This window comes from Sciurus carolinensis, chromosome 2, assembly GCF_902686445.1.
Source record: "Sciurus carolinensis chromosome 2, mSciCar1.2, whole genome shotgun sequence".
Classification (NCBI taxonomy): domain Eukaryota; kingdom Metazoa; phylum Chordata; class Mammalia; order Rodentia; family Sciuridae; genus Sciurus; species Sciurus carolinensis.
Genome location: NC_062214.1, coordinates 182,854,715 through 182,998,893, shown reverse-complemented (window position 1 = coordinate 182,998,893; position 144,179 = coordinate 182,854,715). Strand labels below are relative to the sequence as shown.

Below are 144,179 nucleotides of genomic sequence, written 5' to 3'. Positions count from 1 at the left end.
CTTCTTGACCTCCATGCCAAATTTGGCACCATATATTACTTGAGATCATATGTAGAGGTGTGTTTTTATGCATCAGCCTATGTTTTCAGTGAAGATTTCATAACTTTCATTAGGAATTTCTAAGAATAAAATTTTATGGCACAGGAAAAGTCTTCAACTCATGTAATGATAGTGAAAAAATAGTAGTTTTGTTAGTTTTTTGTCACTATAACCAAAATACCTGACATAAACCTAAATGAGGAAAGGCTAGTTTTGGCTTATGGTTTCAGAGATTTCAGTGCACGGCCAACCAACTCGGGGCCTCTACTGAGGCAGATCATCATAGGGGAGGAGTGTGGCAGAGGAAAGCTACTCAGCGCATAGCATCCAAGAAGCAGAGAGAGACAGAGAGGGCAGGGTCAGGCACAGGAAGGACCCTCCCAGGATACGCTCCCAGTGACCTACTTCCTTCACTTGGGTCTCACTTCTTAAGTTTTCATCATCTCCCAATCATCTATTCAAATCTCTAGTCTATTAACTGGATTAATCCACTGATAAGGTTAGAGTTCTCACTGTCCAATATTTCCTAAAAGCCTCACCTCTGAATATTAATTTATTAGGAACTAAGTTTTCTTCCCATGAGCTTTGGGGGGGACACTTTAGATCCAAACTGTAACATAAATACATTAAATAGAAAGTCTTTTGAGACCATTGTCAAAGTCATTCTGTGAAGTGCTTGTGATAAAAAGCACCTATTGTAAAAATGAGCTATAAAAATGAAAGACAACTAATAAAGTAAGAACATTAGATGTAGTTCCCATTTTTCAAAAGGAGAATCTCTTTTTGTAATCACCTTAATCTCATCTATATCAATAATTTGTTAATTGCATTCAGAAGAATTATCACATAGGACATGTAGTAATCAGCCATTGACTTCTTTTATTTTATAGTGTTTTAACTGGTTTATCCAAGTCAATAGAATGAGCTATGGCAGACCAAAGTCAACACCTTGGCTTTCCTGATTCTCATACCTAAACCTTCTCCATCACTTTATATTTTATTTTGCTTCTTAATGCTTACAGGTGTGCTTCTTTGTTTTCCTCCCAAACCTAGACAGTCAGAAGCATAATCTCATATATCACAACATGATCCACTTAATAAAAAGGTGGCTTTGACTCAGAGGCCCTGAGTTGAAATTTGACTTCCTTAGATCAGCAAACTTCAGTTTCTTCGTCTGTCAAGTACTACTGATATCACACTGTGGATTTGATGCAAGAATACATGTAATGTACATTACTGTGCTTTAGAATGATCGGGCCACAGAAACAGGTCCATAAATATTGATGTCATTATTATTATAACAATTGGATCACTCTGCACAATGCAATACAGCATTATGGTCAAAGAGTGATGGCTTTGAGGTTGCAAAGAGCTGGGTTCAAACCAGGCATCTGACTTTTCTAGCTGTGGAAATGCAGGCGGGACTTATCACAACAGGCGCAAGACATCCAGAACAGATGAGCAAATGAAGTTTGATGTTTGCAATATTCACTACGCTCACTATTGGAAAAATCCTCATCCATGCCTGCAATGACTGTGTCATTCAGCATTTAAAGTCTGTTTTCCCTTTTTATCTCAGTAGTCACAAGCAAAAGTTGATTTGCCTGTCACACCTCCTTCCAAATCTTTGCAAGTAATGGTTGCTTTGGCAAAGACACGGCCTCCCAGGTGCAAGTAGCAAATTGCCTTTGTGAATGAGTCTTTTTGTAAACAAAAGTAACAAATGCTAAGAATGCCTCTCAGTGACAGAATGTAAGGAAGCTACTCTGAAGGAGGTAGAGGGGAAAGAAGGATGAGATTTGCTATGAGGACTTGGAAAGATTCTGGATGGCATACCTTTCTCTATTATTCTCTTCCTGGTTAAAACATTTTTCATCATCAAAATGGTGCTGAAAATTCCACCATTATGGCTGGGAGGTCATCTGATACTGCCATCAATTCATGCAGTTCTTACATCATACTTGTCCATATAGGGAAGAATTTGTCAAAGAGCTACGGTAGCACCTCACAGACCTTGTCCTTTCAAAGTCCCCATTTTGAATATCTGATGGTAACTAGTCAGACTAGTCCTTTGATTAACACTTCTATGAGAGGGGTATTATCCTTAGTCCATTTTGCAGGTGAGAAAACTGAGTCAAGGACAGGTCAGTTAATTTGCCCATAGCAGTGATAAGAACAAGGCTTTGATCCCTAATGCAGATCTTAGTCCCTAAGTCTGGACTCTGCCACCTCTTACTCTGCTCTGTGTCGCACTGCACTGTAAAGTTTACAAGATCCTTTGCAACTAACGTCTGATCATTCACTGATTTCCTGTGCATCTTCTAAGCAGAAAGCTGTTTTACTTTCAAGGTCAAAGTTCATCAGGAAGTGTCTGTTTTGATGGTTTCGATGCAGACACTGGCACTATATGAAATTATCAGTGATATGAAAGAGACAGCCCATGTATTGGAAAAGTGTCCTAGACTCCCTTTTGCCTCCTTAATTCCTTAACTTTCAAGAAAATGTATCCACATTTTCCAATTCGCAGAATTGCTCAAAAAGCAAAAGAAATCAAAGAGTAAACTTAGAGGATACCATGTTTCAGGGGGAATTTTGACTTAAAAAAGTGGGGAGGGGCTTTACACTCATTTTCTGAGCTTGAGAACTTAAAATTCCTTCTCAATCGGATAAAATAATAAAACTACAGCATCACATCCAGAGGAGTTCATTACCTCCCCTTCTCCAACGTGCCAGGAGGGAGCTCACCTCCCCAGTGCCAGCTGTTTCAGAGGCCTGAGGGCCTGCTTCACCTCTGGGGACATTAGCTTTAACCTTTCAATCGCTTTGATTTAATCATAGAACCATGTAATTAAAATCTAATAGTCAAGTTTCAGGGGCAGAGAAGAAGCAAGGGCTGGGCCAGTTCCATTTAGCCCAAGCAGATGGCAGACTCTCCTCCTGAAATAACATGCTCAGATTGCCTGTTGCTAGCATGTGTGTAGACTCCCTGTTAAACACACACAACAAAAAGGTACAGTCAGTCTACATAAAGAAGGAGAGCTTCCTCACCTGTTTCCGTGAGATAAGGTGCAATGCATTTTTAATGAACACTTTTATCTCTCCTTGGCAGTCAAGACGGTTTCCACGTGATAGCCAAACCATAAGGCAAGCAAAGCTAATGGGTTTGATTTGTAGACAGCAGATGGACCCCCGGGTTCAAATTAACGCATTCTTTCTCTTCTGTTGCCTAAAGCTTTTCAAATGTTGAGGAAGAGCTTTCAGGATTGAGTTTAAAGATGATTCTTCAATTTGTTTAGCTGTTGTTAATAGGCAGGTGTTATTTCAACATCTGGTTGAAGTCTGTTTTATGATTGTACCAGGAAGTCATCAGTACCGTCTCCTACCATGTTAAATTGACAGTGTTTTGTCGAGGAATTAGTAACTTAGAAGTTTCCTTGCACTCTAAACCAGTATAATCGTCACTGAAAGAATGTGATAATATGAACTAAAATCTTAAAAAGGCTCGATTGCCCGATTTTACCACTTATTTGAAATGTGTAAACAAAAGTAAGTACATATTATCTCATATGCAATACTGAAAACAACCATCTAAATATCCTTCACTGGACCACTGATTAAATACATGTTGGTAAATTCATAAGATGGAATATAGGATCCAAATATATTTAAGTATATGATGTCAATTTTAATTTTAAAAACCTAGATGCACGTATATGAAAATGATATAATTACTTGGCTCTGGTTGGTGAGAATGTAGTTAATTATTTGTATCAATTTTGGGGAGATTTTTTTCAATAATAAGCGTATATTAAAATTACCTACATAAAGTTATTTACAAATCAACCGCAAGGCATTTTCATAGCTGTCAGAAATCTATGCTATTATTCATAGAAAGATCAAAACAAAAAACACCAGCCTCTTCACTGCAGTCATTTTACCAGGATCTCAACAGGATACTTTTGGCACAATATAGATAGCAAGGTGTTAGTTTTGCCCATTTTTATTTTAATGTACCATATATTTATGAAACAATTCTGATTTTTTATCAGATGACCTTGAAAAACAAGGCAATACATGTCACTAACTCAATTACTACTAAGTAACATTGACTTGAGAAAGCTTTGGAGATTGCATTTTGGACTCATATACTCTTAGCATCAAGAGTGGTAATAAAGGTAGTTTCCTTTTACTTGAATTTAAAGGAAAAACAGGCAGTTTTCTACATTTCCCTCACTCATTTCTTAAAAAGATGGCTACTTCTTTCTGTCTCTTTGTCTCTGATAGCAACACACAGGGAAGGATTCCTACACACAGACTTAACCTCAAAACATTCTGCAACACGGGCCAGGAACAGAGAGCTTCAGAGAGCATAGAGGTTAAGTGACTCAATCAAAGCACTCTGTGGCTGAGCTCTTAATAAAGTTCATGTCTCCACATCTCAGGGCAGGGTCTCTCCAAGGTGGCTTTTGTGAAGGGCACACAGGATCTGAATTTATTTCAGTTTCTTCTAGGAAAATGAAGCCAGTTTGAGAAGCACTGTGGATAAAGCTAATGAGTACTTTAGCTTTGCTAAAAGTTTTCCTTAAACCTCCAAAGGATGCACCAAAATTGAGATTCCAGAGATCACTTGCTAGGGTGATTGGTTTAAATAACTTAACAGAGCATTCTCAATGACCTGCATAGAACCTTCGGTTATTTTTCATACATGCATGACTAGCTAAATGGCACTCCTTTGATGCTCCTACAAGATTAGTCATCTAGGATGACCAAACTGCTACTTTTTAAAGTTAGTTTGTTCTCTTAAAACTATTTTGTGTGTAGGGCTTGCAATTTTTCTCAAAATGTTCCACTTGTATATGTGGAAGTATCTTCAGCCCTCTCTATACCATACTCTCAAGTGGAACACAAATTTAAAATATTAAAAAAATGTGATCTGAGTTTAGATGTAAAACCATAAATATCTGGAACTTATGTGATGCTTCCCTTCTTGTAGGTAATGGCCATTACACCAGCCATTTCATATCAGCTGACTTTGGTCACAAATTTGACTTTTCCTTAGATTATTCTTATATGTTTAAAGTTCATTTACATTCACAGCACAAATTATGATATTCCCAACATAGAACAAATAAAAAAGGCTAAAAGTTCCACAGTTTCACAGTTAAGTGAATTTTAGTATTATTATATTGATTAATGGCCAAAACTGTAACGTCTCTTCTTTCCATTGTTAAGAAGGGATGTGCAAAGGAGAAATTTTTCAGAATATTAAAGTCAAGTCATTGGTAATTTCTAGGTTTTTATAGATCACTGAAAATATTCTTATGCTTTTTAACTCATATATTTATTCTGAACAACTTAACTACTGTAACGAAATGAGAACAAAAATAACGTGTTTAAATACTCTAGTTGACCTTTGAATCGGTGAAGATTATGTTTTAGCTGCAGGCTAAAAACTGTCATAACCTCTTCTTCAATGTTGCAAAAGTTTTATAATATTTTGTTAGGGGAATTTTAGTTCAAAAATAAAGTTTTTTGTTTAATCAGACTAAGAACATTATAAGAAAAAATTGCAAAAGAAAAATTCTGTGGCCCCAAACTGTGTAAATCCCACTTTGAAGCGGAAAGGGCAAATTGTTTCCCAACGAAAACTCACCTTGGATATTCCTTAATTAAAAGAATGTATGTCAGGAAGTAGAAGTCTTTCCCCAACTTATTCAAAAAACTGCTCTCCCAAGTAGATATCCCTGAACAGCAGTAACATATTGCAGTGTATCTAGAGCATCTCACAGTATTATTTAAAGATTCTCCAAATAATTTATCAATTCAACTCATTAAAGCAGTCTCTGAAATAATAAGGTCATCAAAAATAGAATTTTAATTGACTTTAAATAATATGCTTAGGAAAGATTTTCAACATCAAACATACCTTTAAAAACACTTTGTTTTGCCTCATGTCTCAGGAATATTTGTTGTTCTCTGATCATTACTTTCCTTACATGTTGACTTAATGAGAACTATCTGATCTACATTATTGTCTTAGTGTTGTTTTGACTTCCATATTTAATACAGAAGCTGTTGTAGATGTGGTAGCCCAGTACCAGTGGAAAAGCATATGGAGGGGGGCAGGTGGTGATCATCAATAATGTGTTTGAAGTTCCTTTTATTGTTCAGGAAAATGAGAAAGTTTGATTAATATCAGACTTTAAGTCAAATATGCATGCTGAGATTTTTCAGGAAACCACCAACAGGATTAGAAACAGAACATGTATCTTCCAAATCAGCTGAAGGAAGAAACAAAACCAATTCATAAGAGACACAATTTAAGCATAGAGACATAGATTGGCTAAAAAAAAGAGCAGGAAGAGAACAACATGAAAATATTCACCAAAATTAAGTAAATCAATAATGATTTTAAAATAACTAGATAGATAACAATCAAAATAGTGTTTAGAATAACATAACAAAATTCTTCTTTCTGAAGAATTAAGCAAGTCACTACTTAATTATAAAGAAGGTATCTCACCAAATCATATAATAAAATCTACCCATTTTATAACAGAGTCAAAATATAAAACACACATGACAGAAATTGATATATGTACAATCACTTAACATATCATCCCCAAAACTGATAGAATTAGCAGGCCAAAGAAAAAAGTGGAAGAGATAAAGTGAGGTAATATTAGCTTAATCTGATGGAGTTATACAGAATTCTGTAAAAAAACATTTGACAAAAGCACTAGTTTCAAGCAAATGACCAAAGTACTAGGCCATAAAATAAATCACAATGAATAATAAAAAATTTCTATTTTCCACAAAAAATTGCTATCTTCACGTAAGCCCTTTGACTTAAGTGAAAATAAATTGGAAATAATTAATGAAACATACCTATAAAACAAGAAAGGGGAAAAATAAGAAACTTGTAGACATTTTCCAAAATAACTCCTGAAAAATTTATGGATCAAAGGAGATGATCAATGGAATTAGAAAAGTTTTAAAGATGAACATTAATTTAAAACTGAATAAAAAGTTTGAGAGAGGCAGCTACATTGGTACTCAAAGAGAAATTCATAGTTTCATGTTAAGGAAAACAAAATTTAAAAGTTTTAGAAATAATAAAAAGCTGAAATTTACTACTTGGTATATATATATAAAACAAATCAATAGGTTAAACGTGAACAAATAATAAGCAAGTTAACAGATAATAAATAAGTGAAAAGAAGCTTAAATACTATAGGGATTGGGTAAACTCAAAATCAAAACCAAAATTAGAATTCATTTCCACCCCAAAATAGATATACATTGAAATATTTTGCAATAGGGAACAGCAAGGATGTGAACATGATAATTTTCAAATATCATTGATGATAAAGAAAATCAGTACATTCTCAAAAATGATTTGACAATATCTAGTTAAGTTAAAATGAAAAATAAATTTTTAATCTAGGAATCCAAATTCTAGATATATATGCTTAGGGAATTTTCATATATAACACCAGCAAACATAGAAAGATTATTCATGCAAAGAGAGTTTATAATACTGAAAAATCTAAAACAGCTGATTGTTCATCTACATGATAAAGTAAAATTAAAAATCCTGCATATTTATACAATAAATGTATTTTCAATGCAGTACAGTGTCATACTATACTGAAAATGAATGAATTAAGGAAATGTGAGTACATTTCAAAAACATGATATTAAGCACATAATGACAAAATACAGAAAGATTTATTGATGTTTGAAACCATTTATGTACAAATTTAAATGATATAAAACGATGCCATACTGTTTATCAATACATATGAACATAGTAAATATTTAAGAAGCAAATTATTCATGTAAATTTTTACATGAATAAAAGTTCTGAAGCAAATTTATAACATAGCTGATTGATGGCTACATAAATATTCCTTTTATCACTCTTGTTACTTTTCAGTGTGATTAAAATACTTCTTAATAAAAGTGAAATTGTAAATAAACAAATAATAAAACAGTAAACTCTATAATCACCTAGGACAGATTTACTACTTCTCAGAATATGACAAAGAATTCTACATGTGTATGAGACATAAAATAAGAAAATAACAGTGAAACTGCATCTGCTCAAAACATTCTCTTTGAAATTGTTGACACACTCAAGTAAAGATAAACGAAAAGTCCAAAGTTAACACAAAAATATTAATGATATAAAGGTCATGAAATTTTATAATGAGAGAAGTTATGGACAATATTACAAATTTCAGTATAAAAGAATTTGACTTAAAATCCTTTGCATAAAATTAGTATGATAAAAACAGTGTTCTGATTTTGACTCTGAGCTTTTTGTTTGTTAAGATCACTCTGTCATTATCCTTGTACATTATTCAAAATTTAATCCAATATATTCTGTGTCACTGGTAACAAATGTGGTTAAGAAGTTCATCTGACAAAACATTTTGCACATTTCTGAATTACGTTCTGCCTCAAGACACTCATATCCATCTTGGTTCCTGATTATCCTCTTGATTTTCAAATTATTAAGGCTCATAAACCAAAAGACCAATGGATCCAAAAAGGAGTTATAGCATTTGCGACAGATTTTGTTATTTGCTTCAGGCAAGTTCTTCCAAGGAGCTATTAAATCATCAAAATTTGGGTCAAATGATTTCTATTCAAGTACATTGTTATCTGAATAAATATATTGGGGCTTTCTAGAGGAGACTGAAAAATAGAAAATTAATAATTAGTCAATTCCCAGATTCTTAAATCATTTCTAAATCATTTATATTTATGATTCTGTAGTCAAACTACCGGGTGGCCTTAAGTTGCATGGAAGTAATAGACATGTTGTCAGGAACAGTATCAAAATTGTTCCAGAGCTTGGAAATATTTATTGGTATCTGTTATGAAGCATTACCTGCAGACAAAGGACATAGGCACTATGAGTTCCAAGGAAGTGGTAAGTTAGGAAATAGAAAGTCAAATTCTTTGCCTGCTTGCCCATGGTTAAAATTTATTCATTCAAAACATTTTACATAGGTCTTTTTACATGGCAAACACTGTGTCAGGTTCCAGTAAACAAACCCTTACATTCATGGACCTTACAGGGAGATAGACACGCAACACATAGAGAGAAATGACCACTGAAGTTGGTATCCTTGGTGCAGGTAGTTAGGGAGGAAGACACAACATCTTCTCTGTATCTAGTTCAGAAAATAAAATCTACCTTAGGCATTTAGGGAAATTACACACTTGGAAAATTAGATGAAGAATTAAAGGAGCAAAGAAAGGGGGCCGCCAATGGAAGTTCTAGGTTTGAGAGCACATTTCAAAGAGTGCTGTCCTTAGTTAAGAAAACACAGCTTTATTGCAGTCACCATCCCCACGTTAAGCGCTCTGGACACTCATGTCTCAGACAACCTACTAACTGAAGTAACAATGGAAGGATGGATCTGTCCCTTTTTGTCTTTGAAAATGCATAAGCATATTTAATTGTGGAAACTCATTTGCACCCAGACCTCCAGCAACAAAGTGTTGTGGGAAATGAGACGCAGAGGTTCATAACTTGTTTAGTTTGGAAAGCCACCTGGGAGGATAGGAGTGACTGTATCCAGGACACTGCACTCTTAGATGACTCAAGGCTCAGAATCTCAAGTAAAAAAAAAAAAAAAAAAAAAAAAAAAAAATATATATATATATATATATATACACACACATATATATACATATATTATATATATATATAAAAGAAAAACACCACCACCTGATTGAATAACATATAACAACTCTCCCTTATACAAATAGATGTGTTTAGGACACTGTTATGGTTTCTATCTGGAATGTTCCTCAAAGTCTCAAGTGTTAAAGATTTGGTCATCCATATAGCAATGTTCGGAGGTGGGTCTTTTGGATCGTCATCGGATTATGAGGGCTCTGACTTCTTCAGTGCATTAATCTATTGATGCTGGATGAACTACTGGGAGAGGGTGGAGACTGCAGGTGGTGGGGTATGGGTGGAGGAAGTAGGTCGCTGGGAGTGTGCCCTGGAAGGGTCTTTCTTATCCCCGCCCACTTCCTCTCTCCCTTTCTCTCTTCCTGCTGCCCAGCGGCCATGAGCTGACAGCTTTTCTCCACCATACCCTTGTACCACAGCAAATGGGTGCTGAACCATGGGCAGAAACCTCTAAAACCATGAGACAAAACAAATCTTTCTTCATTTAAGTTGTTCTTGTCAGGTAGTTTGATCATAACAAGGAAAAGTGACTAACAGAGACTCCTTTTATCCTTTTTCTATTTCATTTTCCTTTTGACAGCAGCCAGCACTGTGACTGGTCAGGAATTTTGCCCAGTAGAATGACAAATTTTCAGACCAAATGGGATTTTACTAAGAATGGTTCTGCCTCTATAACGTTATTACAGTCTTCTGTGTAATGGTACATTTAAAAAAAAAAAAAAAAAGGTAGGAGAACTTAGAGGTGCTCCTGGAGAACCCCTTTGGTTCCACATATACAAATCCTCATCTGTGTAGAAATAACTCTATTCTGCCTAATAACAGGATCAATTGTGCCAGCCAGTGCAGGTAACTTCTTTGCCTATGAATTCAGTGGCAATGGAAAGACTAAATTACTCAGCAGTAATTTTATATTCGAAGGGATCATTATAATGTCCTCTTGTAGTGGGAAGGGGCATTATTCCCTTGAGTACTAAGACCTCGAAGCTATCACTTGCCAAGTTTAGGTAGATGGAGAACTAAATATTATATGTGAGGTACCCAGATAAGAAATGAGTGTTGCCTCTTCCAGTCCCACATTTTGTTTTTCAAAAGCATATAAATAGACATATGTTATATTGTTATATGTTACAAAGTTCAGTTCTGTTGCAGAAAACAAGAAAACAAAGTTCATAATATATGTTCAATAAGTTAGTAATCTGTAAGATATAGTAAGCATAGAGAAACCAAGTTACCTGCTTTGTATACTGAACATAGAAAAGGGCAAGAAAAGTGTAACAATCGTAATATACTAAATATACATGAGGTACTTGAGGCACTTGGCATTATTCATACACTAAATCCCAATGAACAATACAAGGTATTCAGAATATATAAGGGTGTATAGGTCAACCACACATTAGTGACACATATGTCCTGAACACATATGTCCACTGTCTACAAAAAGCAAGTACACATACATGTTCATCTAGTAATTAAAACGCTAGAGCTTGGCTAGGTGTGCATAGCTGTGTCCCAGTGTTCCCCAATCAAGAGCATCAGTTCTAGGCAATTTTTATCTCTTAGGGTACGTTCTTAAACTTCACCTAATGTCCTCATAGCCATGTCATCAGAAGGGAAGGCTGATACAATCAAGAGTCAAAACCTCAAGATTCAAGTACTATGGTCCATCCATCCCACATTCATCCTTTTCTAAAAAGAGTATATATACCTCATCTTTCCCTTCATTCCCATGATTTATTTTAAATTGATCCAATAAGTCATATGATTTGTACATCTTACTCTGGTCTATGAACCTTTCGTTCAATCGTTTCTGGAATTGCTTAAGGTGATTTCCATATGACATTTAATGATGGGGAGCAGATTACATATGTTGATCACTAATTCAGATCATATATTTTATTTTTAATAACAGTGTCCTCTTGAGTAGTCCTTATTACTATTTTAAAAGTCCATTTGCTTCAGGTAGTTTGTGGCACTTGATAACACCTGTAAATCCTACTGGCTAGAATCTATTTTCTCAATCATTTTGCTGTAAATGATTCAAAGCAATGTTGTACGGATCACTCTGTCAGTTTTTCATCACTGTAAGAAAATAACTGAGATAATCAACTTTTAAAGAAAACAGAGTCATTTGGGGGTTGCAGTTTTGGAGATTTCAATCCATGATACACTGGCCCCATTGTCTTTAGGACTGTGGCAAGGCAGTAGACCATGACTGTAAGTACATGATTGAACAAAACCATGCACTTCATGACCAGGAGGTCAAAGAGAAAAAGAGGAAGAAACTGGAGCCCTTACAATCTCCTTTAAAGTCCACCACCAAATCTTACCACTAGGCCTCACTTAAAGTTTCTACCATCTTCTCATAGTGCCAATTTAGGGACCAAGACACAGACATTTGGGAGACAAGAGCACATTCCCGATTTAAACTGTAGCAGTCATGAGATCAATTTCAGGTGTTCAATAGATGTTAACTCCAGTAATCTGAGCCTGAGGTGAAACAGAACATCATGGAGGAAAGCTGCTCAGTTTATGGCATCCAGTAAGCAGAGAGGGAGAGAGACAGGGTTGGGGGCAGAGGTGGAGAGGGTGGTGATCCTGGGACAAAATGTAATCCTTAAGGGCATGATCTTTTTTGAAGAGAAGATTAATAATTAAAAGGGGCATGATTTTTTCAAAAATTTCAGAGGTTTATGCTACTAATATCTTACCAGATTTTCAAGATTTTTCAAGTGCATGTCCATCTGCCTCAAATACTTTAGGTGCCATTAAATTTGCCAAATCACTAACCAAGTGATAAAGAGAGCAGCTCGACCATAGCTTGGAAAGCTAAGGAGTCTAATCTTCTTTTGGAATAAATTCAAAATCTACAACCTTGAGATTACTTGGTGAAGACACTAAAATAGCACATTGAAAAGTGGAATATGTTCCTTTCAAATATCAAAAAAAATTAAACCAAAAAATGGGTTTCTTTCTTTGGAGAAACTATCTAGGCATGCCCAATGAGCTCCCAGAAATTTGCAAAAGGTAATGGATCCCTGAGTTTTCATGAGAATTTTTTCTACCTCCTTTAATGCATGATAATTACCAAAGTATCTAGGAAATCTTTTACTCCATGCTTTTTAATTCAATCATAGGGTGTTATTAAACAATATACCTGTGTGACACCCTCTGGTATAATAATACAGTCAAGGACTCAGGGAGTATTCATGACACCCCATGGGTTATGATTTGACTTTTTCCCTCTAAAGTTCACATGTTGGAAACTCAATCCACAATCTCATATATCAATGATATTTGAAGATGGAGTCTTTGGGAGATAATTAGTATTTGATGAGGTCATGAGAAGTGGCCTTAATGATAGCATTATTGGCTTTATAAGAGGAGGAAGAGATAACTGAGCTAGCAAGCTTGCTCTGTCTTACCATGTAATGCCCTTGCCATATAATGATGAAGCAGGATGGTCCTGGTGCCAGCACCATGCTCTTGGGTTTTCCAGACTCCAGAATTGTGAGCTGACTAAACATCTATTCTTTGTAAATTACATTTTCTTAGGTATTTTTTATAAAAACAGAAAACAAACTAACTCCAAAATTCATTGAAGGTGAAATCATTCTGTAGTGTTCTTTGCTTATTGAGATAAAAATAATTTTTTAGATTGATAACTCCATATGAGATGTCACAATTCAGTTGATTTTTGTTCCAGTAAAGATCACAACTTCAACATAAGTAGCAATTGGAGTCAACACCTGAGTAATCTTATCTTGATCTGCTATTCTCTGGAATAACCAACTCCTTCAGGAGTCAAAGAAGCAAAACAAATGGGAATATCATAGAAGCATCCCCTCCCCAAACTAAAGTCTGGAAATTTGGTGAGTGATGGGGATACTCCATTATGATTACTAGTAGTAATCATAATACCAAACCTGCGTCTTTTATTCAGTTGTACATTTCAGGAGCAATTTAACTTAACTGAATGTCCAATTTATTCATAAAGTTGTGATAAGCAATTATGCAGTCTTTGAAAATAGCTTCAACCATGTTCTGATTACTGTACTCTTGATACCTGTTATAGAAGCCATCTCCACCCTGTAAATGGTGGTCAGTATTGTCATTTGTCCTTTGTCATTCCAGGAGGCCACCACCCCCACTTTAATAGAACACCCATTTTGAGAGCCATTGTCATACCTTCATTTATGTCCAAGAAAAGAGAGTCCTTATTAATGTATTGATAAACATTGTGGTGAAAGAATTACTCTTCAGTATCGTAGGAACATTATTAGATAATAAAGTAAGTCACATGATATGTAATTCCAATGTTCCTGTTGCACTACTATGGACTGCATATTTGTATGCCCTCAACGTTCATATGTTGCAATCCTAACCCTAATAGCAAGCACAGCATTTGGAGATGGGGCCCTTTGGGAAGTAATTGGACTATGAGACTAGATTTCTCATGATCATAGTAGTGCCTTACATGAAGGGATAAGACCAAGCTCCCTTTTATGATCAACATCCCTCTCTCTCTCTCTCTCTCTCTCTCTCTCTCTCTCTCTCTCTCTCTCTCTCTCTCTCTCTCTCCCTCTTTCCTTTCTATCTCTGGAGTATACCATGCAGACTGTTGGCTATAAGCTAGGAAGTGGCCTTCGCCAGACACCAAATCTCTGGGCACCTGATCTTCTTCTTCCCATCTTCCAGAATTGTGAGAAATAAATGAGAATTGTGAGAAATAAATGTTGTGTTTAAGCCACCCAACACCCACCAAACTGTATTCTTGATGTAGCAGGCTAAACTAATTTTTCCCGTAAATCTCAGTTTCTGATATGTTAAGAAATTTCTTGCTTCTCAACATCATTTAGTGTGGGTCACCACTGAGTCCAGATGTCGCTCACTCAATTTCAAAAGCAGAACAATTATAAACATTCTGAGTGTGGGGCTGAGCACACTGACTGAAGACTCATACATGCAAATGAATTGGTTAACTAGGTACAATCTATGATTTTTTCCCTTCATGATGTAACTCCCTTCAAAGTCATCACCATCGATATCCTCTAGGTTGCTCCTAATAATTTTTTTTTAAAAAAACCAAACTCCTTTAAAATAAAACAAACTCTTGACATTTTTTGTTGTTTTAACCTTTTCTTCCTGGTTCACACTTTGCATTGAATCCTCTCCTGACACACAGAGAACCAATTCTAAACATAGAGCTGGGAGGGGCCATGAGGAGAAATGGTACTGCTTGTCCACTTGCTACTTTAGGTGAGTTAGTTCTCTAAGAATGGAACAAGGATGAGAGCCTCCACTGGCAATATAAGCTCAATGAACTTGTTAGTTCAGTGTAGTCAGAGCAATCTAAATTCATCTAGCGTTCCTACTCTAGTTATCTGGATTTCTAATCTTTCTTAATTGAGTCCCTAACTTTCATGGAGTCCTAGTAAGGCTCTGAATGAGTCACATTATAATTCAGTAACAAATAATATCAGACACTGTGCAAATTCCCCGCCCCAATGGCAGCTCTGCCACTCTAGATAGAAAAGGTTTTATAGAAAAGATTTTAAGAGTTAGTCATAGATGTTCCTTGGCTACCAAAACCTTGACTTTAATAGGTCCTTCATTTCAGCAGGTGACCTCAGATAATAATTTCATTAATACTTTTTTTTCATTGCAAGATTACCAATGATCCATTATGTACTGGTAAGATTATACCTCTGTCAAATTCAATCAGGTTAGGCAATAATAACGAATATAACCTTGAGTAAATAAACCTGCAAACAGTTTTAGAACCAAATACTTCATTCAATAAGATTTTTTTTTAAAGAGAAGAAACAGAAATGATCCTGGTTATTTCAAGCAAGAAAGGATTTAATACGAGTATTATACATACACATGTCCAGTGAAAAGACTGGAGGAAGAAATATCAGGGGCTACTTCTTAAGCTGTCACACTGAAGGACATACTCTTGTGGCTCTTGTCCAGAGTCAGGTGTCCCCTGACCTCAGACACAGGAACACTGATTATTGCTAGGCCTGACTGCCTCTTGAGCCTAAGTCCAAAAATTGACAGGAAAATAGCTCCAGTTCATTCTACCCTGAAAACTTTGTACATTTGTACATGTGCTTGCAATTGGCAAAGCAGAATTCATATGTAGAACACAAATATAAAGAAGTCTGTTGAATATCGTTCTTTCCAGAAATTAAGGTATACAGACAGAATTAGGAATAATGAATACCAATTAGAGATATCTGGGGCTTTGACTAAAATCTTGACTCAGAGCCTGCCATCCCATCATTAAATAGCATGTTTTCTCCTTAATCCTTGGAGGCTGTTATGTTTATAAAAGCCCTTCTCTTTTGTTAGATTTCATCTTAGTGGGGTTTTAGCAGAAATAAGTCACAAACTAAATACTTGGTGGAAATTATTAGAACAATTTGCCACCCACATTATGGAGAACTGCACTAGATGTAGTACACACTTTACATACATTTAAACTCATTTTGTACTTACACCAAATCTGCCAGAAAAATGTGCCTACAATTTCTGCAACTTGGCCAAGGTCGCCTGGCTAGTGGAAAGACAGGACAGAATTTCCACACAGACAACTCAGCCATACTGCAGAAAAGCCCACAGGAGGATAAGAATGTTAGATGTGTTGTTTGCACCAAGCACTACAGTTATTCAGGAGGGTGAAGAGGAGGTAGCTTCCAAAGACTTGTTGCTAGAATGGTTTGAGCAGTTTCCTAAGATCTAGTCAAGGTGATTAAATCTCTTTGCAGCAATGCTAGACTCCAGTACAGAGCATGAAGCCTAATCAGTATGGATCCAGCACAAGTATACAGCCATGGTGATATCACAAGGGGCCTTTATTAAAAACCAGGCAAGTTGTTGCAGCAAATGGTTCTATAATGGCAGAGACCTTGAGGTGAGTCCTCCTCCTCCTCCTCCTTCTCCTCCTTCTTCTTTTTATTATTATTATTAAATTACTCTATCCCTCCTAATTCCCTTCTGGAGAAAAGACTTTCAGTCACTTTCCCAAGAATTATTAAAAAAAAAATACAAAGACATTCAAGGATATCTAATACTTAATATACTCATTTTGGTAACTAAATTTTACCTCACAAGGCAATCTTGGCCACAATCACTAATAAATTATAGTAACTGCATGATTCTAAATGTAGAGAATAAGTTGGAAAGTCCATTACTTCACTAAAGGTCTCACTGTCCTGAACAAAGTGTTCAGGTTGTTCATTTCTAGATTTCCTTTGCTTATCTGCAAGTTCATGGCAAAATCCATATGAGTTAAGTAGTCAGATAACTATAGGAAGTCTACTAGTGAAGTAGTACAGAAGTCTACTAGTGAAGCAGTGTGGTACAGTTGAGGAAGCAAACTGATTTGAAATCCTAAGCCCTGCACTTCAAATCTCACTCTGGTTCTTATTGTAAGATTTTAGCCAGTGCTTCCGGGGACTTAAAGTTTTCTGTCTTTAAAATGGGTGATGCACTTGATGGCAGTTGAAATGTCTATACATAAAAATTCTATTAACACTCCAATCCTGACCAAAATCACATCCATGTGCATCATTCAAATTCACAGAACTAGAGGAACAATAAGAGGTTATAACAGGAAGTTAATTTTAGTTTACTTTGCTCAGTAAGTAAAGAAATCCATCGGGTTCAGTCTTACACCTTTGCATAATTATTGTTCTATCTCTGGTGAAATTTAAGACAGCTTGAACAGAAGTGTGAAGTAGGCTGTGACAGGTTTGGGTCCCAGCGAAGCAGACTCAGAAACAGAAATCAGTGAAGAGGAGGAAGGACTTGATGACCTCCTGTGAAAGGCAGGGAAAGGAAGCAGGACCAGGTGGAGGGAGAAGTTAGTCAAGATGAGATCTCAAGGAAGCCTAAACTGAGCCATCAGGAAGATGAGATGGCTCCTTGGAGCTAATCTGAGCTGGAGTAAGCTGCCCAGGTCTTCCTACTCCCACATCCATCAGAAAGGGTATTCTGGGAAGAGGAAAAAACCTTGATGAAATACTCTGTTTATCCTGAGCAATATCCAATGGGGTCAACGGAAGGGCTAATGGCACGTCAGCACTTCTGAGGAAGCCAAGCATGCAGGTAAAGTCTGCTGCCCTTAAATTTGGGATTTCCTTGGGATCTCTCCATCTAAAAGTCTCTTGCTCAAGATTCTCCCATTTATCCTTTGTCCATACTCCATTGTCTTTTGCCCTTTATTGGTGATTGTTGTAATTGAATAAACCACACAGTGCTGACTCCCATCACAGTGGCTAGGAAACTGTTCACTTCTTGAACATCTAGGTAACATGTACTTAGATTTTGGTGATGGCACCTTGAATGAAAGGCATATGGATAAGGGTAGGCATTTTAAGACAAATGAAAGACAACTGAATAGAGATTCAGAATGACAGAGAATTCATGAACCCTTTAAATGATACTACTTTATGAGTAGAATTAACTCTATTGGGATTGTCAGTCCTTTTTAAAGGTAGCATAATTTTACAACATGAAAAATTTGCAGAAGTGTGTACCCTACCAGGTCTTCCAGGTCTTCAAAGAACTCTATTATGTTTTAAATCTTACTTTAAGTCATGTGATAGATGAGCATACAGGATATGGCAGCAATGGCAGATCCAAGTTCAAAGCCATATCATTCCTGGTCACACAGGAAGAGAATCCATTGTTTTGAGGATCTCACAGAAGAGAAGACTGAAATGCTTACTCTCTACAGAAGCACAGAATAGAGCTTAGTTCCATCACAAGAGATGGGAGAAGAAAGGGAAGTTGCATGGAGTTTTACATATCAAAGTGATGACTATATATTAGGCACTGTGTTGGTAACCATAAATGAATGCTCACACCAACACTATAGGAGGTGTTTTTATTATGTTTTTAAATATATAAAACCAAACACTAAAGAGGCAAAGTTATATGTCTGGGGAACACAGCTGGTAAGTGAATAAATCCACACGAGAACTCCAAATCCATTGCTATTTCCACGATGTCATATGCCATGGTGAATCTTGAATGACTTTTAATGACAAAAGTGAAACTTTATAGAAGTTGGAGTGCTAATATTATAAAGTACTTGTTAATGTTTTGATAACTCCTTGTTCTAGAGATAATTTTTTCATAGCTTCTGCATTATACCTGATTATTTAAGTTTATATGTGTGCCACAAATGATTTCTATGTTTAAAGTATCTATTTGTGTGTCCACAAAACATGATGCTTATTTTTCTTTAAAAAGCTAAGTCACATCACAATTTACTTGCCCACACTTCCATCACTATTCTGCATAATGTTTGTGTGGTTTTGGTTTTTATTGTTTTGTCTTACTGGTTAAAATGTCAACGATTTTGTATAAATATTTTACTTATGTCTTTTTCTCTTCCTTATGGTGTTTATTGCTTACTTTTCAGATTACACTGGCTTTTTAAAACAGACTTGATTTATAGTAATTCTTTCATTAGTGACCAAGTTATTTTAAAAACATGTCCTTTGAAACTTTTATGTTCTCATACTATGAAAAAATATCTGAACATAATAAGATGTGTTTATTTTTTTTCTCTCAGATGACTTGATTTCCCTGCAGTTAAGCAGTATTGGTGATGCACTGAACTGCTAGGTAGAGCTTAATTGTTTGTTAACAAAAATATCATTAAATACTTTTATCAGACTTACTTTGCCAAATTCCTTTTAATATCCTATTTTGGTCCTTTTTAGAGGTAGTATAATATTTGTACAAATTAAAAAAAATCATTTTGCTAATTTGGCTGCATTTTATTAAATTCCCTTTGCTGAATTAATGAACTTTTTAAAATTTCATAACAAGCAGCTAATGAATGAGAAAAACAACAGTTTATAAAAGAATAGATAATGATACTTCAATTTGAGTCCCAAGGATCACTTTCAAATTATATAGTTAAAAGCCATCAATGGTAAATATTAATCATTAGACTATTTTAAATTATTGGAAAGGCTGAACTATATAAATATCTTTATTAAAACAATGTTTCATTATTATATTCAGGTGTATGATATGATCAAAAAAAGATAGTACATATTGGAAGGTATTCTTAGACAATATTTAAAAGTCTAAACATTGTGAAATTAACATCCCATTGTTATCTGTTAAGCAGTGGTTTTATAAATGTATTAAAGATGATGGAAAGAAAAAGTTATCTAATTATCTTAAAAACTCATTCTCTAATTTTTTAAGATTATATTTGTGCATTTTTTTTAATTCAGAGAAAGAAGTGTCAGAGTCAGGGTTAAAATGTGTTGTACTTCATCCAAAATATACCACACTTACCACTTAATATTTTCCTGGGTGCTTTTCTCATAATTCCTTTTTTGTTGAGTATTTACTGTTTAATAGCTAGTACATAAAAGGCCTGCAAAGCTTGAAGATATTTTCAATATTTTAACAATTTTGCCTTATATAATTTTATTATAAGAGATTCTGTGATCATTTTTTTTGACATAAAGTATTTTATAAATATGTCTACTTGGTAATATAGTTTTCATTTCCCTGTTGTGAGGGAAATGTATTTGAATTAAGAATGAGTTTTGTTTCCAATTTCTGCTTTTCCTTTTCATCTGTCATTTTTCATTGAAGACTTGACATAAAAAATTCCACTGAATCCTTAGATGTATTGTGTTAATACCTCATTTCACTCTGAGGAAACTGAGGCTTAGGGACATTAAATAAGATGACATAGTTACAAAGTCATGGTTCTTCCTGACGCCATAGCTCCTCCTTTACATGATTATGTTTGTGGTTTCCCGAACATACCTAGTTTCAGGTTGTAATAACTAGAGTGAACCATTTTGATCTTTATAATAAAGTCAATGAAGCTGAGTGTTTAAATATTGCTATTATCTATCCAATGCAAATCTTGAATTTTACAAGAAAACAGGACACAAATCAGCCCAAAGAACAAAAACTCAACTTCCTAGGAAAACTAACAAGTATTAAACTGAATTTAAAGTCCTAACAGACTTATAAACTAACTAAACTTAGGATCAACAAAACTCCCACATTTGTGACAAAAGGAACAAACCAGTGAGTTAACTGATATTATCCAAGATCAAAGGGACAGCTGAGCTATACACCAATTCCCCATATTTTCACATCATAGCTGACGTGGACTGAGTGCCAGGGGTATGCCAGGTATTTTCCTGTGCTGTTGTGGTGGAGGTGCTTATTGTTATTCCTTATTTACAGACAAGAAAACTAAATCATACAAGTGATCAAGACCCAAGGTTAGTGTGAGCTAAAGCAGTGATTTGAATTGAGTTCTAGGCTTGTTTGCTCCCAGAATTAAAGGGGCCTGTCCTGTTTGAATAATATAACTTCCCATCTAATAGGCGATGGTCCTATAGACACTGCCACTCTCTGTCCAACATGGTTGCCTTCAATTGCAAAGCAATTAACTTTCTTCTTCCCCTTATCTCAGAAATAAGAGTGAACCATCCATGTTCCAACTAATGATGCCCATATTGAAAATATTTTTCAATAGAAACACCTGGGGAGCCAACCAATCAAAACAACAGTACTCCAAACAGAATAGATATTGGCTATAGACCATGTAATGCTGGTATTCACTTATACTTGCCAGATAATTGTTCTGAAACCCATTAAACTATGCAGTAAGAAGAGAAAATACTATTCCCCTCAGAATCCAGATATCTAAACTTCTGTGTTTATTGCGCATGCAAAGACAGAAAAATGAGGGAAATGAATACTACTAATATAGACCACTGTGAGTGAGCTGCTTTGAGATTATTATAACTTTCACAAAGTGTGCCAGAAAGAAAAAACAACATGATCTAGCTGAAGAGGATATATGCTTCTCAATGATAACCAGATTACAAAATTAAAAATGGAATCTATTGCAAAAAGTGCCTGTAAAACAGGTGGGAGACTATGACATCTGCATTGCATAGCCACGGAAATGTTCTTTTGGTTGCTACCATGTCTACTGTGCAATCCAAAGGTGAATTTACATGCCATAATTGGTGGTATAATAGAACCATCATCATGTCATTCAAAATCATAGATTTGGGGGACTGGCAGTCCTTGGTTTGATCATCAGCACTGAAAAAAATAAGTGAAGAAATAAGATTATAGATATTTGAAACAACTTTATTACCCTGATTTTTAAAAATGTTTTGGCTCTCTACTCTCTGCTCAACAGTCATTCACAGGCCTTCGATACTCCCAATTCTTGAGCTGGTTTTCAACAATAACCAAATGTGTGGGTGCTCTGCAGACTAGAGAGGAAATATACTGCATTACAAAGGGGTGCATTTTCTTTCTGCTCAATGATGTTGTTCAATGGTCCCACTCATAAGACAAGATCGTGCTGCTATTCTGTTATCCTGTGGTGCCTAGCCTTCCTTAGCTCTTCCTAAGCAAAAATAAAAATTAAAAAAAAACATGGAAAATGAAAAGTTGTAATGTGATTATTGTGCAGCGTTATGTGGCATTTTGGAAGTTGATTATCTTTAAATAAATAACCCCTATATATAACTCTGATCTTAAAACTCAAGAACTTGGCTTTCACGTTAAAAAGATGGCACTATGTCACCCTGTGTTTCTGAATTCATTCTGTATAGAAAATACATGGTGTTGATGTTATTTATTTGGTACTTTTTAGTATCAGATTCTATGTCGACACAGTATCCTGTGTCCCTGCCTCTAATTCTGCCAGCCACTATATCTGTGAAACATCACATTCCCTATTTATGGAAATGGGAACTGATAATTTTGAAGTGTAAGTCATTGCCAAAGTGAACTGTCTGGTCAGTTGCAGGGTCAAGTTTCCAAAGAGTGAGCAAACTCAAGTGAGTGTGAGCTGCTAATAACCACCTGTCTCCACTGCCTCCTGTAGGGGTTATCATTTCTAGGATAGACAATTCATTCCCAAACAGGTAACACAACAGGAACATCTAAATGACACATGCTGCAATTTTATATAGGCTATGACAGTGAATAATAACTGTCTCTTTTGATTTTGCTGATGGAAAAGAAAGGAAAAATCTATCTCTGCTTTTTACGAGGGAAGAATTCATTTTGACTAACAAACTGTCAACGTTTCTGACTCTATGTCTAACCATGCTTTGTAGACTTTTCATGATGGTGACACTTCTTTTGCAAGGTGATTTTGTAAAGACACATCTTTACATGCCTTTCTGCAAGCTGGTTCAGGCTTCCAGGTTGTTCGTAACGCATAAAAAGTAAGTTCTTCACGTTACTTCAGTAGTTCCCTCAGTTCACCCTGTAGGTGTAGACACAGCCTGATTCCATCTAAAACTTTCAAATCAGATAAATGTGTGACCATCACATAGTCACAAAAACAAAACTTCCGTAAAAGACATAATAGGTAACTAAAAGTTATTTTTAGAAAATACATTTTATTCCTTCTTGTAAAGTACATATTGGGAAGTTTAAATGGTTCCACACAATTCAGAATTCCACAGATCTCAGAGGCTTTTTTAAGTCGCTTTGCCAAAAGTGACTAGTGGGGTGGCTGGTCCCCGAGAAGGGGCTGGGCACTGTGCTCAGCATGGGATGAGGTGAAACATTTGATAGATAGGTGCCTCACATCTAGGTCACCTAGAGTATAGGCATGAAACAGGCCCATGGAAAATTAAAATATGTAGGTGCTAAACAGGAAAAATTCTGAAGTGATATTAACTGCATGGGGGGAGGGCTTCAGAAAATTGGCAGGTGACACTGAAGTAGTTTTTTAAGGGCCATGTTTGACTTATATCTAAAATGAGCATGTCCCCAGGCAAAGGAGAATGTCAGATGATGTTCCTTGAGCAAATATAACAGACAGCACTTGAGATGGCTGGGAGATAAACTGAAAGCTTTCTGTGTATGTTCATTTTAAATAAGTGTCTCATGGAAAGTTTATAATGAAGGCAGAGGCAATACAGGTATGGAATATCGGGAGCAGTATGTGTTAATAAGCATCACAGGTGTTAAATTTCTATCTTGTAAGTAATGGTAATGGAATTTTCTGAAAGTAAGACATCATATTCATCCATTTTTAATAGACTGTCCTCTGTCCCAGTGTGCAGGAAAGGTTAAAGAGGGAAAAGACTAAACGAAAGTCAGGAAACAGAGAGGAGAAAACATACTTGAGAGGCTCAGGCAAGTGCTGGATCCGTGGCGGATTATTTCAACAGACACGTAAGTGTTTGAATGAAGCATAGCATAGCGGCAGGAGCTGCCTGGGGCACAAGTTGAATATGAGTGACTTCTAGGACAGATTTTGATGATGCAGTTTAACTCCACTGCAGAACTGTCTTATTCAGCACCCAGACTTACCTATCCTCAGTAAATGTTGGCTGAATGAAAATAAAAGCAATCCAACAAAGGTCCATGTATTCAATGTATTAACCAACTCACAGCCAGTAGTGTTACATTTGATTAGGAGAAAAGTGACCCACTATGGAGGTTTCTCATGTCCCTGAAATCATAAGAGTCCTCCAAAGACATATTGAAATTTTCATTTAGTTTAGACTTCATACCAAGAAAGTCAACAAGGGGGATGATCATTTGGTGTGCATATGCAAATGACATCTGGTTTGAGATATATCATTAAAAGTTCTGTGTCCTTAACTTTCAGAATAACTCATGAAAATAAAGCCCCAATAATATCTCCTAAAGCACACATTCTTTATTTGTACTATGAGGAGTATAAATCTAGAAGCCAGGGTGCTACACCTCTAATCGATTCTGACATAAGTGCATCTTCAGCGGGATCTACAGAATACTTAGGGCAACCTCTCAAGTATGAAACAAATGATTACTAAAAATAGCCCAAGTCAAGTTATCTTGTAGTTCTTTTTCATTGTGGGTGGAGACATATTTTGCTTCCATCTGAAGCCTTCAAATCAGGCATGAGGGCATCAAACAACCACAAAAATGGAATTTCTATAAAAAACTGGAATGAATGAAAAAGGGCTTTGAAAGTCAAATATTTTTTGAGGTTTTCCCAGGGTTCCCTTGATTAGTCATAGACAATAATACTGCATCCACAGAGAGAAATTACAATACTTCCATCTTCACATATCTTTAAACACTGACCAAGAATTTGTCCTGAAAGCCAGTCAGTCTTAAGGCCAATCAATTTATTAAGGGGCAGGAAAACTGCTAAATGTCCATGGAGACCTGCCTGGGGTTAGTTCCTAACTGTGCCATTTGCAATATTTGTGGCTATGGATCAATCACTTAATGTCGCTGGAGCTGAGATTTCAAATCTGAAAAATTAAGAGACCATACTTTACATGGTTATTTTAATGACTAAATGCAAATATGTGTATCAAAGCATTTTGGATACATATTTTTGTATACATAGGTGCTTGATAATTGTCAAGTGCCATTATTATTGAAGATTGATTTCCATTCTGGTGCATAATAGAAATCCAAGAGTTTGCATGTGTAATTACAAAATACAATTCCTAAAGTTTCATTTATATTTACTTGGCATAAACTTGAAAATTTAATTCAAAATGAGCTCAGATTTCGTTAATTTGCTGTCACTTTGCATCACTTATTAAAAGCAAAGACCACCTTAGAAGGTAGATGGTATAGCCACCTTTCCAACACGCAGGAATCTCTCTTTCTCATTACCTTGGACATGCTGCTAGTTTAATAAAAAGAATGTCAAGTGACTGTATGTGCTCTGGGACACTAGTGCATAAGGGAAAAATTATTATAAAATCCATGTGTTCTTTACCAGCAGAGTTTCATTTTTATCTGAATCCTCAGTAGAACCTAACAGTAGACAGTAGATGAGGAGTAAATACATTAGGTGATGATGGACATGGTGGAATAGAACTTGGACTTGATTTGGCTAGGACTGCATTTGTTCTATGAAGCCTCTGAATTCAGCTGGAGCCTGGAATAGAGGAACAGGACCTTCGTAACTTCTTTTAAATGAAAGGTACTCCTTGGCCAAGGGATCTAGTCTCCATAGAGTAATGTCTGTAACTCTTGGCAAAAGCAACCAAGAACTAAAAGGACATTATTTTACATAAAATATTCCCACGTAATATGAGTCGCCAGTTACCACTCTCTCATAGTTCATTTTCTAGCAGAGGGTCTACAAATAAGTAATACTAGTTAACTGAAAGGTCAAAATTTTATTTCCTGATCTCTGTCAAAATACATTAGTGGTGAAAATGGCCAAGAAGGTTAGGGGAAGGAGTTCTGGAACATCCCATGAGACTAATCCAGAATATCCAGAATTGAACTTGAACAGACACATTTTCATGAGTGTCCACAGAAAGTATAGGTGATGAGCTCTGAGCAATTCTAAAGGAGAAAGGTAGCAGGAGGATTCTTACAGAAAACTGACAAGAGTTAAGAGCATGTTAAGAGCAGATTATGAGAGAGAAGACTATTATGACTGGATAACTACTTTGGCATTATCTACATCCTAAACAACATCATCTTCACAAACATAAACCAATATGCTCCATATATGTGAGTATATGTTAAGGATACTTGTGAGAACACAAAATTTAGTTGGGAAGTAGGAAAGAACATGAGGTTTTCACTAAACCCCTCAAAAAAAAAAAGGATCAACGGCCCTTACATAACACAAGTTGCTTGCATGGTCAGAGAATATGAAAATCCTTTCACCTCTTCCATTCCTCTTTTCTCTTTTCCATTAACCATACAAGTACTGGCTGTATCCCAATGAACTGAGTAGATAAACACAATGTGGTTTTCTTTTAAAATAAGCCTTTACTGAATATATCAACAAGGTACTGTATAGTGTGGAGCGACGTTAAAGTTTGTAGTTAACAGAGTGTGTGACATGGTAGGTCTCAGAGGATGTGTGATGCAGACTCTTCCAGCTCCTTGAAGTCCCTGGTCAGAAAGAACACACCAAACACAAACCAGAAGCAAATTGACATATGATTCAAACAATAACAAGTCATCAGGATTGACTTTCAGCAGATCGATCAGTCCTACAGGGGACAAGCAGTGCTGATGCCTCACAGTGTCTCAATTGGTTACAAGTCTTACACCCCGTGGACATCTTTACAAATGCCCTCAGGTCTACAAGTATGCACGCACATGTGTACTTCATACTGATTAAAAAATGCCTATTGCAATAGCCTTGCTTTGTGCTCTTTTGGTGGGTGTGCAGAGAGAAAAACAAAAATACAACCAGAGATTTGTCAACAGCCTCATCCTATGTGTAAAAAACTTTTTCCCCACAGCCAGTGAAGAGCAACCCCTATTGCCAGCAACTGTCTTTCAACCCTGCAGAAATGACTGAAGAGGGATGTGAGCTACAGCTTCCTATTTTTAGTGTTTTGACATAATAAAGAGCACCAGGAAATATTTGACAAGAACAAGAACTAGAAGTTGTTTTGTGTATGTTATTGTTTTCCCTGTTTTGTGCTCTTTTCTGCTTTGCTCTTCCATGAAGCTGGGAAGGGAAGTTATGAGCCTATGTGCTATTCTCACGCTCTAAAGTAAAATGTCTCCTTGTTAAGGTTGGAGAAAAACGCCATAAACAAAGACCTTGAGTGAAATTAGTCACTTCACGGTCAAAAATTGCAGTGGATGCTACAGCCGGGTATGCTGATAGAGTGAGGCACCTGCTCCCTGTGGATGACAAAGTTGCCCTGTGTTTTTTGAGTGCATGCTTTGCTCACAACATGAAGAGAAGGAAGTTCTGACTTGGTGAAATGACTAAGACCATTATGATCAGTACTAGTAGGAAATGGAGCTGTTTTATAAGCTACTTCAATAAGACATTTTACCAGATGGGTCACATCACAATTTTTGTTTACAACCTTGGGGGAAAGTTTCTAATATGGTTTCAGCAAACATCTGGATAATTAGAAATTGCATTTTTTTTCCTAACACAGGAGATGGTTTTCTACTTGTGCAAGGAAAATAGGGAACTTCCTTGTGGTCTCTGACTGTGATTGTCCCATGCAATGTGTAGGCAGTGGAGCTGAGGGTGTTTGAGTGAAGTCCAAGATCTCTCCACCATCAAAACACCTCCCCAAACAAGCAGGTATGAGCAACAATTTTATCTGTTGATAATATTGTATGACCACGGCTATGCTTTCTCCTTTTGGAATGTCTTCTGTACTGTGACAGATTTCTGCACTCTGACAGGGCCGAATACTATGTGAGATCATCTCGGCTGGTCAGACAGCATTGAGCTCTCTGTAAGCCATCGGTTCTACCATGGTATTGGCCTGCATCTTTGACCTTGACTAATCACCTCAAAATACATAATGATGAAACCAAAAGAGGCCAAAATAAATACAGAGCAGATGTACCCACAGATCACACTCTCATGATGAAACATGCCAGTCAAAGGATAATCCATCAGTGACAGTCAGCAATTTTCATAAGATGCCAGAGACTTTACATATTTTGTGATGTGCTTTCCATCCTGGTATAGGTGAGAGTCCTAGGCATATTATTATAAATGGCAGACTGAATCTAATTGTGGCACTCTTGGTTATGATGTACACAAGATCAAAATTTTCCTGTAACTAGATTTTCTCTCTTCAGCAGAGAAATTCTGTCAGACCACCCTAACCATTTCACATGACTGGGTCTCCATTGTACTACTTAAACCTGAAATAATTCTGCAAAATCCTAAAAGATATTATAAGAACCTCTCCATTCTTGGTCTTCCTGGCCCAAAGCAGAGAGGTTTCGACAGCCAAAATTCCCACTGGGAGTTAAACATACAATACCAATAAATGAGGATGGTTATTTTGTGAATAACAGAAATAAAAGCCCTCAAAAGCCAGAGTACCGTCATTTGAACACGCAGTTTTATCTACACAGCCAAGGCAAAGAGGCCAGTGGAAGGACATTATCCAGCTAAGTAGAAAAAAACCCCATGACAATGTCCTGATTCTAGTTGGCTTACTATTACACTGATCACCTCCACAGGTTGTCTTATTCCTTCGTGGTATGGACCTATCTTTAAAAACACAACAGCCCAGACCCTCTAGCTAACAGACTAAAATGGAAACCAGAGTCACTTCAGAATTAATTTAAATTAATTCATAGTTAAATTCAGCTCTACTGACTGCACAGTTTCAAGTCTTGTGTCTACAACATTCTACCTTCAGTTACATATTCTGCTTTTCTGAGGGATGAGGGGAGATTAAAATATATAAGTCAGGGTATATCATAAAGGAAAATAAAGCTCTTACTATAAAGAAAAACTTGCATAGCGTTTTATACCTAAACTTTTACAAAGATGCATCACAGTTTTATTTTGCTTAGAAAGACAGAAAGCAAGAGAAGTGTGACATTTACTTCATGAATCCCTAAAATAATGGCCAGTGGTAACGGAAATATGCCACACAGAGTGAAATGTGAAATGTAGACATGATCTACAAAATAATTTTCCAAGGATGCACTTTGTTTCAGGTAATGCATGTGATCTATAGCCCTTCTACATCTAAGGAGCGGTGAGGATTAGAGTAAATGGTACATGCTTTCTGAAGATGGACATTGCTTCAAAAACACTTAAGATTAAGTACAGACATCCCTATTCCTATTTTATGCCCTCTGCTTGCTGCCCTGCTCTGCCAACATTCAGGTAAACCCTCATTCTCTGACTCGTTCATTTTTCATTGGTGGTCTTCCAAAAGATTAACCATGCCTCCACAATTCCCAGATGGGAGGAACTTCCGTGATCGAAAAAGAACACATGACATTTCAAAGGCGGAACGGGATCAAAGTCGGTCTGAGACAGAAACCTGGTATTGCTTTTAAAAATATGCATTCTTTTGGCCAGCTTTGATGTGTCCTTACAGAATTATCAGCAGTGAGAATTAGTATGTGTTTTCAAAAGTACATAAGGATATTTTGTGCAACTGGGACTGGCATTCATAATTCTCTTTGAAATACTGAGCAGAGGGGGACAAACAAAGGTGGCATAAACAACTTAATTACAAAAATATATGCAAAATGATTGGAAGACAAGAATTTGAGAGGGGGTAAAGGTATTAATTCAAGCTATTTCAACATGATACTAATAAAGTCAGTTGACAGAGTGTGATAGAACCACTGATCAGTTGCTTTTGTCTAAATAGTATCAGTATTTTTTAAATAACAAGTTGTTTTAATATATTTCAAACACTGTTCTCTCATTGGTCTAAATATCATGTTGATATAGCCTCAGTGAAACTACCCAAATAATTCTCATTATCAAAAATAATTCCATTCAATATAATTCTTCCCATTATTTTATTAGGCTCTTCTAAAAAAGTATTCTAGAATATATCTCTGTTGAATGTGATTCCACCTGACATATGATCTGAACAGTGACACTTTTTAAGGGATTTTTTTCTTGCTAGGACTGATCATACCGGTCCCTGAAGATGACTGGCATCAGACTCAAGTCTCTAACTCTGTTATCACATAGGGCCAGGGAAGCATGAAGAGCGATTTCAAAGCGCCCACTCAGAAAGCCACTCCCTGGGTTCTAAGGTCTTTTCAAATATGCTCTCGATTTTCTCGATTCTGTCAGGCTGGGTTCACTTATCTCACAGGAACCGGCTTCCTTGTGATGCTTTGTAAATTTCCTGCACTGGGTCAAGTCGGGGTAACTACCTCCTTTCTTATATTACGGGATTTTTCACTTTTCTTCCAGACCAGGAGGTACAGAAATAGCGTGACAACGTCTCAGCCATTTCTTGCTTTACCCATTATTCCTCTTACCCCGAGGAGTCCATGTGAACCTGCCCTTTCATCTGATCATCAGCTCTAGGAAAGGAATTTATCCTGACAGTTTCCACAGCAAAGTGGCTAATGCGCATCATAAGGAAGAATCACTCTTGCTTCTGCTTCGGCACTGGGTTCTCATTGTACAACCCCGTACAGTACTTCAGCAACTAATTTTTTTTTTTTTTTAAGATTTAAAAAGCAAAGAGTTACAAAACTGTTTGTCATTAACATGAAATAGAAAAGATAGCACTTTTTTTTTAAATCCCATTATATAGTACACCGTATAAATTACAGAGTATTCAAATGCACAAATGCATCTGTGTAACATTTATCAAATGTGATCTGCGTGTCTGTGCGCACACACGTGTGTGTTCTCAAGAGTTTGGCGGTTCGCCTTCCTAACGCTGGACCTCTGGCTGTTACGTGTGGCAGTGTTCCAGGTCTGGCACGCTGCTGTTGCAGTATCTCATGTTATTGGGGATATGGCAGTCTGTGTAATTAATGCCCCCGTTTGGGGTGTAAATGGGCTGCAGTCTGAAATCTCCTTTAAGGAGCTGATCGTTATTTAAGGAGACGATCTGAAAACTGGTTTCCGTCATCTCCAGGATGGAGTTGTCCTTCTTGGTGCCCGCCTCGCAATAGTCATCTTTCCGCCGGCCCCGGTTGTACTTCCACTTCTGCGAGGTGTAGCGCCCCTTTTTGTGCATGTGCCAGCAGAAGACGCTGAGCAAGACCACGAGCACGAATATCACTGCACCCCCGATCAACCCCGCCAGCAGAAAAGGGGAGCCCACGCTGTGAGACGTCGTCTGCTCATGACTGGAAGCGGTGTTGCTGCCATTGTTCGAATAGGAGGCATGGGTGGTGGCCTCCGAGCAGACGGTGTCTTCTACAGCGCGGTAGTTAAAAGCATCCAGTGGCACTAAACAAATCCGATAGGTGGATCTGGGCTCCAAATTAACCAGGCTCAGGTGTTGCTTCTCCCCACTGACGATGCGCTCCTGAACGATGCCCCCCACCAGACTGTGGCCCATCTTCACCCATGTGAGTTTGTATGCCATCACAGTAAAGAGAGAGAGCCAGCTGACTTGGATGGAAGTATCATTCACAAAGTGGATGGACAGCTGGATCCGCTCAGATATAGGTGGAGTTGCTCTTTCTCTGCCATCCCAGTCAGGCATGGTGGGAAGTTTCGATGTAGTAGGAGCTGGAGGTGTGTAGCTTCTGCTAGGGGTTGGAACAGAGAGGGTGGGAGGCTGAGTCGTTGGAGAAATAGTGCTTGGGGCTGGGGTAAAGAGCGGCTGGCCAGGGGTCATGGTGGGACATGACAGAAGATTCATATTCAGCTCCCTGACAGCCATTCCCCGGACTTGTTCAGGACCTTGGCACATGAAACCCCGCACGTTGAGAGATGAAGGGATATACTTGAGCCATTCTGTGACCCACTTAATACTGCAGTCACAAAACCAAGGGTTATTCCGAGCAGTGAGCTGCTTCAAGTTGGAGAGGTTATCAAAGACCCCTTGAGTCAACTTCCGCAGTTGGTTGTTGGATATATCCAGCCGCTCCAGCTTCCGGAGGTTGGAGAAGGCTGTCAGCGGGATGTGGTTAATCTGGTTGTCCTGCAGATATAGCCTTATCAGATGCGTACCTGGCAGATCTGGAGGGGGGTAGGAGAGCGAATTACGGACTATGGAAAATTCCTTGAGCTTGGTGAGATGGCTGAAGGTGCCCTCTGCAATGCCCTTGTTAGTCAAGAGATTCCCGTCCACAATCAGTCGCTCCAAGCTTGTGAGGTTCTGAAAGGCCATGTCTGATATGACGGCGATTCGATTTTCATCTACTCTCAGCTCTTGCAGGTCCACAGGAAGCCCCACAGGCACGCTGCTCAGGTGGTTCTTGGACAGAAACAACAACTTGAGGCTAACAGCCTCCCGGAAGGCCCCGTCCTCCACCCCCACTGTGGAGATAGAGTTGTCATCCAGGTGCAGCTCTTCGAGCTTCAGGAGCTGGGCAAGAGCGGCACGTGAAATGGTCTGAATGTTGTTTTCCTGCAAATGGAGAACTCGGACGTTTTTGGGAAGGTTCATAGGGAATTCATCCAGTTGGTTGCCATAAAGGTAGACCGTGTGCACTGACTGTACATTGTGCAGCTCTGCAGGAAATCCAGCATTATTAATTTGGTTGTTGTGGAGGTAGAGTACGGTTACGCCCTCCGGGATCCCAAGAGGCACTGAGGTCAAGCTTCGCTCGTTACAGTAGACAAAGTTCCTGTCGCAGCGGCACACGCTAGGGCAGGCCAGGAGTTTTGACACTTGTGAGTAGAGCCCCAAGGAAATGATAAGCCAAGATTTCAGGAAAAAAGCCCCATGGCTGGGCCACTTTGTGGTCTGCAGGCCCATTTCTGAAGAACAGAAAGAAAATACAATGTGGCGGGGAAAATAAAAATTAAAAAAATATATATCAGCAAAATCAAAATGACCAGACGGGTTCTGTCAAAGTCCAGAACTCCAGCTACAGGAAATGTCCGGAGGGCATCAGTGAAAAGAACCTTTCTGTTGTCTCTGGTCTTATCGGCCTGTGTGGCCCTCTTTGCTGTTGTCTTCCATGTGCCAAAAGACGTCAATAGGGAGAATTTTCTACGCAGGCAGCAGGTGAGGCTAAGTTATCTGCCTAGTGTACCCAAGCCAGAGTGGGCGGGCAGAACTCCAGTCCTCTGGTGGAGGTCAGGGTAGCACTGATGGACCTATGGATTTCTTGGTTACGCAGAATCTGCGATCTGTTGTTGGAAACAAGAGAGAAAGGAGTCAGTTAAGGGTAGTTATATAAGAAGTACTGATATGCCCACAAGCCTTTTAAAAACAGCAGGATTGGGAATCAGCATATATGTTAGATAACCGGTATTTACTGGGAAAGGTATTCAAGAAATAAACGATTAAACTACCCTCAAAAGGAAACTCTTGTTAGCAATAATCATACTATGAACTGTGCATCCCCATCAGTACTTTCTCTTGAATATCTATTTGCATATGCAAATTGACAAGTGCAACAGACACAGACACGCAGTCAATCCACAGGATGGGTCAATGATTATCACTTCCAAATCCTATTGATCAGTCTTACTACAGGATGGAGAGGGGCACTGAGCAACATTTATGGGGAACATGTGAAGCCCTCTAGAGTTATAAACCTTCAAAATGAAAAACGGGGAGTAAGCCATTTTAAAAATGCATCCTTATTAAGAAATTCTTCCAAACACATTGTTTCCAAATACATTTATCATACATATTTTACAAATGATATAGCTATAGCTTTATACATTTCCATCTCTTAAAATGCATCTTAAAATTCTTACACAAATGCTTATCTCTGCTTAGTGGAGAATTTTAGAAAATGCAGTGAAAAGGATAGAGTAAAAAGATAATAAAGATTATTCATTACATTACCATTCAGAGGTAACTGATAAGTTTCCTTCTTTCTCCTATGAATACACATAACAACATTGGAATCATTACTTACCTTCCACCTTCCTGCTTATTATCTAGCGATTTGCCATGATCACATTCAATGCCATTAAGAACTCATGCATCCTTTCCATCTGACACAGAAGAACTAGTGTAGACACAATGCACAGAAGCACAGATGAAGGCAGAGAAAAGATTTCTCTTTTCTTCCCTGCTTCTTGCCTCTCCTCCTCTTTTGTCTTCCTCCCAAATAGCTTCCACTTGAGTTACCAAGGAGACTGGTCAAACTCCAGGCCTTGACACAGTTCCACCATCCCCTCCTTTGGGACCTCCAGGTACAATGATCTCTGCCACTGTGATTCCTTTAAGAGTTGCCAGGCTCATGATTGAGAAGAAATGATTTTTCAACACCACCACCCTCCTGCCTGTGAGTGGTTTCCTTTTATTGAAGGACTTCCAGCAAATTTTGAAATGACAAAAGACATAATGGAGAAAGGAAAGGCAATCCAGGGCTAGCAATCATGCCTTCTTGCTCCAGAATGTGTTCCATTTGTTTTTAGATTAGAGAGGTAAAGAAGTTAATTGAAAGGTGCCAGATTTGATTTCCCTACAAAATAAGCTAACATGACAGGACAAGGGAGCTGCAAGTCCTCTAATTTTCACCAAGATACAGAAATTGAAATAACTTATATCTAAAAGCACAAAGGGTCTATTTGTAACTGTTCCTTCAGCTATCTTTAGAAAGATAATTAAAAAAGAAAAAAATATTGTAAATGTTATTTCAGTGTCAAGGATACTGTAAATTTGTTCTGTAATTTAAAAGATTAGAAACCATATAAAATGCCTTTGATGATCAAAAATGATAAAATTCATTTTTGATTGCTTATAAACCTTTAAAAAGGGGGGGAACATTTCTTACCAGGCAAAAGCAAAAGGATAGGATACTTTATTTAAAATTAAGTATTAAAAGATACTTAGAAATGTGTTTTGCCATGGAAAGATAGCCATTCCCTTGAGAAGAAATCTCTCTACATGCCTAAAGAATAGTTCATACAACTGAGGGTAGCACAGGAAAACAGTTTGATGCCATCACCTCTATGCTATCTCCAGCTCAGGTGCTATAGTATCCCACTGATTCCTAGTGTCTGCTTCTCAAGTGTGGTATGTGGTCCAGCAGCAGAAGACTGACCCAGGAAGCTGGTAAAAATGCAGTAACTCAGGGCAGACTGCAGTTTAGCAAGAACGGTGGGTAGGCACATTAACACTGGAGACACACTGCCCTAAACACAGTGATGCCTTAATCATTCATGTTTTAATTTATTACACGTAAAATGCAATGCAGGAGTACATCACATGACCCCTGTGAGCCAAGTAAAAGTAGAAGAGACGTTAATCACTTCCATCTCCAGGGGATGGCCTCAAGTTATATCTTATGTGTAAATTAGATCTTCTAGGTGGAGAAGCTCAAAGACTAGCTATGCCACTTGACCTCCATGGAAAATATTTATTGCATGACAAGCTTGACTGTGTGGTAGGACCTTGAACACTTACTTGTAACCATAGCAGCCATTTTTGTGAGGTAATTAAGAACACCTGATTTCTGGTGGAGAAGGAAGGCCAAAAACCTAGAATGTAATATTTCTGAGTATTGTGTTCTCCTGGCATCTTCAAAATGTGACAGGAGCACTCTGTCCTGGTTTCAGTTCAGAGAATGCCTATTGTTATATTCCCTACCAAGAAAAACTGCTGCTCTGTTTTGAAGTTCCTAGGTAAAAAAAAAATACACACTTCAAAATCATGAGGATAATAATTCCTAATTCACAGCACTGTTGAAAGGATTCAGGAAGAGTTATGAAAAGTTTGATTAGTGCCTTTAGGTGGCAAAAGCACACACAAACTGCGATCTCAATGCAATCGTCTTATTAATGATATCCAAAGAGGTGAACCCCAACACATAGAACAAAGCAATACCAGCTTTGACCTGCTAAGTTCTACGCACCTTCTCCTACCACAGGGTTCTTGTTCTCCACACTGCTGATATTTTGGGACAATAATTATTATGGGGTTGTGGTGTACATCCAAAAACTTTTTCAGGCACTGCCATATATATGTCCTCTGGGGTGGCAAAGTCACCCCTGGTTGATGACTGACCTACATCATCTTACACATGCCTCAGAAGGTTGGCATCATTACTGTTAATTTTCTAGAGGAAATTAAAGGTAAGTTTCTAATAAACATCACCTAAAAATGTTCCCTGTAGTGGACACTAATAAAGAATGAAAGGGTAATATGCTTTTCATTCATTTATTCAATCCATATCTCCCGGGCACTAGAATGGGCAGGTGAATACAGGGCGGAGTCAGTGTGATTTTGGCCTCATGACTTAAAGTTTTAGAGAGGAGGGAGAAGAGACTTAGGTAAGCAGTGCCCTCACTGTAGGGCACTGGGGAAAGAGCTCTAATCTTGTTGATAGGGGACCAACCACAAAAAAATAAATAATAAAGTGCTTTAGGGGAAGGACTGCCCATATTAAGCTGTGAAGGACAGAAGTCTCAAGCCTAGGATCCATTTGAGGCGTTTGCATATGGATCAAGTTGTTGGCTATTTGAATCACAAGCTGAAACCCAGCTCAACCCAGAGAAGGACGAGAACTTGACCAACCAGAAAGCACTTTCCCCAGCACATGGTTAGCTTTGTCCCCGAGTCTTGTGCTTCCAGAAGATAATAAACAAACCCACACATCAAAATCATTAGACATGTATAAGTCTGTAACTGCTGGGATAAAAATTGCTTTGTAAGATGGATCTGAAATACTGAGAGAGAATGATATTATTTCCCCGTTTGTTTGAATGTGTATTGAATATGTTTCCCCTACAAGAAACCAGAGATTACTAAGAATGGCGAAATGGAAGGTGCTACGGAAAAACAGAAATTTTCATTTAAAGTCTGCGGGTAAGCCAATACGTAACAGATGCTCTTTGGGGACACACAGAACCTGGCTCTGCCAGTCTCTTAAAGATGACAATAACAGCAACAGCTTTTCCAAGTTATTTACTTTATTTTAACTCTTTTCATAGGAACTAAGACTTAAGCACACAAATAATGTAAAAGCTTTATGCAAAATGTTTCTCTCCTGGTGCGGCCTAAGAAGTTTTTCTTTCTTTCTTTCTTTCTTTTCTTTTTTTTCCCCTAATTAGTTCCAGAAGCCTGTATTCCAGGAGCGCTTAATAAACCCAGACTATAAAAATCATAGTACAGAAAATAAGAGTTGTCAATAAGCCCTGCCAATCGCATAACATAACCACACTAGGACAGACCTAATAAAATCTTAATGGGTTCAGCATTGGCTGGATGGTGACAGGACAGCACGGGGCATGAAGTGACAGGAATGAGAAAGTGTAGATGAAGAAGAGGGATTCTCCCGGAAAAGTGTCCTGGGGTCAGGTCCCGCTGTAGAGTTTTTGGTGTTAAGCAATTTGTGTTTACAATCGCACCCCTGCAGCTAGTGATTTCATAAGCCTAACTACACTAGGAACGTCTCTGTTAGGATCTGGAAACACGAAAGCAATTTATAGATCTTGTGCACATTTCCACATTCCTGAGGGTAGGTTATAAATACTGGTTGCACGACAATCGGAGAGCTCTACAGTCAGCTGGCCAAGATGTGGGGATTAGCAGAGGAATTTGGGGAATACAACAATAGCCACCTCGGAACTGAAACCATTTTTCCATCTTATTCACTGGACCAAGACCCTTGAAGTTTCTCATTAGACAAATATTTTTCGTTTACTGAGAAAGAGAGAAAGGAAGGAAGTGGGAAAGAAGGAAAGAAGGAGGGAAGGAAAGAAAGGAAATACTTTATTTATACAGTTGACAATTTCCTGGCTCCACTCGGTCTGGAATTAAAATCAAGGCCCACCCCAGTTCTCAAAAAAAAAAAAAAAAAACCAGTTATCTGGCAAAACACAAAACAGTCTAACACATCTGAAGAAATAATGGAGATAGTGTAGAGCAAATAGCCACTGTTATAAAATGTCAAATGCACGTGCACTGAGGGCATATTCATTGCTCAGCCCAGGAGGGAGCTGCTGGGGACTGTCCTGTGGTCCCTTTAAAATCTGGAACTGCAAGACAGTGGCCTCTTTCCTTATCAACTACCACCCACATGTAGGTTTGCTCCAGAAGGTACACTGACCAGTTAACTTGATGCTGGAAAGCAATTCCTGATAATAATCCCTGGCTGGGTAGTCGGTTCCTAACTACAACTAAAAAGAGAGAGAGAATTGAAAGAATACTAACAGAACACAGAAGTACATGACCCATAAAAGATGAACTTCCTCTAACTCCTATTTATATACTTTTCATCCATTTCACAGAGAGGTGGTTCAGTTCATTTATAACATTAATTAATTTACTTAAACAGACATCGAACACCTCATGTTTCATAGAAAATTAGTGATTTCTTCAGGCTCTTACCTTGGAAAAGGATTTTTTCCCCCATTATTTGGTACAGTGATGACCCAACCCTGTGGACTATCAAACCATGATGAGAAGGTGAGGGAAAATAGAGGCTTCTGGGATACCCCTGAGGACCCTGATTGAAGAGATCTGTTAAGGAGGCTGGGGAGGGGTGTTCCAGCTCAACCTTCCCCAGGGAAGCCTGATGATCGGCACTTTAGGCTTCCTCCACTGGACCTCTCTCCATCAGGAAGTTCTTTGTGGGCATCCAGACATCTAGTCCTTCGCCCTTGCCCATCAAACCACCACGTGGAATTTGGTTGGTGTCAAGGAAAGACAAGAGGTTTGGAGTTAATGAGCTTTTAGCAGTGATCTCAGCTCATCCACTAATGAACAGCAGGATGATAACACCCGATTTTACCTCTGGCACCTCACTTGCTTCATCTCAAAGAGGTAATAATCAGCTGTGTTTACAGAACTGTTGGGAAGATAAGATACCAAGTATGCAAACAAAGATTAAGTGCAAAACAAATTGGCTTAAGAGAGGGAGAGAGGGGCCAGACATGATGGCACAGGACTGTCATCCCAACAAGGCAGGAGGCTGAGGCAGGAGGATTCTGAGTTCAAGGACAGCCTCAGCAATGTGGCAGGACCCTGTCTCCTAAAAAGACAAAAAAAAAAAAAAAAAAAAAAAAAGACAAAAAACAGACAGTTGGGTGCTGGTGACTTGGCTCAATGGTAAAGTGTCCCTGGGTTCAAACTCCATTAGCAAGAAAGCAGGGAGTAGAGAAGGTTTGGTGAGCAATGATGGGCTCTGGCAAAGATGAGGGACAGAAAACCTGAGAGGCATTTCACTTACCAATTCTGTTAACTTGGACACATGAATTCACCTGACAATCCACTTAAAATGGAGAAATGAATAGCATCAATCTGTTATGGTTGTTGCAGGGCTATAAATCACTTAGAATATTGCAGAACAGTCATTATGTTGATCATTCCTATTACTTGTTTTAAGCAACAACTGCAAAACTTCCTGCACCAGGTAGCATTTTGCCCTAGTTTGGGAGAGTTGCTTTGGCTGAATTCACCCATTTTAGTCTCCCTTTCATCCACTTATAGCTCTTTCCTTGGGTGATACACACACCTCTTCCCATCCATTAATGTTGCAAATGTGTGCACACATTTCTCAGGTCAATCAGCGAATAAATGACAAGCTGGAAACAATATAGGTATGAACTACAGAGCCTGGTTCCGTACTCCGCCCACCTCCCAGCATGCTCCTCGCTGAGAGAGGCAGGTCAGCATTAGCTCTGGGTTATTTCTCCAGAGACCATAGCAGACCGTGCCAGGCATTTAAGAATGGTTTGTGGAATAAATGAACAAATCAAAGAATGATCTTCAGATGATTACTCTGTTTCAAGAGGCAGTCTGTAAAAACTCTTCAAAATCTTCAATTTGAGGTCCCACAAGAAATCACTGAGATAATATTTCATAACAGCTTTCACGGGTGTTAAGTTATCCTAACCTATGTGGACAGGTTGAGGGACAGGTAGAGAGATGGATGAATGGTCCCTAAACACAAAGAAATTAGTGACCTTAGTAAAAGGCACAGAATATGCTACTAGAAAATAACTGTAGTTACTACAGTAACAGACTTGCTTTCATAGTAACATCAGGTTCAATGCTCTCGTTAACCCACAGTACTGCTGAAGTGGGTCAGTCTGAACCATGACTACAAACTAGGTTTGGCGAGAGGCCAGTCAATACCTATTGCTTCCTATGATGGCTGAGAGCTAAAATCAGATCTTTGGGGTCTAAACAAAATATATGAATTTCTGTTCATACAATACCAATCGCTTCTAAATATTTACATAAATTCATGGTGGCAGTTCAACTGAGCTTTAATTGCATAGCATTTTACCATTCCACACAGTTCGAATCAATATAAAATAGGGCAGTGTCTTTGAGAGCTATAAAAAAACTTACAAAAAATAAACTGAATCCAAAAATATAAACATGGCCTATTTCCCCCCAAAATATCACACCACATATGTAATCTACTAATGGAACAGAAAACCTTTTGTCTTCCTTCACAAGGAGAATGCAGATTCCAGTCGGCAATATTGATTAGGCATGTGAAATGAAATTACATAGTGTATATTTCCAGGTGAGTTATCTGGTTTTGAGTCTGAAAAATGAAAAATTCATTGCTTAAGACTATTTTGGTATCAGAGGGATGGCTCTGAATGTAAATGGTATAAAATTTCCTCCCTGCATAAATAGGCTTTTACAACCCGCCGTCTCATCTTCAGGACACCTGTCATGCTAAGGTGGCAGTCTATGTTCAGGGGACTATTTCTGGATTTTGGAAATGAGAGGGGAAAGAAACAGAAAAGAGATTATTATTTCTTATCCTTGACCCTCTCCTTGTCTCAAGGACACTTTCTCCTCCAGAACATGACAAGAAATGGGTTAAGATCAAATCATTACTAAAGCTTAAAATAAAACCCCACATGAGCAGTAACAGTTTTATAACCAGGATAGCTACACAATGCACAGAAGAAACTATTCAACAGAAAACATAAAAAATACACAGCAAATTTTAAAAGCCACTTTTATAAAAAAAAATCTATACTGGGTGGCTTTTCTCATTTGAATAAATTTTGAGACATATTCCTAAAATGTAGAGGAATCTAAACACACAAGAAGTTTCTTTTATAGGTTTAAAAAGAATCCGAGCACTGCTCTCATTTATGGACACTACAGAATTTCAAACTTTATCCCAATGCCACAAGCTTGTGTACTCTTAAGTTCGTGCTGCCAATTTCAACCATTTAATTCTTTGTTTAAAAAAAAAAAAAAAAAACAGAACAACCATCAAACCAAACCAAATCAAAAAACAAAACAAATAAACAAACAAAAATGGTGTTGAGAGGAGAAATAAAAGGCCTTTTTTTTTTTTTTTTTAAGTCACATTGTGACTCAGAACATGTCACCCAGGCCCATGTGCATATAACTGCCACCAGAGGGAGGCAACACTGTGGAAAGGTGGTCCCAATCTCTCTCTCTCCCTCTTTTATACACACAAACACACACACACACACATACACACACAGAGACACACACACCATGAGAAAATAGTATTGATTCATTTTGCATAATTTTTAACATCTTAAGGTTTGGGTAGAACAGGGCTGGAATCTTTACTGGTAAATAAAAATAAAACTCAGGCCTAAGAGAGCAAAGGAAAGTGTGGGAAAAACTAGATCTAAACTCAGGGTGAGATTAAGAGGTGTGAAATAAGACTAGGGACTCAGCATTCCTCAGCTACGCTCCCAAGCCTGGCTGAAAGGCAGGTCCTAGTCCTGGGGAGTAGGGTCAGTGGTCTATGAAGGTTTATCTCTTAAAGCATGGCACCCAATGGCAGCCCCAATCTCTGAGACAAAACCCAGGTGACGGAGAAAGACACAGGTCAGGAGTAAGAACTGTGAGTGGCCCGGGGCTTTGTGGGCTGTCATTCTCCAATGGACTTCCATGTCCTCCAAAACCTTTCCTTGCCAGTTCTCATATGCTTAAAGTACTGCAATTACAAAGCAAATAATTTAGATGAGAATGCTACTCTCCCTGAAAAGGCAAATGTTTCTGGCAACCATTCCTAATCCAGTGAAGCACATTGTTTCTCAATCATTCCTTAGTTGTGAACTGGCCACTGTGTGATGCAAAGGTAAACGAGAGAGAGGAAATCACTACATTTCAGCTTGGAAGGTGAATGTCCAGAAAGCAAGAAAGTAAAATCAACTAAAAACTACAAGCTTGAGACTAGAAAAGATACAAATGTGAGTAACCTCACAGAGGAGAAGAAGTGTGGTAGGGAAGAGATGGAGGGAGGTGTGGGAGTGTTTGGACACAGGTGGCACCTTAGAGAACAGGATCCCACATGCATGAGTAGTTCTTAAAAATGGAGATCCAGGGTGAGGAGGGGCAGTGCATGGCACCAGAGAGGCTACCTAGGATCACAGTCCAGGATCAGATAGGGAGCAAGCAGAAAGAGCCTGGCCACCTTCAGGCCTGAAAAGAATAAGCAACTGGAAAAGAGGAGAGGGCAGGGTGCAGATGGAGGGTCAAGAGTTCTAAGAACCTGAAACTTGCAAAGCCTCGTGGCTCTGCGAAGCCAAATGGACTTAATTCTCAGGGCAATGGGCAACCTGCAGAGAGGGAATGAAGAGAGAAGGTGCATTTCAAGAAACCACCTGAAACTATGCAGCAGAGAGCCAGAGATGCTCTTGAGGAAAGGAAGTAATGATGAGGTAGAAAACGCAAAAGTCCTGAGAAGAACCTAGAGAGGAAAAGCAGTTTCAAACATCTGTCAGAATTCTCTCTTCCGTGTCCTGTCTCAGAGTCTCCCAAACACCCCCACACATTTCTTTTGCTAGCCATCTCAAATTCTCTTTGGAAATAAGATAATGCATAAATAATAAATAAATAAAAGAAACACAGCTTTGAGTAATCAAGGACTTTGATGACAAAGTGAGGTACCCATGCTGGGTAAAGACAGCCATGTCATTAATTAGAAGGGTCTTCCCCTTTCTATGCTGAGCACTGAAGACTGCCTCCCTGCTTAGCCTATCATACCCTCTGCAGGGGAACACATGGGCCACCCCGCTGTTCCCTAGCAAATAAATTGGTCCCTCCTTATAAATTATTCTATGTGAAAGCAAAGCACTGGCCTCTTTTTCTTTCTCAGAAGTTCAGTGCACTGCCTGGAAAACAACCGCAATTCACTAATAACTCTAGTGACCCCCATGATAAGGAAATTCCTAGTGCAACCCAGGTTTGAGGTGTTTCTTGAAGGCTGCCTGGGTTGCACTGTCTGACCTGAGCAGGAGATGCAAGCTGCTCCAGGTCTCTGCAGGTGAGGGTGGACCCCACATAAGGGGTGCAGGAGCTCATGCATGCTCTGCTTCTACCCCAGATCTGTTCATGGGCTTCTGGAACCAAGTTCCCTCACAAGTGCAGAAACTGTTCAGGATCAGAACTTAATGCAGCAAATTCCCAGGGAAATGCATCCCCCCACCTTCTTAAATTAACTAACTTTGGAATTCCGGTGGGAAAGGAAGAGACCTGGAACCAGTTTCCCCACTGCCTCTTTTTTATGCATAACTTGCTAGAGTTAGGAATTTTTATTATTTATTTATTTTGGTACCAGGGACTGAACTCAGGGGTGCTTAATCACTAAGCAACATCCCCAGCCCTTTTTTATGTTTTATTTTGAGACAAGGTCTTGATAAGTCCTTAGAGACTCGCTAAATTGCTGAGGTTGGTCTCACTCCCAATTCTTCTACCTCAGCCTCCGGAGTCGGTGGGATTATAGGCAAGTGCCACTGTGCCCAGCAATTTGTGGAGTTTGGGAATTGTAACGTCAAACCTGCCTGACTTCCCAGGACTTTCTGAGAGGCAGTCACAGTATAAGAATTACACAGGCTTTTGAAATAATTAAAAAATAAGATTTCTAATTATTGAATAATTAGACCTATAGTGTATCTCACCATATATTCTTGCTCAGGGGCCTGCAAATAATGGGTAGGTCTGCTGATGGTGGCAGCTCTTCACATTAATAGGAGACCTGCCTACATAGAGAAAACAGTTGAATGTAGTTATTAAATACATAGAAACATCATTGAGGAATGTTAGCTCCTAAGCCTATCTTCAGGGTGGAAGAAAGAGGAAAAACTTTTAAGAAACATTATTTAACTCAAAAAGTATTTCTAAAACTGCTAACTCCACAGACTTAACCAAAATTAAATAAAAATCCAGCCAGCCAGCCAAAATTCATATATCAACTAACCAGTATATGACAAGTAGTGGCCTCTTATGGAATGTGTTCCCTCATATGAGATGTGTCCTTACCCTGCAAATCCATGTGCTCAAATCCTGAACTCAAGTACCTCGGAATGAAATTATATTTGGAGACAGAGTATTTAAAGAGGTAATTAAGTTAAAAAGAGGACTGTGGGGTTGGTGCTGATTCACTAGGACCAGTGAGTGTCAAGAAGAGATCAGAACACAGGTGCACATGGAGGAAAGAGGAGACGAGACAGCCACATGCAATCCAAGGCAAGAGGTCTCAGAAGAAACCAACCCTCTCAGCACCTTGATCCAGGATCTCCAGCACTAGAGGAACTCCTGTTGTCCTATTTGTCCAGGCTGTGGTCATTTGCTATGGCCCTGTAAGCTAACAAACTGAGATAGAGCTGCCTTCGTAACATAGTGGAATGTAAAATACATAACACAGGACAAAGGTGTGCCAAGACTACTAGTAGGAGCTGATTAAGAAACAGACCCCTGATATCCAAGCCTGATAGTAGGACTATGGAACAAACTCATTTGTAAACTGAGGGAGAGCGTTCTTCTACTGGAGCCTAATGTCAGCTTCCAGGCCTCCCCAAGAGTCTCTCATTCTTGAACCTGAAGAATTTCTTTTCTGAGGTGCTGTGGTCCCACCCTAGGCAGTTCCAAGAATCCACCCACCCCCTATTTTTCGGGTCAATCAATAATGACATCATATCTCCAAAGACAGTCTGAGTTAGTCAGCTTTGCATTGCTATGATCAAAATACCCAAGAATAGTAATACTTTAAGGGTCACCCAAAGAATTCAATGGGTTGGTCAATCTGCGACACACAGTGTGGTACATTTCAGTGTCCCATGACACTCAGCACATGTCAGTTATTATTATTCTTACTTTCATACTTGGTATTCTATGGCATTGACTTTAAAACATTTTCTATCCTTGCTCTCTAAAAAGTGACTTATGTACATTTCTTTCTACATAAGGTTATGTACTAGAGAAGGACATGAACAATATCATAAGTCTAGGTCTTTTTTCTCCTTTCTTTAAGAACCAATTTTCCTTTGGGGCCCATATCACCATCATTGAGGATGTATGATCAAAGCATGTCAATGGTGTTTAGTGTCTGAGAAAACAATTTTAATTAGGTGGTATTATTATATATTAGTGACCACTTAATAGCAGTTTTCATTTTGGTTAATGGACTGTGTTATAGTGTGGATATGAAGTGTCTCCAAAAGTTCCTCTGTTAATGCAGGAATGTTTAAAAGTGAAATGACTGGGTAGTGAGAGCTGTAAACTAATCTGTCTGTCCTAGTTTGAAGGGACTGTGTGGTAACTGAAGGAAGGTGAGGTGTGACCAGAGGAGGTGGGTCACTAGGGGCATGCCCTGGAAGGGTTTACCTTCCCTGTGGACCCTTTCCCCTGCCCCTGCTTCCTGCCCGCCATGAGGTGAACTGTTCTTCCTAAGTGGTATCCTTTGGATACAATGTTCTGCCTCAAGTAGGGACCAGAGTAATGAAAGAATGAAGATGACCACAGACTGAGACCTCTGAATATTTCCATTTCAGTAAGAAACTGACGTATCACATGTTTAAGTAACTTTCCTAAGATCACTCAGTTTAGAACTGGTAGCTTGGACACAGAAGGCAGAAAGTATCTTGCCACTCCATTTACTTGATATACCAGAAAGCATTATGCTGCTGTGCCCTCATGAAGAATGGGCATCGCTGGCTGCCAAGGCAGTCTCCTAGCATCTAGACATGTCTCTTGACTACAGAGCTCTGCACTTCCCCGGGGACCCAAACCTACCACGTCACTTGTGCTTTTCTACTGCAATCATATAACGTGAACACCAATTTTGTGAATAAAATAAAATAAGGGTACAAAAGGGAGTTACCCATAAATGAAAACCCAGTTGAACTGTTTACACATTAACCTTAAGTCAAAGTCACTGCCAAAGTGGGAAAGAAAAGGACAGGGTAGAATCTTAAAAAACCCTATATTTCAATATGCAAGAAAACTGGAAATCAGTGTTGACACATTTAAAGGGAAAAACAATGTTAATCAGTGGCTCCATGTGTCAACCAAAATCACGAGCCCTGCACCAAAAAACTGGCAAATCAGTGTCTAATTAGATGTGATTTTGTGTAAGCTATTATTTATTCTTTTTATAACTTCTTACTTTAACGAGTAATTTCCAGTTATGTCTGATATCAGATAACTGGTATATTATGGAAATTTTCAAGCACAGTTTGTCATAATTCTATCAGTCCTAAAACCTGGAATATATGTGACTTACTGAGGCAAAAAGTAATGTCAAACTGGCGACCACCATGCAATGGAGAGAGCCACCATGATGGATGGAAATCAGGCTCTCAGTCTTCACCTGTATTTGTGAGTTATCAAAAGTAAAATGCAGCTGAGAGTGAACAAAACTCCAAGTTCCTTTAGAGGTCTTCAGAGAAAGTGTGTGGGGATGGGGGAGTGAGATAGAAAGGCCTGGAAGATTGAAAAACTCAGCTGATGTCTTCCATAGACAGACGCCTCTGACTACCTGAATTATTTATCAGGTTCACTGTAGTTAAGCCACCAAGGGCAATGAATTCTCAGTGGCTTTTCTCTGTGACCTGTGATGATTCTGAACTCCATGTGTCAAAAGAGTCACTTCAGGACTAACAGCACTGATAGCCAGATTAGGCTGGGAGGACTCTATTGTCTTTCCAGTTTCCTCCCTAATTCCCCCATTCTAGGCCTCTGCACACACACACAGCGGGAAAGACTATTTCCCCCTCGTTTCTAAGCCCTCTTTGAAGGTATTTCTTTGTGCTGCTGCTTTGAACTGCAGCTATTTAGAGCAATTTAGTTTATCTGCATCCTTTTATTGCCTCTACCATTAGTCCAATTTCAAAAACAATAAGAACTACAAAAAAATTTTCTTCTGAGATTTAAAAACAATTCCTAGGCTTATTTATCTGGCTTCTGATTCTTTTTTCCCTCTTTCTTGTTGGCGTTTTCCACTATCTCACAATTTCTTCTCCCACACCAATTTGTGAAAACAAATGCAGCTTACAGTAATCATTTATCCTTAACCTGTGACCTACTGTGACTAATAATGTTCAAGACGTGGTGAGAGGTCAAAAGAAGTCAAAGTTATGCTCTTGAAAAATTTCAAGAGCCCTTGAAAAATTTTTTCTATTTTAGTAAATAAAATTCCCACATTAGAGAGGATTACTGAGCAACATAAAAACATGTAGAAAACACAAGAAATAAGGTACAAGTAAAAGAAGATCTGGATAGGCGTTAGAAAATCATGATTTCCATGGAACTCCTGAATGTTCCATGAATGCAAACTCTCCCAGGCACCCTGTCACCCAGTCACCATGTCTGAAAGACAATGCAGGGACAGTATCTCAGCTCTTTTCCAATTTTAAAATGTGGCAACTGTCCAATCCATCCCATACCCCACAACAACAAAACACTACCAAAACTGTTTTTGAGTTAGTAAGACAGGGAGAACTAATTTATGTAGGATGGCTTTTGAAAATTTTAATTTCCTCAAAACAAGGAAGAGAGTGATAAATACACTTGGATTTCTGGAAAAGCAGTTCATTTAATAGTCCAAATGGCCCCATCAAGACACACAGAAAAGTTACTCAGAAACAGGTATAATTTCAATCTCTGACCTTTTCTCCCTTCTTAAGTCAGGTCTTAATTACCTGCCAGGATGGGACAAAAGCAAAAGCGCTGAAGAGGGACTCACATCACTCTCAGAAGCTGCTCGCTTGTCCTTATCTTGTTCTCATTCAGGAAGCTTCACTCAGCCTTGAGTAATGAGACAGGGTCATTCTTTTTAGAATGGTTTTGTGGGTATCAGGTGTTCACTCAGTCCTCAATCCCATTATTCTAAGAGGTATTATGACACACATTATTTTTTTTAAATTTGTTTTCCCTTAATACTTGATGCCCACGACCTCAACTTTCTTCCTCCCTGCAGACACAAAGGGCCTCTGTCTCCTGTTTCTGGCACTTACTTCGGTGTAACACTGATCAGTTTCTAAGTGAGCCCATACTGAGCCGGGTGCTCTTACAAAGCACCTTCAGGGAATTCAGAAGTAAATCAGTCCATGTCCTTGCCTGGCTGTGATTCAAGAGAGAGGAAGACAAGGAGGACACACAATGGAAGACTGAGGGCAGAGGGTCTTAAGTGCCACAGAGAGCACTGGCCAAGTTCTCCACAGGTACAAAGCCTGGAGCAACACTATTTGGGGCTTGGAGAGAAAGCTGCAGCTGAGATAAGCTTTATCCACACTCCCCACAGAGTTGCAAAGATGGTTATCCCTAGAAACCCCCACCCCCAACTCCAGAAAACAACCCTAAAGAGAGATGGTCATTCATTCAGAGTTATGGCAGATTTCTCCATGATGTGTCTTCCAAATGGTTATTAGTTTCATTGGAAACAGGAACGAAGGGTCCCCACTCAGAATCCACACACATGAAAGGGCACACCATCCATCTGTGACTCCTAAGCAACTTGTATCCTAGTAAGTTGCCAGACCCATTCAGTTAACAAGGCAAAGGTCACTGGTGTGGAGTACAGTCCCTAAGGCAAAACGACATCCTTTTCATTTTGTTCTTCATAATAATCAAAACTTTTGCCAAATCACAATTCTCTATACTGAATGCAAAGCTCCAATAAGCTCCTCACTCTCTCTCCAAAGGCTTGAACTTGGCTTTGAACAAACCCCGATGAAGACAAAGAAGGAACAGAATGTTATCAATCCTGAATCTCCAATTTGTTGTCCAAGCTACAGGGCGCTGTAATGAAATGGGAAGTGTCATCTTGCTTTCCAATCCAGAAACTGGGCAAAGAGAAGAGCCAGTTGCACCCCAGGAACTCTCCTGCAATGCAACTCCACCTGCAACAAAAGGACTTTTGAGCAAGATGCTTACTTTGAAAATCTGGAATAAATGCATTATCCTTTTAAAAAGCAGTTTTGTCAAGAGAGAGCCAAGAAAATAATTATATGTATATTTTCATATAAAATACATGTTTACTTATGTGTGCATTTACAGGGCGGGTATCTATAAATATACTCAGTACTCTTTAGTATGATTACTAAATGATACATTTTATCCTTATGTTTAGATATGGTTAAAAATATTTATTATGAAAAAGACCTTTCCTCCATATACATTCAGAAGCATTATTCATGGTAGACAAAGAACTTCTCCTCCTGACTTCCAGGAACAACCATTTATAGTAGCTGGTATTCAAAACACTGTCATAAAAAAAAAAAAAATCTCCCATTTCTGAATAATATGTGGCAGTTGCAGGGAAATACTCTGGCTAGCACTCTGAGCCATCCACATTTCTATGACTTTACAAATGATAATAATGATCATTAATGAGCTAATTAAATTCTTCGTTTGCAAAGAATATTTAATATTCTTCTATGTATCTCATTTGATACCTCATAACATCTCTCTGAGACAAGTGTGGTCATTGGTTCCACTTTATAAATAACAAAATGGAGGTCAGGGAGTGCCTGGGATTGGCTCCAGTTTGTCTGGACAGCAGGCATCAGAGCTGGGCTTGTGACTAGGAAGGTCCTTCAGACTTTTTCTCTCCAGGACCCTGCAGCTTGTCATTCACCTGCAGCTGGGGCAGTCTGCTGTCTTCCATTATCCAGAAGCTTGCCGTGTCCCCAGGGAATTGTTGGTGTTAGGCACAATTTTAGTCATGTATGTCTGGCTTTGCTCCAGAACCTTTTCATTAGGATCATGTTGTCATTTGAAGTTCAAAGGGCCTTGTAAGCAATGCTGACAAACAGACTCAACAGTGATCTGAGTCGGTGGCAAGTCCACCTTGGCCCTGATCAATATGGACTCCTCGCCTACTGCCCACCCAGGGCCCCATCCTGCCAGTGGGTCTCCTCTACATGGAGCCTTCCACCCCTTCAGTCCCATTCCATGCTGCTGGCCTGCATCACTGCTGGCTTCTTGTGCCTCAGTCCCTGACCATCATTAGCTAGAGTTCCCTTTCTGAGGTCAACTCTGTGTCCCTTGCTGAACCATGTCCACCTACCTGCCTCTGGGACATACCTTCCATTTCTTTCTTCGATTCCATGATTCAACAGCACTTTTTTAAAATATAAGAGTAGTACCTCTCTTTCTGGCTTGATAAAAGGCTAGTCATTTAACAAGCAGCCACTAAGCCCTTAAGAGTGGGGGCGACCCACAGCATGATGCACAGTCAGAGAACTGACCTCAGACCAGCTCTTTCCACATGATGAAGAGGGTCAGGTCTTTGCCATTCTAGAAACTCCTTCCCAGCACCAGCCATTCACCAAGCTCCCATCCCACCTGTATGTCTGCTTTCATGTAAATTATAGTGTCTCTAGTTCTTGTTCTCTGGCTCCATCAAATCCAGCTTACCCCATCCTGACATACAATATGATTTCATAATACAACATCTCATGGTCTCATTCAGCCTTACTTTCCCTCGCCTTGGTTTCTCTGCAAGAACTGACACTCTTGACCACTTTTTTCTTTTCCCTAAACTCTCCCTCTCGTCAGCATCCCTTTTAACCTTCTGATCACACTGTCTGCTTCCCAACCCCTATGTGTACACAGAGTTTTATTCCCATGCACCTTCCCTTCAAGATGTGATTAAATGGTAGCACTTTAATCTTACAGAACTGAATCCAAAAATGTTAACCCAATTACAGCTTTTGATCAGAAATGCAGTCTTACATTTCCAAACCCGTGGATTCTGACAGCCAGCCATCCATCTGGAACTTCAAACCAAATCTCTCAGGCTCTTCTGGCTTCTGATTTTGACCAATGACATTGACATTCCCTCAGTTACCCATACTAAAAAAAGTCATCTTTACCTCCTGGTTCCTCTTATCAGTCAAATTAATTCTTCTAGAGGTCAGTTCTCTCTGTACAGCAGCTCTCCTACCTCCCTTTCTGACATTGCAACCCCATAAATGAGCTAAACCGCACCTAGCCCGTAACTCTTCATCTCTAGACTCTTTTACCTCGCAACTTTTAACTACCGTCATATTTAAAACTACGATGATGCCCATGTCCTACTAAAAACTGTTACATCTGCTGCCTGTGACAATAATACCATTTCTACTCTTCCACAGTTGTGTGCAGTCTATCTTTTCATCTGGATCTTGGATTTAAATCACAGACGCAATACTTACTACCTGTGTAACTGATAGAAAAGTACTTAATGTTCTCATGACCTGGCTCCCTCTTCCGTAAAATACACATATGGATTTATTAGCCAGCGAAAGAAAGAAAGAGAGAGGGGGAAGAAGAGAAGAGAAGAGAAAGGAGAAAAGAGAGAGATGCAGGTGCACAGACAGGGAGGTAAAGAAAGGAAGGAGAGAAAGAAGGCTGATGGAAAAAAATACAGAGGAAAGAAAGGGAAGAGACGGGTGGAAGAAAGGATTAAGCTGAATGGTTAAGGTACAACTTTACGAATTTGTTTTGTTGTGTGTTAAACAAAGTTATTATTTCTTCGGTCCAATATAATATGGAGGGAAACAAGCAAGCTTTATAGTTGGTAAAACCCATGTTCAGTTCCTGAATATTCTAATAAGCAGCTGTGATACTGAGGAGTCATTTAACTTCGCTGAGTCCCTGGTTTTCCCAGTAAGTGGAAAGGACAATCAATACCTGCCTTCCAGGAATACCTTAAGGATTAGGAAGAGCAACATGTATCTCTGGTGGTCACGTACTCCATGGGCCTCCTTAGGACTGTTCTTGAGAAAGGCATAGGGTGTAGCAGCCAAAGCAGGTTATCTCTAACTCTGAAAAACACCTTTAGCCTACAGAGTCAAGCAAGAGTGTTTTCACTGGGCCAAAAGTTGTTTGCATTTATTATACTAATCAAAGAAAAAACAGAAAGAAAAAAGAAAGAAAAAGGAAAAACAAAAAGAAAGAAAACCAAAAACCTACCTCTCTCATTGCATCTTAATGCAGAGTTACACAGAACATGCTTATGATTAAACCTGCATTCAGAATGAAGAGTAGGAAGAGGGAAAGTTTGGATTCCAGAGCCCTTTGCATTCTCACTAACTAAATGTGTGGTCACTTAGTCTCTCTGGTTTGAGCATTAAAACTCTACCAGAAAGAAGAGAGCTTTTATGATGTCTAAGGTCTTCTTCAGCTTGAGATTCCCATAGTCCTGGGGACCATGCACTGTCAGGTCTAACAGAGAAGCATTCCTAAGACCTGGAGAACATCTCAAAGCATCTGAATGTCCCATCAAAAGCCATGTCCTGTGAGGCATATGAAGAGCTCGTGAGGATGTCAGAGAGGACCAAATTTCCTGAATATCCTTCCAGTACCTGGTATTACTCATGCAATAAAAAATTACTTGAAAATCTAAGTTAGAATTCCTTTGTAACACCTTACTCAGTGAAGAAACCTATTAAATTCCAGGATGAACAAAACGTAGCCAAGACTCCTAGGTGCAAACACTCCTTCTGCCATTAATGAGCTGTGGGTGAACATTTAGCAAATCATTTAACATCTCTAATGCAAAATTTGCTTGCTGTGTAGCTGTAAAGATTAAGCGAGCCCACTTATGCAAGGCTTTTCCTTAGTGAATGGCCTGAATGGAGTAAGTGCTCAATAAAAATAATCATTATTTTTATCATTAGACTGAGGTTATGTCTATATGAAGTAACAAGTTAAGCAGTTTTGAGTGGAACAACTGAAGTAAAATAGTGACAGGTGTAGACAACACATTAAAAAAGTTTGAAATTGATGATCAATTTAGTTGAGTTTCCAACTGCAGACAATTACATTTATGACTATAAATAAATCAATTTTACTGGTGCCAAAAATTGCCACCAGAATATATGGTCTCTGAAGTACCACTCAGCTGTAACCATGTTTCCATATATAATTTCAAACCACACCTTACTGCACAATTTACCAATGTCTTCAGATTTCTCAGAAATAGAAATGAGTGAAGAGAAGCATGATGTCTCAGTGAGCAGACTGAATTTCTCCCAAGCTGTTTCAATTCACTAAATACCTTAAAATCATTGTATTTTGCTATTTCCAATATCAAGCTCTTACCTAAGAAGACAGTATGGTTTTTAGAAAGTAAGTTCATAGACTTTTGGCTATTTAGAAAAGGTAGCCAGCAAAATCTAGTGAACAAATTAAAGAAACTTATAATGGCACCTATATGATATCTTTCTTCACAAAGAAATAAAAAATCTATCAAAATGTCCAAATACATTCTGCTATCATGTACAACAAATTAGAACAAGTGAAAAACATTGAAAAAAGTAAATCAAATATCTCTAGACAGATCTGGAAAGAAAAGAAAGGAAAGAGAAAGGAAGGAAGGAGGGAAGAAAGGAAGGAAAGAGGAAGGACCCACTCCAGTGTGTGAGAATTGGCCACCACATTTGGAAGGTGCCATGAGACCAAAGACACAGAAATCTGGGACTGCACAAATGCAATTTATAAGGGACTTATTGGGTAAAAGTGTCTTGAGTGACAGCTGGATAGGTGAACTCAGCACTCCAAGGTAGGACAAAGGGATTCATATGGCAAGACACAACAAAGTGGGTTACGGCCAACTGGATTGTGCCTTGCCTCTTCCGCAAACTGTTGAATATTCAAATGTCAGTCAAGAAACAGTTTGGCCATCAGTGGCTATATGAAATGCTCAGCTGACTATTTTAATGACTTTGCTTGTCCTATAGGGTTCAGGGTGTTATGAGGGTTATCTACCAGGCAAAATAGTAACAAAATGGTGGCCACAACCAAGATGTCAAACTGGGTCCTTACATGCTCATTCACCTCACTTAGTCACATACTTCTCTAAGTTCTTAAGGAAATATGTACTAAGTAACATATATGTGTGTGTATATTATGTACTTCTGCCTACTGAATATTTCTCTTCATTTTTCTTTCATGCTCTGATACATTCTCTCTCATTTTCCAGCTCCTTGATCTGCACTTTTCCTTATTATATTTTAATTGACTTTTTAATATTAAATTTTGCTTATAAGAATGATTGAGTTCCAAAGCACAGAGGTAGTCATACCCTTGTAGCATGTTGTATTTAATTTGACCCCAACTGGGTAGCAAATTCTGGTCTTTCTTGTTATATTTTTTTCCTTATCAAAATAATAAAATATAATAAAGGCGCAGCAAAAAATAATGAAAAAGAAGAAATCGTTTCCGCCATTCAAACTTTCTGATTTTACCTTGACTTTATCATGAAACTCTATCATTTTTCAATGTTTGCTTGCTTTCTGAGAATCAGATCTTTGAAGCCATATGCTATTTCCCAGCTTGGCATTCTCATTACCATTTAAAGTGTGCTTAAAATCAATTGAAAGTCAACATACCACATAACGAGGCACAGCTAGTCTGTCCTGATCAGTGCATGTGTGCAGGAACTGATCGCCTATGCAACATCCCAACTCTCCCAAGCACCATGGTGATATCCAGAGAGAGTTTAAATAGTGCAAATGTTTAAAAAAGAAAAATCTCTGGGAAAACGATGAATTTAGTTACACTGGAGTATCTAAATCTGAAGTTCTTGTACCTGTGCATTGAAAAAAATCCAAAAAATGAAATTTTCACATTAAATCCTTTTTACACATTATAAAAGCAGAAATAGTCACTTCAAAACCAGCCCATCTTGTATTACTGCCCAACCTCTGTGTGGTCCAGGAGTCTGAAAGGCATAACATGACAATTAGTGAACCATGCACGGCTGCTTTTCGAAAAGAAAACAAGAGGACATGAAAAGCGTGTCTGACTATGTTCATATTTACAGAAAGGCTGCATTCATTTTAAGCATCTGGTGAAGATGAGGGCTGGTACGTATTTCACTGATCCCACCCAAGCCCCTGAGGACAGTTTCTCTGTCCTCTCCAGATCTGGAAGAGATGATAAGGAGTGGAAAAAGACAGCAGCGACAAAGGTTCAGAAGAGCCTGCTCCTGGCCCCTGGGGAGGTGCGGTGTCCTTGCTTTCTACCTCGTTTGTATTTTGGGTACCAGTATTTTAAAAGACTCTTCCTAGACAGTCAAAAAATGAACTGTGATTTCCTGAGAGATGCAGCTGCCAACCTGTACAAATATGAATGAAAATGAGAAATCTCGCAGACCTGCAAATCTGCTCCAGGGGACTAGAAGGTCTTGACTCCAAGCAACAGCCCAAAGAACAGGTTGACCTCTTGCCAGCCAACTGAATCATCCCAACCTAATTCATGGAACCCAGAAAACATACAGATGCATCCTCGAAGACAAGAAAGCACAGCAAACCAGAAACTGCCTCATTTCCCCACCAGGCCTGCTTCTTGTTTTTGAGAACTTATTCCCATATAGAAAGAGCTATGGACTTTACTTCTAGACCTTCTGTATTAGGACTTCAAAGAAAAATTTTTAATATTAATCCTATTGGTGCCCTTTGAACATGATAGGCACTTATACCTTGGATAAAAGCAGGACATTAATTCCTAAGCTCTTTTCATATAGACTTCAAAAGGTTCTTTCTTCTTTATCTCTGAAAGGAATCCATGATTTCTTATGGCTACATGCATATACACAAGCACAAATAAACAAGTATACAGACATATATTTGAAAAATGTTCATACCAACCACTGAGCACCTTTCTCAATGCCAGGCAACCTTGTCAGAATATTTTTACACCTTATTACTAATCCTTACAGAATTCATGTAGGCCATTGTTACTAATCTGTTTCTGAGATGTTTTTAATACTAAAATTGAGAAAAGTAAAATCATTTGCTTAACTTAACACAAATTGTAAACATCATCACTTGATCCTAGGATTATGTGACTCCCCAAACCCAGGATCTTTGTAATCTGTAACATGCATCTCCAATTAGCTAATGACTATGGGTACATATGGAACTATTAAGAAAACTTTTGTTCTTACGAGGATTATAGGGAAAAAGTTCTCAAAAGTTTTCCAAGAACTACCAATTTAGAAGGAATTAAGGGGTGTAATGAAGGGCTGCATTCGGGACAGTTTTAAACAGCTGTGATCAAGCTAAGCCTCATCTGAGACATTTGAGCTGAGACTTGCAGAAGAAGCAGAGTTACAGATATAAGAGGAGAGTTGGGTTAAATGGAGCTATGCTCATGTGCACAAAATCACAGTCATAGACTCTCTCTCTCTCTCTCTCTCTCTCTCACACACACACACACATACACACACGCACACAAATAAATAACAAAAACAAACCTCCAGACCTCCCCAGCTTTAGGGATCAAGGCCTGCAATTCTCCTCCCCTTCCCCTTCAATGAGGGCAAATCTGAAACATAGACAGGACCTGGGCAAGACCCCTGCTCCCTGCCAGTCACTCCATCACCTTTACAACTTGTGTTTTCAGTCACCTCCTCAAGGGTTGCTTCCTGTTATAGACCTACAACATTCCTTAAGTTCAAAGTCCTGCCCCTTGACAAGCCTAGGTATGTCTGTGGAATTTCTTCTCATATTATTCCTTTCTGGAACCCATCTTGAGTCCACTGGCTTGTTCCATCTCCATTCTACTTTCCGCAGGCACCTTTCCTGGGCCTATTCTGGTTCCAAGTGAGTAGTCAACGACATCCCTTTGTGAGGGGGGTTCCTTAGTAGTAGGTGACCTCTTCCAATCAACATAAACTGTCTTTATTTAATGTGCCCTTATCTGCAGAGAAGCCTTGAGGAATCCAAAGGAAGGAAGCCATGTTGGCGGGTAACAGCAGTGGGGCTGCAGCTGGGGGCAGGGCACCCAACCCTATGTGCCTCCGCACAGTATGGAGACAGAGCCCCTCCCACCTCGCCTGGCGCCATGTTCTCAGCTGTCAGAACTGCCAGACAGTTAAGACAGAGCTTAGCTGTTTTATCACATGACTGGTGAATTACCTGGGCTTACCAACTTCCATTTGAATGTTCTGTAGAAACTGGATCAAAGAGCTTAAGTTACAGTCCACTCATAAAAAACAAATGTCCAGAAGGCCACGATCTGATTGAACTTAAAAATTTCATTACTATCGAAAACACATATTTTCTCTTAGACAATTGTGATCCTTCAAGTCAGATACAATTCCATGACTTGATTATTATTTAAGTAATAGCATTTAAATACTATGTACTTAGTGTAATATTGTTTTTAATAAATTTGTGGACAAATTAACAAATACTTCAACCCAATATTCTAAATCAGCTGACAAATGATGGGATCCTACAAGAAGGGACCAAGAGTTTTAAAAATATAATTTAAAAAATTAGATGCTAAGTTCTTAAGACTCAGGTGCAAAGTTATTTCATGAAAAGGAAAAAAATAAAAACAAAAGGCTCAGGTAACTAAAAATTGATGAACAACTGAAAGAAATAGCTCAGAGTTGACAGTGACGTAGAATCCAGAGGCTATAAAATTTATTCACTGGTGCCCAGGTATACTATAAATACCCACCAATTCCCCTTGGTTCCTATCCTTAGAAACTACATGACATATTTAAAGTCCTACTGGCACTTACTGATTTGGGCTCAACACATTTTCAATCTTATCAAACCAACCAGGGTTTCAACTGTACTTAAAGATACACATATGAAAGAAACCTCAAATCAACCCTCCATTCATACAGCTGGGAAAGGCGGGCCCGGAAAGAGTTTGCACATCATGTGTAAGAGGTAGTGGTTACCTTTGTGGAATTTCAGAAATGATACAGAACCTGGGCACACAGGCAAAGGAGAAAAACCTGAAGATATTAGGAAAGTCTAAAATTTAGTGATGAACTACTTAAAAGTCTGTCATTCTTGAAAAAAAAAAGTAGTTAATCTAGGGATATTATACAAACATCTAATCAAGTATCTTTTATTTATGCTTCTATATTTAACTTTAATGTTCTTAAAAAAATGTATAACCTAGAGACAATTATTTAACCCAAGAAGAAAAGAAAATGTTACCTGTACCAAGGTGTGAAGTATGTTGACCATTCAACTACTGATTTGAAAATATTACATAAAACATGTATGTGATTGGGAAATGTCATGGAATGCCTACAAAGAAAGCCCTGTGCTCATGGGACTAACCAACTGGTATATTTTCCATCTCTAAATGCCCAAGAATGCTCTGTATGACATTCTGCATAAACAGCTAATGAAATCATGTGGTTCCAGTTTACAACAGAGCAGGCAATACAAATACCCACCCCTTTGTATACACCAGACACTATTTATTCTTAGAGTTGATACACATCACCAAACAGGAGGTTCTATCACCTGTCTGCCTGATGAGAAAGGAAGGGTCAGTGGTGATCTCTACTTACAGTGTGTCCCACAATTGGCAGCCCAACTACCACTTGCTGGGAGATACAGTTAATAAGATGCAATGACCCAAAAATGAGGAGTTCTGTCCTTCCTTCTTTAGAGTTACGTTCTTCCTTTTCTTATTTTCTTTTCTATCATCAAAAAAATCTATATTGATGATAATTAAGAAATAGAAAAACAGTTTTATCTTCTCACTTGTTTCTGAAAACAGTCTTACAAAAATGTTTTTTCATCATATCACATCTATTTTAAGACCCATTTCAAGCAGGGTGAAATTGACTAACATATAAAGCAATTCCTAATTTGACACTTTTTAAATCAAGTGGTAATTTACTTTGGTGTCTTCAATTTAGTGGAGTGCATTATCCATTTTTTGATTGTTATGTGTTTTTTTTTAAAAAAGGTAAATCTATATTAAAATTATATGGCATTCTGTGTAATCATAATGTCCCTTTCTTCCTCATATCCATAAGTCAGGGCTTAGTTCATGAAATATTTATTAACCTATAATAAGTGGCATATATTTACCAGACAAAATTCCACGTCACTTCCAAATTAGGTAGTCATATACACTTGTCACTTAATAAACTAAGAGCAATTAAGAAGAAACATTTAGTTGCTATAACCCTGGATGTATGAAGATTTGCTTTATTCTGCACTAATCCTATGTACTAATTGGCAAAAACAATTTAGTAGCTATTTTGCAGACTTGAGGTATTGGAATTCCTGAGCACCCACATTTACCTACTTTACATTTTCAAGTGCATGCACAACATGAACCTGCTCTGGATCACCTAGAGTAAGGGTAGGCCTGTGGACGGTGCTCTGCCCCTGCATCTTCAAAAGTCTAACCTTTGTCAGCCATCGACTTTCTAATGAGCAGAACACGTTCCCACAAACAATGAACCTCACACGTAACGACTCTGGAAAAGGGTAAGATGTGTCCTCCATTTCTGAAATGAATGGATGTCACCAGCATAAGTCACCTCTGATACGTGCTTTCATTTAGCTTTTCTACAGTGGTTTTTGTATTTACCTCCTCAGTGATTCCAAGGCCTAAAAAAGCATCCACCACTGAGAAAACAGAAACCAACCTCAGAAAGGTTGGCTCAAAACGAACTTTCGTTTCTGCCTGCTGGCTTTCTTCTGACAATTTGAAAAATCAGTGGTTGACAAATGGACTACTTCATCTCAAAATTAACTCCAATAAACAATGCTTTATTTTTCAAAAGTGGTATTTACATTTTGGTGGACTGGACACCTCAGAATTCCTTTCAAAATATTTTGCAGTTCACATCTATCACTCCCTAAAGTCAAGGGTAGGAGGTGGTCCTCAATTCCTCAAAAAGGAAAAAAAGAAGATTTACAAATGATTCAGTGACTTGCTCAAGGTCACTCAGCACTTCCTGAAGAAATGGTGATCACAAGTCTGACTCAGAGCACTTGTGACAGCTGCATGCCCCAAGCACACATGCAGGGAGGGCACCGAGGTGAGTAACTGAAGAAGTGCTTACTATAGGACTGCATGAGACGCTGTGCCAATGTTACTGCCTTAACTACAGAGACCTCTGCACTATCTTTAATTGAATAAACCCACAAGAAGGAAAGGGAGACCTTTATCAATACACTTATCATTGACATTAGTGATTGGCTTTTTAGAGAGAAAGGGGCAAGAAGAGTGAGAAGCTGTTAACTACAAACAAGTTAAACAGAAAGAGTTCAGTGGAAGGAAATTAGTCTAGAACATTCCCAAGTTCTGTCATCTAACTTGTGTAGTGGTTTTCAGGGAAGGTAATTTTACCTCCCCAGCCCATCCCAAAGAATTGGACCCTGTGGGAGACAATTTTGATAGACATGACCTGGGGTGTGACTGGCATGTGGTGGTCAGAGACCACAGAAGCTGCTAAATCCACCTCACACAGCAAGGAAGACTTCAAAAGGTCAGCAGGGTTGCTGTTAAGGAACCCTGAACTAGTGGTAGGATTTTGACAAGATACTGAATTTCTGGAAGCCCAAATCTCTTTATATGTATAATGTTACCAATAAAACAGTACCTACCTTAAAGGTAGGTGAGGATACTCTTAAAAAATAACTCAAAGCAGAGCAGTTCATCCAGTTACTGGAAGGTTCTTGTATCAGAAGTATTTTTATTGTTTTTAAGTAATAATGTCAAGTCTTATACTTAAGGACCTATCTAGAGAGGATATAAAAAATAAGCACTCGTTTTAGGTTTATAACATTAAGAAAAATAAAATTCAGTACTCAGGAATCATACTTGATTCACTTAAGAATATTTTTATTTGACTTCCTTTATAACCAATTAGAAAGAAAGCTCAAATAAGAGCAATCCCTCAAAACAGTCCCTCCATATCTACCATGGTGGAGTTCCAGGTATCTTACTAAAAGGGTGATTAAGACACTACAGCATTGTGGGTAACGCCTAAACAGGAAAAATTTATGCTAAAAAGGATGTTCAGCTCATTATCACATTAATGCCATCTTTGAAATATGAGCTCTTGGTCTAGGGCTGAGTTTTTTTTTTGGTCTTAAGGGTTTTGACTGGATTCATTTGGACTGTCAACTGTGACCACATCTAAAGAGGCTGTTTGCATTTCTCTGCTGAACTTGTGGTAGGGTTTGAGTAAGAGCAAAGTGTTCACTTAAGAAAAAAAAAAATCATGGTCAAGTCCTTTAATTTGTTGAAACAGTTGGCATTTGAAAAGCATCCTGTAAGAGCAACCTAAGGATCCAATGTGTTTTTCTGCTTTAGGTGATGAAGAGCCAGAAACCACAAGATTATACAACCAACGTTCAAACAAAACAAATCAGGAAGATCTGGGACAGACAGAGTAGCCTTCCGCAGGAATTCTTTGGAAAGACTGGCACACTCACACTGGTGTCTGCTGTCAGTGCCAATTAGAGTAGCCATGATGAGGTTGGCCTTTCTGTTGGTTATCGCTTTATTTTATTTCATTACTTAGCCAGCTACAAACTAGATGACAAAGCAGTTTTCAAGGCTAAAATTTACTTGTGCCCACTTCCTGAAATGCAGAAAGAAAGTGTGTATGCGTGTGTGTGTGTATGTGTGTGTGTGTGTGTGTGTCTACATTTTGAAAACATAGTAAAGGTCAGCTTCCCCCTTTACTGGTAAAAGAAGTAATCATAACACTCTTATCTAAGATACAGGCAAGGGACCAAATATCAAGTTAGATACTGGTTCCATAAAATAGTGAAGACTTCCCTATAGCCAAAGTGAAGGATATTGATCTATGAAGGCCAAGCGCAGAACATTAATACATGAATAAATCTACTAATTTTACACAGACATGCTCCCTGCTCATTTCTTTGTTCCACAGAAGCCCCATGAAAACCAGCTCACCTACTGTGTCAACCTTTTGGATGTTAACTTCCTCCCTGTTACTGTGAGAAACATCATAGCCACATGGTTCCAATAACAGAATCATTACCAACTGATTCCATACTGACTAATGGTAAAGCTTCAACTGCTAAAAAAACAAGTAAACCAAAGAGATGCTTTTTATTTTTAGCTTTTTACTTTTATATACGTTTTATATATAAAATTTTACATATTTGTTTATACATATCTAAATACCGTATTTTCAACTACTAAACTATGTAAAAATGGGTGCATAAATTATATAAGTGAGTTATCAGGACAATGAAACATCAGTTTTGGACATTATTTCTTTTGTTAGAAATTTTATTGTATTATATTAATAACACTTAACATGATATCTATCCTCAATAAATTTTAAGTGTTCAATAAGGTATTTTAACTATGGGTACAGAGTTGTATAACGGATCTATAAGACCTGTTCATCTTTCATAAATGAAACTTTATTTTGCCTGATTGAGCATTATTTCTGACACCAACATTGTTAACACAGTAAGTGGAGAAGATAAAAGCTTAAGTACAATGGTCCCTTAGGATTGAAAGCTGGCTCCAGAGTTTACTGGCTCTGTGACTTGCAGGTAACTTACTCTCTTTGCCTCATTTTCCTCATCTGTAGATAGGGAAAATTGCACATCATAGAGTTTTCGTATGGATTAGTCATATATTTTTGTATAATACATAATGTGCATATACATATGTGAATATATAACATGCATGTGTACGTGAGTTTATCTGTTATACATACATTGATTAAGTATTAACTATGTATATCAATTGTATACTGTAATTAAATATACTTATGCACTTTAATCATCAGAATCAACTTCATGGAGGTATACTGATCAAAATATCCACCATGATCATCACTGACAGCAGCAATGAAGCGCTGCTACTCCTACAGGGCATTAGGAAGGGGACAGCAAGCACTTATCTCTGCTTTCCTGGTCCTTTACCTCCACCTTCCGCAGGATTCAGGAAGAAATCCAAGGACGCGTACAGCTTTCTCTCCTTACCTAATCTCTTGCTAAATATGAACAACAAAAAAAAGTCCAACCTCATTCTCTAAAAACTACCCGGCAGCATCAAGAACCCTAACTAATACATTAAGAAAAATATATCACATTACGATGTAATGAAGTCTCCTCTGTCCATATCCCATGCCTATGTAATAAACACTCAGCAATCCTCTGGATGCTGAGGTCACAACTGGTGGTTCTTTTACCCCTTCCCTTTGGATTTTCCCAATTATCCACAGTAAACCTACCTGACGCTTGTGATTAGAAATAAAAAGGTTCACATTCTTAAAACGGGGACAATGTTAGTATTCCATTTTCACTGAACACTAGCGTTCCCCCTGAGTGGGGCAGTCAGGATAAGACCGGTATAATATAAATACTGCCCTGAAAAATGATAGTCTGGGATAAACCAAATCTGAAGATTAGTAAGAGAAATATCATGTCTGAGCAAACAACTTTTCTCTTTCAGCCCAGAGGGCTGATATTCAACTCAGTCAAAGCTGGGGAGAGAGGGCTGCCCAAGAGAGAGGCCCACGCAGTGCTGCTGACAGGACTTGAAAGGCAGCACCTCCTTTAATCTCACCTCGTCTCCTAAGTCACTACTGGAGCCACCTTTTTACTCAGAAGGAAACAGGGGCTTCCAAGTCCCACAGCCAGTCAGGAGCAGCCTTGGAATGCCAATCACATGGCTTGGCACTAAGCTAAGTGTCTTTTCACCATGCCACAGAGGCCCTCCCTGCCTCTTGCCTTTGCTCAGCCTTCTTACAATTTTATTCATTGCCTGGACCGTGCCCCCCGCCCGCCCCCACTCTAGGCCTTTTGGATGCTCAGTGAAAACTGAACAGGACAAAAGCCTCCTATGGCTCGCGCACAGAAGGCCTGACTAAGGTAGGGCCAAGGAGGCCTGAGCCCACCAGCATTCTGGCAGAAGCGCAGCTGCAGACGTGCATACCAGTGCTGCAAGACTCATAAAGCAGCTTTCAGCCCACTTAGAAGCCTGTGCGTGGGCATCTGCAGCAGCCACCAGCTCAGGCACAGTGAGGAATTCTCTGCCGACCCAGGCAGGGCCCTGGAGTCCAGAGAAGAATGCCTGTTTTCTGTGGCTCTGGAGGGCATATTGTCATGTCCTGAAAGACAGGAAGGGGAGAGAGAACTGCGAATGTCAAAGGAAGAACCTGTCTCACTGTTTCACATCACCCGACGCAGTTTTACAGAAATACAAATATAAGACCAGTAGAAGAAAGGTCTTTACAGCTTTAATTGCTCCCTGCATTTTTCTCATTTATACCTTTTGGCATTTTTTAATGTAATTTCTTTGGCTAATTATTTAAACAAGGAAATAAGTACCATGTCCTGAGTCAATATTATGCAGCCTGGTACGTGCACATTCCACTCAGAACAGGCATTTTCTAGTCTTGTGCAAACATTAATCAACTCACTCGCTCATGTTGGGAGGCAAGTACTAAGGAGCCCTAGTTCACCAGTGCTCAGAGAGGTTAAGACAATAGAGAATTTAATTGCAGGGCCTTCCCAGGCCTTCCAACTCACTGGTGAAGGAGTATGGGAGCCCATATTCTCTAAAGGATAAACAAATAAATCCTATTGCAGAATAAAGACAGTCCACTGCACCACAGGAGCCCATAAATAAAAGAAACCGGTGCCAATCACCAGCTATTCTCAAAACATCCATAATAACCATTGTCAAGATTGTGATTAGCTTAAGAAAGGCCACTTTCTCCTCTTGCTTGATTCTCAGGAAGTTTCTGCTTTCCTCTCTAGAGCAGGACAATCAACATGCCGCTCTTGATGTTATACAGAGTGAGTTACAGTTCCTTCCTTTAACAATGTCTTGAAGGGACAGTCTTGAAGGGGGCCAGAAGCTGTGCTTCTTCTGACTCTACCCCAGGACAGTCCCAGGCTGTGTTCCGACTACCCATCTCTCCAAGGCATCTGTGGCCCTATTCTAGGCGTGCATGAGACTTCTAGCCAGTGTTGCCAAAGTAGGAGTGTTTCCTCCTAAAATTCATTGCGTTAAGCCACATTTGAATTCCGTTCATGGGACACAGTGCCCATCCAATGCTCAATGGGATAACTCCTTGGGAACTATGAGAAGGGAACTCTGGCTGCTCTCCACTGTCCTCTACCACTAGCAAGGACTCTGGCTGGGTGAAGAGAGTTCCTTTAATCTCTGATTTGACAAAAGGGATGAGCGCTACATATTCTTGTGTCCTACCTGTGCTTTTGTAAAATCTTGATATAACATAAAAAATGAAGGTGGGCACCACAGACAATGCACGCCCCTTAAGTATGTACTTCTAGAAGTCCTGGGAGAGACCTTCTAACCCACCGGAATTGAACCTTGCCAGTCATTTTCATTGTCCTGTAGGACATTATCCCTCAATGCTTTTCTGTACAAAGTTCCTTCACAAGGATCATTTCTTTCCTCACATGGGTTTTTCCCTATATTGTTTTGTTGTTGTTTTGTTTTTCAGATGGCTCTCTATTTCAGATAAGCACAAGGAGGGAAGAGCAGGGAGGTAGCTTAGCTCTAACCTCCAGACTCGTGTAATGAAAAAATGGGGCAGAAAACTAAATGCATGTATGGCAAAAAAACTTAAGCTATATCTAACATGCACAAGATCCTATAAAATCATGTCTTTTTTAAAAGCTACTACTTAACAGCCCTTAAAATTAGGTGCTTTCCTCCTGAGTTAGTAACAACAACAACAACAACAACAAAAAAAAAAACAGCTAGAATTTATTTAGCACTGTCTCTACAGGGTAAATCTATACACGAATATCTCGTGGTGCTCCTAGGAGGTCCACTCAGGATAGAACTAATTATTATTCCCTTTATACATGTCACAGTATAATTATAGCAGCAATAGCCTTGGTTGATTGAGCCCTTAGCTATGTGACGGACACCTGGTTTAAGATGTATTCATTTAACCCAGGCAGCAGCATTATGGAATTTGTTCTTCAGTTACTCCTAATACACACATGAATATTGACCCTCAGAGGATGACCGACTTACTCAAACACCCACGCAAATAAATGCCAGGATTTCAACTCAGACTGGTCTCATTCTAGACTCCTTAACTATTCTGTTATGTAACTCGAACAAACACAAATGAAAATCAATCAATCAGTGGGGTTGAAAAGATCTCTAAGAGTTTTTGAGGAAATAACTTTGACCTATTCCTTATGTGCCCACTTCAAGCTTTCCCCCGCTTCAATAGAGATTCTTAAATGAAACAAACCACAACTATGTCTTACAGGCACATGCAGGCACACCATAGAATCATAAGGCCTAATTTTACATCTATGAAAATAATGCTCATATGGCTATGTTTTAATTTTTAATTTGTTCTTTTTAGTTATGCAGGACAGTAGAATGTATTTTGACATATACATACATGGAGTATAACTTCCAATTTTTGTGGTTGTACGTAATATGGACTCACATGGCCACTGAATAGAATTGTGTCAAAAATCTATTTCTTTTGCCTACCACCAACCTTCAGGATCTAAAAACTGGCCCTATATATACATTTAATCCATACATCATACGACCTGTAGAGAGGTAGCTGTAATTATAGTAACCTGATGTCAGAGGTACCATTTGTGAGTTGAAACCAAACTACATCCATGTTTGCAGGTACAGCTGCCAGCCATACCCAACACTACATCCTTCAAAAGCTATGACCCAAACTGAAATGAAATGACACAGAATCACATGTGTCATGCTTCCTTCACTGTGGGTAGAATATATATGAAGTAATAACTCTGCAAAGTGACCTCAGATATTAGACCATTTGTCCATTTGTTTCCTCAAATGAAATGTGGGTAAGGAATTTTGGGGCAACCAGTCTCTTGAGCCCCGTAAATAAACATACTCTTTTTCCTGACTCAAAGTAAAAAAAAAAAAAAAAAAAAAAAAATTTTCATTACTTAATATCCATTTCTATACATTTAAAAATCATGGATACTGTAAAATAAACTTTGTGAGAATGTGTGCCATGTCACCATTTTGTAAAGAAAATTTAATTTTTCATTCCAGAAGAAAACAGAAGTCTGTATTGTGGAATCAGTCTCCAGTGCTAACAGCGTGGTACCAGTCACTGCGGATGCCTACAAAGAAAGGCTGTGAATCTAAGTAAATGCATCAATGTCAAAGTTTCTCCAAGAAGTGGAGATGTGGTCACATTTCCTAAATTGACCTAGAGCTCCAAGGTACTGTCAAGCTATTGCTTTCCTCTCTTTGACCACTAAATAAGAGGACAGTCTTCTCTGGGGCTAAGTGGCATCCTGTAATGAGCCCTGGGAAGCCACGGGCTTGTCATTCAGAGCACTGCTTGCTCTGTTCTAGAATCTGGAATACTGAGCAACTGCTGCTGCCTCCAGACCATCCTCCCAACAAATGAGAGGCTGATTTGCATAGGCCGCATTTCCATTTTATTCATCTTCTGCCCAAATCTAGATCAGGATGTTTTAATACCATCCCGCTGTGGGAGGTCGCACAAATTTAAAGGGCATTCCTGGTCAATAATGGGTTTCAGAATTGAGGTTATACTTGAAATTAAAAGCTGAAACAAGAGAAGCCCAGTCAAAGACAGATAATAAGACAGACAAAAAGACCAGTGAAGGGATAAACACGAAAGAAACCCGAATCATCACTATGCCTTCTGTCTCGGAGGATTAGCTAGAAAGCCACTGTATTTAGGGAGTGTCTGTGATGTACACCAGCCACTTCATTTGCATTTCCACATTTAATCTTTAAAAGAACCTAGGAACTGAGGGTTTTCAAGCTACTCGAAAACGCAGATGCAAGATTCAAACGCAGTAGTGTCTGGCTCTGAACCCGTTTCCTCTCCTCCCATGAGACCTGCTTTCTGCTGATCGGCTAGCCCTTCACGTAACAAGAACATGTCCTGATGCATGTCAACAAAAACTTCAGCGACTCATCAGCTTTTGAGCATTTTCCTCATTGGACATTAAACAGACCAAGACAAATCATTAGCTTAAATTAAAGTACCATAAGAAGTTCAGGTAAGTGTGGCTATCTCTTTCTACTAATAAACAGGTTCAATGCCATGATAAAGACAATAATTTAAAAAAGCACACACGTGTGCATGCACTCACATAACCACGAATGTCTTATGCCAACATAATCCCATCAGAAGGGAAAAACAAAATTACTTCTGAAAATGCTGCAAAAATTCTGCCACACCAACAGCACCTTCCCTGACTCATTAATTCTGGCCTCAATTTGCTGCTGTCAGGCAGATGGGGCACACCGTCCAGCAGACACCCACCTGCTATTAGGCCCAGCGCGCCTGGCATCTTGACATTCTATTGATTCCCGTCCAAAGCTTATGTAAAAAAGACAGTTCAGAGTCCAAAAGAAATTTCAGCCACAAATACTTTGGGAGAAATCCAAACAAGTAAAAACAGAAAGAAAGACAAGATGTAAATTTGAGTGTCAAAATTGTGACAACCCAAACCAGACAGGTGCATGTTCAAGGACAAATCTACCAATGACGCAGGCACCCTCTTTTGACACCCACTTATTTCAGGAAATCCCAAAGTCCTACATATGGGGTGCCCACCCCCTCCCAATCTGGAGTAGCATTTACATATTCAAGAAGAAACATTCACAGTTCTTCCAGTGGTGCTGATTTTACAGTCTGTCGATTTTTGCCCTTTAAACACTGATACCTTTTTAGTAGAAATCTGCCTTGCCATAAATACAGCAATGATAATGACAAAGTTTAAGTTATGGTGCTGTTAGGATGAGCCAGAAATGGGATAAAATCCTTAAGAATATCATGTCCTTTAATCTTCAAAACCACCCTATGAGTTAAGAGAGTTTTCTTTCCATTTTACAGGTAAGAAGAATTGGGGCTTTAAGAGGCAAAGTAATTTGACCCACGTAGCTAGAAAATGAGATCCTAGGAGAGGGAGAGCATCAGGATTCATTTTTAAGCTTTGTGATACTTCCCGGACCTTCCCCACCCACCAAACAACTTCAGCCTAAATCAAGTTGGGTGTCTGCCCAACTTCCAAATTATGACACCCAGAGCTCACAGCTCCTCAGTCACCTCTGTATGAATAAGCTGGCTCCGGAGGATTTATAAAGCCAGACCAATTCTCCCTTTATTTTAGCCAAGAGAAGACCTGCATTTCAAAATAAAAATAAATATATAAAAAGGAGAGAGGAGAAACCTGTAATCTCATGGAGTCCATGGGTCTAGCTAACCCTGATTCTTCCCCTTCGACTTTCCACTCCCCCCAGCCCACTGCACAGCTCCCACCAACTTCAAAGACAGCTCCTGGGGGGAATAAGAGCAATAAAGTCCAGTAAGGCCAGCTGGAAGGAAGGCCTTATCCATAGGGGAGGGTGGGAGAGAAGTAGAGGTTCATTGCAGTCATCTCAAAACAGGAGTTCAAAGCATCTTCCCAAAGCTGATTTCTATCAGAGATGCTGGGCGGATCAGAAGATATGAGGTTCTAAGTGGGAGGGATGTGTGTGCTTCTACTGCTTAGATGCTTTCCGGGCTTAAGAGGCGGCTGCAGGTTTTGAAGAGCCAGTCTGAGTTTGATGCACATGGAAAGCGATCCGTGAGCTCATCAGACTCAATTTACCCATACCATGGCAGGGCATGAGTATCAGACCCACCAACAGAGTTCTTTGACTGTGTGTTTCTATAATTTCAAGCAATACTCTATTTGATCAAGAAGTCCCTAGATTGAGATACATAAAGTAAGCCTGAAATAATCAGGAAACTCCTTTCTGTAGGTTTGCCATATTCCAAACACCCATTTTCCCGCATTGTCAGTGGTTCTATTTTCTTTGCCCATATCAGGGGTTGGAGGTTTCTGCCCGGAAGTCAGATCAATGCCTCCGTGCCTCTGCTCTGCCACTGATTTACAAGCTGACTTTTTCGAGACAGGCACTTAGGCATCCATTCTTGGTTTATCATCCGTCAGTTATCATTGTTACTGCTGCCATTATTATTCGAATGATTACAGACTTATAAAGATGTTCTCCTCTGATAATAATGTTTGCAATATGCTTTTACAGTGCCTAGTTAATATAGCACGCCTGTGATTTTGGACCTAGCACAAGTCACCAGAGCTGCTGCAGTAGAATGTTTAGCAGCTTTCTGAATGGCTATGTGTAGAATTGGGGAGTCAACATACTTTTTGAAACAACAAATTAGGTGTCCTTCTGTGCTCAGATGACAACAAAAGGGGAGTACTGAATGCATCATTAACAACCTCTGGTCCTCTCCTTGACCCCTTTGACAAACTTTCCAAGGAGAGTCAAGGTCATTTGCTAAATGAAGGTCAAAGTCTGTCCGTGTCCTCCTCATGTAACCCAACTGCCAGAAAAGGAAAATGTGCATTCTGAAGGTCAGGAATGGTCTTTAGAGACTAATGAGTAGCCTAAATGAGAATTCACCCTAGAAAGCAGAACACAGAAGGGAGACTGGTTTCAGGGAATTAATTCATGCATCTCTTTTTGACAACAGCGGCACAGAGTTTGATGAGAATCTTCCTCTTCACAAATGCACTCAACTCTAGTGCTAACAGGAGTTTTGTAACAGCATTGCAGGGGGATATGGATTCATACGTCATTTAAAATGAATCACTTCACTTCCTCTCCCCCATTTTTCTATATATTGACCAAATATAAAAATATGTTCTTAAAAAAATCAATTCAGTTTTGTAGTGTTCTCCTGAAGCAGCAGAAGTAGCCATCAGAGTGATACAATGTGATAGCCTTGGAATAATTATTTAAATGGGGTCACCCACCATGGAATTCCACAGGCCCCAGATTCTCCAACCCAAAATGAAAACCACAAGCGGCAACGCCTTCCGGCTAACTCTTCATTTATTTTGAGATGTGAATTTCCATTTTATTTTTAACAAGAGCTTCACAGTTCGCTGACAAATGTCCTGAACTATATTTAGAGGAATAATCATATTTAAGATCAGAAGCACACATGAATAGAGCTGGCTTTCCATGTTTTCTAAACAGAAACACCACACATGTGGGTGTTGTCTGAATTTCATGTAAAAGTTCTGTGTTTTCCAGAAGAATTACTGTTTCTCTGAAAGCACTCTTGCAGGTACTATAGAATACTTTCAAAGTACATCTACAAAGTCTTTTCTCCAATGCAATAAAGAATTGCCACAATCAAGCAAGCAATTAGTTTCACTATGGAGAGCTGCAAATGTGAAATGAGTTTGAAAACAAAAACACAAAGGACAAATAGCTTGTTAACCTACCTCAAAAGATATAGTCTGCTTGTCCTACCATTGAATTGGGAATTAAATTTTTCAGAAACTGAAAAACACTGTCTCAGGCTTTCCTTAAAGGGTTGCTGGAGGCAAGCAATATGCTGATTATTTTTCAAAGAGAAGGTGTAGGAAGCTCTTAATAATATGCAAAGTTCCAAGTTTGCAAGCACCAAACACAAAACAATGGAAATATTTTAATACTTAATCAATGTAAGCCACCCTATCTACTGTTGGGAGACAGCAAATACCGTGGGGCAAATTAGAATGCCTCTGTTTCAATGCCCAAATTGAGGGAAACCGCCAAATACTTGGAGGCATCGGAAGATAACTATAGTAACAAAAATAAACAGCTCTTGAAAGGAAAAGTAAGAAAACATAATTAAAGTAGCATCGAATCACAAAGAAATTGGAATAACAGAGGGTTCTGTCAGGAAATTCATATTTCTGAGGTAGCCTCTGTCAGTTATATTTTCAAATACAGCAGATTATGAATAAAGGAAGATCATTTCACCTCGTGGCTGGTCATGATGACTTCAATGGTAGATCATTAATCAGAGGGAACATGGCATACATGAATTATGTCTTAAGGAATCAGTGCAATAAGCATCCTTACCGGTTCTAGAAGATGCCCTCTCAAACAGTTTGGAAGATAAGGAGGAATTAAAGTTTATAGAGACCCTTAAAGGTCATGTCCCTTCCCGATCCTGCTGGTCACTGAACATGTATTACTTGCTTAATTTTCTTCACAGCCAGGTCTAGGCCGAGTACAACTTCTTTAGAGAGGAAGAGGTGACCCTGAGAAGGGAAGCCTGTCGCTGTGTACTCTGGCTACAAGGTGGCCACAAAGCCAGGCCCTTTCTGCCCTCCTTCCTGAACACTCACTCTGCAGCTCCTATGCAGACGCTTTGAGCTGCTTCTGAGTTCTTTATTCATTAGTCCACTGGCCCCACAGGAAGAAGTACAGTCCAAGGCAGGATCTTCAATGCTTACTGTAAAAACTGTTGGTTTGGGGTCTTTTGGATCCAAATTGTTCACCTCCCATTACTCCACTTAGTTTCCTTTGCATGGGATTACTCATGCCAGTTCCAAAGCACAGGATGAGTTTCCTTCCTCAGTTCCAGCCCAATTTGTACCTACTAGAAATGGAAAGTAAATTTGGAGACACTTTTTTTGAGCCATAGAACCCCTTACTGTGCTCTAAAACAGTACCTTAGAAGGGATAAAGAAAAGGTAAATGCTGTTGAATTTGAGGAAATCTTTCAATAAGAAAAAAATGAAAGTGTTATCAGCCCCAGAAAGTGGGGGCATGTGGTTTTAGGTCACAGAGTCCCCTATTCCACATATCCCCATGCCACTGCAAAGAACCCAGTATAAGCATTCAGCAATTTTGTGCAAATAACATAGGTCCTGCTTTAGACATCAGATTGTTGTTTGATTGATCTGCATCTAAGTTTCTCAACTGTAAAAGCTGCAGGATTGGAGTGGAAAGTCAACAACCTCAGACCAAGGTGAGGGTGGCCCTGGACACATGCACTATCTCCTTGCCCATCATAACCACCTATTTCAGGCTGCATCCCAGGATCTGCCATATTCACAAGACAAGTATGTCTATTAAGTGCACATAAAATCATAGTTGATAACTTATTAACTAAAAGCCAAAAAGAAACTATTTCCTTATCTAACGGCCACAGGCTTTTTCTGCAGGGTGAGTTCATAGCAAGCGTGGGTGGTACCCAGAGATCAATTTAAGTAGAAATGAATCACAGTGTTGTTGGTGCTGACCTGGTTTGCTGTTGAACAATGGCCAATGTCTCTGTTTTCTACACTGCCCAGTATTTTTCTGGGTATTTTTTTTTAAAGGAGACTGAGGAGGTACTATTCAACAACAGTGAAAAAGATTTCATTTGGAATAATAACTATGTAAGAAGACAACAAATTGACCAATAGGGAGGTCCTAGATTTCTTATAAACCTCACATGAAACTAAAGTTTTGCAACTTAGAAGGTGATCATAGCCACATGAGAAAAGTTGGAACACATTTCCATATGAAGCGGTGGCTTAATAAGTCAAGTGGTTAAATTCCTTTGTACTCTTAAAAAAAAAATCTTCAATTTATTTAAGGAATAAAAGTCAATGCTTCCTTGGCACCATGCAGCAAGCAGAAAGGGACAAAAAGAATGAAAGATAAAAAAGGAACTTCCAAATTTCTAATATAATAGTTCTCAAAAGGACTCAAGATACATGCTCACAGGCAGGACCAAAGCCTCTACAAACCTCTTTGTCTCAGGATCCTTTGTGACCTCTCAGCATTACTTGGTTCTTTCAATGAAAGAACCAAGAGTTTCCTGACTCTATAGTATAAAAGTTGGCAGATAAAATGAGATAACAATTATTGCATGGGGCTTATGTATGCCAAAAAGAACTCATGATTTATCAAAAAGTCAAAAGTAATTGGGCATCATTTATTTTATTAACTATATCACCCTAATAACAGAACAATTAAACTGTCACGAGCAAATACTGGATGAGCTATTTTTGAGCTGACTAGGGGTGCAACCCAGAGGTCCTCTCTCATCTACTTGGAACACTGTGAAAATGCAAATTAGCAGGCCCACCTCCTAGAAATCAGGTCTCTGATGGGCCAAACACCACTACATTAAAGTCTTGAGAACAACTGTTGTAACCCAGAAAATTTTGTAAAAAATGAGGAAGGCACAATAAGCCAGATTTCTCTGATGGCTCAAGTCACTCCATCAGGTCTTTAGAGATGATTCAGAAGACTTAAATCAGAAGATAGTATATCTTGGGAACATGAAAAAGAGATGCTGTAAACCCAAATATTAGTGGAGAAAATACCGTAGTGTTCTTCACCACCCAGATGAGAACATCGGTGGTGGCGGCAGGGGAGGGAGGGTCAGCCGCATCTAAACCAGCAATCTGAAGAACAAGAATAGAACCTCCCTCAAACACCTGATGGCAGACATCTCCCCATGCTGTCACTGCTCAAAAATCCCTGCCATCCTGCTTCTGGAACAGCTGAAAGAGTTGGCACGCCCAGCAGAAGGAGCGAGGCATTCTTCTGTGCTGAGCTAAAGTGGACAAAGGGACTGTCCAATCAGCCTGGCATAAAGAAATCCACGTCCGAGTCAGGTGTTACCTCCACAGATGTAAACCGCTTCTTCATTTTATCAGTAAATGCTAAGATAGCATTAAAAGCAAATCCAGAAAAATCTAACTGCACTTGAATGAAAATAAAACCCATTGCTGTTTTCATTCCAACGGTGTGTGTTATGTGTGTGTGCTCCTGTGCATCTGTACATGCGACATGGGGGTGGGGGAGGGATGCCTCCTTTCTTTCCATCAGCAGAACATCTTCTCTGTGACTGATACAATGGTCATTTAACATAACTCACCACCTACCTCTCCATTCAAAATGGATAAGGACGACCCTCCTAGAAGTTAGGGTTGACAATTCTGAGTTGCCACGTATTAGTTTCAAAGGTCCATAAGATAGCTCAGTCAAATAGAGATGTTCACACAAAAAACATGGCTTATCAGTGACAAGAATGGTCAAGGACTGGACGGCTAAAACAGAAGCATGAGCACGTTTGGTGGAGGAATTCAGCATAGGCAAAAGATCAATAGGATAAAAGCTACTCACACCTGTGTTCAAAATTGAAGTTCTACCTTGACTGGCCATGAGCTCCTGGGCAGGATGCTAAAACCCTATGAGGACCTTAGTGGTCCATGAAGAGCAAATAAACAAACATGCGTGAAGCACCTACTGTAGCTCACTAAATGAGAAGAAAGATAAGCAGGAGGGTGCAATTCTGTGGCCCTGAAGGGTTATTAGTCAGTGGCTCTATATTTACCAGTCCTCACATATAAACTGACTCCATGCCTAGCTGTGTGGAAGAGGAACAGGCTACAAAAGGAAAGCAAGACCTACTGTCTACATGTTCTTGCCCTGTAATCTAATAATCAGTGTATGCTTATTAACAACCCCTGCTGTGAACACGGGCTGATTATGTAGATGATGCCAAAAAATTCTAACATAGCCTGCCCTGCTCTCCATGTCTTGGTTGAAGAGAGGAAGCATATCCATTTGCGAAGTCAATGAAAACAAAAGTTCAGTAACATCTATGAAAAGACAGCATGACGGACAAATGACAGTTGCTGAGAAGTAGCCAGAAGAGATGCAGCTGATAAAGACTATGAGGATAAGGGACCTTCCATGAGTTAGAGCAGTTGGAGAATTCTTTGTGGAAGATAAGCCACTTGAGACTGGCCTTGAAAGAGGAGCAGGATTTAGATAAACAGAGAAGAGGAAATCCTGGGCTTATGATACAAGTAAATCCACCAAAATGAGAACACAAAGGACTAAGTGATGACACAGGGATGCACAGTACATTATCCACGTTTTTTCCCAGACGTGAATGCTAGGCACAGAGAGTCGATCGCTGCTGTTTAGGTCTGGGGTTCTCAACACTTAATTGTCTAATCACTGTCTAACTGCTGAACAATAACAGGAACTATTCTCAAGGCTCTTCCACCAAATATTTGGGGCTGCTGAGATAACAGGAGAGCCAAGAGTACATGAGAAAGTTGCTAAACTGAAAATTACTCCCACCCCAAAGAACATAAACACACTTACACTTCTATGTCACTGAACCACAAAAAAAAAAAAAAAATGTTTCTTGACACACGGTTTACGTCACTGCGTGGGAAACCAGAGCCACTAAAAGCTTTGGCAAGTCAAATCATGAGACCCTTGATAAGGAAGGAAGGTGCTAACTGTGTACTTCAGACATCAAAGGCACAAGGAGTCAGATAAGGAGAGGCTGTCCATGGCTCTGCCCCTGCTCCCAGCCCACCTGTTGGGAGTCCTCCCACCCCATGGTGAGGACAGTCAAGGAAAAACTCAATACCAGATGAACAATGATTGCATTTGATTCTACTCATGGGATTCGATCATCGATATAGACTTTGGGCATACCCATGGAAGAAAAGAGGCCAGAGACCAGTCAATTTCTTCTTTCTCATGCCTGTATCGATCACCCCGTATTGTCCACTATGTACAGAGAAGTGAGATGTCATAATAAGCACTATTTAACCACCTAATTCCTCCCACTCCACAGCCTTCTCATGCTGAAGTATGCTGGTTTCTGAGAGCGATATGTAAAAAGGCAATACTTTCCATTTTGAAAGAAGTTCTAAAATATAAATATAGCAGACCCCAGGTTAATACCATGATGCCCTTAAGGTGGCCTTCTCTTCTACAGAAACACGGTAGCAGACAGCCTTCTGTGCTGAAGTAAAGAATATCCTTTTTACACCATTTTATCCTTGAGCAAAAAAGATGAAGAAAAGTCTGTGTTCAAATCCTTATGATGTCTCCATGGCCCCAAATCCCCTGTTATCACTTGACATCACCCAAGCACAATACTGGAGAACCACAAACAGACCTGTTCTTAAGAGAGTTCTGACAGACACTAGAAGTCTAAACTCCTTAGTATAGACTGCAAAAAAGAAGGGAAACAAAAAAGGAAAGAAAAGTTTAGTGGAATGTTATATTAAGCTACTAGAAATAAACAGAATTTAAGGGCAAACACAAACATAAAGAATTCATTAAAACCATGCACTTCACTCGGTTCCTTCAGTATCTGTACAAATCGCAGCACCCGGTGCAATTTTTTCAGCAATAATTGATCTCTAAATGTGAAGTCATTTAGCTGCTTGAAATAATAGTGTGTTCAAATTGAGGTTAGAAACCACAACTAGGAATTCTAATGCCTAAAGTGAAAAAGAAGTTGAATTCTTACAAGTGCAATTTTCATATGTATTTCCTGAATTATTTACAGTGTCTTCACACAGATTCTAATCTGGAGTAGGAATCTGAAACCTATACAAACCAAGGTCTTCCACCTTTATACGCAGTGTAAACTCGGAGAAAGAACAAGAGAACATCTTTGAAGGAGCCAAGGTATAATTTATGTGTCAAAATGACAACTCTACCCTCCTGGGTGACAGCTGTCAATACCGGAAGCTGGAGAGGAAGGATGGCAGAAATACGCAGTCTTATCTGGCATGAAAGCTTGTCACTTTCAGTTCCTGATTTTCTCTAAGGTTGAAAGATGATATGCCCATTTAGAGAAAAGACTGTTTAAAGAGTCCTGGAGTAGACAAAGTGGGCATAGCAATTTCTTATAAATACCACGAAGACTCACTGTCACTTTTAATTAACATGATCCTAAAATTCAATCCGGCCAAAACACTTAAAAGAAAACAGCCTGGTCATGACAATTCCAGTGATCCTATTGACTGCTAATGCAAAATTCCTCCAAAAGCAGAGAAAAAAAAAATGCCATAATAACACTATTTCAGGATTGGTATTCTGCCATGGTCTCATCAAGATAAAAATGTGTCTTTTAGTAGTTCTGATAAAACCGAAACAGTCCCTGAGGTTACCAACAAGACTGAAGACAAAATAAACCTCACTTGAAATTTTTAAAACACACTCCTCCCTGTGACTAGCTGCAGATCTTTCTCTGAACTCTAAAGCACACTCACAGTGTCCTGGTTCTAAAGACTCCTTGTCACTAACTTTTATCTCTGAGAGCCTAGGTGAAGCTATCTGGTGTGGTGGTGACGCCTGCAAAATATCACCTCTCATCTGGGCTCTTCTTGCCCTGCCTTGGTCCTACAGCCCCAGGACAGAGGACGTCACTCCTACTGTGCCCTCCGTGCTGCTCCTAGTGCCACCACGTCCTGGTCAGCCAAGGGAACCAGTAGAGCTTAAATTTCCCCTTCATTCCAGGTCAGGCAGGAAAAAGAAAGCCAGCATTTACAGCAGTAGCCTTGACAATGGCTGTTCAGTTGCCAAGGATGTGGGGTAGTGACAGAGCTGCTTTGGGAAGGCACGCTTCCTCCTTTTCTAGGAGAAATCCAAGAATAGTGCTCAAAGGCAAAACAGTAATCACCTACAGCAGGTGCAGAGCCCTCCGTCCCCCACAGAGCCCTCACTAGTTTGTCACAGTGCTTAACAAGTCCACCACAATGTTGTCCTGTGTTTCAGCCAAGGCTTGCAATTGCTGGGAAATTGCTGTTAAATGTTACTATCTATCATAAAAGGATTTAAAAATCAATTAGTATAATAGCTAGGATTTCTAGAATAAATAGATTGAACTACAGATCTATAGTGTCAATAGGATACTAGGGTAAATGGGGGATGGAACAAATGAGCTGTAGAGAGAGGTGACTAATATATGCTGGGCACTGTGCTAGACACTTTACAATTGTCCCTCAGTATCTGTGGGGAGTTGGTTCCAGAAAAATCCAATACCAACACTGAAGAATGCTCAGCCTCTCTATAAAGTGGTGTTCAATCTGCATGTAACTCCAGCACATCTTTCAGATCATCTCTAGATGACTTATAATACTAAAAATAATGTAAATGCTACATAAATAGTTGTTATACTATATTTATTAAGGGATAATTACAAGAAAAAATCTACATATGTTCAATACAGACATAATTTTTCCATTATTTTTGGTTCACAATTTGGTTGAATCCATAGACCCAGAGGCCATGGACATGGAGGATGGACCATATCCATTTCACTGACATCTGAGGTTGGTAGTGACTTCTCCACTTTACAAACTGTGAAACTGGGTTCCAAAAAGACAAGGAACTCAGAGGACAAAGGCACAGATACCAAGGATAGGAGGAGAGACAAAACAAGTGGGGTCCACACCGAGGTGTCCTCATTAACTGGGGTGAGGAAAGTGCAGGACGGGAACATCAGTCCCTAAGAAAGTCCATGGAAACAAAAGGAGACAGAAAGCCAGGGACTGGGTAAGGGAGAGCAGGGGAAATGGATGTGAAATTCAACACCATTTCTTGTGCAATTTGACCCAGAGCTGTTCTGGACTTCTGGAAAGAGAACCCATTTTTAATTATAATCCCCATCTACATTATATAACAAAACGAAAATTAAATTCACTCAGATTCAATGAAGAGATTGTCTGGCTCTGACTGTTGTATTGGTATTATGCCTCACACAAGGTTCTTAGGCTGTCAGTTATTTTGTGATTTCAGCGTTCATTCTCCTAACAATAAGCCCTTTAGCTGGGCAAGCAGGGAAGAGACGTTCTGTCCCTTCAGTGAGAAACTGTGACGTACCTAGAGCAGAATCACATCAAAACTACGTGCTGAGCCTCAGAGGTGCACCAGCAGCCTCCCTCCTACAATCAGTAAGGTGTGTAAACAGAAGGCAGAACCCACCACTCTTTCAATACCTCATTTTTATTTGTCCCCTTTTGAAACAGGGGAAGGGGCATAGTCTTAAGGAACTCACCACAAAAGAACAGAATTGCTAATTTCCAAATCAGGCTCCTTGCTAGCAGTACGAAAACATGCCTTCCAAGAGGAGGGAGGGTCACATGGTTCATAGGAAGAGCTAATCGAGGTACATATGTCTCTGTTCTCCATGGGGTACAAATCCCTTTAAAGGCACTGTGCTAGACCCTGTCCTGTTCTAAGCCATTTACAGAGGCAGAGAGCCAAAGAAACTTGGCCAAACTTCTAAAGAGTTAAGTAGCAGAGCTCAGATATGACTCCATAATCCATGCCCTTAACCGACAATACAGCAACAGGGCAAGCACACATGTTGTGTACACACACACACACACACACACACACACAAGGTGTACGGTTTCCTAGAAAGCTCCATCTTGGTCCAGCAATGAAACACAAAAGGAATAAAATAAGCCTAGAGGTTCCAAGTACCCTTGGAGCTTCTGTGACGTGCAGGTACTACCCGAGGCTGGGGTACCACTGTCCAGGCTCTGCACAGGTGTCCACAGAGTGCTGAGGGATCATGTCTAGTGTGACAGCTAAACTGGGATGGCTTCGATCACCTCTGTAAAGCCCAAATCTACTATCCTGCTCTTGATTTAGGCACGTGTTTATATGTCCCTTCTCCAACGCCAGTCCCTTTGAACACATTGCCACTGAGTACAAACATCAACACATTCTTCATTTAAACAGGTGCTAACAGACACATCCTTCCTCAGCTTTCAGTGACACTATCTGAATCACGAGAAACATTGTATGACCTGTGGAAACTATTTTCATTGCCTTTAGTCATTATCCAAATATCAACACTGTTTGAAGGCACTGCACTGTATTCCCCTCCTCTGGCCAAAGTGAGCTGCTATATCATCATGACTAATTCACAAATGACTAAACGGAAAAACATCTATGCTTGCTTCACTCCTAGGGAGCTGACCCATACAAGGGTGTATGTTCCCTTTTTCAGGCCAAAGATCTTGATAGTACCCAACAGTGAGACTCTTCTTCAGCCACTGGGTAACATTTTCTTTCCTTGCAAGAAGGCCAGGAATGTACTTTGTATATCTCCCTGCCACCCGCCTCCCTCCCCCCACACTCACACCAAAGATAAAGACTGTCCCTTTAGGGCAGGACTTGAGAATTAGTCCAGTGTTATCTTATGGACGGAAAAATCAGAAGAAGGATTTTTTTCTATTCCACTGACAACTTTTTATTCCCAGAGATCAGCCCCTGATTTGTTTTAAATGGAATAATCATCTCTTGCATTTCCATTTTTCTCAATGAAACCTTCCCTTGTACATCTCTACAGACTAAAGAGTCATCCATGAAATAGTCTTCCCTGACCACACATGTGGCTCACTGGGGTACTCCAGGTCACGACACTTTGGCTTTTCCCTCCTAACACATCTAGACACTATGGTTCATTGGCTTCTTGAGGTTCTCCAACGGCATGAACTGGGCCAAGTACCATTACGAATGTGAATCTCTGTCCAGTTGTAAGCTACTTTGTTCTCCAATCTTTGATGTATACAGCTGGCACAGAGGTATTTTCACATACCCCTTCATTTGTCCTTTTCCTGTACCAATTTATCTGTTAGCATGGTATAGATCTGGCAGAGGACATCTTTCTTATTCTACTAATTGACAGGGAATCTTACAAAATTAGATGCATTGTGCATATTCATTCTCTATTCAAATCATTACTTGAGCAGTGAATTTTGTGTCTAGCCTTTTTTCCCTTAAGATAAGATCTGATAGTACGTATTTTCTAATAAATTTCATTCCAGGTTCCAAGGTCCTGTGGATTCAATCAGTGTGAACATATCAGTGTCACATCAAGCACATTTTCCCTCACGGCTGGCAACTACTCTTTCAATACAGAGGCTTTTTATGCTGCTTCCAAGTCACAACAATGAGAAACAGCAACTTTTATTTTAAAATTTAACCATCTTTACTTTAAAACAAATAACTAGATTGTAAAGACTCTCAAGCTTATAGATCTTAGTATGTTGCCCTGTCTTTTGGTTCCTGAAATCAGTAGGAAATTTGACAATTAAATAAATAATTCTGGTCACTGACCTTGCATGTAATAGAGCATGTAATAGTACTACTCTGCATTAAGGAAATGGGATTCCAGAAAGGATAGAATGTCTCTGAATAGCTACATCAAGGTCATTATTTCTGCACCCAGTCCATTAAAACAACTGCAGGATCCACTCGCCTCATATCCACATTTTAACTTAAAAAAGGAGCATGACAGACTTCTTATGAGAAAAGTAGTAGCACACCATCAATGCTATGACATAAGCTATCTGTATGACTCCAGCATACTGAGATGACTGACGACACTCTATGAATTTGAAACAACAGGTGGCACTCCAGGCCACACATCATTTGAGTTTGGCAGAATTTCATTATCCTCATTCAGAAGAACAAACACCAAACCATAACTAATTTTAAAGTGAGGTATTTCACTCTCTTTCCTAAGATCCCTGAAAGGATCGGTAGTGACAAAAATGGAAATCTAAGTTAAAATAAGAATTTAGGATTCCGAGGGCCTCGTATCGTATTTTGATTATTTTATGTGCCATCTTATAAGATCAGTAGAGGCTGGAACTCCTCCATGTCCTCGCTGTCACAGGAATGGTAACAAGAGCCAGGATAAAACCAGTGACTGCATGATAAATACCTTACCTCCCTCTTGCTATGAAATGAATATCATGCATTTGATAGTTTCCCTTTTAATATCACAAAGATGAGGTGCAACTTATCAATTCATGAGCTGGGATCCTCTTTAAGGCTGAAGAAGCAATATTTAAAAATCCCAAAGACTTGACTGAGTCATAAAATTAAATTATTTGCTTTTTGCTAAGGCCAGGATTGCACTTGAGAACTAATTCATGGCTATTCTGGAAATATCAAAAAATAGTTTAGTGAAACAAAGGAAAATAAAGAAATTGCAAAATACTATGTAAATTTAAGATAAAGCAAGAAACCACAAGAAACATGGCTGAATATATGAACTGCCCCAAAGAATCAGAATAATTATCACTACCAGGACTCACATGTGAATAGGACTTTTTAACTTGCAAATCCTTTTTAGATATCGTCTCACTACAAAAAGCCTTTGAGATCAATGCCATTAGAATCCTCACAGATAAAACTGCTGATTCGAGAGGCTGCATAGCTACAAGGTTTAAGAACTACTGCATTAAATTATACATCATTTGTTTTAATCATAATAGGTATAGTAGCATTTTTCTATAATGTTACCAAGATATAGAAAAAAGACAGAAAATGGCATGTAGAACAGAATACTACTTTCAAATTATTTCTATTAATATTATTTGAGAGTCTGATACATATCAGAAAATCCCTTTTGCTAACATCAGAATGCTTTTCAGAGATCCTTCCAGTATATTTGGCCTGGTTTTGATTGGTTCAGTAGAGATGTCATAACTTCAGCTTTTAATTACTTAAATATACTTATAACTCATTGCTTGTGATTGATTTTTTTTTCCTTCTGTTTCTCTCAGACAATCCATTTGTACCAAAATGAGGAAAACCAGTGGTCCTTTTAACAATCTCGAATTGCTACTTGATATATGGGTTAAAGATTGCTAGGGTTTCTAAACTGATAGCCAAGGCAACGTAGTCCATGCAATATACAGTCAAGTTACACACAGGCATTAACCAAATCAATTAATGAAATATGAGGAAAATGCCATTTGGCTGCAATACTCGCCAGATGCAGACTGAGAACAGGTAGCCAAGTGCCACTTTGGTTTCTGCCTTACAAACACTCCAAGTAGAGTCACTAAAGAAACTAAACAAGGAAACTACTTGTCTACCTTATCTGTCCCTTGCTAAAGTTACTTTATATAGGAAGAATGCTAATGCCGTGACTGTCCGTTAAAGAGCCAAATGTAGGACTTAAATTTTTTTGGGGGGTATGGGGGATTGAACTCAGGCATACTTAACCACTAAGTCATATCTCCAATACTATTTTGTATTTTTTTAAGAGACAGGGTCTCACCAAGTTGCTTACTTCATTGCTAAGTTTGTGGAGGCTGGCTTTGAACACATGACCCTCCTGTCTCAGTCTCCCAAACCTCTGGGAATACAGGGGAGCGCCACGGCACCAAGCAGGACTTACTTTTTTAAAGAGTCTTTTCATGCTACAGTTTTCCATGGGTCAACATCATCTCCCTTTTCACTCCAGTATCTTCACTAGGAGTAGAAACATTCAATGTAATTGGCGTGTATTACACAGCAGAAACCATGGAGTCAGGTGCATCTTGTTCCATTCCAATCTCCCTGTTTCTTGATTATGTGTCCCTGCTAACTGTGTAACTTCTGTGATGTTACCTAGGCACTACTGTATTCATTAGGCTTCTGTAATGATTAAATTGAATAAGATGACAATATTTAGGAAAAATTCTAATTCTCAAAAATAAAGTGTTCCTTTTAAGTGGCAGATGTCCCACAGAACCTTCTAATGCCTATAATTATGTAAGAATATGACTACTTTAAAACGTATTTGTTTAGTATGCATTTTCACATTTAACACTGTGAAAACAGCCTTGGAAAAGGGGAACAGAAAACCTAGTACCTGGTCCACATTGCTTTGTAATCACCTCTGGTTCTCTGGGACTCAAGAGCTTTGTGTCTTCTTGTAGGGTTCTGTTACGGTCCATTGATTTCTTACACACAGGATAAAATTTCCTTTGCTTAATTTCATTGGCTATTTCCCTTGGGTCACTGTGACCAATTATGTTCTTTGTTGTTTATGCTGCTGAGCCATCAATAGATTTCATTTTGAAGAACATGATGCAATCAGGTGATGGTATTCTTTCCTGTTATTGAACCGTTGTGGCCTGAATAATGTCCTAAAGTACAGGAAAATAATTGATGTTCATGAGCTTCATAGTCTTTAAGGCAATTAGAAAATAAATAACATAACTCAAGTCTGGATTCCAAAAGAAAATTCAGGTGGGATAAGGGGAGATTTGGTACTAGCTCCAAGTGGCTGACATTATCTATCCCTCCACTCCCTGTGATATTAACAGAATCTCATCTGGTCCTTGAAATAAGTTCCTGAGTTGGTAACATTAAGCTGTATTAGGTCTTCACAGTCCACAAGTGGTAGAGACTGAATTCAAATTCTAGTCAATGTGAACGGCCACGTATTGAAAACCAAAGAAATTTAAATGTTTTACATAACATTTCAATTACTTTAGATTTACATTTCTGCAATATATATTTCCGTCTGAAAATGAAATGTCCTTTTGGAAAACTGAGTTGCATGAACTCAAGAAGATGATCAGGTGTGTCACATGCATCTTCCAGAGACAAGTGACACCTTTCCTCCCATGAACATTCCTACTCTTCCTGGTGTTCATAAGGACCTGCGTTCAATCCCCAGCACCACAAATAAGTAAACAATTTTTTTTTCAGTAGCTGTTATATGATCTTATTCTGAGTTCTTCAGTGGCTGCCCAACATTCTGTTTCAGTAGATACCTGCATTTAGTCCAAGGTATTACTCACAAATTCTTTCAGAAAACATTTGGCATTGGAGATAGTCATATTCACAATAGTGAGAATGAGCCTCAAACTTACGAAAACCAGCTTCATTGTTAAGAAAGCTTAAAGACTTTTGGAAAAGAACAATGTGACCAAAGTGTCCCACAGGTTAAAATGGGGACACTTGAATTTTAAGGTACTAAAGTCAAACATCAACAATAATAAAATACAAAGACAATTATAACAGGAAAAAAAAATACAACTTTACCAAAGGCTGGGGCCGTCAAGATCATTTTCAAACTCCATTATTATACATCTTAAAATAAGAGCAATCTAACATTGTATTTAGAGTAGCTTCTGGTATGATTCTATTTTATCTCATTCCTACTTTGACAGTGAATCACCAATAGCCATTCTGCAACTCTTCTGGTTCTCGACAGCATCATCTACGGTGATAATGAAGAGAGAACTTCCAAGCAGGCAGGAGTCTCCGACTTTCCAGAGTTCTGGGAATGTTCTAGTGGGTTTCCTCCACTTGTTCTGGAAGTGTATTTCATACTCTAACCGATGGCACCATTAAACAACTGTCCCTGATCGTCTCTTTGAAAATGAAGGCAAAGAAATGCAGAACGAAATTAAGCTGACTAGAATAATACACATCCTTATTCCCTACAGTATGTTGACAATGGCTGACAAATTTCTAGTGGATATAATCTCAGAGAACATGCACAGTAATGTTTTACCGCAGCATAAACCAAGATTGTAAGATACCTTGATAAATGGCTCCTTTCCCACCCCGACTGTGTCTCCTCCCTCCAGTTACATGTACAGCTCCTTTTACCATGAAACAGCCAAGGAGAGTCACAACCTGCTCAGGACAGCTTCTGAAGCTGGGGAGACGTTAGGATGTTAAAAAGTTGTATTCAAATCCTGAGGTGGTAGGACACAAACAGGTTCTAATTACCATTTGGAGGCAAAGAAATGTACATGGTGCAACAGAAAGGTAATGGGGGAAAAAAAAAAACTTAAGTGTCCTGTGTACTGACAGTGAGCCAGCCATTAACAAGGCGAAATTACCAAATAATGGTGCAATCTGAAGCTTGCTTTTGTGTTTGGGGAATTATGATAATATGACAAGGTTAGTGTTATAATTAGGACAGTAAAGTAACAGAGTAATTGCTCTTCTGCATCTTTTTCTTAGTTCAGAAGAACTAATTGTGGAGAAAAAAAAAAAAAAAAAAAAAGACAGGAACAAGCTTCATATATAAATCTGAAATTTCTCCCAAGCATCACAGAACCCAAAAGAAGGAAGACCAGCCGCATTGGCACATCGCTCCTTATTTGTTTATTTTCCTTACAAACAACTGCTTCTTTTTTTAGCAGCTACCAATCCCTGCACCTATAAGTTCTACATGTGACTGTGTGAGGAGTCTGTCCTTGGAGTGGTACCACTTCTAATCCTGGTACCTTAAGATGTATTTCTTCTTCCTCTTCTGGACTTAGTTTCAATTAATTGCAAGCTCACCCCTTCTCACCTACAGAAATGAGGGTTAAACACTTGGTTTGTAGGAGCAAATAATAATTTAAAAATAATTTTAAAAAACCTGTCACTATCCCTGGAGTGTCAGAGGCGGACAGTCAAGGTACATCCAGCAGAAACACTCTGAAGAATGGAAATGAGGAAACAGCATTAAGAGATTTGCTGAAATTCCTAAGGGTGGGAGGGGGTCCTGGCCAGGATGAGAGAAAGTCAACGTTTTGGTGAAAGTCTATGGGCTTCCTGAGACAGATCGTCAGAAGTGTCGGTGATCCAGGCAGGCCCAGGAAAGTCACTGACAGATGCTGCTACTGCCACCAGGGGTCCTGGAGTCTGAGATCCCACCTGCAACCCAAGTCTAACCACAGGTGACAGGGAAAATGAGCCACATGCCCTGTGAAAGTGACACTAACTCCATGAGACTCCCTGTCCTTTCCTGAAAGATAATGGTTATAATGATGGCTGAACTGAGGTTAAATGGGGAAAAGGGATGAAAGGGCCCTATAAACAACAACACCCATATAACACATTCATATGTGCACATAAACATGCACAAATGTATTACATACAACTTGCTAAATATAATCTTGACTACAAGCCACTACAAAGTCCCTGACTCCATTTACTCTGGGCACCAGAGTACTGTATTTAAAGAACAGCTGAACTCCCTGGAAACAAGAAGAATTACCATTCGTTTTAGTGTAAATTTAACCCCAAAGTGATTACTTAGCTCACCTGATGTACCTCTCTATTGCTCATCTGTTTTGCTCATCCCTGTTCCTGCAGCAAGGAAGGATCAACTCAAAGGCTGCCACCTCCCAGAACCTGTCCAGGTTCCCAAGGAGCAAGAGCCCCCTTTCTGCTCTGCTCCTATGTGACTGTGAGCACATGTCCACCATCACAGCTTGTGATCTCTGCTCCCATCTGGGACCAACACAAAGACCAACCTAAGAACAGGGGCTAATTGCCTGCACCACTGTATCCCTACAAAGAGCACCTATGTGTGTTCAGTGAACATGTGTGAACAGGACCAAGTAACAAATTATTCTGCATGAGAAACTGTTGACAGTTATGTAGGTGTGTATGTCTGTTTTTATATGTGTGTGCACACATCCATGTGTACACATGTGCCTCTATGTGTATTTGCCTGTGCAAATTTATTTTAAATACATGTTTTTATGATTAGGATGCTAAATCCCTAGCAAGTCACTAGACACCTTGTATGTGTTATCCGATTCAGGGAAAGCTATGCAAATAACAGAGTTCCTTTATTTTAGAATACATTATTTCCCAAAGGTTATTATCTGCTCTGGCAATAGCAGTATCGCAACAATCGCTCTAAAGAAACACTGTGTCAGATATGCATGATACAAAAACATTCCAAAAACAAAATGTTGATCTAGAAAGGAATCATGTAGCAGGAACTCCCAGGTGAATAAACACCTCGAGCCGCTGGGATGGCTGTTCTTCATCCGAGCAATTGCATCTTCCCTTCTCTTTTGTGATGTGATTTTAAACTGAAAGCATTAGGTAGCAAGGAGTACTGTAATTAAAGCTTCAAACAGAAAATGATTGAAGAAAGCCTGAAAGAGGCTTCTCCTTTGAAACTGCATTTCAATTCTCCCCATGTCTCCAGAAGAAAAATGCTTCTGACAGTCTATATTTTACTGCTGTTTCATTTAATAATGCATATCGACATTTATCCAGGAACATCAGCCCTTGCTTTTACTTCTCATTCTAAATCAGCTAAGCACCTGCTCATTCCCATGATTGAGTCTTCCCTCCCCCCACCCACCCAGTTGTTTTCTCTATGTATTCTTATTTACTTATTTTGAAATTTACTTTTGAAGAACAGATAAAACTTGCAGGGTGAAAACATGAATTCCCTGAAATACTTGAATATAACTCTGGGGTCAAATGAGAACCCTCTTTGCCTCTTGTTCTGCTCACAAAATAAAAATGTCAACAAAACTTGACAGAAGCACACACAACACACCTATGCGTAGATACACACAGAGGCACAACTCTTCCAAGAGCAATACAGAACACATGGAGGCTTCATGAGCCCACAGTCTATTCCTAGGGCATACTCAAAGATGCTTTCTATGGAAGTCCATTACACGCTTCATTTCCTGGTAAGGGTGCAGGCTGATTATTTCTACAATCAGTTTTCCTTCTAATACAAACAAGTGGTATAAACAAAGTGGTTGTGAGAAGTATGTCTGTGTTTTGTTTTTGTTTACATACTTTATACTGGTCCATGTTCCCATCACCCAGTCTATCTATCCTCTTCTGGAAATCTAGGTGCCCTGCACATAATATCTCACATTCATAATGTAAACTTAGGGAAGGAATAATTCAAGAAGATTTATGCATCACTTCAATACCTGGTTAGGTGCTGCAGAGGTACTACAAGATGAATATGATATGAACCTTGCTCTCAAGGCATTTGCAAACTAGTAACACAGGTACCTCATTAAAAAATGCTTTAAGAAAGAACACTGAAAATTAGTCAAGGTTTTAATCTTCCACTTCAGAGGAGAGTCTGTGTTTTTTGTTTTATTCCCAACTTCCTTTACCAGATCAATCACAAATGGCACAGAAATCCTGCTAGGAAAGCAGTGTTTACACCTAACTATAATAACTCTTACTAATTGTGCACATACCATGTGCCAGGCTAACTCAGGTGCTACCTCATTTAATGCCATCGACAGCTTTATAATTTAGGCATTATGACCATCTCCATGCTCTAAATGAGAAAACTTGTCCATTGTAATCCAGGACGTGCAAGAGATGGGATTTGAACCCAGGGAGTCTGGTTCCAGGATCACTGTAGTTATTTTCTACAACTACCGCCAGGCAGGGGTGCAAGCAGGCAGAGCACAGCACACATTGCAGTATGGCTTGGAAGGAGCTTCTCCTCCAGGGACACACGTCATCACCAGACCACGCTCAGGATATGATTCTATTTTTAAAGCTGAAACATTTTTAGCAAAAGAATTTTACACTAACTTTTTGAAATTAACAGAGCCCTGCTTGTATATGAAGTTCAGGGAAAGAAAAGAGGGCATTCAGGATGTAGGCTAGAGTCTGTCAAAAGGAAAGCCAAACATCTAAGGGAAAGCTCCTTTCAGGCAAATGGCTGTGGCAAAGGCACACTCTTCTAAGCTCATTTCCCAACCACCCAGTAGGTGAACACTGCAGATGAAATCTATACAGTTGTCTCCAGGAAAAACTTTTTTAATGTCTAGACAGCATGGCTTATTATCATGGCTTTGGTATTATTTTAATAGAATCATCTGTATATTCTACAGTTTTATGTAAGTACAAAAATCTATATTCACAAGATAGGATTTACTAAATAAATAGCAAATTTCTTATTTCTACCTATATCGTACTGACATCACATTGCTAGAAAATAGAAACGTGTATGCCTCTTAATCTTATTTCTTCCTCTCATTCTTAGAAGTATTTTTGAGTTGGCTTTCTTTCAGCTTTCTTCTCTCCTTAACTAGATTCATTTTAAGATTTCTGACGTGGAGAAAAAAATTTATTGCTGATCTGTAACATCTTCTAGGACTCTAGGTATATTCTGACACACTGACTACTTCATTTCTGAATGTACCACAAGATTATTAGGCTTGGTAACTTCCTGTGGCCACTTCATCCATGATCTGGATCTCAGGTGAAAAACTAACCTTCACTAAGTTACCGCCTTAAATATTCCCTCTCTACCTCCCAATAAAGATGACTTTCATACAAAAGTAAAATCAAATTTCTAACCTGCATACCAAGTCCTTAAGGACCAAAACAATATTAACAGAATGGTGCTTACTTCCTTTAGAGAGGCATTACTGGATGATGTTACAGGTCTTTAATTCATAAGTATATTCTGCAGGTGTGATACATACCCAAGGGGTGAGAGTAGGTGACTTTGGCATGTGACAAATGTCACCCCTGGCCAGGCAGAACAATGAACCACCACCTTTAGCCACAGGAAAAAGGGACATTAGGGTCAGGCTGTAATTGGACATCTGGTAGCGATATAGAACTGCTCTCTTAACAAGGTCAAGTTTATTGAAATTCAAAGTAGCAACTCTGTTTTCATATTCATAAAGGAATAACCAAAGAGAGGTAGCCACTGTTTTGATTAGATTAAAATCATACCTCAAGTTTGCTGCATTAATCGTTTTGGTCAATGAATTAAAACTATAGATAATGGATCAAGCAGAACTAACACAACTGAAGAGGAGCCATCCTCCCCTTCCAAGTGAATTGAATTTGCAGTCAGATGAAACACCAGGATTTGCTTTAGGAAAGGAAAGGAGAATCCAAACCAGGTATATGAACCATGCAGAAATGATCTGGAAGGACCCAGAATCATCTGCAGCAGGAGACTGAAACACTTCAAGAAAAAAAAGGAAAGAAAATGTTAAACCTTCTGGACCAAATTTCTTAGGTGTACTATTATGTTGAAAAATGAAACATACTTCCATTCAGCATTAAAGACATCTTCAGTCTAGAACAATTCACTGACAAATATTTGTCTTCTACCATGTATTTTGCAAGGTGACAGTTTGCTAGATCTCTCAGGAGGACCACTAAACTAGCACTTAGAACTTTCTGGCATTTGGAATGTCAATATATACTTGATGATTGCTGTCTCAATCATGAACCTATTTTATTTAAAAATATATGGTGTCCTGCAGAGTACTTGAAAACACTCTCTTTTTCCTAAGTTAAGCTCTTTAAAGAACAAAATAAGATGCGTCCCCTTTCTTTTCCCTGAAGATGAAAAGGGAGGCTTTGCTTTATATTTCTGATGAGATTTTATTTGCAATTCGAACCCTCAAAATCACATTTGACAATATCTACACTACCCCATAAGCTAAGGAAAACAGAATCTCTTCTGTTGCTATAATAGTTTGGATAACTGTGCTAAGGACATAGTCCAAGTTGAGTTTTAATGCACTCTGAAACTCAACTCTAATGCTATTCCTTCAATAATACACAGACTATCCTTCTTCAAAATTACAATGCCAAACAAAAACCACAACAAGAACAAACTACATATAGTTGCCCACTGGAGGTAAGCTAAAATAGTTTTTCCCTTTCTCCATTCCCAACTCCTCCTTTCCACACTATTTCTTGAATCCTGACTATAGCCCCCATTGCTGCTAGGATCTGCAGATAAAAGTCTGAATGTGACATCCATCATCCTCAAGGGTTGCAAAAAGGACAAATTATCGTAGATGATACCAGTGGTATAGCCCCCCCTGAGAAAAAGAGGGCACGTGAATAACTGGGGCAGGAAGACAGGCATATAGTTGGCCACTATTAAATACCCCACCTCTATTCTACAATTTGATCATCCCATCTTGTCCTGGCCAATAAACCTGTACTCTGCACTGAATCCTTTTCCTCTGTCTGAATGCAGAAGGGTCCACATTGTGACCAGGATGAATACAGACCACCTGGACAACCTTACCTGATCAAGAGAAAAGAGCCAACAGGTGGAAGGTGGCTGTTCTCTCAATATTCCCGGCCTTATTCACTGTATCTGTTTTGCCTGAACCTCTTTAATTCACATAATTCCTGCGGTTAAAATTCAATGTAGGAGCCCTATGTTGGACACCACAGGAAACAAGATGATTCTTCCTGCAGTCTTCGAACACTGACACTGGATGTCAGGCTGGTAAATTTTTCAGAGCTTTAATACAGAGGCAGAAGCGTCAGATAGATGAGGAACAAGACTCATTAGTTACAGCAGCTTAGGTGTCTCAGGAGGATTTCAGGAATATCTCCTTCACATGAAAGGTGCCACAAGCAGCCTTTCAAATCCTGCCATAAACCCAAAGCCCTCTTGTATCTTATCTGGATACACCTGAAAACCCCATGCTACACAGAATCATTGACATTATCATCCTCCAACAACTGCTGAGTTCCTAAAGGGACTATTTTTGTCTTTGAGAAGGCCTTTGGGACATTCCAGGATCAGCAATCATGGCCTGTCCTTTGGGGAGCTGTGATGAGCATGATTTAGGCTGTTGGGTAAATAATATAGGACCATGTCAATGTGGATAACTTTCTGAGAAAATCAGTGACGCACTCACATTTTTCTGAACAAGCCATGTTGGAGAAACTGTTACTGTCTGTCAAGAAGTAAACGGTACCCCCCCCCCCCAGCACTATGTTAAGGTTCCTCGTAGAGTACATCAATTAATTCTCGGGCAAGTCTTTAAGGTGGTTTATCATGGCTATGCACACTGTTCAGATGAGAAAATTGAGACTTATATGGCTTATTTGTCAAAACCACACAGTTCTGAAGCAGTGAAACCAGCTGCAGATCCAAGCAGACTCAATCCAGGGCCAAACCCTTAAACACTAATTCCAGCTCCCTAGCTTCTAAGACTCAGGGAAGTACTGGAACAGCCTGGCCTTGGTACATGGAAGAAACTGAGACCCACAGTTAAACAATTTCACAGAAGTCAATGATTTTTCAGAGGAAGCACAGAAAATAGAATTCAGCATTCCTGCCCACCAACCGGTTGACCTTCTCAGAATCCCACACTGCCTGAACAATTCCACTCACAGCCACAACTGTTGATAAGATGCCTATTTGGTGCACAGCGACAAAACAGAGCAAGGAACAAGACCTTCAGCAAACAGGTTAATGACACATGCCCTGCTGACTGCAGTAGAAAAGAAAGCGAAATGACAAAAGCAAAAGGAAAATTTAAATAAATGAAATTATGAGCTATAAAAACAGAAAGGGTTATGAAAACCAGTTTCCACCTCCAAGTTTCTCAACATAAGGATATAGTTTCTTACTGGCAATGGCTAAATCAAGCCTTCAGTTATCTCATCAGGGTCCATTACAACCTTAAATAAAGTGAATTTTTACAGTACTTCAGGGCAGAATCCCTATACATATTGATCAATTCCCTGCATCCATCCATGCATGTATTCGTTCATCCATTCATTTATTAAAAGAAAAGCATTCAATAAAATACAGCATCCCTTCATGCTCAAAACACTAGAAAAAATTGGGGTAGTGGGAACATTCCTTAACATTATAAAGGCCATCTACGCTAAGCCCATGGCCAATATCATTCTAAATGGTGAAAAACTGAAAGCGTTCCCCCTAAAAATTGGAACAAGGCAGGGATGCCCTCTTTCACCACTTCTATTCAACATCCTCCTTGAGACTCTAGCCAGAGCAATTAGACAAACCAAAGAAATTAAAGGGATACGAATTGGAAAAGAAGAACTCAAACTATCCCTGTTCGCTGACGACATGATTATATATTTAGAGGAACCTGGAAATTCTACCAGAAAACTTTTAGAACTCATAAGTGAATTCAGTAAAGTAGCAGGTTACAAGATCAATGCTCATAAATCCAATGCATTTTTATACATAAGTGATGAATCTTCAGAAAGAGAAATTAGGAAAACTACCCCATTCACAATAGCATCGAAAAAATAAAATACTTGGGAATCAATCTCACAAAAGAGGTGAAAGACCTCTACAATGAGAACTACAGAACACTAAAGAAAGAAATTCAAGAAAACCTTAGAAGATGGAAAGATCTCCCATGTTCCTGGATAGGCAGAATTAATATTGTCAAAATGGCCATACTACCTAAAGTGCTATACAGATTCAATGCAATTCCAATTAAAATCCCAAAGATGTACCTTGCAGAAACAGAGCAAGCAATTATGAAATTCATCTGGAAGAATAAAAAACCTAGAATAGCTAAAGCAATCCTAAGTAGCAAGAACGAAGCAGGGGGTATTGCAATACCAGATCTTCAACTCTACTACAAAGCAATAGTAACAAAAACGGCATGGTATCAGTACCAAAATAGACAGGTAGATCAATGGTACAGAACAGAGGACATGGACACAAACCCAAATAAATACAATTTTCTCATACTAGACAAAGGTTCCAACAATATGCAATGGAGAAAAGATAGCCTCTTCAACAAATGGTGCTGGGAAAACTGGAAAACCATATGCAACAGAATGAAATTAAACCCCTATCTCTCACCCTACACAAAACTCAACTCAAAATGGATCAAGGACCTCGGAATCAGACCAGAGACCCTGCATCTTATAGAAGAAAAAGTAGGTCCAAATCTTCAACTAAAAAGCTTTCTCTCAGCAAAGGAAACTATCAGCAATGTGAAGAGATAGCCTACAAAGTGGGAGAATATTTTTGCCAACCATACTTCAGATAGAGCACTAATTTCCAGAATCTATAAAGAATTCAAAAAACTCTACACCAAGAATACAAATAATCCAATCAACAAATGGGCTAAGGAAATGAACAGACACTTCACAGAAGAAGATCTACAAGCAATCAACAGATATATGAAAAAATGTTCAACATCCCTAGTAATAAGGGAAATGCAAATCAAAACTACCCTAAGAGTTCATCTCACCCCAATTAGAATGGCGATTATCAAGAACACAAGCAACAACAGGTGTTGGCGAGGATGTGGTGAAAAAGGAACACTCATACATTGCTGGTGGGGTTGCAAATTAGTGCAGCCACTCTGGAAAGCAGTATGGAGATTCCTCAGAAAGCTTGGAATGGAAACACCATTTGACCCAGCTATCCCACTCCTTGGCCTATACCCAAAGGACTTAAAATCAGCATACTACAGAGATACAGCCACATCAATGTTCATTGCTGCTCAATTCACCATAGCCAGATTGTGGAACCAACCTAGATGCCCTTCAATTGATGAATGGATAAAGAAACTGTGGTATATATATACAATGGAATATTACTCAGCCATAAAGAATGATAAAATTATGGCATTTGCAGGCAAATGGATGAAATTGGAGAATATCATGCTAAGTAAGATAAGCCAATCTCAAAAAACTAAAGGACAAATGATCTCGCTGATAAGCGGATGAGGACATATAATGGGGGTGGGAGGTGTTAGCATTAGGTTTAGGGTTAGGTTTAGGGTTAGGGATAAGGAGTGTGGTAAGAACGAAGGAAAGAAGGACTGTATAGAGGAAAAAGAGGGGTGGGAGGGGTGGGAGGGGTGGGGGGGAAGGGAAACAAAAATAATGAATCAAACATCATTGCCCTATGTAAACATATGATTACACAAATGATATGCCTTGACTTCATGTACAAATAGAGAAACAACATGTATCCCATTTGTATACAATAATAATAAAAATTAAAAAAATAAATAAATAAAAAGAAGAACTTAGGATACAGTGTTAATTAGCCAAATACATATGGTACCGGCAACAATATATAAAGAACCTACTGTTGAGAATACTTAGCATAGCAATTTCATTTAACCTTTAAGGGGTCTCTGTAAAGTATGAAAATCTTCATTTTATAGGAGAGGCTTACATAAAACATATAATTTGCTCAAGTATTCAGGCAGGTCGGAGTACAGCTGAGATTCACATCCGGTCCACTGAATTCCAACATCAGTATGCACTAGAGAGTCCATCTACCAAGAGTCATGCTTGGATTTACCTAGGGACAATGGTCTTACTCCTTCTGTCCCCTTATTAAACAAGAGAGATGAAGGTGACACTGGAGCCATTGTTGTTACTACTTGGGCTTTCAAGAGTTAAATGATGGAGTAATGTGGAAAAAAATTGCATTTTTTTAAAAAAATGAATTCTCAATAAACACCCCCTGGAGAAGGATAGGCTTAAGTATGCAGAAAGGAAAATGCTAAAAGTTTTTTTTTTTCTTTCTTATTTATTATTATTATTATTTGTACTGCGGATTGAACCCAGGGGTGCTTAACAACTGGTCCACATTCCCAGTCCTGTTCATTTTTTATTTTGAGACAGGGTTTTTCCAAATTGCTTAGAGTCTCACTAAGTTGCTGAGGCTGGCTTTGAACTTGCAATTATTCTACCTCTAACTCCCATGCTGCTGGGATTGCGGGCGTGTGTTACTGCGCCCAGTTAAAAGGTTATTTTTATCAGAACTGTACCTGGGCTTTTCCCAAGTTTCCCCCTCCAGGCCCTCACCTAGTTTCTTAATCTTTTCAGACAATCTTCTTTCCTGTATTACTTCAATTATGGCAAAGCAGTCCATTTACCACCTTTCACCAATACCAACTGCCACTCCACCTCCAGCGAGGTTCCCCTAATTTCAAAAGACAGAAGAAAACAGGATACGAAGATTAGATCTCTTCATATTCGTATTAGAAGTTCTGATTCAAAGGTAGAATCTGAAACCCATCCAAACTACCAGTTAAATGAAACTGGGAATTTATCACATCATCTGCAATTATCTTAAGAATTATCTTAAGGAGAATAATAACTTTAAGGAGAATTCCCTGAATTCTGATTTTTTTCAGAAATCTGTTGGCTATGTGTTTTCACAGAAAACCCATTAATGATTAAGCACTATGCAATCAGGGAACAGGAGAGGCAGAGGCAGCCAACCTGCTTTGCACACTTATCATAAGACGACCAAATTAAAGCTAAACCATCGGATAATTATTCTTGTCGTTTTAAAGATCAGTAATGTAGGAAATGCTAGAATGTTCCATTGAAACCTCTTCCAGATTTCCAAAATGTGTCATACCAGGAGATCAATCCTTCCATTGAAAAAAAATTACATATATATATATATATATACACACACACACACACATATATGTACAATCAAGTATTAGCTCTAGTACCCATTTGTTTTGGTTTTTAAAAAGTGTATTCTATAGATCCTTCTTTATCTTCTCACATCAGACTTCCAGATTATGGATAAACCTTTAAACTGAAATCTAGGTAAAGTCTAAAAACACCAAGCACCAGAAAAGAAATCTAAAAAAATATAATTCTGCATGACTGCAGAGCTTGAATATGGAAACACAGTCATAACTTTAAGTGATATTAATATTATGCAGAAAAGGGAAAAATATTCATTAGCTGATTATAATTACATTGATCCTTCATGCTAAATGAGGTGAAATGTGCCCCACATCACATCACGTTTCCCCACTGGGATCTGGAGGGAACTGAGTTACTCGGCTTGCCTTCTTTGCTTCCAATTTTTACACTGGCTCCCGTTCTGTCATCTACCTGTTTCCTAATAGACGTTCCCTAGAGTTCTCTAAGAGTAAATGTTCATTCTTAGAAGCTCCTACTTGAGAATTCCACCCAGTGGAAATACTGGTGAGCATCGTCCCCACAGAATATATCATGAATGTTGCTATTTTCTCATTTAAAGTGACAAGCTGAAACCTAGTAGAAAAACACTCTTTTCTCCTGTTGAGAAACCAGTTTCCTGTGCAGGCAGTTGGTTTGAAGAGCTCTTTGGGTAATTCCTTCCCAATAATCCCTGATATCCAGTGAATTTGAGGTGAGGAGACTGATGACAGGATTTCTCTTTCCCAGAAAGAGAAGTGATATTAAGAGTTCTTTAACAGTGATTGTCTTCAGTGAGACAAAGTGGTGACTGTTTCCAAGGTGACTGCTTTCTTGGAGCCCCAGAAACTAATATTGTTATGATTAATTAGGCACAATATACTGTGGTCCCAGAGACACATCCTTTGTGGGGAATGATAACAACCTTACAAAACTGTATTATCAAGGGCTCTTCACAAGACACAGCTCTAAGGTTGTTTCAAATTGGAGGACAAAGGCTATAGTAGGCAGCTACGCATACTAGTACTCTAGGTGTGTGCCAGATGTCACGTATCCCACATGTCAGAATCATCCTGTACATTTTTCCCTACATAAAAATGGAGGAAGCAGACCCAAAAGTGAAGAAACATGCTAAAGTCATGCTAAGCTCTGGAGGCAGAACCAGGATTTAAATCCAGTCTAAATCCAAACTCCCTGGCCTATCCCCACCCCATGTCTTCATACAGAGCTCCCTTTTTATTATGGAGATAATTAAAAGCATGTGATTACTGCATTTGTCCAAACTCCCAGATGTCTTCAAAGATTCTAGCAAGCTGGAGTCTATGGTTTTGCAATATCACAAGCATCTCTTTCAGAATAAACTACCACACCACTAATTTTGGCTATCAAGCCTTGGTTATAAGAATCCAATTCAACATAATCAAGTTCTAATGCCTCTGATTATTTCTATTTGCTTTTGCCTAGAGGCCTGGAAAGAGTACAGGTTTTACAAATATAAACAGAGGGCTCATGATGCTGTTGGAATGCTCTACCTTCCTGTTTTCAAAGCAAGAGACCGCACTGCTTTCAGAGAGTATTCCATGGAGAGAACAAAGGAAACGTCTTCTATTAGATCATCTGTAAAATCAGACACATCAGGGTTATTTGTGCAAACTTTGTGAATATTAATTTGTTCAACATTTAAAGCTTGATAGGAACAAGTCTACACAAGGATGGACATGCCTTGTGCTATACTGTAAGTTTCACTGAGGCAGGTTGGAGTCAGTCACTTGAGTTCACTTCAGCAAGGCCTTTGTCCTAAATGAGCTCAGTCACATAACAAAGGCAAGGCATTCTGGGGGAATGTAGACCCCCCTTGAGCCTACTGTGTAGGCTTTCTTCGGAAAAGATTAGAGAAAGCTTCAGAAACAACTTGGGTGTGGGGCTCAGAAGTTTAGACTTGACCACATAAGTAATGGAGAGTAATACTAATGCGGGAACAGAAAGATTCAGGTAACCAGTGTACAGGTCAGAGGTGGAGAGACAAAAGGGACTTACTAGGTTTCAATACAATGGCCACAGTGGGACCAATGTGAAAGGGCAAGAAAGACAGAATTTCTTCAAAATGCATAAAACCAGTGATGGGACAGATGAAGAAGAATGAGAGGGAGTGAGAAAGATAACTAGAAGCAGTGGTTGAAGCAGCATAACTTGTTCTGTAAGAAATGTGAGTTGAGCATCGGGGTAACTTCACTGAGAACCACTAGTTCAACCTAAAACACTTCGACACTGAAGTCCAGAAAATCCAAGTCAGTTCAGCACTTGAAATTGGGGAGAGAAGAGAGACACCACACCCCAGACTCCTCTCTTTTGCTGATGCATGTGGTCTAGACAAACTCAACAGTCATTTCCAGCAGGAGCAACACCGATATGTTCAGGTTCCTTTCACAAAGTCGGATCTTTTCTCAGTGACAAAGTCTAGCAAATGTCCATGCAGTACACAGCTGTAGACAGAAACGCCACAGAACTTCCCATAAACCCCAACAGAGCTGGTGTTTCCATGGGGTTGAAGGGGCTGTGGATCCCCTCTCCAAACTGCTCCCACACCTGGGAACTACATGCTGTCACATACAACCCCATCACTAAGCCTGCTGACTCATTGGACGAGTCTAGACTAATCTAGGTCAGAAATGATCCCTAGCTACCTCATGACAGATAATGGGGATGCAATGACAAAGGAAACTAGAAGTGACAGAAACCACATACCACTTTCAGGGAAATGAAAGAGTTAAGGAATGGATCATTTAATTTTGGCAGTATTAGCAATTTTTACATATAAATATCACAGGCAAATAACTGGATGGTTTTAATTATAATGCTGAAATTAAAAAGAAAAACAACTTTTGTATGTGCAGAGATGAGTGTGTTGGCAGAAAGTAAAAAACAGAGGGATGGTCAAAAATCCACTTCAAGTTGGGCATGGTGGGTGGTGCACTTCTTTAATTCCAAGGGCTCAGGAGTCTGAGTCAGGAGAATCACAAGTTCGAAGCCAGCTTAAGCAACTTAGGGAGATCCCGTCTCACAATAAAAAATAAAGTGCTGGGGATGTGGTGAAATGTCCCTGGGTTAGATCCCTAGTATTTCCCCACCCCCCAAAAAAAAACTACTTCAAGAAGGTAAGAACTTGAAGGTTTACGCCATGCTTATTTTCAAATCATCAGTGTGGAACAAGCCTTTCCCAGCCCACCTCTGGTTCATTTTTTCACCCAATAGAAGTCTACCGCCTAAGCAATTACATAGGTATAGAAAGAGTGAATCAGACCTATTTATAACACTGTCAATTCTCCATTATTCCCAGACTCTCTCAGAGGCTACATGCTTTCTGCTATTATCTGCCCTCTGGTCATTTTGCTGTCCATTATCACCTCCACAGGGAAAAAGGGGCGAATCTCAAATCAATCCATTTAACTATGTATTAGCGTTGCTGGGAAAAGGGTGAGGGAAAATAATGGTGAATCACCTCTATTATAAATGTAGTTCTTGATCACTACACTTTACCCACAGACTCTCTGTTGAAAATTGTGCTTTATTTTCAATTTAGGGGTTCTTTTCACTACTTCCACTTTACAGTTTCCATTAAGAGGCTCAAGAATCTTCTTTCACTCAAAAATAGCAAAGACTACATGATGGTACCTTAGATAGTTATCTACTACAAAAGTCAAGTATGGAAGGTGGACCACCGGTGAGTAGCTTTCCATTCATAATCATGGAACAGTGAAGCATCCCTTCAGGTTTCCATTTTTAAGCCAAGGGCAAATAAGTTGAGAGTTGATTTTACAAACTCTGTGGGTCTCACTCATCATATAAAAATAATTAATAATAACTATAGAATAAGATAAACAACCCCAGACACTCTAGTTCAGTTTCCCTGTGTGCAGAATGGGGCTATTCACAGTATTTATCACCAGAACCACCTCACAGGGGTTTTATGAAGATTTAAATGAGGTAATGTACATGAACTGCATAAGTAGCACTCTAAAAAACCGATCTAAAATCAATACCATTATTACTAAACATTATATTTGTTGTTATCCTTATTGATCCTCTGGGATGAGAATGTGGTCTTGCTAATACTTGGTCTCATTCAAGACAGAAGGGCACATTGTTTCTAAACAGTGTCACACATCAGCATTAAAAATCTAGCGTGGTGTGAGCCCCAGTGTTGAAGGAAGAGTGGCTTCTCAAACACCATCCCAGGTGTTAGTCCCTGTCTTTCCTGCTGGAGTAGAAAGTATTGGCAACATTGAGACAGTCAAGGAAAGGGCCTATCAATATACACTCCATCCTCTTCTATACATTTCAGGCACTGAAAAACAAAAGAGAGAGAGACTGGGATATTTCAGGGGTGCTCACCACCACACCACCACCTACACATCTGTCCATTGACCATCCACCATGACAGTAGCCAAGTGCTGTTATAATTGTCCTTTGGCCCTCAAGAAGGACCTAAAGTCCAACCTCTATAACCATCATGATTAATGGTTAAATCACATTAAACTCTATAAGTTTAGAATGTACCATAATTTTCCCCTGCCCTTCCATTTGCCCTCCTGAAGACTAAGTGCATCCTTCTCTGTGGAGACAGAGTGATTAAGGAGTTGGGATTTCTAGTCTTCTTTTCTCTTCCTCTTGGAGGACGCTGATTCCTCACAGATCTCCATCGGGAAAACAATATGCCCACAGTAAAATAAATGAAATAAAAATGAGCAAAAAGTAAAAAAGAAAAAGCTAATGCACCAATTTTCACAAGTTCTTCCTTTGCTCTCTTTGATTTTGCCACGGCAGATACACAAAGTTATAGCTATGAGTTAAACATCTCATTCTATGGGGAAAAAAACACATCTGTGTGAATATCTACTTAACTGACAGTTTTACTTGATGCCAAGAAAGGTATGCCATGAAGCAAAATTATTTCTTTAAATAGATCTGTTCAGTGTGGCATGTGAATTATCTCATGCATGGTTTGGATTGGGTTAACCAGCAGGCACTTGCCTGACTGAAGTTGGTAGAGTAAAGCAGAAAGGTGGAGACTGCATTTCTTCCTGTTGAGCAACTCATCTATCGGAATGCAAGAGCACTTCTGAGGAGCAGTCCCTCTCCCTAGATTATGAACACCTTGTCTTCAAAGTCCGGCTGGTGCAATTACACATTTATTCATTCAGTTACATTTATGCTGCACTTGGTGCAATGGGCACATTTGTTCACACCAGGAAGACAGGTTGAATGAGCCAAAGTTCATGGAGTCTAGTGGGAGAGAGAGACATGTAAACAGATACATTAGGTGGCATCCGTGTAGGACTTAAAGGAAAAAGAGATTGCCAAAAGAAGAGGGCAGTTTATGTTTTATGGAAAGAATAAATGGCATGGGAAAGGGAAAGAATTAAGCAAGTCACACCTTACCATCTTTGGGACATGGGTGCACTACAGGGAACAGGAGTTTGAAAATGATGTCTGAGTGCTGGTTTGAGATCCAGATGGTCAAGGATCTCAGACAATACATCTGAATAGACTTTATCCATAAGGACAGGGCATCCAAGATGCAGGTGACTAAAGAACATGATGTAATTTACTTCTGTTTTTTTTTTTTTTTTTTTTTTTTTTTGTATTTTTTAGGAAATTGGGAACACAAGAACAGTATGGTAGTTTAGGAGTTCCTAATACTGGGGAGAACAAACAGGAGACTGTGGCTACCAAGACTGAAGCCAGTCCTGAGAGCTGGCTCCCCTGCTCATTCTTTTCTAGAAGAGTGGAGTTAAATTGAGCAATATTTCCTCAGCGGCAAAATACACACACAAAATACTTTCAGAAAATCATAAGTGATTTTCAACTAGATGATTATAAGACCAATGAATCTCAAGTTCAGAAAAATATTCTAAAAATTATCCAGGTCAGTGATTTCCAATCTCAGGACTTTTAAGAATCCACATTCCTGGGCTCCACTAAAACCTCTGTAAGTCACCATCTCCAGTTAGGGACCTTGAACCTGTATTTTTAACCATCTCTTTCATTAATTCACATAGATGAGTGAAGTCCACAGAAGGGGTACTGTGGTCTGACCTATCAGAATTCTTGGTAAGCAGGGATGAGGGTTTTCGCAAGAATATCCTAAATGCCTAGCACAAGGTTTAGCTTGGTGCCTGGCACATGGTAAGGGCTCAACCTTTGTCAAATCCTCAGCTACAAGTTCAAGACTAGAACGGATGTCTGCCTGGCATTCCGTGGAGACTGAGGTTATTAGAATGGAGTTTTAAATTCCATTGCTGTCAGCACTACTGGACTTGTTCCTTACCTATTTGGGCAAAAGAAATGTTTTCTTTTTTTTTTTTTAAACCATTTCCCAAAGAATTTTAATCTCTCTTACATTTTCTAAAGTAGCAAAACAAGGTCTTATTGTTTTATGTTGGGTTGAATGTTGGTTCAGAAGCTACTTACTAAGATGTTAACAGCTTATAAAGTATACTCAAGTGCCTGCTTCTTGCTGCTCCAATTTGATTAATTATATGTATTTATATTACATTATATATTATGTGGTCTTTAACAGGAAAAGCTACTGTGTTTGCCAACTTGGAGGTCTGGGGCAGGCCTAACATCTTGTTAAAGATAACATTTCTACATCAAAAAATTTACAGATTCACAGTGTAAAACATAAAAAAAATACATTTAAATTATTGACTAGAATGCAAAAATTAAAGTGTGCATAGATGAAATTATAAGGATAAATTAAAATTGTGCATTTTGACCAGAGCATCTCAGTACTGCCCTTATTCAGAAGTGTTTGCTGTGGACTTAGAGAGAAGCTCCTTTACTTAAATTAACTGAAAATTACTTCTGCAAGAAAATACTTTCACACTGGGTTGATAACCCAATCACATCATTCCAACTCTATCAGTCTATCACTCATTACACAAGCAAGGTACAATCATTCTGTAAGGACAGAATAAGCGTTAAGTAAGCACAACAATAATTTATGCATTCATCTACAATAAAATATTATCATGGCTCTGCCAAGTTGAATCGTGTGAAGCAAGTGTTTAAAATTCACTTTGATAAACATCTCATAACCACAGCTCACGGTGCCCCGATCCCAGTCTAGACACAGCACTCCTTGCAGGCTGGAGGCATTGGTCATCAGCATTAGCTACATTTCTGAGAGTGACAGTACATGGGGACGAACCTCTTAATTACAACAACTGAGCTTTCAGGGAACTTTTCAAAAAAGTCCAAATTAGGCAGGACCTTGTTGACCCCTATTTCTGCTTCCCCTAGTGAGAGGAGCCTTGTTTCCAACCTCCTCCACCTCACGCATGCCAAGTCAGCGCTCTACCACTGAGTTAGGGGCACAGCCCTGCCCATTTTCTATTTGAAGAGCCAAAGATTAAAAGACATTTAAATTTTTGGTCCTGTTTGTAAAATGAACAAGAGTTAGAGCTAGCACTGGAGCCTGGACTATCTCTCTTCAAATGCAGAGTTCTTTGCACTAATCCTACAAATTTCTGGCACACTAGTGGTGTTGACTGCACTGTCTCCAATCACCTATGAAACTGCCATGGGATTAGGTTTTGTGCCTCACTAGCTCCTCAGCAGCCTCCTGCTCATTATGAAAAGAGTCGCCGTCTACCCCAGGTCATCCATGGCTGGAGTCCCTGCCTGGAACAGGGCTATAGAGGGTCTCCTGAATGAAAGTCAAAGCTCTCTTCACCATGTGGTGTACGACTCTTGCTTCCACAAGAAGGACATCTTCGACAGGAGGTCCAGGTCCCTCACACAAAAGTATCTTTTCTGATGGAATTTCATGTTTTTTCTTCATTTATGTTGCCCTATGGCCTACCTGGAGAAGAATATCTTCAATTAAAACTTGTGATTATCTCATTATTTTATGATAGCAGGGAGTTATGGGCTACATTAGCACCACCCAGCTTTAGGGTACAACAACAGTTCCTCTTCACAGAGCCTAAGTCTTTGTACATCTGAAAGATACACACACATACTAAGTCCCCACGAAGTTGCTACAGGTTCTTCTCATTTCATGGGTAGAACTCTTCAGAGTAATAGAAAACACTGTCTTTCTTAAAATATTATTATATCATTCAATACTGCCAGAACAAAAGGAACTTACATTAATCCCACCAAACTGTAATTTTCCATGTTAAAATGTATTTATAGTGCCATATGCTTTATAATATACTACAAAAAATCAGTTAACTTGAAAAAGAAAAGCAAGCTTCAGAACTTTGGCAAATAGCAAATCAGAAATGGTAAAGATACCTGACTGAAATACTCATTCTAAGAATCATGATCTAATCATGATCATATATTTCATAAATAAACATTTCACACACGGGTGTATTTTTGAAGCCTTCGACAAAGCAACAATAAAACAATTTAATAATATTTATGAAGACTTCAAAGTAAACAAATGAGTATAGTGAAATAAGCAAGATCATATTTGGAACACTCAAAATTAAAAGTGTCTCAGATCTGACAATTATTAAAATACAACTGAACAAAATACACAGAAATGAATCAAAGAATTTTCCCACCAGGGTTTACTGACAGTAACAACATTAAAATAACGCCTAGCTTTGGCATATATGTTGGAATTATAATAAATTGTATCTTTCCATTTACTGGCAAATGAGTTGAAGAAATTTGGAGAATAAAATCTTCAATTAAAAATTTAGATTATTTCATTATTTTGGTCTTTTGGTACCAGTTTGGCTTATTTTGAAGATGAAATTTTTAAAAATTCATCATAGTCTCTACTAATGACATTGCTTTTGCAAAAGGTAACTTGCATGGCTAAAACTCAAACTCGTCAAAAAGAGAAACAAGCTTACGTCAGGGAATGTTAATGGTTTGTCCCAAAACAAGATCCTCCGTGAAATTCATTCTTGATGAATTCAGTTTCCATCAACAAGTCAAAGCTTCAAGAAGGAAAGTTTGGCCCTTGAACTCAATTCACCCTAATTACCCTTTATCCTTGGAAAGGATACCTGCATCAAAATAGAGCAAACTCAGAGAAGGAAGAGAACCCAGTATTAAATGAATGGACAAAATGATACCAGGGACCATCAGACAAGTCACAGTTGAGGGAAACCCCACCCACAAGAACAAAAGCTCCTGAAGGGTAAGGTACTCTGTCGTGGTTACAGTCCTAATTAGATAAAGCTGAACCTATATTAGCATAAGACAGTCATGCAATGATAAATTCTATCAACTTGAATAAGGCCTCTTTATGAGAATAAAAGTCTGCATTGCTATTAAGGCATTTTCACACACATTAATCTTATATGACCCTCAACAACTCTGTTGAACTCTGAGATGGGGAAATTAAGTCTCCTGGAGATTAAGCAATTTATACAAGGTCGAATACAGGAAGGAGTATGCTGACGTGAAAATGCAGATTTTCTTTTCTTTCCTCTAAAACCATCTCCTCTATTTTTCCCTCCTCACCATGTCAAAAGGTCAAACACCTGCATCATAAAATTATTCAGAATAGGCAATACTGTACTCTAATATAATGTCAGAGAGAAAGTAAAATGCTATTATTTTTAAATCTCAATATTTGTATAATTGCAATATTTTCTACTATTTTAATAAAAATACCCAACTCTGATTCTTTGGGGTGGGTTTTTAAAGAAGAAAGCTTCTTCCCAGAGACCTGGGAGGCTGAGGCAGGAGGATCGAAAGTTTAAAGATAGCCTCAGCAACTTACGAGGACCAAGCCACTTAGGAAGACCCTGTCTCAAAATAAAAAATAAATAATAAAAAGGGCTGGGGATGTGACCCAGTGGTTAATTGCCCCTGGGTTCAATCTGCGGTACCGAAAAAAAAAAAAAAAAAAAAAAAAAAAAAGAATGAAACTTCTAAACTATATCTTGAGAACTCTCTATCTTGGTAATAAAATGTAAAAATCAGTGTTTGTCATCAAAGTCTGTACAGTCAGATAGCCCTTAGTCTCTTTGTGGCTCCAGTGACCGAGTCGGAAGTCAGGCAGTTAGGGCTGTCTTATACCAACTCACACAAGCAGATGGGAGGAATAAGTGAAATTGCTTGTATGAACCCTGGACAACATAAGCACTGGTGCATGAGGGGTGTATGGAGGTATTTGTAAATCCATCTTAAAAAGAGTTCCTGGGAACCTCCGTCGCCCACACTTATCCGAACTCTTCACCTTAATCTCTCACTTCCCCTTTATCTAATATGTAAGGTAAGTATTACAACTCAGCTCCTCTTTACCTCATATGGGAAGTATTACAATTCCCTGCATTATTTCTGTCTAATTATTTGAGTCCAACTGTGGAAGCGAAGTAGGAGAGAAAACTAGCAGAGAGACTGTTTTGACACTGGATTCTCCTGAAAGTGACACTCTTAGGCAGCTGGGGCTAAGAGTGACACCAACATGTGAACCTATTTCGGGACTGATATGCGTCCAGTGTTTTCCATTCAGCCACATGACCTCTGGTGACTTCATGGACAGTCTATTAGTGAACCGACTGTAGAACTGCTGTTCTTTCACTCCCCATTAAAGGTAGTTTCAGTGTTCTGAGGCCTAATAGCATCTATGAACTTTGGGACCTGATATTTTTCAGTGGGTTTAAATCCAATAGCCCTCAGGTTCTTAAAAGGTTCATATGGCAGATTCTTTTATCTGTATCTTGAAAGTTCTAATGAAGAGAACCAAAATACAACAATATGAGCTGTGGACAGAGAAGAACAGAAGACTTTTTCCAAGGTTCTCGCACAGTCCCTTAAAAATAACCTGAGAAGAAAGTAAGGGAAAAAATTTTTTAAAAATGTAAAAAAAAAAGTTCATTCTAATGAGCACCTAGTGGGTAGCAGCTCCAGAGATTTAAAAAATTTTGTGAATGCCTCCAAAAAAAGGGTTTAGATCTTTAACCACTAAGCTGTCAGAAAAATACGGCCTCAGAGGTATTAGCAGAATAACTGACCAGTGTTTGAGAACCCTGAATGTTGCCTTTTGACTTCCCAAATCATGTGAGGATATTTTCTTTGACCTTCCCTTACTGCAGATCGGTAACAAGGATAATGCTTTGTTCAGGTGAATCAGGACACATGGCACGGTATACTTTTGCAGAAACACATCCCACATTAAATTAAGTTAGAGGCGGTATTTCAAAAATAAATAAATAATGGAGTTCCAATTCACTGCAAATGGTACAGGAGGTCAGTAAGTGGAAGCCTGCAAGAGAAGGGCTTCTTTTAGAAAGATGTTTTACAGGACTTTTTCTGCATCATTAACTCTTCTGGAATCCTGAACATAGCATGATGAATTTCCCTAAAAAGTAGCTACTGTTTAATTTTCAATCACTTCAAAGAGCCACAGTAGAAAGAATCAAAGAAAACCAAAAAGACCAGTGGATTCAAAAAATTCACCAAGGGAGGGAAAAAGAGAAGGGAAAAAAAAAAAAAAACAACCCACGAAGGTTCTAACAGATTTTGACCATGCCCTCAAAATACCACTGATTATTTTGCTAATACAGTGTTTTACTGTTTCATACAACTGAAATAAGTCTCTGTATTCATCAGAACACAGGATATTTTTATTACAATATTTGTGTCATAGCCCTTAAAAAAGGAACATGCTTAAAACCTTGAAAAGAATCTCTGTCTGAAAATGGCTCTTGGTGTGTGTGTGTGCGTCTGTGTGTGTGTGTGTGTGTGTTTGTGTGTGTGTGTGTGTTACTATAAACAGATACTTAATGAGACGTAGCTTATTACTGAAAGGAGCGACAAAACACTGACACCCTTACTCCTCTCTCCAACATGTAGTCTTGGAAGGAAAATATAATTTCACAGAAGCAAAGAACTGTGGCAGGCAGGAAAGGCAAGAAAGTTGGCGGAGGTACCGGAATGGTTGCTTAACTTCAATAATAACAATAATTGGTCTTTAAAAATGTCTTTTGCGTAAAAACCTGCCCAAGGGAAAAGAAAGAAAACCTCCTAAAAATTCCATATCCCCAAATACCACTACATCAAAAACCATCTGGAAAATGTCAGATAATGGTATCCACCCACCTAAGAAATCCAGTAAACTTTGTCTTCAGTTAGCATTTAGAATAATCAACTAGAATTGAAAATTCTATCAGAAAACCCTCTGAAGACAAAGCAGGATTTGGAATCAGATTTTTAAAGTCTCCTTAAAAAGACCATCTGTTTATAAATGCTCTTCTCACACTCCACTTCGTCCTTGATCTGTACCACAAGTTCACAGCAGAAGCAGACTGAATTTAAAGACATACACACGGCTACTATGAAGTCTAGTTACCACATATATGTTCTGGGCTGGTCTCAAGTTTCCCTTGTTATGTAAGCACTTAGGGGCAATAAAATTTCACTTACATTCACCAGCACTGTGAGTCCCAAAACAACAGTCTACCCGGCTGTACAATCCTATTACTGGCAGCAGACAGCACTGGTGTTTTATTTATGTTGATCATGTTGTCGTGCTCTATGGAATAACGATTTAGTGGACTCTATATTAGTCCATCATATTTGTATTGCCACTATTCAATATCATTATCCATACTGAACTCCATATTAGAAAAATCAAATTAGAAAAATTGAAACATTCAGAAAGAACTAGCTGGTGAGTCCCCCCCCCACACACACACACGTCTGCAGACTGATGAGAAGGAAGAAAAACAATGAGTATTCACTTCTCGCAGATAGAGGTCACTAATGGACTGGATTTGAATCACTGTGGCAGAAACCACATAGTTATTAAAGCAATCTAGTGAAAAATGAACTTGAATTAAAAATAAAGAAAAGATACCAAAAGATGATTATCCAGAAAGGTGTGACCTGAATAGAAATAATATTCCATCACCTTGACCTTTCTTGAATCTTCTAAACAGAAAGAAAAAGCCAAAGCCGCTTGGCACCATTGCTATTTTTTACCTTCAGAAGCTGCTGATCTCAGAAGCAGCAATTCTTCCTGGTAAAGTAAGGAGCTGAAGAGTCAAAGTAGATTAGATGTTCATACTGAGTCTAAGGCTTCAAGAATCGGACATACCTGAGCCTTTCCTGAAACCCCAATTTCAAATTGGGATAATACAATGTTGATTTAAGGAGATACGTATAAACTCTAAATCAAACTCTCCAGCAGGCCAGAATATAAATGTAATAAATAGGGCATCAGAGAAGGTTCAAATTAGATCCAGCCGGTTGAAGTCACACTGGGATAAGATCACATCAAGAAGTCTAGCATACAGGAAAAACCTTGACTGCCCTGGGGACCCCAGGGTATCCCAGCATGGTGTCATTTGGGAAGCTACTTTCTTGTGTTAAAAGCATCCCCTGGAATTTCTAAAAATGCAATGAAACTACCTTAGTGTTAAGACATGGCAATATTTTTTTTTAAACTAGCATTCTTTCCATGCTAGGTTTGTAATAGTTTCTGCTACAGTATCGCTAGTCTAATTCTTTTTACTATTTCGTGTTCCTACTGGCAGAGACATGGAATGATGTTTGAAATTCCATCGTCCAACCTCCTCCAGTCACAGATATTTGCAACTCAATGTGACAGTATGGTTGCTGCACTGTCATCTGTGATTATTAAAAAAAAAAAATCCTCATTAGATGGTTTAACCCTATCTTGTTTCAGGTTTTGGAAGGGGTCAGGAAGAGAAGCTGTGTTTTTAGGAGTAATAACACTTTGTGGGAAAAAGCAACTTTTCTTGGCATATGTATTTATCATCCAAACACTGATTCTCTTGCAATATGGTAACCTGCAGATCATCCGTATCTGGCACATGTTGCTTAGAGATTAAAATAATAATAATAATCCAGTTCTAACATTTCAGATACTGACCTAAATTTTTACATTCTTACAACAACCAAATATATCCCTGAACAAATTCCAACCTGCATTTTATTCACCTCAAATGTTTGGGGGATCCTTTCATTGGAAATATAATAAGGTCATACCAGTTAAGTCCCCAGACAATCTAAGTCCCTACATGGGAGCTAGCCTTCATATTAGCTTTTGGATGGGGGAAGTTAGACATAATAAATTTAGCAATAAGCCTGTGAGCGAGTGGACATGCTCCAAAGCTCCCTGAAACCCTGTGATTAAAGAACCTCCCAGCTGAATGGGGAGCAATAGCTCCCATTTAGAAGAGGCTTTGCATAGCAAATGCAGCATGTAAAGAAATCTAATCAGCACCTTGCACTCCCGCATTTACACGGATTTGTGCCTTGCACTTACTTGATTAGCTTACAGTAAGCTTTACATGAGATTCCCTCCATTAAAATTAATCAAAAGCTCTTAGAGACTGTTTTCCATTCAAAGGAGAAAGCACGATGAGTTTCCAGGTGAATTAATAATGATCATAATAATAAAGACGAGAGCAGCAGCAAATGTTTAGGTGCTTTTAAACTCGAAACTCTATGGGGGGGTGGTTTGAGGGGGGGTATTGAGAAGTTGGAGCAGGAATCTTGGCTCTAAGAGTGAATGGAAGCTATTTTCTTAGTTCAAGTAAGGCGGGCCACTGTTCGGGAGACATGACTGCCTCCTCTCTAGGGCCCCCAGCCTCAGTGCTCCCACGCGGTCACTCGATTCCCTGGCACCATCGTGCATCAGGCCACTGAGAGGAAAAAAATACAACTGGCCGCCCTGCAACCAGGAACCCTTTCCTTCTGAGATAGACAAACAGACACAGGCGCGCGCGTGCGCTCACACACACACATACACACACGCACACACAAAATCACTGCAAATTCACATTACCAAAGACTAACATGCTTCATCTCAATCCCCTCGATGAAAATGAGACTTCTAAAGTTCCTGTTTTATGACGCCAGAAGGTGAATGGAAGAGAGGAGGGCTCCGGGGATGTCAAAAGGAAGAGAGATTTTTTTGCCTCTGCTGTCAATTCGCACACCCCTCCCCATATCTGTTGTCCTGAGCAGGCAAAAAGAAGCAGGCAAATTAGAGTGGGCTCGAATTTTATTTTCTTTCTTCCTTTTTTAAATTTTTTTTAACGATGCTAAATAGGGGTGAGAGGGAGAGGGTAAGTGAAATCCATCAATCATTTCCCTGGATTGAGGCATACTAAAAGCCCCTGAATTCACTTTACAAATATCTAAAGAGCCGTACAAGATGAGGCACCAGCTGGAGCTGAGGGTTATCATTCGCTCCTGGGGGCATTAGCCTCCCCGCACAGCTGCCCAACTGGCGCACAGAAGATCCCAACGCTAGACACCCATCCCCAGCATCTCGAACTTCATTTCCCTCTTACTTTCTCCCAAACCCGGCGAGGAGCGCTAGGAAAGACTCTGAGAGAGAGCAGAGGAGTACGGAAAGGGAGGGTTGGGGAAGTGCTTTACCTGCGAAGGCTCTCGAGGTCTCCTTCCAGCCCTGGTGGTAATCCCGCTCAGCGCTGCGCCCTCCCCCAGATCCAAACTTTTGCTTGGTCCTCCGGGAGGCGGCGGAGGCGACGGCGGAGGCTGCTGGAGCCGAGCCCTGTCGCCTGCAGCGTCGGGGCACGGGGGAGCGGAGGCCGGAGCCCCAGAGCGATGCGCGCCTCCCCGCAGCCGGTAGGCGCCCGAGCGCCCCGCTCGCCTCGCTCGCTCTCGCCTACTTCCCCTACGGATGCGCGGCATCGTCTTCCCCCGTCCTCCGCCACCTACGCCTCCAGGGCTCGGGCATGCCACTTTCTCTCGGTTCGGGCCGCCCTGGCTCCCGCCTCCTTTTCTGCTCTGCTTGCCTTCTCTCCGCCTCGGCTAAGCCAAGGAACCCCGAAAAAAGTAGGGCGGGCAGAGAAGGCGGTGAAAAGCGGCCAGGCGGAACCCAGACTCCTGGGAGACCCAGGACCCCGGGGTTCGGCGGAAGAGCCAGGCGGGCGCTCCTCCGTTGCGTGTGTGCGGACCCCGCGGAACGCCGTGCAGAGCTGCGCGGGGGCGGGCGCGGGGCTAGCTCCAAGTGCTGCGCCCGCCCAGCGCGGATGTGGAGGCTGCTCTGACCAAACTGCTGCCTCAATCCGAGGCGGTCTGGCTAATGTAGGCGCTGAGGCCTCCACCCCCACCCCTCCTGACACCCCCGGGAGATGTTTACAGTAATGAATTCGCGGGATCGCCTCCGCCGCTCCCGCGCTCCTCCTCTCCCTCCGTCCCTCGCGCTCTGGCGCGCTCCCCTGCTAGAGCCCTCTTTCTCTCCCTCCCTCTTTCTCTTCCTCCCTCGCGGAGTACCTCCCACTTTTCTGCTTTAAAGAATGCTTGGGAGGAGCGGCTGCAACCCAAAGCTTTCCAAGAGGCAAAGTCTGACTCGAATTTTAACCCTCTCCTCCCTGGAGAGAGTTCCAGAGCACTGAGGCTAACCCCGAGGATACCACCTTGACCCTGCACGCCGCCTCTCCGTTTTCTACACTGCTCATTCCTTCCCTACGCCCAGCTTTTAGAAATACTTCCGCCGTCCGAACCCTGAAAGGCGATTTCCTCCAAGTCTGCCTAATGCTCTTCTTCCAGGAGGGAGGATCTATTACTTTGATTCCGAGAAAAGATCGAAACGTGAGATTTAAGGGTAAAACTATACCAAGCCTCTGAACCAAAATGGCGTTATTTCAAATGCAGGCAACCTTGAGGATTTGCCCCACCCCCATCTCCACCCCATTACAGGGTTCCTCATTCCGGACCTTTTTAAACTTTAATTGGGGAAATTATCTAGAGTTTGATGTGACCATTTAAAACACTTCTAATGTCTCCTGTTACCCTGGCTGCAACTGGGAGGTAGGGGGAGTTCAATTTCCCCATAGATTTCAGTGGACAACCAAGATTCAGCATCAAAGATTTAGGAGACAGTCTGGACAGCTAACGAAACCCAATTTGTATACAAGCAACGTTTCCACTTCGCAATCTCTTTGCAAAAAGTAAAAGTAAAGAGTAATCTGGGAAAACCAAGGGTATGTCTTTTTCTTGCGAGGTGGGGTATGGGAGGCCGGAATCTGGTTTGCTCCTCATTTCATTGCTGCTCTTCCTGCCTCCAGTAAGTTGCTGTCATGTTTTAACAAGTCCGGAGAGAGGCTGAATCTGAACAGAAGAGGGAGAACGAGCCCGCGCCAAGCGCAGGGCTGTGCCTAGACGCGCTGTCGGGGCAGTCAGGAGAGATGCAATCCGCAAGTTTAACCCCGGACCGACACTCTAGGGATCCTCTTAGCTCTGTGGGTAGAAGAGTAGGACGGGGGCGGTGCCTGTAACCGGCTGGAGATGATTTCCGGACGCGCCCAGGCGAGACCGCACTCCGGGTCCTCAATTCAAAGCCTGAGTCACTTGGCACCCCTTCTCCGATTGTTTTTATTTCCTTCGCATCCCTGTTGTGTCTACTGCTTTTATGTATTTGAAAGCCGAAGTCAGATTAAGACGACTTGGAGAAGCGCCAGATTTGTCTCCCAAGTCATGCATGGATCCACCCAGACACACGTTGACACACGCGCTCACACGTGCACACACACTCATACACATTACTCGAATGCTTGAGCGCCTGTCGCTTCAATGTTGTATTATGCAAAGGTGACTAGAAAAATGCGTGAATTTAGATATGCATAGCCCGTCCTCTCCCCATCCTCGGGGAGAGTAATTAATAATTATCCAGGGGAGGAAGGGGAGCGGATGGTAGAGCTAATCACAGAGAAACAGACAGTAAGTGCCATCTTGCTGGGAGGTTCCTGGAGCGAAGCGCCAGAGACCACAGCCGCGGTGGCTTCAGTCTCCACGGGCAACTGTTTCGAATGCTCCAGGAGTTTGCAGAAGTCAAGTGTGGATTCATCCCGCTCCAGTCACCCTATTCCCAGAGGGCTCCCTTACCCTCTTTAGTGCCAGCATCTTAACTTGGCATCTTGATCTTGGGCCTAATTATCAAAGAGAAGTGACCACGCTGCCTCTGAAAGGGGTGGGGGGCGGGGGCCCTGGACTGGTCAGCGTGGCGGAAGGATCTTTTCTGGAGGTCCCAAGACCCAGCAGGGACCTGGTGGCAGCTGGCTAGGCCTTGGTTCGGTCACTTCTCGCCGTCTTCTTGTCCCTGCATTCAGCGCCTGGGGGCGTTACCCGCCCCATCTCTGCTTCCAACGCACGCGGCGCCAGAACGCGATCCCAGTTCAGCTATTCCTGCGCCTCGCGTCTTCGCCACCCTCTCCTTCGCTTCAGGAAGGCGCAGTGGCCCCAGCTGAGTGACCGCCAGCGCCGAGAGAACCAGAAGGGCTGGAGAAGGACTTGGTTTTGGGGAAAGCATCCTGGCTTTCCAACTGAAAGGAAAACGAATTAACATCTGCTGCGTCTTAAAGGCTAATCGGTCCTGGATTGCGGAGAGGGGGCGGACTGGTGGCTTTAGATATAACCACTTGATAATAATGCTGGTAGCATGAAAAGTAGATGGAAAAGGAGGTTGTTACTCATGGAAGTTAAGAGATTCATTCTGGAGAAATGGGAGACTGTACTCCAGCAGGCTTAGAGGTCTGGAAACCCTCATTTAGAATCTGTGCTTCTAGCAGGCAATTATGTTTGCGTTTTGACCCCGAGCTATTACAAAACTCCTTAAAGAAGGTAGATTCGACCTGCAGACAGATGTCCCTAAAGTCGGAGCCTATTTTTTCTCTCTGGGTAAAAGAAAAAGTCTAGAATATCCCACCAGGGTGACCACCCCCCACTGATTAAAATAAGTAAATCTTCCCCCAAAGAGCTTGATGCCCGCTTAGCGGCAGCTAGAGCGGTTATTAGAAACTTCACCTGGCACCGCAGTCTCTTTACCTGGCGGCCGCGTGTCCTCCCAAAGGGCTCATCCGAATCCGACAGGGTCAGGGAGGTGGAAAGGGAAGAAGCTGGAGCGGCAGCAGCGGGGCTCCCGGGGCATGGTATTGTTTTAGGGGTCGCCGAGGTCCCTCCTGCCCATTGTTGAGAACTGCCACCCTGGTCCTGGGGCTCGGTGGACACGGCCGCGGACGAGGAGGTGCCGCCTCCTCGCCGCTAAACGCTGGGAGGAAGGACAAGAGGCGCACCCCCAGCAGGGGAAGCTCAGCGCTTTGGCGCGAAGGTTGCGAGCACTGATGTTATCTCCCAGAGCTAGTTCCTCCGCGATGACAAAGGATGATGCCAAACTCACAAGTGATGGCGACAGGTTTCGAACGTACAACTAACTACGAGGTACCCAGTCTGAGACTGTACGCTTCTTTTCCCCTCCCCCTTCTCTCCCTCCTACCAGGGAGGGGACTAACTTAACCCTGTGTGTGCCCTACACTCCCTGGAGAAGCTGGAATGGACTAGGAAACCGCAGGCGGCGGCTCCCAGGGCGAGAGCTTTGTTCACGTGCGTTTCCAGTGGGTGTGTTGCTGTCTAGGGGCACTCGCATGGCAAGGCGCCAGTGACGGGCTTCCAGCGCCAGACTCAGGGATGGGAAGGAGCCCTAGCGTTTCATCCGGACCAGACCCAGCCCTCGGAATCTATTTTTTGCCTCCAGTTACCGGATTTATGGAAGTTGCCAGCAAAGTTGGATTTTATTCCTCTACTTCTGTTCCCGCCCCTCGTATTATTTCCTTCACTAGCTGAGCTTTGAAGATTTGGAACTCTTCGCTGGTTCAAACTCTAGCTCTTAATCGTATTGCGTGTGCGAGACGACTTTGTAGATGGCACCCACCCACTCAGGCCAAATTTAAATGAACCCTCAAGGAATGCTGTCACCCACCTATGCAGAACCGGAGTAAGCCAAATGACACATACTCAGTACAGAAGACATGCTCAGATAACGAAGATTAAGACACCAGAAGATTGTGAGGAGGAGATGTAGGAGTTTGATTTGTTAATGGGGAAATGGGAATGAAGGGAGGGAGGAGATGAAAGAGAAAGAAAAAGGGGGAGAAGGGGGAGAATAGACACAGACAGAGAAGTCAGTCTTAGAATAAACAAATGGGGAAAATAAACACAAGATAGATAGGTAGATGATAGATAATTTCAAGGTCCCAACATTGAAAAAGCAGGTCAGTTTTAAGCGCCAAGATTTTGATCCACAATATTTTCCCAGCTGTTTTGGAAGACATTAAACGGAGAATATTCCTCCACCTTGCATTCAATAAACAGCTTTGACTAAGTGTTCTCAACTCAAGAAATTCAGTGGAGTTGGAGGCCAGTCTTCTCCTGGAGACAGAATGCAAACACAAGAAAAAAACTTGGCACAGCGGCGTTCCTGTCATCGTCACGCCCCAAAGAGCCAGGACCTTGCTCAGAGCGCAAACCCAGACTCGCATTTGAACATCACCTCTTTTCCCGTTTCCATTCTGGACTAAAGAAGGAAGATGCCTTTAAAAAGTCTTCAGAGAGTAACGGTGAATCTTTCTGCAACTGAGCTATTTCAAAAGAGAAAGAGTGCTTTTCCACTGGATAGATGTTCTGATTTCTCTCTGCAACATACCCAAGCCAGGGGGAATAGTGATAACCATTTCAGATGCGTCTCTGAGCTCTGCCAGTCGTTGAGGCAGTGCGATCTGCTTCCAGCCCTCAGAGAAGAATTCCGTTGTAAATCCTTCTAGTTAGCCAAGGTGGCAGCAAAGCATAGGGAGAGCTCCTTAGGCTCCAGAATCAACAAGAAAGGCCGCCTTTTAGGACAAATACACATCTACTTGCTTTTAAACATCCATTTTCCTATGTAAGTGTATATAAGAGCCTGGATGATGTCCTTCCTTTGAAATGTTGATCTGTGAGAACAGTATAATGATTTCCCCTTTAAAAAACATTTTTGTTTAAAAGCAAAATGGAACTCTTTATAGGTTTTACATTCCGACTTAAGCTGCCAAAAAATGAATGAGTTGGAGAAGGGGGAAGGGGATGCTTGTAGAATTACATAAATTGTATTTTCAATTATTGCTGTTTCTGAATCATAAGAACACAATGTAATGACTGTGTTTTCCCTACTAAAGGCTATTGGTGCAGATGTGGTAATCAGGACAAAGAAAATTAAGTTGGGAAAAAGATCACATCAGATTTATGAGAGAATCATTTTAAATATTTTTTATCCATGTGATTTGAGTCAGCTTTAGTAATATTATGATGATGTGACCAGAAGAAGCAAAATAATAGGGAATGTGATAGAGGGGCTCCAGAGGGTAATAATTTTGCAGTCTCAAAAACTGTGACAATTTTGTTATTGGCATTGATAAAATATCACCAATACATAAAGACAGAGAGGTAGGCAGAAGAGAAACAAATGACAATCTGGGAGATTAAAAAAATAAAAACAGATGTTTGCCTCATTATCCTGAAGACTTCAGTCCTTCATGGAGACTTCATTTCAGTTGAAATCTTATTGCCATCTCAAAGTCTTTACTTTCCACCAAGCGTTTCTTGTGCCATTCTCCACCTAGACACACACATCTGCATTGACCTGTCTTTTTAAAACTTGACAAAATATAACACAATGTCTAGGTTCTAAAACCATGGTTGAAACCCCAGGTAGTGATGGTTTTGATCTTAGATAGGTTCACTTCTGAGCTTCTGCTTCTTCATTTACAAAATGAACATTAAATATCCCTGTCCAACCAGTCTTATAACATTGTCCCAGAGTGAGTCAGCACAGGTGAAAGTGCTTTAGAAATGTCATGTGCTGTAGGGCATGGTGGCCCGTAGCTATAATCCCAGCAGCTCTGAAGGCTGAGGCAGGAGGATCACAATTTCAAAGCCAACATCAGCAATTTGACGAGGCCCTAAGCAACTCAGTGAGACCCTGTATCTAAATAAAATATAGAAAAGGGCTGAGGATGTGGTTCAGTGGTTGAGTGACCCTGGGTTCAATCCCTGGTACCAACAACAAAAACAAAATAAATGTCATGTGCTTTGGTTATTATTGTGTCACTTAGTCCCAGTCTTCAAAACACAGGCAAATTACATCAATCTAAGAAGCTGACATTGTTGTATTGCTACCCAAACTCCATTTTTTCATCAATGTCCTTTCCACTAATTTTCCACTAATGTCCTTTCCCTCTTTCAGGATTCCATCAAGGACACCACATTACCTTTAGTCATCACATCTCCTGTGTGCTGTGACAGTTTCTTCATCTTCCCATGACCCTGAGAGTTTTGAGAAGTAATAGGTATTTTCATAGAACATCTCCCAGCTTGGGTTTGTCTGATGTTCTGTCCTGAATAGTGTCTAGTCATGGGCCCTGGGGGCAAAAATCAGTGGGAATGGGCTTCTGCTGATCACATCCTGTCTGGTGTCACTGGTGACGTCAACACTCCTGAAGGCATTCTGCACCAGGTTTCTCTGCTGTGAAGTCACCTACCCTGTTCACACCCTTCTTTGGATTCTCTGGAAATGAGCCACAAAATTCAGCCTGCTCTCATGAATTTTGGATTTCTAAATATCAAACTAAGCATCTACATGACTTGTAAACATTCCAAATTTGAAATTCACTCAGCAATAAAATCTCTCAGAAGGATTTTCCTATGTAGAATTTAGGAAAGTCCAACAGTATTTCCTTAGGAAAGCGCTGAACTGTCTCCTCTGGCTACTTATGTTGAGGCCATTTTCAATTCATCTGTTTTACAATTTCCAAACCAAGTCATTCTCTAAATCCTGTTGATGCTTTTGGAAACAGCTCCTTCTTTTCCAACCCTGTTACCATAGCTCTGGTTGGTTCAGAATTTCAACCTCCCTGTGCAGAAGTGACATCCATCCCTCTCATCCCTCTCTGACTTTCACATTTTCCACCTGTATGCTGCTGAGTCCATTTTCTCTTAAAGTGGCATTTGCTCCCACACGTTCATCTCTCAGCTAGATCTTAGTGTCCTAAAGAATTGAGTTTGTTTCACTTTTGTTTTTTTCTAGTGTCCAGTACAACACTTTTCACCTGGTGGACACTTAAACGATAGTAGGTGATTTCACAAATAAGCTTCTCTGGCAGGTAGAGAGAAATGTATTCTTTCTTCTAAGGTGAGGACCATTGAAAGGAAATCCTTGGCTAATACAGTTTAGAGAAGTAGCTTTCCCTTTCTCTACGGTGTAGAAAGTACTTCTAATCTATGCCTCCCTTCTTATGAGTGTGGTCTGAATCAGGGACTTTGGAATTCATAACCTTCTGATTTGGATATGCCAGGCTGTAGTTTATGGTTCAGCCATTCACCCAACAACATTTGTAGAAAATCCAAAATAAGTAGCAGGAATTATTTGAATAGATTCAGTCCCAATCCTGTCAAAATTTTCAGTCTAGTTAAGATGCAGATAAATAATGGTATGCTCACTACAAAAATACAATAATTTTTTTGTGTTCAGAGGACTTTAGTGACCTGAAACAGGTTCTCTCTAGAGAGAAGGCCTCAGTCAAGTGTTGATGAGGTTCTTTTGACAATGTATTGATGTTACAGGGGATTTGGAGGCATTATTTTTCTGTCTGACCTTCTGCATACAACAACCTGGCTACTGGGGTGTCTTGTCTCACAGAAAGTTCTTTTGGTCAAGAATTGGAAAATCAGTGTGTAAGTAATTGCTCAAATATCAATTTCCCCAAACCTCAGTTTCTTTGCCTTTCTGTGCAGGTTACAAGATGATTATGCGTGAACAAAAACAGAAGGTACATACTGACAGGAAATAAAAGCATGTTAAACCATGGAGATTTCCTCTTACATAAACCTGCCATTTGTTAAGCAGTTGCTCTCTGTTCAAAAGGGAAGCTGGCAAAAACTTGATGCAAACATTCTCTAAGTGTACTGGGCGGGAAAACTGAGGGAATCTCCTTTTAAATACAGGTATAAAAAAGATGAAGAATCTACCCAGGGACTTATTCAATGCTCTGTGGTACCCTTGTAGAAAATATTTTTAGCTTTCTGCATCAAACTATATTTCTGATGAAGAGAGGACATTTTAATCTGAGAGAAATTGAATTGAATGTGTATATAGTATTCTGCATTAAAATTGATAAACATTTTTCTCTCCTGTATGTTGACATACTTCAGAAATAAAATTTCATGCCTTAGAACAGACTGACTTATTAGGAGAAGAAATATCTTCCCTTGAGGTATAAGCTTCACAAAGAACTCTAAACTTGCACTTGGAAGATCTTCCTTCAAGTCTCCATCACTTTGTTAGGAAATCACTTAATGCCCCTGAGCCTCAGTCTCCCTATCAAATGAGAAAAGTAAAATCAAGATTCTTGTTTAGGGCACATATATAGAAATTAAGGGAGGTGACATATTTCAAATCACAAAACAAGAAAACACTATCATTACTTATACAATCTTTGTGATTTGCAGAGCCTAATTTAATGTGAGAGCCTAATTTACTCTGTGTAACATTAAGTCTCTCCATGGGTTTTATTTGAGTTTCAATATCTCGACCTTCTCCCATATAACCTCTCTAGACTTCAAAGGTGGAGAACTGCTTTGTTTCTGCCAAATCACTCTGCATAGGTGCCATCTTTTGCTACCAAGTTTAGACCTAACCAATAAATAAACTTCCTCAATCCAGGAAATTCTCAGGTTATTTTTCACTATATCTTTAAAGAGTCATTTAAAAAATTGTTCAGTCAATTTTCTTTCTTGCTTCCTCTTCTTAACTAATAAAAGTTACCGAAGTGTTTCAAGTGGTTCTTTTATTTTGCTTCTTGATTTTATTCTTGAATTATCATCCTGCTTGAATTTTCTGGATTCAGTCATCTACTTACTCAGTTGGAATAACTTGACTTTCATTTATCTCCCTTCTTCACTTAAAACATTTTTGAAAAACAAAATTAACACTAAAATTTGAGAGTAAAAATATTAAAATGTTTATCAAAGATAGAATCTCCTTTTCTGTCTCTGTTTCTTAACTTTAAAAGTTTCCATCAGTACAATGTTTTGTAATCAGGCTAAGAAGTCATTTACCAAGAGTATAAATGAGTTTAATAGTATGTCAGTATTGTTCTTTATCCAAGGTACAGGGGCAGGAATTAAATTCTCCTTCCTCAGCACTGAAGAGTAAATGTGAATCATTAGCCTATTTTGTAGTTTGGCAAAGGCCTAAGGGCTCTCCTCATTGAAGAAATCTTTCTGAACTTGATTTCAGAAAATCCTTCCCACTCCTGGTATTTTGAAGAGATGTCTAATTGATCCCAAACAGAACATCAAACTCTACAAAGGTCAAAATTGCTCTGTTTTGAATTATTTATTTATTTTTATTTTTAAGGATCCTCTTCAGTTTCATTTGATACAGTAGGATACCTCTTTGCTTTTCCTTCAATGTTTTTTATAAAATATAAGTGTTAAGATATTTTTAAGTGCAGAAGACACAAAAATAAGGATTATAGTCTCAGAGACGGTAGAAAGTCAAGCTGTTGCCATTGAAAGAATTCCATTTGCAGAGCCTTTGTTCCTTAGAGCATCCCTAAATGAATCACAGTATCTAAGAGCTTCCCACCCATATCGACCATGACAAGGTAATAAAGAGTCAAGTGTAAGCTGCATTTTCAAGTTCACAGAGACAGTGAGACCCCAGGTGAAGGTGTCAGGTCTTCAGAAGATTCTTTAGTATTTGGCCCTGTGCCCTGCTATACATGTTATTCTCCTATGGGCAGAAATAGTTGTTCTTATCCTTATAGATAAAACCAAGGATACTCCAAAATTTTTCTAATTATCTCTGAAATAAAAGCCAGATTCCCCTAAGATGACTCTTTCTTATGTGTCCATCTTAAGCAGATGGCTTTAAAAATTATAGAACTGAGCCTGTAAAACTGAAGGAGGTCTCAATATCATCAGGGAAATACAAACCAAAACCACAATGAGATACAACTGAATGTCTACTAGAATGAGTGTAATTAAAAAGAGAGTAACAAGTGTAGGCAAAGTAGAGAAATCAGGAACTCATATATTACTTATGAGAATGTAAAATAGTACAGCCACTTTGGAGAACAGTTTGACACAATTTTTTTTTAAATATTGAGCATAAATTTATTATCTGATCCAACAACTCCACTCTGAAGGATCAAACCAAGAGAAATGAAAACCTGACCATACGCTTTCATACAGGTGTTATTAGTGGCATCATTTATAATAATCAAAAACTGATAATAACCAAAATGTCTATCGACTGGTGAATAGATAAGTAAAATATGGTATAAACACATAATGAAAAGCTATTTGGCAATAAAAAGGAACAAATTTTAGATACATGCCCCAGCATGCATAAAGCTGTACACAAGAGACCAAATTAAATTATGCGATTTAATTTGCATAAATATGCAGAAGATAAAACTATGATGGAAGGGAACAGATTACAAGTTGCTAGGGAAAGGGAAACTGAGGGAAAGAAGAGGGAATGCAAATTATCAGAAAATGTATATGAGGGATGAAAATATTCTAAAATTGATTCACCATGATGGATGCATAATTTAGCAAACCCAGTAAAAAAAAAATCATTAAGCTAAAAACTCCAAAATGGTGAATTATATGACACACAAATATGTCTAAATAAAATTGTTTTACAAAAAGCTAAGAAAGAAGACATAAATATTGATGAATATTTAATCTTACTAAATCATTTTTAGGTCCCTTGCATCACAATAAATAGTATTTGAATTATCTTAGGAGTAATAAAGAAGAGATATGGAGTGTATTAGGAAAAGCAAACTAATGTGAAACTCTAAACAATTCCTCCTGTTTAGTTAGTTCTTCAAAACAGCAGGTAAAGTTCAATTTGATTAATTTCATTTATGTGATCTGAAAAATTTAGAGGTAAGATAAGCAAAATACAAAGTGACATATGCTTTTCACTTTCTTTTTTTTTTTTAAAGCAAGATTTTAAAAAGATTTGTGAACCCACAAGAGAGAACAAATTTTCTGGTTTTGCATAAAATTCTCTACTCACCAAACAACTCTGCCAAAAGGATCTCCCATTTTTACAACCCATGGAATAGTTGTCTACTGTGGCTCAAAGTAAGATGGTTGTTTATGAATCGAAATATATTGTTGACAAGATAATTGTGAATTATTTTACATATCTAGAGGACAGTTTCTTTACTTCAGATATTCAATAATCAGGGATCTTCTTTTTTACTTCCTAGGTAGAACAATATACATATCAATTTGTGAGAATTTCAAATTTTTCCTTTTTTTCCTGGCAAAAAAGGAAAAAAAATAAGATAGATGGGTTAAGAGGCAATGCAGACATAGAACCAGTTGCCAAAGGGGCAAAAATAAAGACAACATCTGGTCCACCAAAGAACTCAGATCAAGGGTCTTCCTTTACTCAAATGATGACAGTTCCAGAGCCCACGAGCAACTAGAAAATAAATAACCAAAACACCAAAGGTGTCTCTCTGGGTTTCCACTGCAATGTCCAAAGCAGATAAACGTGTCATTTTACTGGGAGGATAACCTGAAAATTTTAACTACAACAGAAAAAGATAAAAGAAGGGCATTGAATGGGACCATGTCCTATCTCTTACGTTTGGATAACTATCATGCTTTTCTTGATGAGGCTGGTGAAAAGGTCCAGGAGGACGAATCTACATCTACCTTGGATAATATAAAAGGAGCCAGGGCACAGATTTACAGTCCTCACATGAAGGACCTTAGGACAACTGACGTGGTTGCTCTTAGTTGAAAATGGGCCCTGGTTGGTATTCTGTGTTCATATTTCTCAAACGGAAGTTGCCCACTGGATGCAGTAAAATCGAGTTTGTATGCTTGTTAATGGCCCTTTTACAGCCAAGAAGACTGTTTTTCAGGCTTCAGTAAACTTCGGATAGAATGAAGGAGGTTAGACCTGGGACTGGTCTAATGGACCCTTGAGTGATCATCCATCACCCATTCACAGTATCCTGGATAGAAGAGAGATGAGGGTGAGCACAGTAACGAGGCCTGAGCTTGGAATGGGCAGAAAAGCACAATTCAGAAGTTTTTGAGATCTACTTCTTAAATTGAAACAAGAAAAATATTTTTCCTATGAATGCAAATCACATTTTACTTTCACGTTTCACATTACTCTCAGGCTTTAGGAAAAGAGTAGAAACTAGAGTTGAAGGTACTAAAAAACTCTGCTAATTAGCTGGATTCTTTTGCTAATGCCTTATGGGATGTGTTCAGATACAAGAGGGTGTCACAGTTTATTTCAATTAGAATTAGATGGATTTTTAGCATCGAATATGTTCCCAACCAGGCGGGTATTTAGGAAAGTTACTTAATGACCTTATGGCCCAGATGTCTCATCTATCACAAGGTGACAATAATTTCTGACAAACTTGCTTTTCATCATTTTGTAACTATAGGATAAAATGATAGTTGTAAAAGCGTTGAAGGGAAAAGCATTTCAAGAAGCAAAAGTGTCACTGTCATTAAAAAATGAGAATATGTCCTCTTTGACCCCTTAGTTTACTTGAGGATGAAGGCCAGGGCCACTCCTCTAGGAAACACTAGGTTCTGGTTTACATTTCTGCTGACATGGGGGTGATAAAGGTTGATCTGTAGACATGACAAGGACAAAGTCCTAGCCTAAGTCAGAGTTTGAAGAGCCTCATTAATCACGCTGCATTGTGCTATAGGTTCCATAAACACTGTGAAAGCATCAAGTGCAGACCTTCTCCTAGTGACATCTTTCCAGCCTACCCCAGGAAGCCTTTGAGATTTCCTTCAATGACTGGATTTCATTTCAGTCATTAGCTAACCCTGCCTGGTGGGTGACTGTGGATCCCACCAGGCAGAAGTAAGGGGATATGCATTCAAACAGTTCAGACATGATTTGTCCCCTCACATGACCATTAAGAACAGCAGGGAGCCTTTCCTTTCTCAGGGTAAGGCAAGTTGCTCATGTGAATCACACAATATTCCACATTGATTTGCCTTTGGAAACAAATGCTGTAAGGTTATAGCTAGGAAGAAAATAGTGGCAATCCTTCCTATAGATATGTTGGGTAAGATTAAAAGAAAAGTGGTTTTTTGTTTATTTTTCTAACTGATTCATGCATTCTTTGGCTAAACCTTCTTTATAGGAATGGGCAACTTCGACAGAATTAAGAGAACAGGTCACCTTTGGCATTTGACACTATGGATCAGAATATGTTTGAATTCACTAACACTCATCTAAACAAGGTTGGTCTTTCTATTTTGTGTGCCCTTACTTTCAAAGCCTCAAAGATTCTCTCATTTGTGATTTTTTTTTTTTTATTTGCTTACTAATGCTTGAGCAACATTTTCTTTCCTGGTAATGTTTGAAAGCAATATCTATCAGTTGGAATGCAGCTTTGTTTTGTTTTGTTTTGCTTTGCTTTTAAGCTACACTAGCAAAGATTCCAACAGAATTAATGCTAACAAAACCACTTAAAAAATTGTGTGGATGAAATTTGTACAGAACATACCAATACAAATTTTGACACTATTAATTTATAATCAGGTTGAAAAATATATTAAACCCCAATTTCTATATTGTTTTGGGAAGTCCAGATATTGGACAATAGTGGATGAAAACATTAATTTCCTGTTTGCATTTCTTGTCTTTGACACCTTCCATTCATTTATACTCCATGTAATTCAAGACTGTGATAGTAGAGATTGGTCTAATAAAGCAAGTGTGGTAGTTAATAGAACATTAATCATTTTATAATAATTGATACTTTTCACATATTTCCAAATAGTAAGATTCAATCTAAGTAATTATTAAAGCACTAAAATTAATCAAAATGCATATCTAAATATTTGTGGTTGGTACATGCAAATCATTAACAACAAGGTAATACAAAAGTGAAAATGTCAACATGCTTATGATAATGGACTAAATAGTGTCAAATGCAGCTATGGAATTTTTTCTTGTTCCTTACATGTCATATGTCTAGTTATTACATCATTATCTCCCATCACTATATCACATTATTTACTCAAACAGCTAATGTCCAAATAAAAACGTATATTTCTTCCACCATCCTTGAACCTTATCTGCTTCTAACTTGGTTGTTCTCGTTGTACTTTTCCAGATTAAGCTTCATATCTTGATAGGACAGATTTTTTTCCTCTTCTTCTATAGCATGTGAACAGTTTCTACACTTTATTGTCTACATCATGAAGTATTTCTGAAGCCCTACTACATTCCAGGTGCTGTATTTGGTGCTGGTAAATGTGGTAGCAGTTAATACTAGCTCTGGAGTTCATATTGATTGCAGAGGATTCAGGAAAGTAGATGCCACTGCAGAGCAATCCCAGCAGGAGCTAGCTTAGGGGAAACATAAGGTTCCATGGAAGAACGTATAGTTTTGGGGGGGGGGGCGGTCAGAAGGTTTTTCTGGTGTGGCATTTAAGATGCTTTTCATACTGTTTAGAATGTTGATTGTATAGGAAGAGGAAAAGATTGCTATGTCTACCAGTAGGGCCTGCACTTGGACTTTAGAAGAGGAAACACTGGGCTGTCAGTAAAGGGGAGTCCCTGGAGTTTTGAAGTAGATTTCGATAAGATCCAGTTCATGCTTTTGATACCTGACTCTGCCACAGGCGATATGATAAAAATGAGGATGGGTGTGTTTTAAGCAGTTTCGGTGTCATTGTGATCAAAAGACCTGGCAAGGAAAACATAGAGGAGAAAAAGTTTATTTTGGTTCATGGTATCAGAGATTTGGTCCCTGGTTGACCCACTCTTTATCTCTCAACCTGGGTGAGGCAGAACAATGTGGCAAAAGGGTGTGATGGAGGAAAGCAGCTCAGGACGTGGCAACCAGAAAGCACACCCCAGTGACCTACTTCCTCCAGACAGTTACCAGACCTACTTCCTCCTACCCATAGTAACCAGAGTTAATCCACATTCATGGATTAATCCACAGATTAGGTTTTACCTCTCATCATATGATCATTTCACCTGTGAAAATTCTTGCAGTGTCTCACACATGAGCTCTTCTGGGAAACCTCATAGACAAACCATAACAGTATGTATGTTCAATATATCTTCATTTGTAAAATATTTGCAAAACAAAGCAGCCAAATGGAATTAACCCAGAGGGCATAGTTTAAGAGAGGTATTTTTGAGGTAAAAGTACAAGTCTTTATTCACTGACTAAAAGAAAGACAGAGAGAGATGTCAAGTTCCTGGCTTAACCAATATGTGGCAGATAATCACTAAGGAGAACCCTAAGGCACATGTGTCAATATACCATGTAAAATGTTATAGAAAAAGACAATGACACAGTACTAGAGCAACTATAACTCACAGGAGGTCTTGAAAGACCCTACAAGCACACTCAGTAGAATAAGTTTTGTAGAATCAAAGAGTGAGCTAGTCAATCTCCTGTTTTAAAAATTATGACCTAACTTGCACCTGTAAAATGGATAATTGTATTTTAATATCATGGTTCTGAACAACACTAAATTCTAAAGATAAAAGATGTAAGTTACAGGCAAAGTATCAAAACATAGTGACATGTAAAATTTGAAATGCTTAACAAAGAGTTATACACAAGCTTCAGAGAGATGGGGGAAATATGGAAACATTTAAAGAAAGGATGTGATTCACAAGAAGAGAGCCAACTTGAAAACTCAGAGAAACATAGGAAGGAGACTAAAGAGAAATGCAGAGTAATAGGAAATAATGGTTTGGAGAGCAGATGGTGCAGTATCTCATTCTTAAGAGATAAGATGAGTGAAGAATCTGCCTTTTCTCTTTAACTTACGTATTTCGATTCCATTTCTTTCCTTTTAGGAGGAGCTTCATCTGTCATTTATCTGTGTTCAAGATGGAATTTTACCAACTCTGAGATAATATCAAGGCTATTACCTAAATTCCTAGTACCCACACACTATTTTTCTCATTCTCTCTATTTCCATTTTTGATTCCATCCTTCACATTCTGCAGATGAACGTGGAATGAGTGAAATTGTGCCATGTTGTGGTAAAACATTTGGCAACTCCTAACTGTTGGGTTCTGCGAGACATTTGGGAGATAAATACTATGAGTAAAGGAAAACCTGCGCACAGGAAAACCTGCGCACCCGACCCCCACCCTTTTGGCCTGCTTCTCTCTTGAACCATCACTGTTGGCCCATCAATAGGAGAAGATGTAGTTTTTACATTTTTGGCAAAGATAAAATCAAGCTTTCATTGTTTTTAGCAACCACAATTCAAGGATCCTGCCCATCCCCCACCATCTGCCTCTCCACCAATCCTTGTGCTCTGAAAACCTGGTCCCATTATTTTTGATGTCCAGAAACTGTTGGCATGGAAACTACCACCAATGCAATATTCTCTTTTCATGTACATTGAGCCTCTTCAGTGTCAGTGTGCTTTAGATCTCAAGTACCCCTCCAGGAACTGTCTGAATGCCCCTGAATTGAAGGGACAACACTGATGGACATGTCAAAAATCAATGGCAGCAAGATTGAAGGCATCCGCAGAGTTTAGCTTCAACATGACAAACCCTGAGTATGTCCAGGTGTGTATGGATAATATTTCCTGGAAGAGTATGTGCAAGTGTACCATTGAAAGTTGTTTACTTAGAGCCTGCATACCTGTGCATATGGATTCATGGTGGTTTACACTGTATACACTTGTGTGGGTATTTTTTTTTCAAGTATACAAATGTGTTTTTACATATATACTTGGTTTACATTTTCAGAGGGGAAAAAAAACAGTGTCTAGAAAGTCAAATTCACAACTTTTCTCTTCCAAAATGCTGGTTCTAGAGCTTATTATTATTATTTTCATCAACTTCAAAAGAAAGATCTTCCTAGTTATAATGTCTGTCATGCAGAAACACGTGCACTTGTCTCAGATCCTATCCTTGAGCTTCTTCTTAAATGACATGGTTCTCTCTCTCTTTTTTTTTTTTTTTTGTACCAGAGATTGAACCCATAGGCTCTTAACCCCTGAACCACATCCCCAGCCTTGTGCAGTTTTTATGTGGAGACAGGTTCTCACTAAGTTACTTTGGGTCTTACTGAGTTTCTAAGGCTGCCTTTGAACTTGTGATCCTCTTACCTCGGCCTACTGAGCCATTGGGATTACAGGTGTGTGCCACCATGCCCAGCTGACATGGTCAAGGTTTTTCTTTTATTAGAGCATCATAATTACACATTGTATTTGGGTTCATTTTGAAAAAAATTGTACATACTAGGAATATGATCTCAATCCCCATACCTCCTCCCCTTTTCTTTCCTCCTCTCTCTCCTCCACTTATCTTCCTTTCACTCCTTTATTTATTTATTTATTTTTGATTGTCACTTGCTACATATACATAAAGGTGAAATTCTCTTTGATACATTTATATATGTATATAATATGATTTTGTTAAATTCATTCCACATTTCTTCCCTTTTCCCTTCCTCCCTCTCTCTTATTCTCCTTCTTATACTCCTCTGATCATCCCTGTATATTTATGATATCTACCCTCCCGACCCCCACGCCACAGCTTTCTTCCCTTACTTCATTCAACCCTTGATTTTTTGAGTCTGGTTTATTTCACTTAGCATGATTTTCTTCATTTCCAGTGATTTAGCAGCAAATGCCATTATGTCATTCTTCTTTATGGCTGAGTAAAACCCCATTGTGGGGACTGGGGTTGTGGCTCAGTGGTGGAATGCTTGCCTAGAATGTGTGAAGCACTGGATTCAATTCTCAGCACCACATGTAAATAAACAAAATGAAGGTCCATTAACAACTAAAAAAATAATTTTAAAAGAAAAGAAAAGAAAAAAAAAAAACTCCATTGCGTGTATATACCACATGTTCTAGAGATCTCTTGTCTAATGACGGGCATCTGGGTTGTTGCCATAATTTGACTATTGTCAATTGTATTGCCATAAACATTGTAGTGGCTGTATTGCTATCATATGCTGATTTTAGCTCTTTTGGATAAATACTGAGGAGTGGGATAGCTGGGTCATATATTGGTTCCAGTCCTATTATTTTTCAGAAATCTACACAATACTATCCAGAGTAGTTGTACTAATTTGCAATCCCACCACAAAGTGTCACTGTACCTTTTTCTAGGGCACATATTTAAGAAAACAAACAAACAAACAAAAAACAGAAGAAAGTGTTATCTTCCTACTGGGTGAATTGCTAGAATGAGGCTGGGCCTATCGTGGCTAAGCCCCATGTGAGTCAGGATGCGTTCACCATATTCAAAATGCACTCCATCACATCTCAAATGTAACTGCAAAGAACATCATATGTTCATTTCTAGATTTCCAAAGATCCATATGTATGATTATTTTATTGTCTGAGGTTATACAAACTACCCATGCTCTTACTAGTTAATGAGGGTTAATATGCCTTGATTTTAATTTAATTTTCTCCTGGTTAAGTATCTGTATACAGCAGGCAAATCTCCATATTTCTTTATTAGGTTCATTAAAACCACTGAAAGGTGATATTTACAATTACTTGTAAAAACTAATGGCTTTGGCTGAAACAATTTCAGAGTAGATGATCAAGATTATAACTCTTCAAAATTTCAGAGCCACAGTATATAGAATACATTTTAGTCGATTCAAAACACAAAATCAACGCTTTCAAAAAGCTTTTTAAAAAGTCATACCTCAAGAAGTAACTACCCAAATCATGCAGAGACTATTCAGAGAGTAATTACTTCACATATGCTTAGCGGTTTATATTATAGTAGTCTAGAATTTGTCCTGTAGCAAAAATTAACCCAGTCCTGTCGGGTCTGCTAATTTTACAAATCTATAGACAGGAATTCATTCTTAATAACCTATGGTCCCATTGCTCAAAAACAGAAAGCATATTCTGTATGTGTCCAGATATTGCAGCTTACTGAGCTCAGATTTTAGGTTCTCAGTGATATTTCCAAGATCTCCCAACAGAAGACTATAGAGTTTTTCATTGCTTTTTTTTCATGTCTATTGGAAGTAAAACACCTGTTGCTACTGCATACGATCTAGATAATTAGAGAACAATAAATTTGGCAAATTTTAACTGAGAACCTCCTACACATGCACTGAAAGTCTTTATACCAGGTGCTGGGGATGAAAAGTTGAATAGGAAGTTCTCCTAGCTTGATCCCTCTGAGTTTGGTTGAAACCAGAGAAGAGAATATTAAGTTGCATTCATTGACAAGAATGGCCTGTATGTATCAGATAAACCCATCAATTACTGTCCAATTGCAAATTACAGGTTTCTTTTTGTTCTAGATCAAATCTCTTTTTAAAGCAAGTGCCTGCCAATTCCATTAGCAATCTGAAGCCTGTCAAAGGGATAGATTATTCTTGTAACACTTCTCTGTTGATTCCAAGACAAAATGTGATTATAAGTATGATGCTCCTGTATTTTGCGTTTCACTGAGTTTACAGAACAAACCATTAAGTTAAAAACGGAGATGAAAATAAATCATTCCTGAATAATTAAATAAATTACAAAACTTCTTTGGTTCAGCAAGGGTAATTGACAAGGAGAGAGAAGATGACTGATTCTGCTCACCACAGATACATCTTTCTTATAGGGATTACTCCAATTTCATTTACTCCTGCCAATCTACTCTCTAACATCTGGTGGGTCCTCCAGCTGCAAACTCTAGTCTTTTACATTTACATTTACATGTGAGCCAAAAATCCCTTCTCTTGATTGACTATTGGTAAATTTTAATTCCTTAGGGAGTTCCACAAATCTTTACTGAATATTAACAAAGAACAAATGGAACTAAATGTAGAAAATAAAAGAAAGAAGTTTTCCCCCTCATAAGGTAGAAGAAATGTTTGTGTTCATCATATCTAGTTTTCCTGAGAATCTGTGGGACTTATCTTTTTCACCTTGTTAATGAACTCCAGCAGTAATAGTGAGTAGTGAGGTCAGCAGGGAAAGGTAGGGAGGAAGAACTGAATGGGAGGGGTTATAAACTAGACATTGCTTAGATGGGTTTTGTTTTAAACATTGTGTATTTTTACATTTGTAGGTGAGTTTCTTTTTTTTTTGAGAAAAATTTTTGGGGAGCTAAGAATTTTTAAAGTCACTACACAATGATCTTTGATCCACCTTCTTCTCTGTATGGGACAAATATATGACATGAACACTGCTTGTTATTTTTCTTCCTTCCATGAAAGCTGTTCCTGGACTCATGCAATCTCTGGTTCCTGAGAGAGCTTCAGAAAACTTCTCAACTCAGAATATCAGACAACTGCAATAATTGGTCAGTGTGGAGACATCAGTTTTAACCAATGAATATCATCCTTCTTCTAATGGACTCTTAGAGTCCTGGCTTACATTTCAATATTCAAAAGAACACCTTGATCCCTATTGGTTTTCTATAGGTTATGATTCTCTGCTCAGTATCCCAGCAGGAAATCTAGTTAATTTAGTCATCTCAGTAACTCTTGAATTAATCCACTGTCATCATCTTCTCCTAAATACTACTTTACATTTCTTATTTTTTTGGAACATCATTTCTGTTGTATAATCTGTGACAAATTTCCTTGGGTGAAAATTCTTGTAAAATGCTACATACGACAGCCCTGGTAAAAAGTCACGAGGTGTAATAGCTAAGGGAGATACTGAAGGGTGCTATAGTAGAAAACCCTGTTCATTAGTTTCACTAAGCATTTTCCAAACTTACTTGGCCATAGCAGGCTTTCACTGAAGACATTCCATTTTGGGAAATGCTCTAATCCCTTTGCTCAAACTTCTTTCCCCTTCAATCTTTTTTATTCTCTGCCACCAGTTATCTTTTTAAAATTTTATGGTTGGCCACATCTTCCATGGGTTTAAAACTTCTGCATACCTTCACATTGGCAAATAGAATAAGTCTCAGGTCTTGACCACAGTGTTAGACTATTGAGATTTCCTCTTTAATCCACCTTTATCAGTTATACAAAGATCAAGTGTGGAGGCCAAGCTCTTTGCACTTTATAAATGAATCTGTCCTGAAGATTTCATGTCTGCAGTTCCATGTCTTCCTGAATATCATTTATCAGGTATTGACATTCTCATCCACTTTTACATCTTACTACTTTGAATATTTGTCTTGCTTTTACTTCTATCAAACAAAATTCTTCTTTACTTAGGATGAGCTCAAAGATCATGACAGTTGTAAAATACTTCTCTTATGTTATCCACATTCCTCAAGAAACTAATCACTCCCTCTGATAGTTCCCATTTTACTCTGAGTATCTTTATCTACCTACTTTGTTCCATGCACATGCCTGATAACTTCTTTAAAGGGGTAGTCTGTGGTTTCTCAACTTCAACCCTATTGATACTTTAGGTGGAATGCTTCTTGGACCTGGGGAACTTTGCCCAAGTTGTTGTAGAATCTTTAGCACCATTGTTGGCTTCTGCTCATCAGATGCCAGCAAAGCCCCAGCCAGGGATGATAATAAACAAAGTCTCTACATATCTCCAAAGGTCTACTGGGTGCGGGCAGGGGCTAGAGGTCAAGAACTATTGTTCTAGTACAATCCTTGACATCTTCCTGGTCTCGATCCCATTCAATATGAATTAATCATTCTTATTTGCCTTCTTGTTTGTGGTTGACAAGGTCAGGGGGGAAAAAAGACGATTAAAAAGTAAATTACAAGTTTCTAAATGCTGTTGTATGGGAAATCAGGTGAGCATCATTGTTTTCTAATTTTAGATTTATCAGAGTCAAACCTGAGAAGATTCAGGCTGCATCCTCCCCATTCAAACATTATCTAGTCCTCTGAAGTCTATTACTCATTTCTAGGATTTTGTAACTCAAAAGTGGTCTTTTGTTTTGTGCTCTCTCGAGTGTTCAGACTTGGTGAAGTGAATATACAATTGGGCCATTAAGACTTGTTAACTGCATTAATTTGTCTTTTTCTTTGTGTTTTCCTTTCATTAATGATACATAGTGATTTGTCTCCAGAGATTTTTTTTTCTCATCTTTTCAGAAAAAGGAAAAAAAAGTGCCTCATATTTTATTTCTTACAAAGTGTTGTCTTGTGGCGTGAAGACTCATCAAAGTCGTAATTACATTTCATTTGTCTACATTGAACTGTCTGTCATCTGCAAGCATCTGAGCCGGGTCCTTCTGTGTTTGTACAACTTTTTCTGGTTACTCACCCATCTGGGATGGTTCCTTAGTGAGTATAAACTACATTTGACATTGTCTGCCTTTAATATTCCTGGCTGAACAATGAGGCTGGTTATAATCCTCTAGCTGTTTCCAAGTCCAAATAATGATGGTCATTTTGCATTTTTAGTTATATGATTTGCCATTAATCTGGATCCCCCATTGTTGGATGCAACAATCTCTATGCTTTATTCCTAAATGCCCCCTTCCACGTAGAAAGAGGTGATGAATTTAAGAGGTTCAAGATGTTCAAATATGAGGGTCTAAACCTGAACCATATCTGAATGAATTGGGCTTCCTGAACCTCACATATTGAATATTGAATTTGCAATCAAAGAGCACCCTGTCTCACTAGACTTCTTGCTTTTAAGAAAACTGCCTGATTTGGGGAAATTTGTGAATACAGAGAACATGAGCCTCTGATATTTAATTAAAACTACAACAGACACTTTGTCACTTGGCATTGTTTAGTGTGACATATTATTTTGCACTAGAAAGATTCTTAATCTCGGATCTCTTTGAGAACCTTCAATCAACAACTTCAGAAGCTCAGGTTAAGAGGCATCGGTAGTTTGCATTTTTAAAAGAAAGATAGTAATCAAGTTTCAAGTAAAAAGGTTTAAAAATGTTTTGTGCTTCTACAGCTTGACCCTTCGAGTTCAGGGTGAGGTTTGATAATTAGTGGTGGGTAATTTTCATTTCATTTATTTTGCCCTGGCAGATAGACAGATGTAACTTTAACGAAACACAAAATAATAGTAAAATAAATAGGATAGAGTCAGTCACTTCCTCTCAGTTTTGCGTCTACCTTAATTTTTCTATTGCCCGCTTTACCCACATATAGAGGAAATTGAACAAATCTTCACAGGCATGCTCAGCCATAGTGGGTTTTATGTTCATTAGAAGAAAATGTTAATTGTAACCATTCCCCATTTACCTCCATTGTCTCATTTAAAAATAACTTTTATCTACCGCCCATTTCCCCTGACTTAGAATGAAATTGCAATACTTGCCTCAGGATTTTCATTGACTGTTTTTTTTCCAGTTGCATTCTGTCCAAGACTGCCCACAATATGAAAATGTCAACACATCTCTAGATGGGTGTCTTTCGAAGGATGGATGTGTAGACCAGCCAGAATCATATGGCATGTTTGTCACAAATGCATATTCCCTAAAGGATCCATCCCAGACATACTGGATGAAAACTCTCTGAGCATAGGTACCAGCCCTCTGCATTTTAATTGACTCTCTCCACAGTGCTGGTCTGAACTAGTGTTTGAGCTTCCTGTCTTGGAAAACAACTCCTAGATTCTTTGGTTTTGTCCATTAATCTGGATACCTCTCTTGCTCACATCTGCCCCCAAACCTGTTGGCATATTCACAACAGACCCAGAGTTCGATTCTTTCGCTATCTTTGCTCTATGTGGATTGCGAACCAAACCTCCATCTTTTGCCAAGGTCACCTCTCATACCCTCTAGCTCATTTCTTACTTCTACCCTTATTCTACTTCAGTCCATCTATCTCAACACAGCTGCCAGAAAGCTCTCTTTTAACATGAGTCAAGTTAAATGCCTCCTGTGCTCAGATTCCTTCAGGCGTTTCCTGCCTCTGAGCAGAGGTCAAAGTCATTACAAGGGCATGAACGCCATGGGCTGTGGACACTGAGCTCTTGCCTGATGTTTCCCCTTCCCCATTGTTCTTCAGTCAGACGGAGCCCTTGCCCTTCCTCAACACTGCAGACTAGCTCCCACCTCTGGTCACCAAGATTGATTGCCCTTCTCACAGTTATCTGCCCAACTGGCTCCATTGTTTTCCCCAGATCTTTTGTTTAAAACCATCAGCAAGGATCTTCCCTACATGAGGTGGAATTGCTCCACTTCTGGGTACATCCCATACCTCTTCCCTGATTGTACATGAGGTGGAATTGCTCCACTTCTGGGTACATCCCATACCTCTTCCCTGATTGTTTTTTCCCCCTGTCTCTCAAATTTATCACTATCTACCACTCAGGACATTTTCCTTATTTTATTTATTATAGTTTCTTCGTCAACCATAATCCATCAGAGCAGAAAGTTTTTTAAAAATTCAGTTTGTTGACTGCCATATCCTAGGCCCCCAAAGAATGGAATGTAATAGACACTCAATAAATATTAGTTGAATTAAATAAATAGATCATATCATTGCAAAGAAACCAAGGCTTGTGAAATAGAAATAAATAACTTACCCAAGGTCCTGTAATATGTGAAAAGCTGGGCAGAGCTCTCCGCTGATGCCAGAGTGGGTATTCTTTCCATGACTCTGCAGCGTGACTCTGTGGTGCTCCTTAAGATCTCTTTCAGCTCAAGTTCTTCATGCTCTAGATAAGAAAGGGCTTGCAACCCAGATCACCATGACATCAGAATGGAAGCAAGGTTGGGGTGTAGCATATGGCTATAGGGCATGGATAGGCAAAGTCTCCTCCTTTTTCCCCTTCCCTTTTCATATCCTTGAAGGGGTCACAGCCTCATTTTGGGGGATCTTGATGCACCAGTTTGGACATATCCACTTAAATCTAAAGCATATATTTTTCTTTCCTCTTGATCTGCAGATGTAGAGATCTGAGATGATATTTCTCCCTTTGTACCAAATTATCATCACAGTTCCAAGCAAAGTTTCTCTTACTTCACTTACCTTTTCCATTTTGCGTTCATTCTGCAAGCTTCATTCTTATTGTTTTCAATCTGTATACATTTTCCATAATGCATGTGGTATGTCTTTTAGATACATATGTTTCTTCATATGTCTTTCAGATACATATGTTTCTTCATGAAAAAAGAACATGGTATAGCTGTTAGTGTGTGTGTATGCATATGTGTGTTAAATTTGTAGAACTGGAATTGTGCTGTAAATATTTTTTGGTTTCTCAATTTTTAACAAAGCATAACGCTTTTGAGGCATGTGCATTTATTGCTGCTAACATATAGTGTCCTGTAGCACGCCTTCTTCCCGTATAGTTATCCATCTCCCTAGTTACACATCCCCACTCATGTTTTTTTTATTTTTATTTTTATTTTTTTTATTTTTTAAATTTTAATTTTATTTGTTCTAATTAGTTATACATGACAACAGAATGCATTTTGATTCATTGTATGTGAATGGAGCACAACTATTCATTTCTCTAGTTGTACATGATGTAGAGTCCATACCATTCCTGAGATCATACAAGTACTTAGGTTAATGATGTCACTCTCATTCCACCATCTTTACCACTCCCCAGCCTGCTTCCATGCCCTCACTCCCCTCTGCCCATACCACTGTTCCTCCATTCATCCCTCCTCCCCCATTATTGGTCAGCATCCACATATCAGAGAAAACATTTGACCTTTGGTTTTTTGGGATTGGCTTATTTTGCTTAGCATGACATTCTCCAACTCCATTCATTTACAATGCAAATGCCATAATTTTCTTCTCCTTTAAGGCTGAGTAATATTCCATGTGTTCATATGCCACAATTTCTTTATCCATTCATCCAATGAAGGGCATCTAGGTTGGTTCCATACCTTAGCTATTGTGAATTGAGCTGCCGTAAACATTGAGGGGGCTGCATCACTGTAGTATGCAGATTTTAAGTCTTTTATCCAGTAGGATAGCTGGGTCAAATGGTGGTTCCATTCCAAGTTTTCTAAGGAATCTCCATACTGTTTTCCAGAGTGGTTTCACTAATTTGCAACCCCACCAGCAATGTATGAGTGTACCCCTTTCCCCACATCCTCACCAACACACTTACTGTTGCTTGTATTCTTTTTTTTTTTTTTTTTTTTTTTTTACGTTTACATAGGGTAATGATGTTTATTTTATTTTTCCCCTCCCCCCCTCCCCTCCCACCCCTCTTTTCCCTCTACACAGTCCTTCTTTCCTTCATTCTTACCGCTCTCCTTAGCCTAACTCTAAACCTAACCCTAAACCTAATGCTAGCCCCTCCCACCCCCCATTATATGTCCTCATCCGCTTATCAGTGAGATCATTCGTCCTTTAGTTTTTTGAGATTGACTTATCTCACTTAGCATGATATTCTCCAATTTCATCCATTTTACTGTAAATGCCATAATTTTATCATTCTTTATGGCTGAGTAATATTCCATTGTATATATATGCCACAGTTTCTTTATCCATTCATCAACTGAAGGGCATCTAGGTTGGTTCCACAATCTGGCTATGGTGAATTGAGCAGCAATGAACATTGATGTGGCTGTATCTCTGTAGTATGCTGATTTTAAGTCCTTTGGGTATAGGCCAAGGAGTGGGATAGCTGGGTCAAATGGTGTTTCCATTCCAAGCTTTCTGAGGAATCTCCACACTGCTTTCCAGAGTGGCTGCACTAATTTGCAACCCCACCAGCAATGTATGAGTGTTCCTTTTTCACCACATCCTCGCCAACACCTATTGTTGCTTGTGTTCTTGATAATCGCCATTCTAATTGGGGTGAGATGAAATCTTAGGGTAGTTTTGATTTGCATTTCCCTTATTACTAGGGATGTTGAACATTTTTTCATATGTTGATTACTTGTACATCTTCTTCTGTGAAGTGTCTGTTCATTTCCTTAGCCCATTTGTTTATTGGATTATTTGTATTCTTCGTGTAGAGTTTTTTGAGTTCTTTATAGATTCTGGAAATTAGCGCTCTATCTGAGGTATGGTTGGCAAAGATATTCTCCCACTCTGTAGGCTCTCTCTTCACATTTCTGATAGTTTCCTTTGCTGAGAGAAAGCTTTTTAGTTTGAATCTATCCCAGTTGTTGATTCTTGCTTTTATTTCTTGTGCTATGGGAGTCCTGTTAAGGAAGTCTGATCCTAAGCCAACAAGTTGAAGATTTGGACCTACTTTTTCTTCTATAAGATGCAGGGTCTCTGGTCTGATTCCGAGGTCCTTGATCCATTTTGAGTTGAGTTTTGTGTAGGGTGAGAGATAGGGGTTTAATTTCATTCTATTGCATATAGTTTTCCAGTTTTCCCAGCACCATTTGTTGAAGAGGCTATCTTTTCTCCATTGCATATTTTTGGCACCTTTGTCTAGTATGAGAAAATTGTATTTATTTGGGTTTGTGTCCATGTCCTCTATTCTGTACCATTGATCTACCTGTCTATTTTGGTACCAATACCATGCCGTTTTTGTTACTATTGCTTTGTAGTAGAGTTGAAGATCTGGTATTGCAATACCCCCTGCTTCGCTCTTGCTACTGAGGATTTCTTTAGCTATTCTAGGTTTTTTATTCTTCCAGATGAATTTCATAATTGCTTGCTCTATTTCTTCAAGGTACATCATTGGGATTTTAATTGGAATTGCATTGAATCTGTATAGAACTTTAGGTAGTATAGCCATTTTGACGATATTAATTCTGCCTATCCAGGAACATGGGAGATCTTTCCATCTTCTAAGGTTTTCTTGAATTTCTTTCTTTAGTGTTCTGTAGTTCTCATTGTAGAGGTCTTTCACCTCTTTTGTGAGATTGATTCCCAAGTATTTTATTTTTTTCGATGCTATTGTGAATGGGGTAGTTTTCCTAATTTCTCTTTCTGAAGATTCATCACTTATGTATAAAAATGCATTGGATTTATGAGCATTGATCTTGTAACCTGCTACTTTACTGAATTCACTTATGAGTTCTAAAAGTTTTCTGGTGGAATTTCCAGGTTCCTCTAAATATATAATCATGTCATCAGCGAACAGGGATAGTTTGAGTTCTTCTTTTCCTATTCGTATCCCTTTAATTTCTTTGGTTTGTCTGATTGCTCTGGCTAGAGTCTCAAGGACGATGTTGAATAGAAGCGGTGAAAGAGGGCATCCCTGCCTTGTTCCAGTTTTTAGGGGGAACGCTTTCAGTTTTTCACCATTTAGAATGATATTAGCCATGGGCTTAGCGTAGATTGCCTTTATAATGTTTAGGAATGTTCCCACTACCCCAATTTTTTCTAGTGTTTTGAGCATGAAGGGATGCTGTATTTTATCAAATGCTTTTTCTGCATCTATTGAAATAATCATGTGATTCTTAACTTTAAGTCTGTTGATATGGTTAATGACATTTATTGATTTCCGAATGTTGAACCAACCTTGCATCCCTGGGATAAAACCCACTTGATCGTGGTGCACTATCTTTTTAATATATATTTGTATGCGATTTGCTAAAATTTTGTTGAGAATTTTTGCATCGATGTTCATTAAGGATATTGGTCTGAAATTTTCTTTCCTCGATGTGTCTCTGTCTGGTTTAGGTATCAGGGTGATATTGGCTTCATAGAACGAGTTTGGTAGGGTTCCCTCCTCTTCTATTTCATGGAATAGTTTGAGGAATATTGGAATGAGCTCTTCTTTAAAGGTTTTGTAGAACTCAGCTGAGAACCCATCTGGTCCTGGATTTTCTTTGTTGGTAGGCTTTTGATGACCTCTTCTATTTCATTGCTTGAAATTGGTTTATTTAAGTTGTGTATGTCCTCCTCGTTCAGTTTAGGTAGTTCATATGTCTCTAGAAATTTGTTGATGTCTTCGAGGTTTTCTGTTTTGTTGGAGTATAGATTTTCGAAATAGCTTCTAATTATGTTTTGTATTTCACTCGTGTCTGTTGTGATGTTTCCTTGTTCATTCCGAATTTTAGTAATTTGAGTTTTCTCCCTCTTTCTCTTTGTTAGTGTGGCTAAGGGTTTATCAATTTTATTTATTTTTTCAAAGAACCAACTATTTATTTTGTTAATTTTTCCAATTGTTTCTTTTGTTTCAATTTCGTTGATTTCGGCTCTGATTTTAACTATTTCCTGTCTTCTACTACTTTTGGTATTGGTCTGCTCTTCTTTTTCTAGTGCTTTGAGCTGTAGTGTTAAGTCGTTTATTTGTTGATTTCTACTTCTTTTTTTGAATGCACCCCATGAAATAAATCTTCCTCTAAGTACTGCTTTCATAGTGTCCCAGAGATTTTGATATGATGTGTCTTTGTTCTCGTTTACTTCTAAGAATTTTTTTATTTCCCTCCTGATGTCCTCTGTTATCCATTCATCATATAATAGTGTATTATTTAGTCTCCAGGTGTTGGAGAAGTTTCTGTTTTTTATCTGTCATTTATTTCTAATTTCAATCCATTATGATCTGATAGAGTACAAGGTAGTATCTCTATCTTCTTGTATTTGCTAACAGTAGCTTTGTGGCATAAAATATGGTCTATTTTAGAGAAGGATCCATGTGCTGCTGAGAAGAAAGTGTATTCATTCTTTGTTGGATGGTATATTCTATATATGTCCGTTAAGTCTAAATTGCTGATTGTGTTGTTGAGATCTATAGTTTCTTTATTCAATTTTTGTTTGGACGATCTATCCAGTGGCGAGAGAGGTGTGTTAAAATCGCTTAGTATTATTGTGTTATGGTCTATTTGGTTTCTAAAATTGAGAAGGATTTGTTTGATGTACGTGGATGAGCCAATGTTCGGGGCATAGATATTTATGATTGTTATGTCTTGCTGATTTATGCTTCCCTTAAGCAGCATGTAATGTCCTTCTTTATCCCTTCTGACTAGTTTTGGTTTGAAGTCCACATTATCTGAGATGAGGATGGATACTCCAGCTTTTTTGCTGTGTCCGTGTGCATGGTATGTTTTTCCCCATCCTTTCACCTTTAGTCTATGGGTGTCTCTTTCTATGAGATGAGTCTCTTGCAGGCAGCATATTGTTGGATTTTTCTTTTTAATCCAATCTGCCAGTCTGTGTCTTTTGATTGATGAATTCAGGCCATTAACATTCAGGGTTATTATTGTGATATGATTTGTATTCCCAGTCAATTGACTCATATTTGTTTTTGACATGATTTGGTTTCTCCTTTATTTGGCTATTCCTTTAGGCTAGTGCCTCCTGTTGCTGATTTGCATCGTTGTTTTTCATCTCTTCCTCATGGAATATTTTGCTGAGAATGTTCTGTAATGCTGGCTTTCTTTTTGTAAATTCCTTTAGCTTTTGTTTATCATGGAAGGATCTTATTTCATCGTCAAATTTGAAGGTAAGTTTTGCTGGGTATAAGATTCTTGGTTGGCATCCGTTTTCTTTCAGGGCTTGGTATATGTTGTTCCAGGCCCTTCTAGCTTTTAGGGTCTGGATTGAAAAATCTGCTGATATTCTTATTGGTTTCCCCCTGAATGTAATTTGGTTCTTTTCTCTCGCGGCCTTTAAAATTCTGTCTTTATTTTGTATGTTAGGTATTTTCATAATAATGTGCCTTGGTGTGGGTCTGTTGTAATTTTGTATGTTTGGAGTTCTATAAGCCTCTTGTACTTGGTTTTCCATTTCATTCTTCAGATTTGGGAAATTTTCTGTTATTATTTCATTGAATAGATTGTTCATTCCTTTGATTTGTTTCTCTAAGCCTTCCTCAATCCCAATAATTCTTAAATTTGGTCTTTTCATGATATCCCATAATTCTTGTAGATTCTGTTCATGATTTCTTACCATCTTTTCTGTTTGGCCAACTTTGCTTTCAAGATTAAATAATTTGTCTTCAATGTCTGAGGTTCTGTCTTCCAGGTGTTCTATCCTATTGGTTATGCTTTCTATGGAGTTTTTAACTTGGTTTATTGTTTCCTTCATTTCAAGGATTTCAGTTTGGTTTTTTTTCAGTATCTCTAACTCTTTATTGAAATGATCTCTTGCTTCCCGTATTTGGTCTTTTAACTGTTGATTGGTGCGATCATTTAATGCCTGCATTTGCTCTTTCATCTCCTCCTTCAA

The 144,179-nt window shown here is 39.2% G+C and overlaps 1 protein-coding gene across 6 annotated transcripts; it reads right to left on the bottom strand.

The window, feature by feature from the left end:
• Nucleotides 1-30,649: 30,649 nt before the first annotated feature.
• Flrt2 (fibronectin leucine rich transmembrane protein 2) lies at nt 30,650-116,579 on the bottom strand. Of its 6 annotated transcripts, none has more exons than XM_047539851.1 (2): nt 116,197-116,579; nt 30,650-33,296 (listed from the first exon to the last, which is right to left on the bottom strand). In XM_047539851.1, the coding sequence occupies exon 2, from the start codon at nt 32,917-32,919 to the stop codon at nt 30,937-30,939; it is 1,983 nt and encodes a 660-aa protein (XP_047395807.1). In that variant the 5' UTR covers nt 32,920-33,296; nt 116,197-116,579; the 3' UTR covers nt 30,650-30,936. The 6 variants fall into 6 exon arrangements, with proteins under 6 accessions (XP_047395807.1, XP_047395806.1, XP_047395809.1 ...); XM_047539850.1 differs by having other exon boundaries at nt 116,218-116,579; XM_047539853.1 differs by lacking the exon at nt 116,197-116,579 and adding an exon at nt 113,534-113,571.
• Between the last annotated feature and the right edge of the window lie 27,600 nt (nt 116,580-144,179).

Excerpts from the sequence above, each read along its gene's own strand:
- Flrt2 (XM_047539851.1), bottom strand. The coding sequence starts at position 32,919 with ATGGGCCTGCAGACCACAAAGTGGCCCAGCCATGGGGCTTTTTTCCTG.